The sequence below is a fragment of the Eretmochelys imbricata genome, chromosome 24 (genome assembly GCF_965152235.1).
Source record: "Eretmochelys imbricata isolate rEreImb1 chromosome 24, rEreImb1.hap1, whole genome shotgun sequence".
Lineage (NCBI taxonomy): Eukaryota > Metazoa > Chordata > Testudines > Cheloniidae > Eretmochelys > Eretmochelys imbricata.
Window position 1 is genome coordinate 18,664,290 of NC_135595.1, and position 121,896 is coordinate 18,786,185.

General features: G+C 59.5%; 6 protein-coding genes across 7 annotated transcripts; 4 read left to right on the plus strand and 2 right to left on the minus strand.

Moving 5' to 3' along the window:
- Positions 1 to 3,389: 3,389 nt before the first annotated feature.
- On the minus strand, positions 3,390 to 10,197 carry LOC144279601 (phospholipase A2 inhibitor and Ly6/PLAUR domain-containing protein-like). The gene is made up of 6 exons (XM_077841173.1): positions 10,131 to 10,197; positions 7,206 to 7,328; positions 5,537 to 5,695; positions 4,684 to 4,824; positions 3,777 to 3,910; positions 3,390 to 3,596 (listed from the first exon to the last, which is right to left on the minus strand). Exons 1-6 carry the CDS (start codon positions 10,195 to 10,197, stop codon positions 3,390 to 3,392), a joined length of 831 nt encoding a protein of 276 aa, XP_077697299.1.
- A 22,661-nt stretch (positions 10,198 to 32,858) lies between these two features.
- On the plus strand, positions 32,859 to 42,921 carry LOC144279417 (uncharacterized). Its single transcript, XM_077840915.1, has 5 exons — positions 32,859 to 32,906; positions 33,983 to 34,067; positions 37,342 to 37,499; positions 41,782 to 41,902; positions 42,677 to 42,921. Exons 1-5 carry the CDS (start codon positions 32,859 to 32,861, stop codon positions 42,919 to 42,921), a joined length of 657 nt encoding a protein of 218 aa, XP_077697041.1.
- A 14,743-nt stretch (positions 42,922 to 57,664) lies between these two features.
- LOC144279796 (interferon-inducible GTPase 5-like) lies at positions 57,665 to 61,258 on the minus strand. Of its 2 annotated transcripts, none has more exons than XM_077841452.1 (2): positions 61,188 to 61,258; positions 57,665 to 60,824 (listed from the first exon to the last, which is right to left on the minus strand). In XM_077841452.1, the coding sequence occupies exons 1-2, from the start codon at positions 61,190 to 61,192 to the stop codon at positions 59,588 to 59,590; spliced, it is 1,242 nt and encodes a 413-aa protein (XP_077697578.1). In that variant the 5' UTR covers positions 61,193 to 61,258; the 3' UTR covers positions 57,665 to 59,587. The 2 variants fall into 2 exon arrangements, with proteins under 2 accessions (XP_077697578.1, XP_077697579.1); XM_077841453.1 differs by having other exon boundaries at positions 57,665 to 60,828; positions 61,188 to 61,230.
- A 6,676-nt stretch (positions 61,259 to 67,934) lies between these two features.
- On the plus strand, positions 67,935 to 78,496 carry LOC144279476 (heat shock cognate 71 kDa protein-like). The gene is given in 10 exon segments (XM_077840998.1): positions 67,935 to 68,079; positions 71,645 to 71,854; positions 72,346 to 72,551; positions 73,208 to 73,360; positions 74,263 to 74,722; positions 74,725 to 74,817; positions 75,673 to 75,875; positions 76,560 to 76,758; positions 77,010 to 77,242; positions 78,064 to 78,496. Coding segments are annotated over 9 exon segments (1,935 nt in total). The 5' UTR covers positions 67,935 to 68,079; positions 71,645 to 71,649; the 3' UTR covers positions 78,247 to 78,496.
- Positions 78,497 to 98,159: 19,663 nt separating this feature from the next.
- PLAUR (plasminogen activator, urokinase receptor) lies at positions 98,160 to 102,259 on the plus strand. Its single transcript, XM_077841264.1, has 7 exons — positions 98,160 to 98,257; positions 99,369 to 99,479; positions 99,719 to 99,865; positions 99,965 to 100,114; positions 100,478 to 100,615; positions 101,163 to 101,309; positions 101,665 to 102,259. Exons 1-7 carry the CDS (start codon positions 98,209 to 98,211, stop codon positions 101,922 to 101,924), a joined length of 1,002 nt encoding a protein of 333 aa, XP_077697390.1. The 5' UTR covers positions 98,160 to 98,208; the 3' UTR covers positions 101,925 to 102,259.
- Positions 102,260 to 110,682: 8,423 nt separating this feature from the next.
- On the plus strand, positions 110,683 to 116,816 carry LOC144279539 (ly6/PLAUR domain-containing protein 5-like). The gene is made up of 5 exons (XM_077841086.1): positions 110,683 to 110,833; positions 113,303 to 113,455; positions 114,533 to 114,709; positions 114,886 to 115,017; positions 116,033 to 116,816. The coding sequence occupies exons 1-5, from the start codon at positions 110,755 to 110,757 to the stop codon at positions 116,566 to 116,568; spliced, it is 1,077 nt and encodes a 358-aa protein (XP_077697212.1). The 5' UTR covers positions 110,683 to 110,754; the 3' UTR covers positions 116,569 to 116,816.
- Positions 116,817 to 121,896: the final 5,080 nt, after the last annotated feature.

Here is a 121,896-nt window from a genome sequence, read left to right on the forward strand (position 1 = left end):
GTTAAATGGCCCCACACCCCCCACATCATGCCACTTTAGCAATCTGCTTAAAGTTTGGTTGAGAAATTCTTTTCTCTGATCTGTGTATAATTTTTGAGACAGGCAACCTTCACTGCAAACAGCTTTAAAGGCCATGGTACTTCACTGCCCATTTTATCTTTGAGGCCTAAGGCCCAGGCTCATGTAGAGAGACTGTCTATTGCTGTTAAGATATACTTAAAATCACTGTAAAACTCCAGAGTAAAACTCCAGACATCGGGGGCGTGGGGAAGGGTTCCATCCTAGACCCTGGCATTACACCTCTTCTGATTAGTAGATGTTTCCCTTCTGGAATGCTCTAAGGAGGGCTGAAACCCCTTTGGTGAGGGGGGAGTTCTTAGAGGGGTCACAGAGCCCTCTTTTCGGGTGGGTCACCCCATCCCAGAACCTGTCCTAATTGGTCAAATCTACTCTCAGGGAGGTCCTGTGGGGCTGAAAATCACCCCACTTGGTACAGAATGGCGGGAGGAGTTTACAGAGGGGTCACATGCCATCCCTTCCTTCTGGTTATGTGTCCATCTTGACCCCAGAAATAATACCCCAGGGGCTGAGTTTTACGGTGACAAGTGGGTGGAGCCTGAGGGTAAAAGAGGTGGGTGCAATGTTTGATTGATGTTGTCACACTTGTACTACTTATCTATCCCCATACACCTCCTCTGTCTATCTCGAAAGATCTCCAGGGCAGGACTGTGTCAACATGTCTGTGCAGCACCTGACACAACTGGGGCCGCAATCTTGTCAGAGTCTGGGCAGAACTTGGCACAACGCATTCCTGATCTCTAGGTACTACCCTTGTACGTTTCTTGACAAAGCCCTGTCTGGCATGATTTAATTGGGGATCGGTCCTGCTTTGGGCCGGGAGTTGGACTAGATGACCTCCTGAGGTCCCTTCCAAGACTGATATTCTATGATTCTTTCTCTCTTACATGCCAAGGGACCGCAGATCCCTCCGGGCTAGGATAGCACTGAAGTGCAGCCACCTCTGGGGTGGGGGTGAACCCCAGCTTGGGGAATGTCTAATGACAGCAATGTTTAGGAGATGGACCCTGGAAGATTAAATATCCTCAGAGGGGAGCCCAGTCACTTTAACAGAGACAAGGGTGGAAATCAACAAATGCACCGCGACTCCCACTCATCCTCTGCCTCTGGCAGCCCAGTGAGACTGCAGCCCAAGGACTCTTCCCCAAGGGGTCCCTCCATCTTCCCAGTGGATGCCCCCCTTCACTGGCTCTCCGCTCTCCCCAGCTGTGGGAGGGCCACTGGTCTGCCCTCTAGGATGCGTCCACACTGCAGCTGGGAGGGGTCCGGTCCAGCTCAGGGAGAGGGATCCAGGCTAGCCTGACTTCAGGACTGGGCAAACTGGTTGAAACTATAGTAAAGAACAGAAGTGTCAGACACAGAGATGAACATAATTTGCTGGGGAAGTCAACTTGGTCTTAGTAAAGGGAAATCGTGCCTCATGAATCTCCTAGAATTCTTTGAGGGGGGTCAACAAGCATGTGGACAAGTGGGACCCAGTGGATGTAGTGTGCTTAGATTTTCAGAAAGCCTCTAAGAAGGTCCCTCACCAAAGGCTCTTAAGCAAAGTAAGCTGTCATGGGACAAGAGGGAAGGTTCTCTCATGGGTAGGTAACTGGTTACAAGATAGGAAGCAAAGGGTAGGAATAAATGGTCAGTTTTCAGAATAGGGAGAGGTAAATAGTGGTGTCCCCAGGGATCTGCACTGGGCCCAGTCCTATTCAACATATTCATAAACAATCTGGAAAAAGGGGTAAACAATGAGGTGGCAAAATTAGGACTGAAAAGATCGTGTTGCCTCAATATAAATCCATGGGACGCCCACAGCTTGAACACTGCGTGTGGATGTGGTTGCCCTGTCTCAAAAAAGATCTACTGGAATTGGAAAAGGCTCAGAAAAGGGCAATAAAAATGATGAGGGGGACGGAAAGACTTCCGTATGAGGAGAGATTAATAAGAGTGGGACTCTTCAGCTTGGAAAAGAGACGACTGAGGGGGGATAGGAGAGAGGTCTATAAAAGGTTGAAGGGTGTGGAGGAAGTAAATAAGGAAGTGTTATTTACTCCTCCTAACAAAAGAACTAGGGGCCACCAAATGAAATTAACAGGCTGCAGGTCTAAAACAAACAAAAGGAAGTATTTCTTCACACAACGCAGAGTCAACCTGTGGAACTGGTTGTCAGGGGATGTGGTGAAGGCCAAGACCATAACAGTGTTCAAAGAAGAACTAGATAAATTCATGGAGGGTAGGTCCATCAGTGGCGATTAGCCAGAATGGGCAGGGATGGTGGCCCTAGGCTCTGTTTGCCAGGAGCTGGGAATGGGCGACAGGGGATGGATCACTTGATGATTCCCTGTTCTGTTCATTCCCTCTGGGGCACCTTTCATTGGCCTCCGTCGGAAGACAGGATACTGGGCTAGATGGACCTTTGGTCTGACCCAGTAGGGCCATTCTTACATTCTTATGCTCGAGTGTGGATAGCAGTGTGGCCACATGCATGGGGAGAGGCGTGACAGGACTCCCTGTGTGGAGCCCCACCATGCCTCAGTTTCCTGGGTCCCACAGGGCTGTTGCACAGACCAAGTCATTAAGGTTTGTGATGCCCTCAGATCCCATGGCGAGAACTCCGCAGAGAGGCCCAGGAGGTGTCATTAATCATTCAGCGCAGCGCAGGCTTGGAACAGCGGGTGGGAAATACGGCCTGGGGTAGTGCCCCACTGAGAAGAAAAAGACGTATTGACCGAGGCAGGGCTGCGGTGGAGAACACACAGTGGGTGATCGTGAATCAAAGGCTGGAGCACAATGCAAATGCGCCGGGGGATTGGATTAAGCTTGTACTGGCAACGTGTGTTCTGGCATTTCCTGACTTCTCAGAGCTTCAGTGTGCAACCTCCATGGTGTGCTTGGAATGTAGATTTTTGGATTGCAGATTTTATATTTGGAATGTAGATTTTTATTGCAGATTTTATATTTACACACATACACACATACACAGAGAGCCAAGCAAATTCTTATGTGGCTAATGCATCTGACAGCGCCCCAGTCTCCTGCGGACGGGCCCAGCAATGGGCAACCTGTACTTAACAACACACCGGGGGCTTTTATTTCGGATCCTGATTTATTCAGTGAATTTGCTAATGCACAGAGAGATTCCAGCCAGCCGTGAGGTACCAGGACAGACGCACACCCATATTCTGGGCAGACTCTTGGTTACGCAGCGGCCCCCCTGCATTGCCCCGGCAGCGCGGAGGGGCCTCGGAGGGGGCGCTGCTGGGAATTCAGGCCTTTCCTCACAGGCACCGGGTGCCACGTGGCCCGTGCAGGGCAGGGGGTCAGGAGAGCAGCTTCACCAGCAGCAGCCCAGTCAGGCCAGGCAGGTAGAGGGCAAAGGAGAATTTCCCCAGAGCCGGGCTGGCTCCGCTGGGGGTGGAAGAGGTTGTTTTGGGGAGGGTGGTTCTTTTGGTTGTGGTGGTAGTTTTGGGAGGGGGGGTTGTTGGAGCGGGTCTGGTTGTGGTGGAGGTTGGATTGGGGGTGGGGGTGGGGGTGGGGGGGGTTGTTGGAGCGGGGCTGGGGCTGGGGGTTGTATTGGGGGTGGGGGTGGGGGTTGTCGCGGGGCTGGGGCTGGGGGTTGTCGGGGGGCTGGGGGTGGGGGTTGTATTGGGGGTTGGGGGGGTTGTTTCTAGGGCGGTGGCGGTTGTGGGCGGGGGGACGGTGGGTATTTTCTCTGCCGGAACAGTGGCCCCCCAATAAAAGGAAAATGTGTACGGTGTAGAAATCAGGGTGCTTCCAGGTTTAATGTCCTGAGCAGACGCAGTAGCGCAGCCTTTCGCTTGAAATGGCGAAGAAGATGCACCTGAGGGAGGAAACCAGGTTGTTATGAGGCGGGGGCAGTTCTGGTTCCTTCTCTGCCCCCAGAACCTCTGTCTCCACCATCCAGCGGTTCCCGCCTCTGCCCCCCGGTCCCACCCGCCCGGTGCTCTCCCTGCTCTCGCTGTAACCGGCCACGGCAGGCCGGGCGTCTGGTCCCCTCTTGCCTCCCCCGCGCCCCTTTCCGCAGCTCCACAAGAGACTGAAGCTGGAGTTTGGATCCCAGCTGATCGCCCGGGGGTGGCTCCTTCCCCAGCGCGCGGCCCCCCGAGGAACACGCCCGGCTCTCAGCGTCCCCGGCAGCCCCGACCGCTCGGTTCAGTTATTTTATAAACACCCCAAAGCGCTGGGAGTCCTGGACACACCCTGAGAACAGGAGCTTCCGCACTGAGCAATGGCTTCGCTCCACCTTAAACATACATGGGGTGGGGTCTAGTGGTTAGAGCAGTGGGGGCTGGGAGCCAGGACTCCTGGGTTCTCTCCCCAGCTCGGCATCACTGACATAACAACCCTTCCCATGGCAAGAGACACGTTGTCATAACTCCAGGAGCCGGGCAGAATCACTGAGCCAGGGGAGCTGGTGAGGAAGGGAAAACTTCCAAGTTCCTCTCTCCTTCCCTCTGGCCAAAAACCCCCTTGGCCGCCCCCACCCGCCCAAGGGCCCAGCACAGACTCTAGATTTCACCAGCTCTCTGGGGAGTTCCCGAGGCGTGAGATTCCCGGGGAGCTCCCGCACTGTCCCCAGCTGGCAGTATTTACCATTCTTTAGAAACCCAGTGAAATCCAGGCAGTAGGTCTCGTCCCCGGTACAAAGGGTGATGGTGCTGTTGCAGTCAGCGAAGTTCAGAGCAAAGCAGGTGGGGCACTGCAGGCCGTTCTCGATGGTGCTCCCCGTGGGCACTGAGAACCGAGAGAGAGCGAGACGGTTACAGGGTGGGTTAAACCTCGTTCAAACCCCTCGTCTGTGCCCTGCATTGCCCGAGCGCGTGAAGGCCCCACCCCCAGCCCGACGGCATTTCTCCGTCTGTCTGTGACATCACCATCCGTGAACGCCACAGCCGATCGGTTCCAGGCCCCAGCGAGTTTGAAGTGGAGCCTGACAGGCTCAGGGAGGTTTCCATTTGAGCCCATCCCGGCTGCTGCCCCCTCTCTCGCCTGCAGCCCTCGCCCGTCTGATTTCACATGGGCCCCGACTGCTCCACCCCCTGGTCTGGAGACCTGCCAGCTACGGGTATTTCAATGGCGGCAGAAATGACGTTCGAGTGAATGGACAATAAAGGGGAGAAACGGTAACAAATACAATTGTGCCGGGGCTTGTCCACATGAACCATTCGACTGTAGTAAGGGGATCCGGGGTGTAAGGATCTGCCAGGGTGTGAATCGACCCTGCACCAGCCTGCCACGGCCCAGCTGTCCACATGCGCCCTGCTGACGCGCGTGAACCCTTCGTTCACGTGCTTTGAGCTAGTGCCCTTGCAACGCGCTCGGACGGTCACGTGCGTCAGCAGGGGGCACGCGGACAGCTGCAGTCACCCCCCAGCCCAGCGCCGTCCAAACTGTTCCTGTGGACAAGCCATGAAACAGGGACAGGAAAAACAGACCCACAACTGACCTTCCAGTGCGCCCGAGTTACAGTTATCTGCGTCGTTGCATTGTGTGGTGTTGATCCTCACATACTGGCCATTCCCAACAGTGAACGAGATGGGGACTTTTATGTCACTTTTATAGCTACTCAGACACTGTTTGAAGAAGGACATGTCCTGGGTCCCATCTTTGTTAAAGACAGAAAACCGAAACAGAAAATGAGAGGCTGGGAGGGGAACCTCGAGTAGCAGTCGAGAGGTTATTTTCCCTCCATATTTGGCCCTGGGGCGACACTGCTGGGATCCTGTGTCCAGTTCAGGAAGTTGAAGAGGAACCCGGGTCTCAACTACACCCCAAACTGCATCAGCCAGCCAGAGGGTAAAAGGTTTTGGGTGTGGATAGTAGGGGGTGCAGTGGGATGATTAGGGCTAAAATGGGGGTCACGGCTGCGGTGAAGAGAGACCCTGACTGGGTGGAAGTTTCAATAAACCCATTTGTGACTGTGCTGGGAAAATTACCTGAGTGTGGTCAGAGGCAGGTGGCATGTATGGAGATAGATAGATGGGGGGTGGAGATGGAGATAGATTAGATGGGGGGTGGGGACAGAGAGGGGGTGTGGGTATAGATAGATAGATAGATTAGATAGATGGGGGGTGGAGATAGATAGATAGATGGGGGGTGGAGATGGAGGTAGAATAGATGGGGGGTGGGGACAGAGGGGGGGTGTGGGGATAGATAGATAGATTAGATAGATGGGGGGGTGGAGATAGATAGATAGATAGATAGATGTGGGGATGGGGACTGGGGGTGGAGATAGATAGATAGATAGATAGATAGATAGATAGATAGATAGATAGATAAAGGGGGGGTGGAGACGGAGATAGATGATAGATAGAGGGGGTGTGGGGGGATAGATAGATGGGGGGTGGCGATAGATAGATTAGATAAAGACAGACCACGTTAAAGCTGGCGGTGTGCTATGCATTCTTCTTACAGAGTAAATGGAAGGAGCCATTTACTCTCTTTAATTCAGTGGAAGATGAACAGAAGTGGGTCTGTAACTGAGGTTTTTGATTCCAAAGGGCAAATGTTGAGAAATGAAGGGAACTAGTGAAATCTGCCGGCCTGAAGAGCTCAGAGAGTTGAATACAGAGAAGGTTTGGAATCACTTTTTGCCCGTTTGACTTAAAGAATCTTGAAGCAAGTGGAAAAACCGTGTGCGGCCGGGCTCCTGCCCGGAGTAGGTGACTAACAGCTTCCTACAAGATTTTGGGGGCAAGCCGACAGTGTACAAGGGATCTCAGCGCCAATCTCTATTTTTAACACAATTCAGAAAGTGCATTTCCACTCAAAGCAGTTTTGTTTGTTGCAGCGCAGCCGTGCATTGTGGAGCTGAAACCGTAGTGAATGAAATTCAATAAATAAAGCTCCAGGGGTAAAATCCTGGCCCCACTGAACTCAGTGGAAGATTTGCGACTGACTCCAATGGGGCCAGGATTCCAAACTGCCGCGTCTTCCAATCGCTACGTAAAACACAGTGACGTTGCCTGAACAAATCAAGCGTCGAGCCCAGACTGAGTGTTGTGTGCCGGGGGGATGTGCTTTGTGGATGGATTGTGCTGGGGTTGGCCTTAGCGATGAGGATGGTGACAGACTGAGGGGCGGGATGTGCCTGGGGTGACGGCAATGTCACCTACCCAGTTTAATATCTTCTGCCACAGAGAGGCAGCCACCAGTAGCCTTGTTGTCTTGGCAGATCCCTGGAACAAAACTGCACTCCTTTGTTTGACCAAAGCACGTCTTACATGTCAGGGTCGCAGCTGGAGAAAGAAAAACAAGTATTTCCTTCTTACTGTGATGTAACAGTGTCACTCTGAAATGTCCCTTACCCCAGTCTTCCCCCTCTGCTCCAAACAAGCCGAGGGGTTAACGGACCCGATTTCCTCCCGGACACTCAGCAATTGCACAATTTCAGCCCCTGGGCCTGTCAAGGTTCCTTCCCCACTCTGAACTCTGGGGTACAGATGCGGGGACCTGCATGAAAAGCTCCTAAGCTTACTTTTACCCGCTTAGGTTAAAACTTCCCCAAGGTACAAGCTATTTTACCTTTTGCCCTTGGACTTTATCGCTGCCACCACCAAACATCTAACAGTTATTATTATTAGGGAAGAGTCCGTTTGGAAACGTCTTTCCCCCCAAAAAAAATTCCTCCCAAATGTTACCCCCCTCCCCTTTCTGGGGAAGGTTTAATAAAAATCCTCACCAATTTGCATAGGTGAACACAGACCCAAACCCTTGGATCTTAAGAACAATGAAAAAGCAAACAGGTTCTTAAAGGAAGAATTTTAATTGAAGAAAAAGTAAAAGAATCACCCCTGTAAAATCAGGATGGCAAATACCTTGCAGGGGAATTAGATTCAAAACAGAGAGAATCTCTCTAGGCAAAACCTTAAGTTACAAAAAGACACAAAAACAGGAATATCCATTCCCTCCAGCACAGCTTATTTTCTCAGCCATTTAAACAAACAGAATCGAACGCATCTCTAGCTAGATTACTTACTAAGTTCTAAGACTCCATTCCTGTTCTGTCCCCGGCAAAACCATCACCCAGACAGAGAGAGGCTTTGTTTCCCCACCCCCACCCCCAGGTTTTTGAAAGTATCTTGTCTCCTCATTGGTCATTGTGGTCAGGTGCCAGCGAAGTTACCTTTAGCTTCTTAACCCTTTACAGGTGAAAGGGTTTTTCCTCTGGCCAGGAGGGATTTTAAAGGTGTTTACCCTTCCCTTTATATTTATGACAGGGCCAATGGTACCCGGGGGTCCCACTGGGGACGGGAGAAGGGGATGATGTTCTTCCCAAGCTCCACCCACAAACTATACTCCGCCCACCCCAGACGTGGCTCCCGTTGTACAGGTATTCACAGGACCGGTGAGTCACTTGCTTTGCAGTGTGCATTGGCTGAGTCTGTCGCACCGGCCAGGGCTCCTGGCAGCCCCAACTGATCCTCACAAACTCTTGTGTGCCCTCCCCACCCCCTTTTATTGCAGGGACACCATGCAAGCCCCCCCATCCCCTACCTCATTCCAGGGGCTCTGTGTGCCCCCCATTACCCATCTCCCATACTAGGGTGCCCCATTCTCCCCCCATGTCAGGGGCTCTGTGTGTCCCCAATTAACCCCCACCACCACCATCATCCTTCTTTCTGTCTGGGAGACCAGCCGCTCAGGGTGTAACATGTTAAAGCTCCAGGGGGATGCTGGGCAGAGCTGGTCTGGTGGGGGGCGTGGTTGACGGGCTAGAAGATGTCAAAGGCACCACAAACCGGTTCTTTGATCTACACACAGTTACAAGGGTGGTTGAAAGTGTGGCTCGGCTGGCCAGAGGCCAGCAGCTCTGTGTCTCCCTGATCTCCCTCTTCCGGTTTTCTGATTTCCCCCAAAGTCAATGTGATTCTGCCCAGCGATGTCTAGAACATCCTCTAAAATTCTGGAGTTAATGGAACACAGCGTTCAGAAGTTATCTGGTTGCATAGAAATAGGGAAAGGCCACTGATGTGAGTGTAGCCAGGCTCTCTGGGCTGCCAGCCAGCCAGCAGAGGGGTCTGACGGAAAGGTTTGGGGTACAGAAGCCAGCTGTCTTGGCCCCTAGTCTCATGGGGATTGATCCCCATTGGGAAGGCTCTCTGATGGACTGATCCCCCAGGTTTAGAGCCTGGTTACACGGCCCTGAGCTTAAAGTAAAGCCAAGTTTGCCCACATCCCTCTGGATCAGCCCAGCCATTCGCAATGTGTGGGGAATGGGAAGGATGGAAATTGCCAGGCAAAAAACAGAAGAAAAGGACGTTCATTGTCCCGTGTTCCCCAAATTAGTACAGATACAAGTGGAATTAACCACAGCGTGTGGACACGCACAGACCTCTTGGTGACCTATAAGTGAAGAATCTCTGCCCTTCAGGCCTTATGTACAGCGCCCTGCACACAAGCTGCACCTTGAATTGGTCTAAATTCAACTCCCAGCCACTGGATCTCATTCTGCCTCTGTTTGCTCAGTTGGAGAGCCCTCTGCTACCGGAAATTGTAGGCCTGATTCCAGGTCACACTCAGTCCCCTAGCAGTGTAATTTACTCCTCTATTGAGTCCCCTTTGTGTTGCCAAAGCAATGCAGAGGGGCCTTCATGGAAATAAGAATTCAGGGCAGTATCTGGTAATGGTGTCCCTCGGGCCTGGTCTACCCTAAACAGGGTGATATAGATACAGTGCTCGGGGGGGTTGAAAAGTCCACACCCTGAGCGCCGCAGCTAGGCTGACCTAACCCCTGGAGTAGGTGCAGGCCGATGGGTGGATGTTTCCTCAGCCTGGCTACCAGCTCGGGGAGGGGAGTTCCTAGAAGGATGGAAAACCCCGTCCATTGGGACAGGCGGCGTCTTCACTACGGGCCTCTGCCGGCCCAGCTACAGCGCTGGGACACATCAGTAGCCGTAGTGTAGACAGAGCCTTGTACCCCACACAGAGCTAATCCCCCCTCCCTGCACATGCTGGATGTTCCCCTGACTGGGGGTCCGGGGAGTATAAAGGGTCCAAGCCCAGGAGGGGTTAGACGGCCACAGCAGAGGGTGACTCACATGGGATAGTTTGTGCACTCGTTGTAGCTAGGAGAGCAGGGAGAAGGCAGAGGAGGAAGGAAACCATCCTGGTGCTGGGAGGCCCACGGGGCTGGGCTCGGAGCTGAACGGGGCCTTGTCCCGGCTGACACAGCGAGCTCTGCCTGAGGGGAGAGGAGAGAGTCAAGACCAAAATGAGGCAGGAAAGGGAATTCCAGCCCAGATTCAGAGGGAAAAGCACCAGGCAACAGAGCTGCACAAATAACCGATTTTTTTGGTTCACTGGCAGTTCCAAAAGATCAGGAAATAAAAAATCATTTTCGGTTGAACCAAAATTCTCATCCGACCGAAAAGCCGAACAAAAAATGGTTTGGGTTCATTTTCAGGCATTTAAAAACATTCTTAACATGGTTTAAATATAAAGGTTGCCATCCATTTTGAAAAGACATTTTGAGTTGAAAAAATCAAAACGTTTAATTCTGGATCTGTGAAGGTGAAACATTTCCACCCTTTCCGGGTTTTTTTTCTTTTCTTTCTAGGATTTGCTGCTGCTGCTGCAATATGGCGAAATTGACACAAATTCACAAAATGCTTCAGTTGCCCCAAACTTGCATTTTGGGGTGGAGAAAAGTTATGGTGAAAACATGTCTCCCAGCTCTCTCCTGCCACCGACATGCCCGGAAATAACAGGGTGGGAACTCCAGGGAGGAGCCCGGCATGGGACTGTCATCTTAATCCCACGCCGACCCGCCCCCACATTGTTTCTTGCATTGTTATTCCTGTCACACCCACAAAAACCCTAGATCCTACAAATCCCACAAGAGCGACAAAATCCCTCAGGCTACTTAAAAAAAATGGAAAAAAACATTTGGTTAATATACGACAAATATAAACAGAAGTCAGACACAATTGTTTCTACTAAAAGTATCAAACAAATCTTGCTTAAACCATGTAAAAAATAGTTTAACTCCTGTTATAAAAGACATCAAACCTCTTTCTATCCCTCGCTTAAATTTAAGGGTAAAAGCCTTTATTTTTAAAACACCAACGTGAAGGTTTTTTGTTGAAGAATTGCCACTTTTAGGTCTGTAATCGAGTGACCAAAGAGATTGAAGTGTTATGGGTGAGGACAAAGTCACAGATTGACAGAGCCAGAAGTGTACCCAGAAGTCACCTACTATAGGACAGGCTCAACAAAGAAAATAACAGAACGCCACTAGCCGTCACCTTCATCCCCCAACTAAAACCTCTCCAACGCATCATCAGGGATCTACAACCTATCCTGAAAGATGACCCATCACTCTCACAGATCTTGGGAGACAGGCCAGTCCTTGCTTACACACAGCCCCCCAACCTGAAGCAAATACTCACCAGCAACCACACACCACACAACAGAACCACTAACCCAGGAACCTATCCTTGCAACAAAGCCCGTTGCCAACCGTGTCCACAGATCTATTCAGGGGACACCATCACAGGGCCTAACAACATCAGCCACACTATCAGAGGCTCGTTCACCTGCACATCCACCAATGTGATATATGCCATCATGTGCCAGCAATGCCCCTCTGCCGCGTACGTAGGCTAAACCAGAGAGTCTCTACGTAAAAGAATAAATGGACACAAATCAGACGTCAAGAATTATAACATTCAAAAACCAGTCAGAGAACACTTCAATCTCTCTGGTCACTCGATTACAGACCTAAAAGTGACAATTCTTCAACAAAAAAAACTTCAAAAACAGACTCCAACGAGAGACTGCTGAATTGGAATTAATTTGCAAACTGGATACAATTAACTTAGGCTTGAATAAAGACTGGGAGTGGATGGGTCATTACACAAAGTAAAACTATTTCCCCATATTTATTCCTCCCCCCGCTGTTCCTCAGACTTTCTTGTCAACTGCTGGAAATGGCCCACCTCAATTATCACTACAAAAGGTTCCCGCTCTCCTGCTGATAATAGCTCACCTTACCTGATCACTCTCGTTACAGTGTGTATGGTAACACCCATTGTTTCATGTTCTCTGTGTATATAAATCTCCCCACTGTATTTTCCACTGAATGCATCCGATGAAGTGAGCTGTAGCTGATGAAAGCTTATGCTCAAATAAATTTGTTAGTCTCTAAGGTGCCACAAGTCCTCCTGTTCTTTTTGCGGATACGGACTAACACGGCTGCTACTCTGAAACCTGTCAGAGATGGGGGGTGCTGGGCTGGAGGAAGGAGGGCACAAGAGACATAACAGGCAGGCAGGAGAAAAGGGGAGAGGGAATCACAGAAAGCAGCAGGAGCTTCAGGGAGAGAGAGGAGGAGCCTCTTATGTACCTCTCGAGCACCCCCAGGAGCCTGGACTGATTAACCCCAGCTTCTCAAGGAGCTTCCGGTTTCCTGCTTCTTCCCTGAACCCACTTGAGGAGAACAGGCCATGAATTGAAGTACTCCAGTTAGGCCCTTAAGACGCTGATATCTTCCCTCGCTCAGGCCCTGCTACCAGCCTGCTTATTTGTCCCCTTCAACTGAGTGTTGAGAGCCACTGTCGCTGGCCCAGAACAGCCACCATGAGTGAAAGAAGAAAACGCCCCTCTGGGGCAGCATTCAGAAAAAGCAAGCAAGAAAAGGAAGCTTTTCTATCTAAGCAGGAAGGAGCTCTCCTGAGAGACATAGGACAAATGTTCACGGTGAGCCTTCCGGCCCCAGTGAGGATGGGAGTGGTGAGGAGAGGCCTGATCTTCCAGTTAGTCAGAGTGCGGGTGACCGGGCAGCTACTGCAGCATCCATATCTCCATCTCCAATGGATGTAACCAGGCACAGTCCTGAAGAAAAGTGTAGATCAGAGAAGAGTGTGGTGGAGGTGCAAGGAAACAGCTGCTGCTGAGTTTAGTTCCTTGAGTCTAGAGGATCCAGGACTGTGGACCCCCCTGAGCAGTAGCCTGAGGGACTTCCTTGTACTGCACGGGCCACAGCAAGTGAAAAACGTCATGTTCCCCAAAGACAATGGAAATAGGTTTCCATCCAACACATTACTGGCGTGAAATCCCCAATGGTGACAAAGTGGATAGGCCATGGCTTATGTACTCAAAAACCCAGAATGCTGCATACTGGTTTTGTTGAAAACTCTTCCAGTCTAATGTTCCAGCCACACTGGGTTCTACAGGAACAAAGGACTGGAAAAATTGGGCTAGAAATCTGGCATGCCACAAGAAGGCAGCAAATCAGCAGAGAGCATTCCATAGGTGGAAAGAGCTCGAGATGAGACTAAGGTTAAAGGCCACCAGAGATGATCAGCATCAAGAGAAGACGGCATCAGAGTCTCTTTACTGGCAAAATGTTCTGAAAAGGCTCATGGCCATGCTGAGAATGCTTGCGACCCAAACCCTAGCCCTGCATGGCACTGCAGATCAGCTGTATGTGCCAAACAATGGAAACTTCCTTGAAACTGTGGAGCTGAGGGCTGAGTTTGATGCTGTTCTCCAGGAGCATCTAAGAAGAGTCACCACCCAAGAAATGTACACACACCACTACCTTGGGAAAACAATTCCAAATGAGATCATCCAGTTACTGGCAACAAAAGTCAAACAGGTTTCAGAGTAGCAGCCGTGTTAGTCTGTATTCACAAAAAGAAAAGGAGGACTTGTGGCACCTTAGAGACTAACCAATTTATTTGAGCATAAACTTTTGTGAGCTACAGCTCGGATGCATCCGATGCAGTGAGCTGTAGCTCACGAAAGCTCATGCTCAAATAAATTTGTTAGTCTCTAAGGTGCCACAAGTCCTCCTTTTCTTTTTGTGAAAAGTCAAACAGAAGATTGTGGCAGATCTGAAGTCAGCAAGATATTCCTCTGTTATTGTGGACTGCACACCTGACATCAGCCATACGGAACAAATGACTTTAATGGTGCATTTTGTAACAACCACAGAACCTAGTGAAAATGTCCCTGCAATGGTGACTGTCAGAGAGCATTTTCTAGACTTTATTGATACCAGGAGCTGGTATGACAAATGTGCTTCTTAAAAAGCTGGAAGATACGGGAATTGCGAGAGCTGACAGGAGAGATCAGGGCTACGATAATGGTGCCAACATGAGAGGAAAGAAGAGAGCAGTGCAGACACGGATCCGAGAGTTAAACCCTCAGGCTTTTTTTGTCCCATGCAGTTCTCATTCATTGACCTTGGTGGTCAGTGATGCAGCATCAGCTTCCAGTGAGGCTGCTGAATTTTTTAATGTAATTCAAAGCATCTGTGTATTTTTCTCTGCATCAACTCGTCAATGGCAAATTTTGAAGCAACATCTGGGAACATCCTCTCTGACACTGAAACCACTGAGTGCTACATGAATGGAAAGTCGAGTGGAGGCAATAAAGCCTATCACACACCAGATTGGGAAGCTAGATGATGCCATAGTTGCCATTATGGAGGATAAGGCTATGACAGGAACTGTTCATGGGAGAACAGTGGCAGAGGGAAATGGAATCACCAGAAGCATACATAACTTCACATTTCTGTGTGGCTTAGTGTTGTGGCATGACCTACTGTTTCAAATAAATGTTGTAAGCAAGAGACTCCAAGGTGTTGACCTTGATATATCTGGAGCAATGGAACAACTGGACAAAGCAAAGTCACACCTACAGTCTTACCGGTCAGATGAGGGATTTTAAAATGTTCTGAAGAGTGCACAGAAGTTGGCAGAGGAACTTCACACTGAAGCTATTTTCCCACCCATTCAAGAATAGAAGAGTCACCGAAGAAGAAGACATGTTGATTACGAGGCATGGGATAATCCCATAAGAGACCCCAAACAACAATTCAAAGTTGAATTCTTTAACCAGGTGCTACACTGTGCAATCCAGTCAGCTGAAGAACGTTTCATGCAGCTCAAGGAACACAGCAGTAGATTTGGGATGTTGTGTGATATTCCCAAACTCCTCACTATACCTGAAGAAGACCTACACCAGCAATGCAGGGCACTAGAGACAGTGTTGATGACACATGATGACATGCGTGATATTGATGCGAGTGATTTAGGGGATGAACTGAAAGCCCTTTCAAGATACATTTCAGCAGGATCAACTCCAAAGGCTGTTCTGGAATATAAGTGCACAAATAAGAGGACCACCCTCTTTCCAAATGCTTTTGTTGCTCTGCGCGTACTTCTTACACTTCCTGTACCAGTTGCCAGTGGAAAACGCAGCTTCTCCAAGCTGAAGTTAATAAAAACACCTCTACGCTCCACAGTGACACAGGAGAGACTGGTCAGCCTTGCAACCATCTCAGTAGAGCATGAGCTGGCCCAGACTGTGGACCTTCAGGAAGCAGTTCAAATCTTTGCAACCAAGAAGGCACGGAAAGCCCCACTTTGATTATTCAAACAGATAAAAGTGCCAATGTTTACTATGCAGGCAAGACAAGTTACATTTGTTTTTCAGGCATTTGAAAGTTAAGTGTTACTTAAAATTTTTGAACATGGCATTTTAAGTTGTTAGTTCTCCTTTACTGGGGTAGGTAGCAGAGAAGGACCATGAGAGGAGTAGAAGAGGAAGAAGGCAGAATTGAGACCTTTCAAAGTTTTGGCCCAAGCAAAGGGGCATGGGAGCATCATTTGAGCTCCCCGCCTCGGGTGCCAAAATGTTGTGGGCCGGCTGTCACTGCCCTACAGTGAGGGAGCTCGCCGAAGGCTTTTTGACAGTCCAAATCAATTATGTCGACTGGTTCTTCTCTGTTCCCTAAGCCTGAGACGTTCAAAGCAGCTGAAGGGAGTCCGAGGCCAGACTCCCAGGGAGTTGCAGCAGACGCTGGCCCCCTTGCTGCTGGTTTTGCCTTTGAAAATCTCCCTATTTGGTTCACACACCACTCCAGGAGTGAGGCTTCTTTTCCTTTGCACAAACTGAGCCGCTTTATCCCGGCTCTGTCGTCCTCATGGGGCTTTACAGCGGGAGCGTGCACCTGAGATATATCTCCAGCCTTTACCCGCTTTGCAGCAGACCAGGGAAGATTACAAACAATAATTTAACATGGCTTAAAAACTCTTACCTTCAGCCACACAGTGATTCCGTTCGCCTCCAAGTTCTCTGTAAAATTGAAGAGATGCACTAACCTGTCTAGCACGGCCCCTTTCCTCTCTCTATAGTCCAAAGACAGAATCGGATTCATATATACCTTGGGAGTAACCGTGAACGATTTACTGGAATTTCATAAATTACATGACCCTCATGGCTGGCCTCTCCCTCTTTAAATACAATTCAGATTGACTCTTTCTCAACCCATCAGCTTGTGTTTTATAGAACTTGTTCCACACAATCTGCTGGTTCGTGCAACAGAGATAAGAGGTGATACTCAGCTTAGTCACAAGGGTAGAGGTGCGACTGTTTGCACATGAGAGGTGTATGTGCAGATCCTGAGGTGCTGTAAATCACACAATAATGGCCAATTGACAGCAGCCGGGGATCTGGTTCCATTTACTCTAATGGAGCAATGGCCGATTGACACCGAATGGGGGGTCCAGTGAAACTATCCCAAGGAAACTAAGGATCGCCATGGTGTTGGCCCCATGATGACAGCTCCCCTCCCACACCCAGAACAGATTGCTAAATTCCTTGTCATTAAATTGTGTAAACATTCATTGGTGACACATTTTTGTACCCACCCCATGTCAAGGGTGTTGTGTCAAACTGGGCCTCGTCCCATGACGTCGTGCCCGGCTGGGGGAATTTCATTACAGAAGAACTGAGCGGAGGATTAATATAGACACACAACACAAGCATGTGGGGACAAAGTTAGAAAGACCAAGGCACAAAACGAGATTAAACTAGCTAGAGACAGAAAGGATAAGAAGGAAACATTCTACAAATACATTAGAAGGAAGGTGAAAACCAAGGACAGGGTAGGCGCATTACTCAGTGAAGGAGGGAAAGACAATAGCAGACAATGGAAATGGCAGAGGTGCTAAATGACTTTATTGTTTCAGTTTTCACCAAAAAGTTTAGTAGCATTTGGGCATCTTATGTAGTGAACAGCAGTGAAAATGAGGTAGGATCAGATGCTAAAATAGAGAAAGAACAGGTTAAAAAATGTGTAGACAAGTCAGATGTCTTCAAATCACCAAGGTCTGATGAAAATGTGCCCTAGAACACTCAGGGAGCTGACTGAGGAAATATCTGAGCCATTAGTGATTATCTTTGAGAAGTCATGGAAGACGGGAGAGATTCCAGAAGACTGGGAAAGGGCAAACACAATGCCCATGTATAAAAAGGGAAATAAGGACAAGCTGGGGAATTACAGACCAGACAGCTTAACTTCTGTACCCAGAAAGAGAAAGGAATAAATTATCAAGCAATCAGTTTGCAAACACCTAGAAGATAAGAAGGTGCTAAGTAACAGCCAGCATGGATTTGTCAATAATAAATCACATCAGACCAACCTGATAGCTTTCTTTGACAGGGTAACAAGCCTTGTGGAAGGGGGGAAGCAGTAGATGTGGTATAATCTTGACTTTAGTAAAGCTTTAGATACTGTCTCGCATGACCTTCTCATAAACAACCTCGGAAAACACAACATAGAGGGAGCTACTATAAGGTGGGTGCAAAACTGGGTGGAAAATTGTTCCCAGAGAGTAATCATTAGTGGTTCACAGTCATGCTGGAAGGGCATAACGAGTGGGGTTCCACAGGGATCAGTTCTGGGTCCGGTTCTGTTCAATATCTTCATAAATGATTTAGATCATGGCACAGAGAGTACACTGATAAGGTTTGTGGATGATACCAAACTGGGAAGGGTTTGGAGTGCTTTGGAGGACAGGATTAAAATCCAAAATGAGCTGGACAAACTGGAGAAATGGTCTGAAGGAAATAGGATGCAATTCAATAAGGACAAATGCAAAGTACTCCACATAGGAAGGAACAATTAGTTGCACACATACAAAATGGGAAATGACCGCCTAGGAAGGAGTCCTGCGGAAAGGGTTCTGGGGGCCATAGTGGATCACAAGCTAAGTATGAGTCAACAGTGTAACGCTGTTGCAAAAAAAGCAAACATCCTTCTGGGATGGATTAGCAGGAGTGAGGTAAGCAAAACACAAGAAGTAATTCTCCCACTCTACTCCGCAGTGATTAGGCCTCAACTGGAGTGTTGTGTCCAGTTCTGGGCGCCACATTTCAGGAAGTATGTGGACAAATTGGAGAAAGTCCAGAGAAGAGCAACAAAAATGATTAAAGGTCTAGAAAACAGGACCTATGAGGGAAGATTAAAAAACATGGGTGTGATGTTGCACTCCGTATTCTTTATGGAACTATGCTTATGAATATGACATAACTGGAATATGCTTTACGCTAAATACCCCTTGTATGGTGTCATTAGAAAGCTTGTAATCTACTAAGTGTGTTCATCCTATTTGTTTTCATGTATTTGTGACGGTGCGTCCCATAAGGCTTTATGGAAATACACTTATGAATGTATATATGACATAACTGGAATATGTTTTAAGCTACATATGCCATGTTCTTTACTGTAGTTTCAACCAATTTGCCTGGTACTGAAGTTAGACTTACCAGCCTGTAGCTGCTGGGATCAAGTCTGGACCTTTTTTTTAGAAATTGGCGTGTCATTAGCTGTCCTCCAGCCATCTGGGACAGAAGCTGATTTAAATGGTAGGTTACATAGCACAGTTAGTAGTTCTGCAATTTCACATTTGAGTTTCTTCAGAACTCCTGGGTGAATCCCATCTGGTCCTGGTGACATATGACTGTTCAGTTTATCAATTTGTTCCAAAAACTCCTCTAATGACACCTCAATCTGGGACAGTTCCTCAGATCTGTCACCTAAAAAGAACGGCTCAGGTGTGGGAATCTCCCTCACGTCCTCAGCCGTGAAGACCGATGCAAAGAATTCATTTAGTTTCTCCACAATGGCCTTATCGTCCTTGAGTGCTCCTTTAGCACCTCGACCGTCCAGTGGCCTCGCTGGTTGTTTAGCAGGCTTCCTGATGTGCTTAAACAAATTTTTGCTGTTACTTTTTGAGTCTTTGGCTAGCTGTTCTTCAAATTCTTTTTTCAGCTTCCTAATTATATTTTTACTTTTCATTTGCCAGAGTTTATGCTCCTTTCTATTTTCCTCACTAGGATTTAACTTCCACTTTTTAAAAGATGCCTTTTTGCCTCTCGCTGCTTCTCTTACTTTGTTGTTTAGTCAGGAATGGTCTAGTTATGATGTAGTTCTCTCCTGCGTGCAAGGGGCTGGACTAGGTGACCTCGCGAGGTCCCTTCCAGCCCTACACTTCGAAGGTGCTATGGCTACGCTACAGGCTCTGTAGAGGCGTAGGTCCATTGCCAAAGCTGGGGGACCACCACCTCCCCGGGTGATGGTGGCTGGGTCTCCAGCCAGTAGGGGCAGAAGCAGCCGAAGAACTTTCTACAGTTTTCACTGGACTTTCTCTTCCAGGTGCTGATTGATTGTTTGTTCCAGTCCTCCCTCTCGCTCAGTCTCTTTCTCTTGGCTAACTCCACGCCGACCCCTCCTATCCTGCCCTTGCCCCCCAGACCCACTTCCCTTCCCATTTAGTAGATCCCCACCTAACTAACCCACCCTGCCCCACACAAAGCAATTGAGGCACTGACATGCCATTCGCTGCCCACCCATTGGTCACTCCACTGGTGTGTTGTACCCTGTCCCCCTGCCCTGGCTTTGCTTGTCAAGTTACATTGTCAGCTCTTTGGGGCAGAGGTGTCCACGACTCTGGGTTTGTCCAGGTGGAATCCAGGCAGAATTCCACCTGCCACCAAAATGCGGCCAGCCCTGGGGCACTGCCTGGCAGTTGTTTGGCAGCGAAGAATGACAATATGCAACCGTGTGTCTCCCAGATAGACATTCACACAACAGGCCTGTGAAATGCCCCCTTAACAAGGGCTCCTGTACGCTTCAAACATGGCACCTGCGCAGCTGAAGCGCTCCAGTATAGACCCCCCCTACACGGGGCTAGCTGAGAAAACGGGCATGATTTGGGAGACATTTTTCCATAGACAAACTTTCATTGTGTTTGAAATGTTGTGAGGAATTTTCCAATGAAGTGATTCAAAAAAACCAACTGAGGGATTTGGGCTTGGATTTGAAACTGGAGTGAAAATCCAGCAGGGTTTGTCTCCCTAACTCCATTGTGATTCTGTTTCTCTCAAATTAGTTCATGGAGCCTTTTGAATGACGCAGACATTTTTTTTTATTTTTGTCTAGTGCAAAATGCTGTTGTCTGCGAAACAAAAACGTTTTTGCAAAGCCCTAGGAAATCGAGAAAGAAAAAGAGAGGGAGAAAGAATATGGGCTTGTCTACACTATGAAGACACTACAGCACCAGAGGGATTTTCCAGTCAATGTAGCTCATCCCTTTCCCCAAGCAGAAACAGCTAGGTCAGCCGAACCATTCTTCCCTGGACCGAGCCACATCTGCACCAGGGGTTAGGTGGGCATAGCTATGGTCCAGCGGAGTGTGAATATTTTCGCATTCCTGAGCAAAATAGAGTAAAAGGGGGGGGGGAGAGACAAGTAACTCCCATGAGGCACCATGGTTAGGGATTCCCAGGAAGGACAAGAGGAGTAACTATGTTGCATCATGGGAGATGTAGTCCAACCAGCGAGCCCAGCCTCTAGAGAACGGATGAGTGAGGCATATGTGCTGGAACTCCCATGAGTCATCACAGCAATGGAAATATTCCAGCTTTCAAATCTCCCTCAGGAAAAAAAAAATCAAAATTTTCTGCCTAACAAAATTTGAAACTCTGTGCCCAAAAAATTGAGAAAAATTTTTGTTTTCACATTCATCAAAATTTTCTAAGGAAACGCCGACTTGCTTTTCACTCTGCCAAGGAAGTAGGGGGTGCAAGGCAGCATGATGGGACGGATCACTCGCTAATTGCCTTGTTCTCTTCATTCCCTCTGAAGCTTCTGGTACTGGCCCTTGTCAGAAGATAGCAGACCGGGTGAGATTGACCTTTGGTCTGACCCAGGATGGCCCGTTCTTATAGGGTTATGAAGAGGGAGTGACTCCCACAAAACAGTGCTGTGCATGCTGGGAAATTCCTTCAACCGCCTCCCCTTGACAAGGAACAAGCAGACACCTGAATGGTTTCAATGCCATTTTTATTCAACCCACTGGATTCATTGATTCACCGATTTAAGGCCATCTATGGCTGATGTCCTGCATAACTGAAGCAGGAAAATTACACCTAGTTCCCCCCCCACACACACACACACACCCCCATATAGAGCCCGGCATCCTATGATGAACTCATCTCCCCAAAGGCACCCCTAAATCCCAAAGGGTGCAGCTGGGGCGGATTCTCCAGGAACTTGCAGAGTGAGGGCAAATCAGGACAGCTGTTTCACCAGGAGCAGCCCGGCCAACGTCGGAAAGAACGCCAGGGCATGAACAGCAGGGTAACAGCCTTTGCTGGTAGCCTGAATGCAGTTGGCTTTGGTCAGTGTATACACGCCCTGGTAATAGTAGAAGCTGCCATTGATTTTCAGCTCACAGGCGCTCTGGGTGGTGCAGCCTTTCAAGACCAATGTGGTGTTGATGGTATTGACTGTAGATGGAAATAAACAGGAGATAAGAATCCAGAATGGCCTGGCCTTTTCCATCTCGTCCCCTCCCCAGCAGCCTGGGCCACAGAGCTTTGCCAGTAGCCCATTCTGGGGGTCGGTTTCCAGCCTAACAAATCGTTGAAAACACTCAGTTTTGAGTAGACCCAGAATGGACGGTTTTCGGAAAAATGGAAGCGGTGACACAAGTTAGTTACATTTGGGGTTGAAAGGGAATGTTTCATGGGAGGGTTTTTTTGAGGGACTCTTAATGCTTTTTCAAAATATAAAAACTGACAGAAAACGGTATTTTGAATGGGAACTTTTTGTTTTTTTCCGGCAAAAACAAATTGGCAAATTTGACACAAATTCTCAAAATGCTTCAGTTGGCCCGAATCGGCTCTCATCGGCTAGGGAATTCTGGGTTTCACCAGCTCTGGCAGGAATTCCCAGCTGCCTGGAAGAGCTCAGGTCAGTTCCCCAGCCAGACTGCATGTTTTGGAGGAATTACCAAGCCTCCCAGCGAAGTCGATGCAACGATCTTCAGAGCCCAGGCAGGGGACGTTCACATTGTCCTTGCACTGGTCGGCATTCGGCGCATCACAGGCCGTGCACTGCAGCCCATTCTTGGCTGAACTTTTCAGTGGCAGTGGGAACAATCGGAGAAAGAACCACGGGTCAGAATTTCAGGACACAAAGAGGCTCAGGATGGAGAATCAACTGAACTATCCATCCACACGGCTAGAACTCTCAGTCAGGATCTCAGCATCTCTCCTCTCGATTCCCACACCAGCCGGCTCTCTGGCTTTGACCAGTGCAACCTGGCCCCATTCAAATGCTGCTGCTAAAGTTCTCCAAGCCGGCCACTTGGACCGTGTCACCCATTTCTTTGCGTCAATCCCTTTTTTCCATCGCATCAAACATAAGCCAAATGTCCCACTGGAAAATCTTTTTTTCTCCTGGAAATTCCTAAATGAACATTTTCAATTTGCTGCCACCTGATTTTCATTCTGGTTTTCAAAAGCTTTTCAGCTCTCGGGACCAGGAGACCAGGGTTTTTGCCAGCAAATGTAACAGACAGAATGAAATCTGTGTTTTCGGATGGTTTTTCCCTGTAACGTTTCCAAACGTCTCCAGTTTTGGGAACAGGTGCAGAGCAGTTAAAGGAATAAAAATGAAACGAAGCACCTCCGGCACGTCGTAACTTTGTTAGCACTGACGACATCTGGAAGCGTTACAGACAGAAAAAAGGAGAAGACTGGAAATAGCTCAAACAAACCTTGGGGTTTATTTAGTTACAAAATGCCAGAGGAAGAGAAAGAGGAAGAAGAGGGGCTTGGATGTGGGAGACCGAGGTTCAAAATATGGCGGGGTGGGGGGAACCAAGATTGACTTTTTAAATTTCTGGTAACGACTGAAAATATTTTGGATTAAACTCAAACTGAAACCAAATTTGTTCCGATTTTTCAGAGCTGCCACTGAACCAGAAAAGAAAAAGTCCGTCTCTCTTCATTGTGGCGGGAGATGAAATGTGGCCAGTTTGAGGTTTTGTAAAAACAACATTTCACACGCGCAAAGATGTAAAGCTCCTTTTTTAATCCTGCGAAACAGAAAGAGTTTTGAAATTTCAGACGTTCGCAGGCACATTGTTTTCCCGCCTGTCGACCAGCTGCGCCTGGTACCTGCCGGTCACGGTTATATTGTGGAGGCAGCTTCCGGCTGGAAAGCACACAGAGATGGTCCCCACTTGTTTGTCGGGCCCAACGGACAGGCTGATGAAGTTTGCACGGCAGGCAGCGCTGTTCTCCCTGCAAGCTGTGACGGTCGCGTTGTCCTTTCCTATGTGCAGGGGGAAACGACAACAAAACCAGCCTGTGTGTGCACACACATGCCCCCCACACCTCCTCCGTCCACACTCTCAACACAACCCACCCACTCAGAACACACTCCTTTCCTCACACGACCTTCCCCCACTGCACAAGCCCTCCACAACACACACAAACTTTCCCCCCACAACCCTCTCACACTCCACAACCCCTCCATCCACACACCTGACACAACCCACCCACACACTCAGAACACACCCACACACCTTCCTCCCCACAACCCCCACACATACACCCCACAATCCCTTCATCCACACATCTAACAAAACTCACACACACACTCGCACCTTCCCCACACAACCCTCCCCCACCCACAAGCCCCTGCCCCACAACAAACCCCACCACACACAGTACCCACATACACAACCCTCCCCCAACCATGCACAGCCCCCCATAATACCCACACACTCACCCCACAACCTCCCCAATACACACAACTACCCCCACACCCTACACAACCCACCACCCCCACAACCCCAGACCTGACATAATCCCCCCACAATACACAGGCCCCCACCCACAACAACCCCCACCCCTCAACATGCACCCCACAACTCACAATCCACACACCCTACGCAACCAACCTTCAACATCCACACACCCAACTCTCCCCCATAGCACCCCCACACACACACCACACTGCCCATACCAGAAACAACCCCCTCCCACTGCATACACACACCTCACACACATGCACAAACCCTCCCACACCTCAAGAATAGCCCTGACCCATCTCATTTATTTCTCGCCCTCATGGAAGCAACCCATATTTTGGCTAATCCGCTCAGGATAAGAGAGGTAAGAGCATCATGGGCTGGCTGGAAAGTTAGGCAGGTTTGCGGGAGGGAAAGGGGAGTGCCAGGCCCCTCTCTCTCGCCTGAGAAGACTGTTTCCAGAGTGAGGATCCAGGGCTCTTGATTGCAGTTCTTCACACTGATAGGACAATTTGCCTGGGACTCAGAGACTGTGCAAACTGAACATGGATCTGTGGGAAGAAACACCAGGGGTCCAGGGTTAATTCTGGTGGAAAGATCCCACCCTTCTTCTCTTGTTTCCCTAAGGGTTTATCCTCACTGGGGAATTTACAAGTGTCACTAATCTGGATTAATTGAACCAGATTAAGCCCCAGTGTAGACACCCTCAATAAATTCAGTTTAGCTGACTTTACGATGCAGGTGAATTAAACTGCAATACAGCCACTTTTAATCTGCATTAACCAAAAGTATGAATTTAAACTGGATTGGTTAAAGTCCTCTGCCCACACTTTCTGTTGGGATTAAAGTGGCCTTCATTTGGTTTAATTTAATTCACTTTGGAGGTAAATTAAGAAACTGAATTAAGGCCATTTATATATCAAATTAGAGGGATTTAATCCAGTTTAAAAATCACACCTTTGGTTAATTTGGATTAATTTTCCAGCATGTCAGCCTGTAGGCAAGGCCTTTGATGGGAGAATGATCAGAGCGAACTTGATAGAGGGTTACAGAGCAGTGGCTGAAGGGTAGGTTGGCATGGCCGGTCAGTCGGAGCCTAAGCAGCTTACACAAAGGCCATTTGCACAATGTAAAGGAGCCATAAAATGGGTATGAGTTACTGGGGCCAATAGGGTGACACTGGGGTAAATCAGGAGTGGCTCCAATTTAGCCAATAGCGTGACACTGGGGTAAATCAGGAGTGACTCCAATTTATCCAATCAGGTAACACTGGGATAAATCAGGAGTGACTCCAATTTAGCCAATCAGGTAACACTGGAGTAAATCAGGAGTGACTCCGCTGGAGCCAGTGGTTGAAAAGGACAATTGTGTTAAATGCGTGGCTCGTAGGCTCACCTTGGCCATTAGCTGCAGCTAGGAGCACGGCCAGGAGGCTGAGCACAAGGGAGCCCTGCATGGTGACTGGGAGAGAGTGGGGCTGGGCTTGGAGCCCGACTGGACTCTTGTTTGCCTCGGATGCACCGAATTCTGCAGCCACCGCATGCATGGGCTGGGGGGGAACAACACAGGAAGGGCAGAGCTCCAGTTTTCCATGCCCTGGGGGGCTGTAGGATTTACTAGAGAAGCTGCCCCTCTCCCGCCCAGTCTAAGCTTTGCAACTTGACGGCAATGAACTAAAACGGCATCTCTAGCCCTGGTAACCAGCCCTAAAGGAAGCTGAGTCTGCAGCAAGGAGACAGGAGCTAACAGCACCAAAACCTCTTGCTGGAAGGTGGCGCCATAACTCGACTTTACTGCTTCGAATCCAGAACACTCACCCGCAAGAGCTGAAAGCAGAGGGAGACGAAGCAGGCTGCTCGCTAAGGTACAGCGAGCTCCTTCTCCCCACCTGACTCTAGGCCAGCTCTCCGCGCACCGCCTCCGGGCACACAGGCTGCCCTGCAGAGCCCCCAGCCTGCCGCAGGACAGGAAAGCCCCGTCCCGGTGGAAAGCAAATCGCTGGGAATTGTAACACGGTTTTCAATACAGCCCAGCAGACGCCAGCTTGGCGAGGTGCAAGAGGCCCCGTGTGTGTGTGTATTGGGGTGCACAGGCCCTGGGGTGTCCCAACCGCTATGGGGAACTGGGCTCAAAGGTGATGTCGGCCCTGTGGGGGGGGGTCCAGTTCTGGTCGATGGATGTGTGCTGGCTGTGAGCCAGCTAGTGCACTATAGATAGCAGTGATACACACTCACACACACACACACACACACAACTTCCACACACCCCTCCCATACACAACCCCCCCACCCACACAACCCCCCGCAACCTCCCCCCACACACCCCTCCCATACACAACCCACACACAGAAACCCTCTGCTGTGACCCCCCTCCCACACACAACCCCCACCCATCTACACAACCCCCCACAACTCCCTACCCACACACCCCTCCCACACACAACCTCCCCACCCACACAACCCCCCGCAACCTCCCCCCACACACCCCTCCCATACACAACCCACACACAGAAACCCTCTGCTGCGACCCCCCTCCCACACACAACCCCCACCCATCTACACAACCCCCCACAACTCCCTACCCACACACCCCTCCCACACACAACCCCCCCACCCACACAACCCCCCTGCAACCTGCCCCCACACAACCCCCCACACACAGACAGCCTCTCCTGTGACCCCCCCACTCCCACTCTTCCTACACACAACCCCCACACAACTCCCCACCCACACACCCCTCCCACAACTCCCTACCCACACACCCCTCCCACACACAACCCCCACACACACAGACAGCCTCCCCTGTGACCCCCCCACTCCCACTCTTCCTACACACAACCCCCACACAACTCCCCACCCACACACCCCTCCCACACACAACCTCCCACAACTCCCTACCCACATACCCCTCCCACACACAACCCCCCACAACTCCCTACCCACACACCCCTCCCACAACTCCCTACCCACACACAACCCCCACACACACAGACAGCCTCCCCGTGACCCCCCACTCCCACTCTTCCTACACACAACTCCCCACCCAGCCCCCCGCAACTCCCCACCCACACACCCCTCCCACACACAACTCCCCACCCAGACACCCCACTCACCCACAGCCCCACACACAGCCATCCTCCCCACACACAACCTCCTCACACACTCCCCCACACACCTCCCCATGCCTCACCCCACACGACCCTCACACACTTGCCGCACATCTGCTCCCGCCCCACAACCCTCCCTAACACAACCCATCCCCACACCCCTTCCGCCCACCCCCCAGCCGTGCATATGGCCACACTGCTGTCCACAGCTCAACAGAGCTAGCACAGGTCCCTCTCCCCGGGCTGGGCCTGACCCCTCCCAGCTACAGTGTGGACGAACCCTGAAGGATTAACAGGGGCAGACCGGTGGCCCTCCCACAGCTGGGGCCAGAAAAGGCTGCAGGGCCAGAGGAGGGGGGCACCCATTGGGAAGACAGAGGAACCCCTGGGGACAGAGTCCTTGGGCCTCCAGAGGCAGAGAGTGAGTGGGAATCACAGAAGCAGCCTGCGAGGTTGTGCCCCAGCACCCTTCTCTGCGGTCCGGTCAGGCTTTGAGGGACGTCTTGTTCTCCCCTCCTCACCCCATCCTGTCATCAGTAGGGTCCAGAGTCAACACGCTGAAGCCAGCGTCTCTCAGCGCTTCACTAAGGTTCCTGGTCCTGACTCACTCAAGTAGATTCCACCCCAAAAGGGGAGAGAATATTAAAGAGCCAGGTGGAATCCTAGCAAAGAACTACCAGACACGGGGCTAAATGGTCACTGGCCGAACAAAGGGGAAATTGAGGCAGCCTCAACTGCAGGGGGCGCCAGCAGCTAAAAACAACTGCAGACAGCAGGTGTACTCTGAACCCTACTGATAGCTACATTGCTCGCGATTTCAAAGCTGAAACAGGAGCCTCCAGCCAAATGGGCCCTTTGAATTGCCCTGGTAGTAGAAAATAGCTTTGGATTGTCTGGAAACAGCCCCTTTTAGTTCAGCTGAGAATGCGGACCCCATATTTTCCTCCTGAAAACTCTCTGGGAATAAAGGACGAGCCAAACCCAGGGTAACTTTCTCAAAGTGCCTGTAGGTGGAAATTTTAAAGCGCTGAACTGAATTAGGCTCCTAATTCTCATTGAAACCAAGGGAATTAGGTGCTTTCTGAGACTCCACTAGGATCCTAAGACTTTAAATCTGACTCCTATTTGTGTGATGAGACAGAGAAATCTGAAACTGTCAGTTTCTTCTTATTGCGTCCTCTCTTATCTGCCAGATAATGGGACAAGAGAGAACTGCAGTTTTGCCCAGTCTGGCAAATCCCATGAATGAAACCTCGCTGCCTTAGCCGAAGATTTGGCTTGACAACAGGGATTTTGCTCACTGGAATTTCCCCAGGATAAAACATCTCCGGTCAGAATATTTTCCCCCCATCTGGTGATAACATTTTTTCCTCATGTGGAAATTTGAAAAAAGTAAGAAAGCGTGGGGGGGGAGGAGATACGGGGGGGGGGGGGGATCGACCTTTCCCCACTTCTTGTCTGGTTTCCCCAGTTAGAAAACAGCAGCAATGTGTGAAAGTTTGAGTTATTTTTCCCCCACTTTCTCAGCCCTTTTCCAACCAGAAAAAAAACAAAACCGAAGTGTTACTTTGGCTCATTTAAAGAGAAAGTTTAACAGGAGACAAAGCAGCGGGGCCGAGTGGACAGACCCCTGCGCTATGCTTCAGAGGACCAATGAACTACTCATCAGGCTGCTGCTTGCAAACCCCTGCCCCATCGTGCCTCAGTTTCCCCATCTATAAAACAGAGGTGATGATACTGACCCTGCTTGGTAAAGCGCTTTGAGAGCTAGGGGCTGTGATTAGGATTATTTTAAACCAGACAGCTACTTTCTCTCTTGTTTTAGTTTTTGAAAACTTTCCCCACTCCACTTTTCCAGAGGAAAACTTTTTAAAAAAATGAACAGAGGATGGGCATTTTCCGACCATTTCCACAGGAACAATTTCTGGATCCCGCCCAAGATCCAGGGGGTGTCCCTGTCATGCCAGGTGCCCCACAGACCCTGCCCGAGACACAAAGGGTGTTCCCATTTTGCCATGCGTGCCTGGGCCCCGCCCGAAATCGAGGGTGGTGGGTTCCCCATCCTGCCAGGCACCACCTGGGCCCCACCCAAGAACAAGCGACGCTCACCGTCATACTGGGCAATACATAGACCTCAAGTGAGATTTACAATTGAATTTAAATTACATCTTAACCCTTTTATCGGCAGCAGAGCTGGTCAGAAATGAGAAGGAAAAAACCCCAATAAGATCCGGGTGCTTTTCATGTTTCAGAAATCTTCTCCCTGCTCTAGTTTTGGATTTCTTCACCGGCCTCTTTCGAGAGAATTCTTTTGTGTCCCCCCGGCTCTCAATCGAAATCGCCTCGCGGGCGTTTTCCCTTTTCGCAATGGTTCACACACGCAGTTTGCCCCCCTCTGATTGGCATGGACGGAGTTATTTACTGGAAAGAGAAACCGCTTTTCCAAATTCGGAGGGAAGTCGTTGTGTCAAACTGGGGGGGCTCTGGGACGGAAAAGGAGAAAATTTACTCCCCATTCAAAAAGCCCGCACGGTTTGGTTGAAAAAACGTCAACGCGGGTGCGAAACTTTTCTCCGTTGGGTTGAAAAACTTCCCTCAGCTCCTAGGTCCCAATTTAGGACAATACTTCTGCATGTGAATTTGGGTCTCGTGGGAGAGGAGAGGGCAGTGGGCCAGGGACAGCTCTTACCTGCAGCCTCCCAGGTCTGGGGCTGGCGAGGATGGGGAAGCAGGTTCTCTTGCTGAGCAAACTGGGCACCTCCTTTCTGTAGAGGTTTCAGAGTAGCAGCCGTGTTAGTCTGTATTCGCAAAAAGAAAAGGAGGACTGGTGGCACCTTGGAGACTAACCAATTTATCTGAGTGAGCTGTAGCTCAGGAAAGCTCATGCTCAAATAAATTGGTTAGTCTCTAAGGTGCCACCAGTCCTCCTTTTCTTTCTATAGAGGGAGGAAGCAGCACTGATGGCTCCTGGTAAGGGCCCAGGTGGCAGCAAGCTGCAAATTATCTCACTGGGCTGTGCTCAGATTAACCCTTTGCTAGCCCGCGGGACCGATCCAATGTTATCACTTGTTTTGCTCTCAGTTCTCTGTGCTTCCTACAGTCACCGATCTCCACCCTTGTCTCTGTTAAAGCGACTGGGCTCCTCTGAGGATATTTAATCTCTGAGGGCACGTTTCTTAAACGCTGCTGCCATAGGACGTTCCCCAGGCCCGGGTTCACCCCCACCCCAGAGGTGGCTGCATTTCAGTGCTATCCTTGCCCGGAGGGATCTCAGGTCCCTTGACACTGAGAGAGAAAGAAACGTACTACAGTAGTACCTAGAGATCAGGGACCTGGTGTGCCAGGTGCTGCACAGACTTGTCGACACAGTCCTGCCCTGAAGATCTATCTAGACAGACAGATGGAGGGAGGGAGGGATAGAGGAGGGCCAGGGAGCAGTGGGAGATGCTAGAGGGGAAATATATAAACTCAAGGCTAATTAAGGCGTGGTTCCCTGTAGACTAAGCAAGGTGGCTGCAGGTTAATTGGAGCACCTGCAGTCAATTAAGGCCCTGTTAGGAACCTAATAAAACCGCCTGTGCCAGGCAGATGGAGGGGAAGAAGAGAGGACTGGAGCTTGGAGGTGTGTTGAGAGATTTGGAAGACCTGAGACCTGGAGTCAGGGGGACCCTGCCCAGCAGAACAGGGAGACTCCCTTCCCACCAGCATCTAAGGACCGAGGGTAACCCCACCTAAGGGGGATGAGGGTAAGAAACTCACAGGGGTTGAGAGGGTCTAGGACTCAGAGTGAGGAGCAAACCCAGACCCACCCCCCACTTCCCTCCTCTACAACCTTCCTGGGTTAGTAGCGGGGCCCTCAGCACCCACGAGCAGGGGCAAAGGGTGGCATCTTAGCTTCCTGCTGAGAAAAGCGCAGGACCCACCAGACTAAAATTGGCCATCTTGCCATGATAGATAGATAGAGGGGGTGGGTGGGGATAGATAAATAGATACATTAGATGGGGGTGTGGGGAATATGAATGGGACAACAAGTGAATGTTTCTACTCCCTAAGCCTCAGTGTCCCTCTGTCATCCTCCGATCTCTGAGTTCCTCCTCTCCCCAGGCTGGTTTCTTCAGACTCCTAATATAAGAGTGACCATATTGGGTCAGAGCAAAGGTCCATCCAGCCCAGTGTCCTGTCTACCGACAGTGGCCAATGCCAGGTGCCCCAGAGGGAGTGAAGCTAACAGGTAATGATCAGTGATCTCTCTCCTGCCATCCATCTCCACCCTCTGATGAACAGAGGCTAGGGACACCATTCCTTACCCGTCCTGGCTAATAGCCATTCATGGACTTAACCTCCATCCATGAAGTTATTCAGTTCTCTTTTAAACCCTGTTATAGTCCTAGCCTTCACAACCTCCTCAGGCAAGGAGTTCCACAGGTTGACTGTGTGAAGAAGAACTTCCTTTTATTTGTTTTAAACCTGCTGCCCATTTATTTCATTTGGTGGCCCCTGGTTCTAATATTATGGGAACAAGAAAATCACTTTCTCTTATTCACTTTCTCCACATCACTCATGATTTTATAGACCTCTATCGTATCCCCCCCTTAGTCTCCTCTTTTCCAAGCTGAAAAGTCCTAGCCTCTTTAATCTCTCCTCCTACGGGACCCGTTCCAAACCCCGAATCATTTTAGTTGCCCTTCTCTGAACCTTTTTTAATGACAGTGTATCTTTTCTGAGATGAGGGGACCACATCTGTACGCAGTATTCATGATGTGGGCGTACCATGGATTTATATAAGGGCAATAAGATTTTCTCCGTCTTATTCTCTATCCCTTTTTTAATGATTCCTAACATCCCGTTTGCTTTTTCGACTGCCGCTGCACACTGCGTGGACGTCTTCAGAGAATTCTCCACGAAGACACCAAGATCTTTCTCCTGATTGCTTGTAGCTAAATTAGCCCCCATCATATTGGATGTATATTTAGGGTTATTTTTTCCAATGTGCATTACTTTACATTTAGCCACATTAAATTTCATTTGCCATTTTGTTGCCCAATCACTTAGTTGGGTGAGATCTTTTTGAAGTTCTTCACAGTCTGCTTTGGTCTTAACTATCCTGAGCAATTTAGTATCATCTGCAAACTTTCCCACCTGGCTGTTTCCCCCTTTCTCCAGATCATTTATGAATAAGTTGAATAGGATTAGTCCCAGGACTGAGCCTTGGGGAACACCATTAGTTACCCCTCTCCATTCTGAAAATTTACCATTTACTCCTACCCTTTGTTCCCTGTCTTTTAACCAGTTCTCAATCCATGAAAGAATTTCCCTCTTATCCCTTGACAACTTAATTTACGTTAAGAGCCTTTGGGGAGGGACCTTGCCAAAGGCTTTCTGGAAATCTAAGTACATTATGTCCACTGGATTCCCCCTTGTCCACATGCTTGTTGACCCCTTCAGAGAACTCTAAGAGATCAGTAAAATATGATCTCCCTTTACAGAAACCAGGTTGACTTTTGCCCAACAACTCATATTCTTCTATGTGTCTGACAATTTTATTCTTTACTATTGTGTCAACTAATTTGCCCGGTACTGGCGATACAATTACCAGTCTGTAATTGCCAGGATCCTCTCAATTAATTCCAAAGAACTTCCTGAGACATTCCATTGCAAGTTGCCGTTCCCCAGAAGCGGCCGGGCGAGCTGAGCTGTCTGATAAAAGATGAAATAAACGCGAAGAGTCTTAAATAAGATAAGGCAGGAGTCAGCCTGCCAAGATGGCCAGCCGCGCCGTGAAGGGAGCGGTGAAGTTAGACACCGGGACAGTCAGAAATGTATTTAGTACTCGAAGTGCACATTACCTGCTGACACTGGTCGTGCGACAGCAAGCACAGACCCCAAGCGCCGGCCCGAGGTGCTGACCCCCAGCCACATGGCAGCGGATGCCGATCCCCAGCCCTGCCCACGCAGCGGGGGGGCACCGACCCTGGGTGCCGATCCCTGGCCTCCAGCCCCAGGAGCAGATATCTGGTGCCGGCTGCAGGCTCCAGCGGGTGCTGGCCCTGGGCACCAACCCCTGGCCCCTGTCATGCGGCAGCAGCAGGCCCCAAGCACCGGCCCCGGGTGCCAAGCCCCGGCTCTGAGGCAGTGGACGCTGACCTTGGAATCACGCAGGTGCTGGCCCAGGGCACTGACCATCAGCCCAACCACGCAGCGGTGGCGCCCCCCATCCATCGTCCCCGGCCCTGGTGCTCACCCCCCACCCCTCCATCCAGGTCTCCATTTGCCAGGACTTGCTGTGAAAAGTGATATTTTCAAAGATGCAAATTCCACAGCACAGTGAGCACCCCAGTGCTGCCTGCAGAGCTGGCAGCCACCCAGCTTGAGCCCTGACAGTCAGCCCAGACACCTCTTTCATTGCCTCCATCACCCCTAGTTCCTGCTTCCTCCTGGGCTCCCCACCCACCACCCCATCAGCCATGGGCCCTGCTGCTTCCCCACCCCATTGTCCCAAGTTCCCTTCCGTGGCCTCACACCCCAGGCCTGCCCCACTTCTTGCCTCTTGTCCATGGCACTCCCCCCACCATGGCCACATCGCCCACCCATAAGGCCCTGTTCAGTCCTGGTTAAATCCCCACCGTCCTGCTCCCCCAAATATAGAAGTCGAAATACTCCTATGCACCAGAGCACCCCAACGATCGCTGCGATGCACCAGAGCACCCCAACGATCGCTGCGATGTCAAGTTTTAAAGTTGCCTTGTGAACGCCATAAACCCTAATGCAGACTCATCCCCTTCTAAACGTTACTGCCGTGCAGGCAGAGTGGAATTACGTAGATGTGGTTTCCTTTCAAATCACAAAACCCATTCACACTGTGTTTTGACATCTCCCACTCCGGTAGCTCCGTAAGCAGCTATGGGTCACCCTCATGCTCGGCAAGATCCCTGTGTGGTGTCTGAGTAGGCGGAGGCCGTTTGTGGCAGAAGGCAAGAGCTAAAGACACGAACGGGTATCAATCAGAAGGTTTTTCAAAACATCAGGGCCAGAGATAGTGACACAGAGACGGTCCCACAGGAGCCACCTCCCGCTAAGGAAAGCGGAGCATGGAAGGAACAAAAACGAACCAGTGTCAGGACCAGTGGGAAATGCAGTTTCTTGTGTTTCAGAGCCGCAAGCTGTTACACGAGGCAAAAACCGAGCTTGAAAGGCAACAGCGGCAGCTCAAAGATTTTCTGAATAAAGCGGATCAGATTCGAGGGGCCACTTTTAAAGTTTCCGTCCTTGCCCCTCAAGTCGCGCAACCCTTCCCTTCTGGCTGCCGACCCAGGAAGAGAGCTTTTTCACGGCGCAACGACCCCTTACAGCGGCGCAGGAGAGATCTGGCGGATGTTCTGCAAAATGAAACAGCTGGAAAAGTCCCGGCGAGTCCTTTCTCCAGTCTGCGCTTGGATGAGAGCCTCGATGTCACGAGGAACCCCCAGGTAGTCGAATGCGTTCCCTTTTTGGCTGCGATGCCCGTTGTTTTATGTCAGGCGAGCCTCGCTGGCAAACCCGTTTTGGAACGTGTCCGGGCGAGAGTGCAGGAGCGCCGGGGCAGCTTTGACAGTCCCTGCGGGTTGCCAGCTGGGGGGGCAGCAGCTACGCAAAGTGCACGAGTAGTCGTGCTGAGCTGCCCCCCGAAACCTTTTTCGTTTCCCTGTTTTGCCCACCAAGTACTTGCCAGCAAAGCTTCAAGGGAAGGGCTGAATGAGGTTGAATCCAGCACTGCTGACAAAGGGAATTCGCAAGGCGGGGCGCCATGGGCGGCGGGACACACAAGGTGCCGTGAATCACAAGCCAGTCCGCTGGCTTCGTTTTCAGGACAGCGAACAGAGGCTGGGAAGAGCTCCTTGAGGCTGTGAATAAAGTTGCACCGGAACTGTCCCAAAAACAAGATCCAGAAGGACAGGGTTGCCTGGTCTGCTTGAAAGAGTTTTTACCAAAGCTTGCGCCCTTGAACCTGGAGCTTCAGCAACCTCAGCGAACAATATCTGACAGAGCTGAAACAATCCATGCCTTTAGAATGACCATCACTGACAGCAGCCAGCCACAAGCGGCCAGTTATAGGGGCCCGCGGTGCCCGTGCTCCACCAAGGTGGACCCGGTTCCACCCATGTTTGGGCCCCGGGGCTGAAACTGAGCCATTGCTGAGTGAGCTGGGGGAAATCAGGCCTGTTAACTCCTCAGCTTGTTTGGAGCGGAGGGTGAGGACAGGGGCTAAGAGTGACACTGTCACGCCACAGAAACGTCTTCTTTCTCCAGCGGGTTCCCTGCTATGTGGCTCGGGGCTGCCTCTCGGGGGCAGGAGAATCTACACTGGGTAGGTGACACTGCCATCAACCCAGGCCATCGCGATCATCCGGCGCTCCAACCGGGAAGCAGGGTCGGGGGGCCGCTCCATGAGGCTCCTGGAAGCAGTGGAATGGCCCCCCTCTGGCTCCTATGTCCTCCAATGGCCCCCTCCAGCGCTCCAATGGGAGCTGCCAGGGCGGTGCCTGCAGACGGGGCAACGTGCAGAGCCACCTGGCCGCGCCTCTGCTTAGGAGTCAGACCAGGGACATGCCGCTGCTTCCGGGAGCCATTTGAAGTAAGCGGCGGCCCATAGCCTGCACCCCTGAGCCTCTCCCCGTGCCCCAAACCCCTGCCCCAGCCCTGATCCCCCTCCTGCCCTCCAAACCCCTCGATCCCAGGCCGGAGCACCCTCCTGCACCCCAAACCCCTCATCTCCAGCCCCATCCAGAGCCCACACCCACAGCCAGAGCCTGCACCCCTTCCTGCACCCCTGCCCCAGCCCGGAGTCCCCTCCCTCCAACCCCCTCAGTCCCAGTCCAGAGCACACCCCAAACCCCTCATTCCCAGCCCCACCCCAGAACCCCAGTGGGGACAAGGCTGTAACCCGGGTTACTATATGTAGACTCCAATAGTCCTCCAGCGCCTTACCCATAATTCCTTCAGGGCCGTGTTTTCCTGCCCTTCTGCCTACTCCCTTCTGCACCAGAAGTCACCTGCCGGTTTATACACCCCTTGGTGATTGTAGCAGGGCAGCCACCCCGCTCCGGCCCTGAAGGGGTTCAAAGCAGCCTGGGCAAGGGCTGCAGCTGGGAACAGCTGGGCTGATTGGGGGAGGCATCCACAGCTGGGGCCACACCCCAATCAGGGCCCAGCTGGCCCTTATAAGAGGGCTGGGGGTCAGAAGCAGAGGAGACTCCCTCTAGCCCTGGAGCGGGAAGGGCTGAGTTGCCTGGGAGCAAGGTACCTGAAGCGGGGCAGGCAAAAGGCAAAGGGAGCCGGGGAGCCCCAGCCCGGTAAAATCCCCAGGGTGAGGTCTTGGTAAAGGCCAGGAAAGGTACTGGGGCTGCAGAGGGGCAGCCCGGGGATAGGCAGAGGCAGCTGGTCCTACCCCTTTGCCAGTGATGAGTGGCCATGACAGTCTGCAGCCTGCCCCAGGGAAAGGGGGCTAGATGAGGACGGGCAGTAGCCACTGAGGCAAAGTGGGTTTAGAGGGTTGGGGGTTCCCCTGGGAGGGGAGACCCAGAGTGTGGGGGTACTGCTGGGGCAGAACCCCAGGGCAAAGGGCACCCCAGGAGGGACACGGGGGCCCTAAGGCAGGCGGGACACCGGCCTGCAAAGAGCTAAGTCCCGAGACGACCAGCAGGAGGTGCGACGCTGGTGAGTCGTCGATTTGCTACCGGAATGTTTTAAACTCCACGTTCCCTGCAGCCGGCTCCGTCTTTACCTGCCTCTCAAGCAGAGACTCACGGCAGAGAACTGCACAGCTCGGGGCAGTGCTAACAACCATGGGACATGCCCCCGAAAGGCCTAGCGCTGCCCCGGGGTTCGTGCAGCACCGGCCTGGCGGCGTCCGGGTGGATCGAACCCCTGGGAGGCTTAGCAGTGCGGACGCTCACACCAGGGTGTGGCTAACCCGGGTTCGCGCTGCAGTGCAGACGCTGCCATGGATTCCTAGACGCCAGGGCCACAAGGGACCGTTGTGATGGTCTCGTCTGACCCCAGCACAGCCCAGACCAGAGACCTGCCCCTAGAGCCTCTCAGTTCTGTTCCTTGTTTTCTTTCTTTAAAACAGGTGGGACACTGGCCATGGAGTGCTCCAGAAGCTGTCTACGGGACTATACTGGTGGTGTAAAATAACCTCCCTGCTGGTACTCGAGATTTCCCTCTGAGTCTCTTGTTTCCTGTTTTGGTTTTCTGTCTTTAACAAAGATGGGACAAGGACCCCGTTCTTCTACAAACAGTGTCTGAGTAGCTATAAAAGTGACATAAAAGTCCCCATCTCGTTCACTGTTGGGAATGGCCAGTATCTGAGGATCAACACCACACAATGCAACGACGCAGATAACTGTAACTCGGGCGCACTGGAAGGTCAGTTGTGGGTCTGTTTTTCCTGTCCCTGTTTCATGGCTTGTCCACAGGAACAGTTTGGACGGCGCTGGGCTGGGGGGTGACTGCAGCTGTCCGCGTGCCCCCTGCTGACGCACGTGACCGTCCGAGCGCGTTGCAAGGGCACTAGCTCAAAGCACGTGAACGAAGGGTTCACGCGCGTCAGCAGGGCGCATGTGGACAGCTGGGCCGTGGCAGGCTGGTGCAGGGTCGATTCACACCCCAGCGAACCTTACGTCCCCCCACCCAGTGTCACAGTCGAATGGTTCATTTGGAAAAGCCCCGACACAATTGTATTTGTGACCATTTCTCCCCTTTCTTGCCCCCAATGTCCATTCACTCGAATGCCATTGAAATACCTGTAGCTGGCGGGTCTCCAAACCAGGGGGTGGAGCAGTCGGGGCCCATGTGAAATCAGACGGGCGGGGGCTGCAGGTGAGAGAGGGGGCAGCAGCCGGGATGGGCTCAAATCTAAACCTCCCTGAGTCTATCAGCCTCCACTTCAAACTCACTGGGGGCTTTGCCCCCCACTTACTGTGGGAAGCTACTCCAAGACGTCCATCTTCTGATGGCTGGAAACTGAGTTCAGAGACTCGGGGCTGTTCATCGCTGGCCAGTTTATCCCCGTTGGTCCTTGTGCAAAAAATTCCAAATCACCCATTTGGCCATTTCCCCAAACAATTGGATTTCTCCTCGCTTTCAGCTTTTGAATGAGTGAGTGATCACAGCTGGGACATCGCGGGCGTCACAGAGATGGGGGGGGGGGGGGAGAACACACACGGCTGGGATATCGGCCCCGCGGGGCACAGCTTGCTCCAGGCAGGGACAAAGGGAGGAGGGGTTGCTGGTATAGCAAAGATATCTGTACCTCGGAGGCTGGGATGGGAATAGGAGACGGACTTGTTGAAAGTCTCTGGGTAGGGATAAAGGGGTAACAACCTGGGGGGGTCGCCATGGGAGGGTCGGCGACAGACCAGCTAACCAGGAAGAAGAGGTGGGTGAGGCTTTTTTAAACAACTCACAGAATCATGCAAAGCCCAGGCCGTGGCGGGGACAGGGGCTTTCAACCACCCAGAGATCGGTTGGGAAAATAACACAGCCAGGCACAGATCATCCAGCAAGTTCTGGGAATTCCTTGGAGACACTTTTTATTGCAGTCTCCCCCTGCCTTGCAAAGGATTCAGTGCAACCCCCTGTCACGGAGTCCCTGGCCGATGCTCTGGAACTGCTCCCTACGAAGCCAAGCAGGACTCTGGGGAAGTCTCCTCTCGGGGAGCAGCCTGTCTGCAGGACACAAATCTCACCCGGCTTCCACCTTCCTGGGTCTGACCTCGGAGCATTCAGCCTCCTCTGCCCCTCCGAGCACTTCCCCCAGCGAGTCCACTCAGGAGGGGTCTTGGGGAAGCCAGAGGGTCCTGCCCCCCAACTCTGCAGTCAGACATGACTCTCTCTCTGCATCGGGGGGGGCCTGTTCTTTTCGGACTCCTGCCGGCTACCCCCTGACCGACTGTCCACAAACTCGTCGGCCAGCTGCCCTGCGTGCTGGGGGTTCTCGAGCTTTTTGTCCACCAGCCACAGCCTCAGGTCGGAAGGGCACTGTTCATACAGTTGCTCCAGTACGATTAGGTCAAGCAGGTCCTCTTTAGCTCGGGCCCCAGCTGTCCACTTGCGGGCATATCCCTGCATCCGGTTGACTAGTTGTAGGTAGGTGACCTCAGGCGTTTTGCGCTGACTCCGGAACCTTCTCCGGTACATCTCAGGGGTCAGCCCAAACTCCCGGAGCAGGGCCTGTTTGAACAGTTCATAGTCCCCTGCCTCCGGCCCTGTCATCCGGCTGTACACCTCCACGGCTTTGGGGTCCAGTAAGGGGGTGAGGAACTGGAGCCTGTCTGCAGGGTCAACCCTGTGCAGCTCACAGGCATTCTCAAAGGCCGTCAGGAAGCTATCTATGTCCTCCCCATCCTTCCTCTGGGCCAGGAAGCACTTATCAAAGCTCCTTGCAGTCTTGGGTCCATTTTGGGGGGCAGTGAGCCAGACAACCACATCTGCACTTCACTCCATGTCCCAGCCAGCCCCAAACTGAAACTCCCTCCAGCCCCTCCTCCTCTGGGCTTTGTCCCTTTCCCGGGCCAGGAGGGCTCCTGATTCCTTTGTTCTCCAACCCTTTAGCTCTCACCTTGCAGGGGGGAAGGGCCCAGGCCATCAGTTGCCAGGAAACAGGGTGTCCGCCATTGTCTGTGTCCAGACCCCTACACACACCTGCCCTCTAGGGCTCTGCAATGATCATACACCCTTATCCCACCACCTAGATAATTAAGAACTGCTTAGGGGAAACTGAGGCACCCCTACACTATTCAGAGGAAACATTAAGAACAGTCCCACTTCGTCACATCTCTCCCCCCTTCGAGACCAAACTGAGCGGGGTCACTTTAGCCAGTGACCTGAGGAAGTTCGAACCCACCAATGTTCCCATGGATGCCCCAGCATCTCTCCCATTCCTTGGTAGGAGTTACATCAGGCCCTTCCAGTTTCACGCCCTCCCTTAGGTCGGGGATGGTCGATAGCACTCGCAGGCCGCATGTGGGAAGGTTTATGCGGCCTGTGCCCTTTGGCCACCCCAAAACCCCCGGGGATCAAACTGGGATCGGGTCTTCTCCCAGCGCTCCAGTCTGGAGGGCTGCAATTCGGGCTCTCTTGGTTAAGAGCCCCCATCTTGACCTGGGCCACATACTGTTCACTGACAGAACTAGCATGGAGACATCCCTTTCTAAACAACCTTGTCTCCCCAACAAGCTGGCCCAACACAGCCACTTCATTATAGGACTGTTTAACTTTCTTAACAGCTCTCACTCCATCTGAGACCTTCTCAAAGCTCTCCACACTGGATCCTTCAACAGGAAAGTCAGTGGATCCATTCACAACAGAAAATTTCTGGCTGTTAGGAACTGAAACTTTCTTGATTAAATCCCTTTCACACCCTTCAGTTGCAGTAAACTGCTTGCAAAGACTCCATGAGGATTCCTTTCCCTAGGGCTTTTCTATGCAACAATTCACCCCTCCCAGAAATTCTGCTCTTACCCGCTTTCCCTAGGGCTTGCTCTAGAGGAACACTTTCCTGAGCAACGACAGACTCTTTCTGGGTCTCCCTTACATCCAGAATTACCTCTGGCCCATGCGGCGGATTCCTCCACAATCCCCTTTCAGGCAAACTGAAGTAAAAGGTCAGAAGCATAAAAGGTCAGAAGCATTCTGGATAAAAGGTCAGAAGCATTCTCCTTCCCTTTGCCACACACAAGTTCAGGAATCTTTTCCTTCTTGCGACAGGTTTCCACACCCTCAGTAGGTAACACAATCACATCACCTTCATGCTCTCCTTGTGCCCTGGCTAGGATCTCACCCTGATTAGTCAGAGTTGCTGCACCCTTTCCAACAACACACTAGCAACAGGCAAAATACAAGCACCAGAATTGTCCGGTCTCTGGGATTTTACATAGACACTAACTGGATGCGACCTAGTTACAGGGCCATTCCCCCGAGCAGACACAAACTTAGGACCCTTCCCCTCCTGGGCTTTAGCTGGATCCAGAACCAGCTCTGGGACAACTGCACGACCCTCAACCATCACAGGCTGAAAGGCCCCTTCTGCCTGCTCCACAGACAAAGAAGAGCCGGACACACTTTCTCCTTTCCCAGACACCCAGCTTGGGATCTCATTCCCCTGGTCCCAGCACACAAGGCTGGTCACAGACAAGTGCTTGGAGATCAGGGTAGCTCCCTCCACAGGCAAGTCAACACCCCTGACAGACACGGGCACGTTTCCCCCCCGCCCCTTTTCCCCCATTCCCATCCCCCCTGGGCAGGGCCCCCTTGCCCCCATCATCCTCCTTCTTTCTGTCTGGGAGATCGGTCATTGAGGGTGTCACCATGTTACACCCCGGGGACGCTGGGCAGAGCAGAGATGGGGGTGTCAGTGGGGCCACTGTCCAGGGGTTTGATCTGAGACAATCGCAGAGGTGGCTGGGCTGATCAGCTGGCGGGCGAGGGGGGGGGTGTTTCCGATTTCTCCCAAAGACAGCAGGGTTCTGGCCCTGGGGGCCTAGAAAATGCCCAGAAATTCTGATGCAGGTCGGATGCAGGATTCAGAGGTCGCCGTGCCCGCAGGCTGGGCCCTTCACACGGTCGAGCAATGCAGGGCAGTGGGCGCATCCACCAGTTTGAATGAGGTTTAATCCACCCCTAACCATGTCTCTCTCTCGGTTCTCCGTGCCCAAGGGGAGCACCACACAGTGCTTGGTGCTGAACTCCCATGCCTGTGACAGCCACATCGCCCCTTGTGCAGGGGACGAGACCTATCACATCGATTTCACTGGGGAGATACTGAATGGTAAATGCTGCCAGCTGGCCGCAGTGCGGGAGCTCCCCCGGGAATCTCACGCCTCGGGAACTCCCCAGAGAGCTGGTGAAACCTAGAGTCTGTGCTGGGCCCTTGGGCGGGTGGGGGCGGCCAAGGGGGGTTTTTGGCCAGAGGGAAGGAGAGAGGAACTTGGAAGTTTTCCCTTCCTCGCCAGCTCCCCCGGCTCAGTGATTCTGCCCGGCTCCTGGAGTTATGACAACGTGTCTCTTGCCATGGGAAGGGTTGTTATGTCAGTGATGCCGAGCTGAGAGAGAACCCAGGAGTCCTGGCTCCCAGCCCCCACTGCTCTGACCACTAGACCCCACTCCCTGTATGTTTAAGGTGGAGCGAAGCCATTGCTTAGTGTGGAAGCTCCTGTTCTCAGTGTGTGTCCAGGACTCCCAGCGCTTTGGGGTGTTTATAAAATAACTGAACCGAGCGGTCGGGGCTGCCGGGGATGCTGAGAGCCAGGCGTGTTCCTCGGGGGGCCGCGCGCTGGGGAAGGAGCCACCCCCGGGTGATCAGCTGGGATCCAAACTCCAGCTTCAGTCTCTTGTGGAGCTGCAGAAAGGGGCGCGGGGGAGGCAAGAGGGGACCAGACGCCCGGCCTGCCGTGGCCAGTTACAGCGAGAGCAGGGAGAGCACCGGGCGGGTGGGACCGGGGGGCAGAGGCGGGAACCGCTGGATGGTGGAGACAGAGGTTCTGGGGGCAGAGAAGGAACCAGAGCTGCCCCCGCCTCATAACAACCTGGTTTCCTCCCTCAGGTCCATCTTCTTCGCCATTTCAAGCGAAAGGCTGCGCTACTGCGTCTGCTCAGGACATTAAACCTGGAACCTTCCTGGCGTCAGGACCCTACATATACCTGTGTTCACGGGCAACCGACGCTCCGGCGGAGAAAACACCCACCAGCCCTGCTCCCAGCGGAGCCAGCCTGGCTCTGGGGAAATTCTCCTTTGCCCTCTACCTGCCTGGCCTGACTGGGCTGCTGCTGGTGAAGCTGCTCTCCTGACCCCCTGCCCTGCACTGGCCTCGTGGCACCTGGTGCCTGTGAGGAAAGGCCTGAATTCCCAGCAGCGCCCCCTCCGAGGCCCCCCCGCGCTGCCGGGGCGATGCAGGGGGGCCGCTGCGTAACCAAGAGTCTGCCCAGAATATGGGTGTGCGTCTGTCCTGGTACCTCACGGCTGGCTGGAATCTCTCTGTGCATTAGCAAATTCATTGAATAAATCAGGATCCGAAATAAAAGCCCCCGGTCTGTTGTTAAGTTCGGGTTGCCCGTTGCTGGGCCCATCCGCAGGAGACGGGGGCGCTGTCAGATTAATTTAGCCACATAAGAATTTCCTTGGCTCTGTGTGTTTATGTACACACTGGGCGACCCGCATGATGTTCTGGGACCCTGCGGGGTCTCCACTGCAACGTCCACGCTGCTGGTCACCCAGCGCTGAGATGCAGCTGTCTCTGGGGTGGGGCATGGGGGCTGTTTATACAGGGATCCTTTTCCCAGCGCTGAGATGCAGCCACTTCTAGGCAGCCCCGTCTGCCCTGTAGGCCTGATTTGGCACCCATGCCGACCTGCAGGGCAGACGACCCCACTATTGTGAAATGGGGCTGGAATCGATGCAGAACATTTACTTTGGGGTTTAGCCCCAGGGCAGCTGCACTGGTTGGGGGCTGGGGGAGCAGAGTGCAGAGCGAGCGTCAGCCAGCATTACGATGGGGTGAAGGAGCCGATTATCAGCTGTGGAGCAGCATTACACAGGAGCTCAGGGCAATTGTCATATTTGCAGGAAACATTCCTGGCTTGAGGCCAAAGCCAAGTAAGGAAACTGCCTGGTTCCTGGGAGTCAGAGGATAAAACTTCCACTCTGCCCTTATCTCATTTTATGTGCTGTTGTATTGACATGACCCTTGCTCAGCAACTCTGGGGAAAGTCGATGTGCCCAAGAAATGGAAAGTGAAAAATACAGCTGCCTTCAGAGGCACTAACAACCAGAGCTGGGGAGAAAGATGGGAAACTGGCTTTCAAGGTCATACGTTTTGCTACCACACAGCAGAGAGGGTGACACTGGTGTCAGCGGTGGGATACTGGTGTGAGTGGTAGGCAATCTCTCTCTCTCTCTCTCTCTTCCCCCCACCCAAGGTTTCACACCCTCCCCATCCTTGCAGTAGCTCAGCACCTACCTCAAGAATTTACCAGCCACAACAGCAGCCAGAGACTCCCAAACTCGCTCCAGAACCTGCTCATGAAATCCACCCCTCCTGTGGAGAGGGGCTGGCACCAATTCCACACACTCCCAAGCCTCGAAACAAAACTCTTTGTAGAGGGGTAAATTTCAACCTTGTTGATCGAAATGGGCCCAGCTCCGAGCAAGGAAGGCCGCTTCTGTCAACAACGGAGGCTGTTGCGAACCGGGCCGATGCCATTGTGGGGTGTATTAACAGGCGTGTCGTCGTTGCCCCGCTCCGCTCGGCGCTGCTGGGGCCCGGCTGGAGCCCTGTGCCCGGTTCGGGGCACCGCGCTCTGGGAGAGGTGTGGACAAACTGGAGGGAGCCCAGACAGGCAGCGGTCTAGGAAACCTGCCCCAGGAGGAAAGGCTGAAGGAACTGGCCGTGTTCAGTCAGAGACGGGGGGTAGGAGAGGGGGACGACACCTGACAACAGCCCTCAGAGGTTGTGATACCGCGGCCGGGGAGCGATTGTTCTCCAGGCCCCGGCGGAAGGAGAAGCAGGAGCCGGCTCAGGTGCCGCAGGGAGCTGGAGGTTGGAGGCAGGAAACTCTCGACCTCCCAGGGCAGCTCAGCTCTGGGATCGGCTCCCCGGGGCTGTGGTGGGATCCCGGCACTGGAGGGTTTTAGCACCAGGTTGGACAAACCCCCGTCAGGGCTGGTCTGGGCTCACGTGGCCCTGCCTCAGCGCCGGGGGCTGGACGCGGGGACCTCGCGAGGTCCCTCCAGCCCCACATGTCTCTGATTCTGTGCCCATTTCTTCACCATCCCTCGCCTGGACCCCTGCCCCCCAGCCTGGCCGGCTGGACTGAGACCCAAACCTCCGGCCATCTTGGGGCCAGTCCTGGGTTCTCTCCCTGGCTCTGGGAGGGGAGTGGGGTCTAGTGGGTTAGAGCAGGTGGGGCTGGGAGCCAGGACTCCTGGGTTCTGTCCCCAGCTCTGGGAGGGGAGTGGGGTCTTGTGGGTTAGAGCAGGTGGGGCTGGGAGCCAGGACTCCTGAGTTCTGTCCCCAGCTCTGGGAGGGGAGTGGGGTCTAGTGGGTTAGAGTAGGTGGGGCTGGGAGCCAGGACTCCTGGGTTCTGTCCCCAGCTCTGGGTTCCACTAACTCCAAATTCCCATTACATAGCCATACAGATGAAGGGACCTACGCAGTGCCCAGGCCCACAAATACAGCCCCAGGAGCATCCCGTACCCACGCAGCCCCTGTAGGTGTCCCAGTGAGGGGACTGGTCTCTGCCAGCTGGGAAAGGCCCACAGCTGGGCCAACCACGCTGCGATTCCCACTTCAGGCTGAGGCCAGGCATGGTCCTGCAGCTGGAGCCATGCCCAGCCCACGTGGCAGGGGGCAGCAGGGCCAGATCTGAGCCTGGGTGGGGTCGTGTTTCCCACCCACCCCGAGGGGCACTGCTGGGGAAGCGGAGGAGAAATAAGGCTCTGTCCTAGCTGAACAGGGGTTAACGCAGGGAAATCCCCTGGGCTGGGCTCCATGGGCCGGAGCACCTGAGCGCGGAGATCTCAGCTGGCCCTAGACTCGAGTCAATGGGGCCGGATCCCCGGGGGGTCGATCAGCCGTCGCTCCCTTGGAGCCAGTGAAGGTGACTGGCACCGGCTGAGGCCCTGGCCCCCTGGGCGCTCAGGATACGGGGCAGGAACCCGCGTATACTGGGGCTTTCTTTGCAGAGGCCCCAGGTGCTACCCCTGGGTGGGGACAGGCAGCAGTGCCCTGGCGAAAGGGGGCTGACGACCCACACAGACTATGGGAGGTGCAGTGGGCCCTCCATGAACAGTTGGGCCAGCTGGCGGAGGACCAGCGAGCCCTGGCAAAGCTCCTCCGGAGGGAGTTTCGGAGGAGCCGCCGAGAGGGACGGAAAGCCCAGCCCCAGGACCCGGAGGCCGGGCAGGGACCGGAGGGCGTGTCATGCCTGTACCAGGCGGGGACGTTTAAAAAGAGATTGTCCCTGTTGGGCTGGGGACAGGGCACCTCACCCCGAGCAGGGGCGGGGACAAGTCCCTAAGACAGTCCGCTGGGTGCGGGAACCCAGGCGGTTGTGGGCATGTTGGGCCTGTGGGCAGCGAGGGCACCTCTGGAGGGGTCGCCCAGGCCCAGGGAACATGACCCGGGGCAGCCCAGGGAGGGCGAGGCCAAGAAAGGAGGGGAAAAGGCCCGGGGAGGCGGGGAGCCTGCTGGGGCTGCCAGAAACCGGGCCACGTGAAGAGAGACTGGCCCGCTCCAGGGCAGGGTGGAGGCGGCAGGGATAACGGCTGACCAGCCCCTGGGCCACCCATGGGAGGGGCCCCGGCAGGAGGTTGGGACCCAGACCGTGGCCGAGCCAGGCGCCAGTGAGGAAACCCGGACAGAGTGGGGCCTGCAAGAGGCCGGGACCCAGGTGGCCATGGGACAGGCCACCAAAGGGACCCAGACCCTGAGGGTGGAGGGTCCGGGGGATACGGACCTGCGGGCGCAGCTCCAGGCCGCGGCGTAGGCCCGCCAGAAGGCAGAGGCCCCCAGGTGGGAGGCTTCCAAGAGGAAGCGTCCGGGCCTGGAGGGGCGGCCCTGGAGGGCCAGCTTTGGGGAGCCCAGGCCAAAAGTCCCCCCTGCCCCAGGGTGGGGGTTTTGAGGAGGAGGGTTTTGAGGAGGGTGGGTAGATGGTTGGGGGTTCCCCTGGGAGGGGGAGACCCAGAGTGTGGGGGCACTGCCAGGGGGCAGCACCCCAAGGTAAAGGGGCACCAGGGTCTGGAAGGGATACAGGGGCCAGTGGCAGGCAAGACACTGGCCAGGAGGAGGCGCTAATTCCCAAGACGACCTGCAGGAGGCACTGCATGGGTGAGTCAGGACCTTGCTATGCACACACACACACGCCCTGTGCCAGAAGAGCAAGGAGCCCGCGGGCTAGGGCAATCAGCTGGGATGCGGGAAACCCATATTTAAGTCCCTGTTGTTCCTGATTCAGACAAGGTCTGTGCAGCGCCCAGCGCGACGGGGCCCTGATCTCGGTCAGGGTCTGTGCAGCGCCCAGCGCGACGGGGCCTAATCTCATATTTGGGTCTCCTCCAGCCCAGGTGAAAGCACTTGCCACTGGACTTTTGGCTAGTCTGGAGGGGAGGGGGGTTGTGGGAGGGACTTTCTGTCTAGTGTTAACCAGACTTTCCGTCTTGGCCCTAAGAAATCTTCCAGACAAAAGTTTTGTTGAACCTGAGACAGTTCGGGCAAACATTTTAATTCCAACTGTAATTAGATGTTTGGCTACGTGTGTGTTTTTCCCTGTTTTGCCCCAGCTCTGCGCGGACAGCCAGCACAGCAGACCTCAAGCAAACCGCCCAACGACCACAAGATCCGTTAAGGGACAAAGGCACCCAGCTTGGTTTATTGTTGACAATGTATGGTACTAGTATCCTGCAGACTCTACCGGACCACTAATACAGGTATGTCTGTAACAATGGACCAGCTCAGTGAACAGAGGGACTTTCCGTTCCTCCCTAGGCCAGACAAAGACACTCCCTCTGAGAGACCTCTTTATACCCCAATACAAACAAGTTACGTGCTGCCCCTCTGACATAGTTACTGCTCCCTGACAGGGCTCGTTCTCACTGATCACCTTGTACATGTTGGTTCGATCAAAACCTCTCTGTTACATTCTGTCATCTTGACCTTCTCTTTTAGGAGGGGTCAGTGCATTCCTGTTATCGGTGGGGAATGGTTTTGTACCATCCTTGATATCGGGATATTCTGGTACCATGTGATATCGGGCTGTGTTTGCATGAGCGCTCTGTGCCTAGCGCTTCGTAGTGTTACGAATTACACCTGGGAGGACACGCACACAACTGCTGCGAATTACACCTGGTAGGACACGCACACAAATGCTGCGAATTACACCTGATAGGTCACGCACAGTTCAAATCTAGGCTGAGGCACATAAACAAAGTTCACAACTGCAGAGTTCCTAAAAAACACCAAGTTTATTACGCTCGAGCGTGGTGCCCCCCTGCTAGCCAGGAGGGGACCCTGAATACAGATTATACAAAGGTTATATACCTTTTAGCAAAGCATGTTGCCCTCGTGCATCGGAAACCTTAGCCAATAAACAAACCCTTTTCTTATCTACCACCTATCCCTGCTTGGTGCATTCCTCCTGCTAAACCAGTATGTTAATTACACAGCATGGTCCTAAAGCCATGCATTAGTAACTTTTATTATCAGGAGGGGAGGCCTCACATCAAAGGCCAGGAGATAGGGTGTTTAGGGACTGACAAAAAAACAGATACTGGGAGTCAAGGCAGGCTGGAGACAAGGAGGAGGATTTTCACAGGAATGCAGTATCTAAGGAACACGCCTCCTGGTGCGTGATGTGCTTGCTTTTAGACAATGGTGGGCCCCAAACCAAAATGGAGTCACATGTGCTAACTTTTCCTTAACGGTAGCCATGTGTATTTCTGCACTATCCGCCCCGTGCTTGCCAGATTCTGTGAGCAGGTCCCATCTCTTGCTCACAACTAGTCGTCGTAGTAGTTACGTTGAGACTACTTTAGCTCAGGCCTCATACCAGGCCTCAAAGCCAAGGCCTTAGGTCTCGGGTTCTCTTCCTCCTACACCAACAAACGTGCATTTTCTCCCCGTCAATCAAACAGCATCAAAAAGTTCCCCACCAGCTTGACCGCCGTTGTTTTTCGGGGTTTGTTCGCTGCACTTTGTTCTGCTGAAATTTCACCCTGGTGGTGCAGCGGGGCTGGCTGCTCCGCTCCGCCCCAGAGCTGGCCACCGCTCGGCGGTGCCGCAGAGATAGCATTTGGGTGGCCCCGTGAAGCCCTGTCGTTGTCTCTGTTTGTTGTGGTTCTGTGGTGCATGACACACCAGAGGTGGCTGCCTTATCTCCTGAGCAGTAAAAGGGATTAAGAAATCACAAAGGAACAAACACGAGAGCAGAGACACTTAACTGAGATAAGCTTCTAGGTGCCTTTCCATTGGGCTGGGAGTCCGGACTCCTGGGTCCTATTCCCAGATCTAGGAAAGGAAGGAGGGTCTAGTGGGTTGGGACTGGGAGCCAGGACTCCTGGGTTCTCTCCCTGGCTCTGGGAGGGGAGGAGAGTGCTGTCTAGTGGTTAGAGTTGGGGGACTGGGAGCCAGGACTCCTGGGTTCTCTCCCCAACTCTGGGAGAGGTGTGGGGTCTAATGGCTGGAGCTGGGAGCCAGGACGCCTGGGTTCTCTCCCCAACTCTGGGAGGGGAGTGAGATCTAGTGGGTTAGCGCAGGAGGGGCTGGGAGCCAGGGCTCCTGGGTTCTCTCCCCAACTCTGGGAGAGGAGTGGGGTCTAATGGCTAGAGCTGGGAGCCAGGACGCCTGGGTTCTCTCCCCAACTCTGGGAGGGGAGTGGGGTCTAATGGCTGGAGCTGGGAGCCAGGACGCCTGGGTTCTCTCCCCAGCTCTGTGCAGCACCCTGCTAACATAATAACAGCCCCTGATTCTCACGGCGATCTCCCGAATCCTTACTGGTTTTGAAGCGTTTCATTTGTGGTTTGCAGGTCCCGGCCTCAGGAAACCAGCAGTGGGCGGCTCCCGGGCGCTGTGGCGGGGGCGACCAAAAGGGCTGAAAACCGGGAAGGAGCCGCTCCGAATAGCAGCCCCGGGTGACCGAAGGGGAAAAGTCTATTTGTGGCGGCAGCAGCTGTGCAAAGGGAACAGCTGCCGGCAGCTGAGCAGGTGGCAGGGGGAGTCCAGGGCCCAGCAACGTCCAGCCCAGGCGCGGCCCGAAGAACAAAGGGACCGCGGGGATCATCTGCCTGGCCCCCAAGGAGCCCTCGGGAGCCGGCTCCCAGCCACAAACTGCAGTTGCTCCTCCTCAAGGCCCTGGGCTGAGGCCTGGTTTCTGAGCCTCTCGGGCCAGAGGGGCCCATTAGCTCCTCTCCTGGGCCAAGCTCCCCCACCACCGAGCCTGTTAGACCCGAGAATCCCAGGGAGCTGTCCCAGAATGCAATGGGGCAAACAGTGCTGGGGGGTTAGCACCCTGGGAGCCTTCCCAGAATGCAATGGGGCAGATGGGTAGGGGGGTCAGTGGCCCAGGAGCCTTCCCAGAATGCAATGGGGCAGATGGGTAGAGGGGGTCAGTGGCCCAGGAGCCTTCCCAGACTGCAATGGGGGCAGATAGTATTGGGGGGTTTGCATCCCGTGAGCCTTCCCAGAATGCAACGGGGCAGACAGCTAGGGGGTTAGCGCCCCGAGACCCTTCCCAGAAGGAAATAGGGCAGATAATACAGTGGTTAGCACCCCAGAAACCTTCCCAGAATGCAATGGTGCACACAGGGTTGGGGGGATAGCACCTCAGGACTCTTCCCAGAATGCAACGAGGCAGACAGGGTAGGGGGTTAGCGCCCTAAGAGCCTTCCCAGAATGCAGTGGGGCAGAGAGGGTGAGGGGATCGCCCCCAGGGAGGCAACAGATGTGATGGCTGGTTAGAACCTGTGGCTTGTTTCTTTGTGTCTTGTTCCTTCTAACCAGGGAAATTAGCCCCTGGGTGGTGCCCTGTGGTGTCCCTCCCACGCCCGCTCCTTTGCATGCTGCTCCGGATTTGCATTGCCCTTTGCATGAGACGCCCTGGCATCTCGGCAACACCTGGCTCCAGGAGGAGGCCCACAGCTGGGCCCGTTTGCCTCTGTCCTGCCGACCCTGGGTGCGGCAGAGGGGCGGAGGCTCCCCCAGGCCAGGCCCAGGATGCAGAGCGGCTGAACAGATGCATGGGAAGGGTCGTTCAGATACCACGGGGATAGATCAAGAGGGGGCGGATGGGGATAGATAGATAGTCAGTCTTCCAGTGTTGTTTGCAGAGGTATAGCGATGCCGGTCCCAGGATATGAGAGAGGCGAGGAGGAAATAGCTTTTGTGGGAGCAACTTGTGCGGATGGGCAGGACGAGCTTTCAAGCTCACATGGACCCAGGGAAGAGCTCTGTGACGCTCGAGAGCTCGGCCCTTCCACCAGCAGAAGTTGGTCCAGTAAAAGATACCATGGCACGTAGCTTGTCTCTCAGCTGGAGCGTCGGGGGATGGAGGAAGGTTGGATGGATGGGGGTGTCTGGGGATGGATGCAGGGGAGGGTATGGGGAGGGACGGACGGATGGATGGAGTGTTGGGGGATGGATGGATGGATGGATGGATGGATAGAGGGATGGGTGGATGGATGGATGTTACGGAGATGAATGGATAGATAGACACAGACAGATGGGAGGTCTAGGGGGGACAGAAGGACGGATGACTGGCACAGAGCGCAGTCTGGTGTCCCTCCCACGCCCGCTCCTTTGCATGCTGCTCCGGATTTGCATTGCCCTTTGCATGAGACGCCCTGGCATCTCGGCAACACCTGGCTCCAGGAGGAGGCCCACAGCTGGGCCCGTTTGCCTCTGTCCTGCCGACCCTGGGCGGGGCAGAGGGGCGGAGGCTCCCCCAGGCCAGGCCCAGGATGCAGAGCGGCTGAACAGATGCATGGGAAGGGTCGTTCAGATACCACGGGGATAGATCAAGAGGGGGCGGATGGGGATAGATAGATAGTCAGTCTTCCAGTGTTGTTTGCAGAGGTATAGCGATGCCGGTCCCGGGATATGAGAGAGGCGAGGAGGAAATAGCTTTTGTGGGAGCAGCTTGTGCGGATGGGCAGGACGAGCTTTCGAGCTCACATGGACCCATGGAAGAGCTCTGTGACGCTCGAGAGTTCGGCCCTTCCACCAGCAGAAGTTGGTCCAGTAAAAGATACCATGGCACGTAGCTTGTCTCTCAGCTGGAGGCAGGGATGGATGGATGGGGTGTCTGGGGAAGGAGGGAGGCAGGGATGGATGGGTGTGTGTGGGGAGGGATGGATAAATGGATGTTATGGAGATGAATGGATAGATAGACACAGACAGATGGGAGGTCTAGGGGGGACAGATGGATGGATGGGGGCGTCGGGGGATGGAGGAAGGCTGGATGGATGGGGGTGTCTGGGGATGGATGCAGGGGAGGGTATGGGGAGGGACGGACAGATGGATGGGGTGTTGGGGGACGGATGGATGGATAGAGGGATGGGTGGATGGATGGATGTTACGGAGATGAATGGATAGATAGACTCAGACAGATGGGAGGTCTAGGGGGGACAGACGGACGGATGACTGGCACAGAACGCAGGTGGGAAATCATCTCCCAGCCCTTCCCAAGCAGGGGCTGTCATATTTTCCAGCAGCTCTCGGTGGCCGGGCTCTGCCCACAGCACATCGTCTGCCCGTGGCACCGTCGGCTCCGCGGGCGGGTAAATGGCTGCTGGCTCCTGTGTTTCGAGGGGTCCCGCGCACGGGAAGCACGGGCTCCGGCAGCAGGAAGAATGCATCGGGGAGGGAGCTGCCCTCGCTGAAATCCACCGAGGGGCGGGAGCTGCCCTCGCTCCCGGCTTCCCCTGCAGCAAGGGCTGATGGGAACTCCGCTCATGGCAAGGTTGGGCTGTTGGCGTGAGAAGGGGCCTGGGAATCTGGGCTCGGTTGCTCCCACTCCTGCCGTGCCAGGAGGCTGGTGGTGGGATGGGTGGGGGGGAACAGAGAATTTGGTCCTCTCTGAAATGCCCATCACTGTGGCCTCTGGCCGCTCACGCACCATGCAGGAACCCCCTCCCCGACGTGAATTCACCCCTAGAAATCAACGGGAAAGTCTGATTATTCCAAGCAGAGCCGGCAGCAAGCCAAAGGGCAGGGACAGGCCATCGCGGGGCATAACCGGCTGGGCCGCAGTGCCGCCGAAAAGGCTCTAGGGACGATGGCGGCTCCCGAATGGAGCCGGCAGCAGCAGCGTGATGCAGCCGCAAACAAGGCCGTTGTCCTTCCGGGGCGGATTACCCTGAACGTCAGATGTTAGACATGGGAGGGAACTGTCCCACCCGGGGGGCCCCAGCTGGAGTCCTGTGTCCAGCATGTGCCCCGCACTTTGGGAAAGATGTGGGCAAATTGGGAGGAGTCCCAAGAAGAGAAATAAAAGGGATGAAAGGTTTAGAAAACCCAGCCTGTGAGGAAAGGTTAAAAAACCCTGGGTCTGGTTAGTGTGGAGAGAAGACAACTGAGGAGCGACCTGGTAGGTTGTCAGATCTATGCTCGGGGCTGTTAGAACGAGGAGAGGGATCCATTGTTCTCCGTGTCCCCCGAGGGGGAGACAAAAGAATTGTTTCGTTTTCTGCCAGGGAGATTTGGGTTCGATTTTTAGGGATAACTCTCAGGGGAGTTCAGCTCTGGAATCGGCTTCCAGGGGGGGTCCTGGGCTCCCCATCATTGGTGGGTTTGAAGATCAGGTTGGACAAACCCCCGTCAGGGCTGGTCTAGGTTGGCTCGGTCCTGCCTCAGCGCCGGGGGCTGGACGTGATGACCTCTCTGGGTCCCTTCCAGCCCGACAATGCTGCATTGTGTAAGCTAAAAAGCTGGCGCGTCCTGAGCCTCTCATCCTACGGCGGGATTTCCAGCCCTCGTTCATTCTCGTCACTCTTCTTTGACCCTGTTCTGGCCACTCCTTCCTTGTCAGTGCCCATCGTCTGGAATCCACCGGGGGATTTCCATAGGACATTAGATCTACGTCCACTCATCAAAGCCTCCTCACCGGACCACAGCCCGTCACAGCTGGGGGTCTGGCCCCATTGACTCTCTCTGCTCGGTGACAAGCTACATCTCCGAGACCTCCAAGGGTGTCCTCCAGGGAAAACCAAAGGTCCCACGGCTGCGATTGCCAAGACATAGGAATGCAGCACAGATCCCCTGGCCTTGTGGGGCGTCTTTTCTGGGTGTAGGAGGCCCTGGGTCTGGTACTGTGGGTTTAACTTTTACTGTTTAACTTTTATGGCTTCTTGTGTCTAGTTCCTATTGTTTTAAATTCCATAGTTCCAGGGAGGTTCCCGTTCTGCAGAAGGATCAATATTTGTGCAGGTTCCAAATAAGTCCAAAGTCCAAAGGGGGGGGAGAGCACTAGGAGCCAGGACTCCTGGGTTCTATGCCCAGTCCTCAGAAGGGAATGGGGTCTGGTGGTCCAGGGGGGCATGCAGGAAGCCAGGACTCCCAGGTGCTATGTCCAGTTTGGGGAGGGAAGTGGGGTCTAGCGGATACAGCGGAAATGCGGTGCCCGTGGGAGTTGAAGACGGCACCAAACTCTTTCGATCAGCATAAAGAAAAGCACCCTTAGCTAAAAAAGAGGCCCAGCCTGTAGCATATGCGTTCAGCCCCCAAGCCGCCGGGGCTCGAGGAAGGAATCCCTGGTTGAATTTCTCTGCCCTGGGTTACACAGCAGGTCAGACTGGATGGCCAGAGCAGTCCCTTCTGGCCCACGGTTCTTTGAGTCTGATCCTCGATTGCTTTAAGGACAGGCTGGTACATCACTTTTGCCAGATTCAGAGGCCTCGAAGTGGGGGTCCATGTAGCTGGGGTGCAATAACCTCCGTTATATCATCCAACTCTTATGTTGTGTTTTGACTCGGAGCACGTTATACACCCCATATTCCAGATGGGGAGACTGCGGCCCAGAAAGGGGACGTGACCTGCCCGAGCTGGATCCAGCCGGCCTGTGGCCGAGAACCCAGGAGTCCTGCAGCCCACCCGCCCCCACAGGCGACTCTGACCCGGCCTAGAGGACCTGCGGATTCAGGCCTGTAAATCCAGCTCACCTCCCTAGCTTGGGAGAAGCCGTTTCTCTTACACACACACACACACACCCCGGGAAGGTGGCTGAGGACGCTCTCCAGCCACGGCACCATCGTGCCGGGACGTGGTGGTCACCGGGCATCCAAGCCAGGGAGCCGAAGCTCCGCAAGGGGCCCGTGGCAATGCAGGGAGGGGGGAGAAATACAGGTGCCCAGGGAGGAATTGCCGCCTCTCACGCCGATGTGTGAAACATGCCCGGGGACCGGTCCCCAGCCGCTCATGGGTGCCACGATGCCCTCTGGTGACAGGCTGGCGCGCGGGCCTGGACCACGACCCGGAGCGCGGAGAGCGCCCTCTGCTGCGTCTCCGACATCGTGACACCGACTGATTCCATCGGCGTTGCCAACTTTCTACGAGCAGAAAACCGAGCACCCTGGCCCCACCCCTTCTCCGAGGCCCCGCCCCCGCTCACTCCATTCCTCCCTCCCTCCCTTGCTCACGAGCTCATTTTCACGGGGCAGGGGGTGGGGATGCAGGGGGCTGAGGGCTCCAGCTGGGGGTGCAAGCTCTGGGGTGGGGCCGGGGCCGAGGGGTTCTGAGTGTGGGAGGGGGCTCTGGGCTGAGGCAGGGGGGTGGGGTGTGGGGGAGGAGGTACGGGCTCTGGGCTGGGGGTGCAGGTTCCGGGGTGGGGCCAGAAATGAGGTATTCATGGTGTGGGAGGGGGGTCAGGGCTGGGGCAGGGGTTGGGGTGCAGGAGGGAGTGACGGCTCCGACTCGGGGTGTGGGCTCTGGTATGGGGCTGGGGATGAGGGATTTGGGGTGCAGGAACGGTGCTGGAGCCGAGCGGTTCGGAGGGCAGGAGGGGGCCCCACGCTGGGGCAGGGGGTTGGGGTGCAGAAAGGAGTGAAGGCTCTGACTGTTGGTGCGGGCTCTGTATGAGGGATTTGGGGTGCAGGAGGGGGCACCAGGCTGGGGCAAGGGGTTGGGGTGGGGGAGGGGGTTCAGGGTGCAGGCTCCAGGTGGTGCTTACCTCAGGTGACTCCCGGAAGCAGCAACATCTCCTCTGGCTCCTATGCAGAGGCGCGGCCAGGCGGGTCTGCGCGCTGCCCTCGCCTAGAAGTGCTGCCCTGGCAGCTCCCATTGGCAGCGGTTCCCCGCCAATGGAAGCTGCAGAGCTGGCGCTCAGGACAGGGGCAGTGCATGGATCCCCCATGGCCGCCCCTGCACCTAAGGGCCACAGGGACATACCAGCCCGGTCAGCAGCGCTGCCAGGAGCTGCCAGGGTCCCTTTTTGACCGGGTGTTGGCAACCCTAGACCGACTGCTGGCTCGCTCCTTTCCAGAGGGACGCACCCGGGCTTGGGAGAGCTACGCTCCGGGGGGTAACTCAACCGGCCACTGTGTTCATCTCAGCTGATAGCACAGGCCAGAGACCTGCCCCACAGTCATTCCCAGAGCAGATCTTCTAGGCATGGGTGGCGCGTGAACCCTCCCTTCAGGGAGGCCAGCCCTCTGGCCCTGCCCCTTCTGCCCCCCCAACCTGCTAGAGCCCCGAGCTCCACCCCCACCCACTGCAGCCAGAGGAGCCCCAGCCAAACCACCCCGACCCTCCACCCTGGCCACCGGCCGGCCCAAGCCACCAGACAGCCAAGAGCCGAGCTCCAAGTCGCCGGCAGAGCTGAGCGCCCACCACCTTCAGGGGAGAAGGGGAGCATGGGCAGGGCTACAGCATGGGTAAGGGGAGGCTTAGCCTGCCCTGGCCTATGATACCGCCCGCCCGCGCTTCTAGGAAAACATCCAGTCCGGACTGAAATCCAGTCTGCACTGGTCGAGCTGCAGCTCCCAGCCATCGGAAGAGCCCGTTACTAAATCTTTGTTCCCCAGGCAGACACTGACAGACCGGGATCAAGTCGCCCCTTCACCTTCCCTGCGTTGAGCTAAACGGACGGCGCCCCTCAAGTCTCTCACTCACAGGCAGGTTTATTTCTAACCCTTGAGTCATTCTCGTGGCTCTTCTCTAAACCTTCTCCATGTATCACCGTCCCTCTCGGATGGAGCAGGAGACGTCAGGGGAGGCCATTCGCTTTCCACGCGGAACCACTGGATACGGCTACACAGGACCATCCAGCATAGCACAGGTCAGAAAATCCCACCTCATTCTTCCTTCACCAAGCCCAAAACTTCTGGTTGACACTGATCATAGGACGTAGGACTGGACCTCCTGGGTCATTGAGTCGTTATCCCTGCGACTCCAGTTCTGGGCACCGTGCTTTAGGAGAGATGGGGACAAACTGGAGAGACTCCCGAGGAGGGCAAGAGAAATGTTCAAAGGTTTGAGGAAAGGTTAAAACCGGGGCATGGTCAGTCTGGAGAGAAGAAGGCCGAGGGAGGACCTGAGACCAGGCTGCAAATATGTTAAGGGCCAGTATAAAGAGGCAGGGGATCAATTATTCTCCATGTGCACTGAAGGCAGGACAAGAAGCAACAGGTTTAACCCGCAGCCAGGGAGATGGAGGTTGGATGTTGGGAAAATCTCTCTAACTCCCAGGGCAGGGCAGCTCTGGAATCAGCTCCCAAGGGCGGCTGTGGGGTCCCATCGCTGGAGGGTTTGAAGACCACGGTGGACAAACCCCCATCAGGGCTGGTTTAGGTTGACTCGGGCCTGCCTCCGTATCGGGGGCTGGACGCGGGGACCTCTCGAGGTCCCTTCCGGCCCCACGTTTCTGTGGTTTCCATAACCCTATGGAGTCTACCCCAGACAGGAGGTGACTCGATCCATGGAAACGCAGGGCTGGGAGGGACCCTGAGAGCTCCCCGAGCCCAGCCCAGAACGGTGCAGCGTGAGCTGCTGTAACTCCGGTGTCCTTGTTACCCGAGGAGGTTAGAGCTTCAGAGTCGCGTCAATAAACATCTGAGAAAAACAGAGGTTTTATTTAATAAACATCCTTTGCTTTACAAAAGTAAGGGGCTATTTCGTTACCACTGTCCAGTTAATGTAACAAGTGAGAGATCCAGAGGTTACCTGTATCATGGCTCTGAATTTGGGCTCTGACATCTGGATTTGAGGTCGCAATTCAAGCCACACCCTGGATACTGAAAGAGAAGCCTAATTCTCAGCCCAGTGAGAGGGACGCAGCCTTTGCGTATCGTCTCCCTCCAGCGTCTCTCGAGCCAAACCTTGTGGCCAAGATTGGCTCCTCTACGAAACTGGTCCAAAGTCAGAATTTCTGCTCCCTGAGAAATTTGGATATTTTGAAATTTGGTTTTGTTCTGAATCAGGATGAAAACCAGAAATAAATTTGACAATTTCCCCATGAAACTAAATTGTTGGGGGAAACTATTTCGGTCTGGGGCTGATTGGAACATTCCCGTTCAATAACATTTTAAAAACCTGATCAAATGATATCCAATATAATCAATTTGAATACAATAAAATCTGATAAAATCCAATAAAATAAACTCAAAATGTTTCCTTCTGTTTTTGACTTTTACAAAATGTAAACGTTAATATAATAAAATAAAAAATGCAACCAAGTAAAGTCCAATAAAATGTTTCCCTCTGATACTGATTTTTTTTAAATTAAAAAAATCAAAAATATCCAACACAACTGAAATGTTTCCTTCCAATATTGGCTTTTGAAAAGTTAAACAAATCCAATGAAATAAAACCCACTAAAATCAAAATCTTTCCAATGTTGATTTTTTTTAAAATCAGAAACAAACAACAAAAAGGAAAAAAATCCAATATAATAAATCTGATAAAACCAAAACGTTTCCTTCCAATTTTGACCATCTACAAATGGTTAAAAATTGAAAACAACCACCCAGAATGTTGAACCCAGACATCCAAACGCTTGTATCAAAATGGGATTTTTTCCCTGATTTTTTCCCCCAACGAACAATTGTGTCAGGTTCCCACGCACGGTCCCGATTCCGACAAGAGCCCGTTTTCCGACGGAAGGCTGCTCTACTGGGAAAGTCCCGACCAGCTCCGCCCCCACCTCTGCCTCCTGCCATCTCCTACGCCCTGGGCCATGGCTACCCTACGGGGCGTTAGCGCTGTGGCTGGGACGCCGTGGCTATGCCGGCCTAACCCTGCACCGTAGTCACACCCGACAGCAATGGAAGGGGTTGGCCACCGCCACAGGAACACCACCTCTCCAAGTAGCTGTGTCAACGGAAGGTTCCTTCCATCAGCCTAGCGGTGTCTACACCAGGGTTATGTCGGCCTAGCCCCAGCGCTCGGGGAAGCGGGTTCTTCCCGCCCCCCAGCAACCTGGCTACGTTGACCTACATTTCATGCATAGACCGGGCCTTGGTTTGCACAAGCCCACGACGCGGGTGGAAGGAGGCACGGCCCCCACGTCTCCACGGGGAGCAGACGGTGCCCGTCCCGTCAGGGCAGGAGGCCGCCCCCACACCAGCCATCATCCTGCCCCACAGGCCACCCCACCCCCTTACTGGCCACCTCCTCCCACAGTGCTCTGCTGAGGTCCAACCATGGTCGCACGTGCCTCCCAGGCTACCCACAATGCACCTCGCTCTCCAGGGAGCTGTGGGGTCCTGGCGCTATCTGGCCCCACCAGGGGTCCTCCCAGCCCCGGCCCCCCCATGCAGCTGGTGTGGGGATGGGGGGGGGGGGTTATTGCTTTGTTAAGGGAGCCCCAGGGGACCGGGTGAAGGGAGACAAGTGGAAGCTGGGGGGGGGGACTAGCAGCCAGAGGAGGGGGAGAGGGATAGAACTGGGAGAGGGCTGGGGAGGGGGGCAGGGCACAGATGCTGGGGGGGGCACTAAGCCTCCAGCAGCCCCCCTCACCCAGCAGGACCCGTCCCTCAGTCATAGAGGAACCCGGGATCAGGGGGGTCACAAGGCTCCCCCTCCTCCCCTGTCCCGTAGGCGGCCTCCAGCACCCGCTGGGCGTCACCGGCGAAGCCCTCCAGGGCGCTGTGCAGCAGGTAGTAGGCGGCCACAAAGGAGATGCCGCCGGCCACCAGGTTCTCCAGCAGCGGCAGGCGGGCGCGGGCCAGGCGGGCGGCCGCCTGCCCAAAGAGCGCGGCCTGGCTCAGCACGTCCCGCACGGCCGCCGGCGAGAGCTCCCGGCCCAGCGCCGAGCGCACCTGGGCCCGCAGCCGCTGGGGGGAGCCGGCGCCCGCCCGGGCCAGCACCCCCAGGGACTCCTCATCCAGGCCGAAGCTGCGGCGGTAGGAGCCCAGCGTCTCCACCAGCATGGGCACGTTGAGCTGCAGCGGGAGCCCCGGCAGCGCCGAGACCAGGGACGCCAGCAGGGCCTTCTTCCAGACGTGGCGCCGCAGAGCCTCCTTCCGGCGCCCCACGGCCTCGGCCGTCAGGGCCGGCAGGGCCAGGAGCAGCGCGTGGCGCTTATGCCCGGCCAGCTCCTCCGCCAGCGTGGCCTGCAGCCGCGGGAAGTCGAAGCGATGCAGCTGGAAGGCGGAGAGCAGGAAAACCCGCGGGGCGGCCGCACCGTCCTTCTCCAGCTGGCGGGCGCAGTCCGCGCGGATCTCGCCCAGCACCTGGCCCTCCTGGAAGCGGGCCGGCCGGCGCCGGCGGGACGCCCGCAGGTCCTGATCCACCTTGGTGCGCAGGAAGTAGAAGCGCCTGCCCGCGGCGGCCAGGGCCCGGGCCAGCTGGGCGTGGCTCTCTCGGAACCGCTCCGAAGCCACGAGGAGGAAGAAATCGTAGCGCATCAAGCCCACCTGCTCCAGGTACCGCTCGGCCCGGAAGCTGGGGGTGCCGGTGCCGGGGAGGTCCCAGAGCCGGACGCTGGGGAGGCCGGGGTGGGGGTAGGGCGTGGGCTCGGCGGTGGTCTCCACGACGCCGGTGGGGGCAGCATGGGGGTCCGAGTCACTCAGGCCACGGAGGGCATTGACCAAGGTGGATTTGCCGGCGCCGGATTCGCCCGTCACGGCGATGTCCAGGGTGGCCGAGTCCAGCGAATCCAGCAGGGTTTGGACCTGGGTGGAGACCTCCAGAACCAGGCGGGACTGGATCAGGGAGCCCATCTCGGTCAGGTCCTGCTCCCGCAGCTCCAGGCTCTGCATGGCGGAGGAGCTGGCTTGGAAAAGAGGCAGGATTGAGGTTTCTTTGGCCTACAGCCCGGGTTGCCACAAGACCCCACTCCCCTCCCGGAGCCGGGGAGAGAACCCAGGAGTCCGGGCTCCCAGCCCCCCCGCCCTTTGCTCTAACCGCTAAACCCCACTCCCCTCCCCGAGCCGGGGAGAGAACCCAGGAGTCCGGGCTCCCCAGCCCCCCCGCCCTTTGCTCTAACCGCTAAACCCCACTCCCCTCCCAGAGCCGGAGAGAGAACCCAGGAGTCCGGGCTCCCCAGCCACCCCGCCCTTTGCTTTAACCGCTAAACCCCACTCCCCTCCCCGAGCCGGGGAGAGAACCCAGGAGTCCGAGCTCCCCGCTCACAGCATTTCTCCGGAGGCTCCCGGGGCGCTGCCGGGCTGGTTTCGCGGCGGTCCCGGGGGCGGAGGGGGGGAAACGGAAACCGAAAGCACCGGGCCGGCGGCCGGGGGAGGAGCCCGGCGCTGGGCTAAGAGCCGACAGCAGCCAGCCTGGCCCCGCACCAGGGCTCCCCCCCCAGCGCCCCCCACTCCCGCCCCGCGGCCCCCCCCCCAGTTCCCCCGGCGCCCCCCACTCCCGACCCGCAGCCCCCCCCAACCCCCAACGGCGCCCCCCACTCCCGCCCCGCGGCCCCCCTGGGCTACTCTCTCCCAATCCCAGGCCTCCCTGGTTACCATGGTTACCGGGGGGGGCGAGGAGGAGCAGGGGGGCCGGGAGCACGTGACAGACCCAGCAGGGCAGAACGGGAGCGGGGGGGGGCAGCTCCCACCCCATTGGCTGAGCTCTTCCAACGGCGTCCCTGATTGGCTGTGGGGGAGGAGCCCCGAGCCGAGCCCCGTGGTGCAGCTGCACCGGGGGGAGGGGGGCGGCCGGGCTGAGAACCTGGGGGGTCCCTGGCTGGGAGGGGGGGTTGCCTGGGGGGGTCCCTGGCTAGAGGGGGGGTCCCTGGCTGGGGAGGGGGGGTTCCCTGGCTAAAGAGGTCCCTGGCTGGGAAGGGCGGGTTCCCTGGGGGGGTCCCTGTCTAAAGAGTGGGGGTCCCTGGCTGGGGAGGGGGGGTTTCCTGGAGGGGTCCCTGGCTAGAGGGGGGGGTCCCTGGCTGGGGAGGGGGGGTTCCTTGGCTAAAGAGGTCCCTGGCTGGGAAGGGGGGGTTCCCTGGGGGGGTCCCTGTCTAAAGAGTGGGGGTCCCTGGCTGGGGAGGGGGGGTTTCCTGGAGGGGGTCCCTGGCTAGAGGGGGGGGTCCCTGGCTGGGGAGGGGGGGTTTCCTGGCTAGAGGGGGGTCCCTGGCTGGGGAGGGGGGTAGCCGGGGGGATCTCTGGCTGTGGAGGGGGGGGTTCCTGGCTAGAGGGGGGTCCCTGGCTGGGGAGGGGGGGTTCCCTGGCTAAAGAGGTCCCTGGCTGGGAAGGGCGGGTTCCCTGGGGGGGTCCCTGTCTAAAGAGTGGGGGTCCCTGGCTGGGGAGGGGGGGTTTCCTGGAGGGGTCCCTGGCTGGGGAGGGGGGGGTTTCCTGGCTAGAGGGGGTCCCTGGCTGGGGAGGGGGGGTTCCTTGGCTAAAGAGGTCCCTGGCTGGGAAGGGGGGGTTCCCTGGGGGGGTCCCTGTCTAAAGAGTGGGGGTCCCTGGCTGGGGAGGGGGGTTTCCTGGCTAGAGGGGGGTCCCTGGCTGGGGAGGGGGGGTTTCCTGGAGGGGTCCCTGGCTGGGGGGGGGTCCCTGGCTGTGGAGGGGGGGGTTTCCTGGCTAGAGGGGGGTCCCTGGCTGGGGAGGGGGGGTAGCCGGGGGGGTCCCTGGCTGGGAAGGGGGGTTCCCTGGGGGGGTCTCTGTCTAAAGAGTGGGGGTCCCTGGCTGGGGAGGGGGTCCCTGGCTGTGGAGGGGGGGGTTTCCTGGCTAGAGGGGGGTCCCTGGCTGGGGAGGGGGGGTAGCCGGGGGGGTCCCTGGCTGGGAAGGGGGGGTTCCCTGGGGGGGTCCCTGTCTAAAGAGTGGGGGTCCCTGGCTGGGGAGGGGGGGTTTCCTGGAGGGGTCCCTGGCTGGGGGGGGGTCCCTGGCTGTGGAGGGGGGGGTTTCCTTGCTAGAGGGGGGTCCCTGGCTGGGGAGGGGGGGTAGCCGGGGGGGTCCCTGGCTGGGAAGGGGGGGTTCCCTGGGGGGGTCCCTGTCTGGGGAGGGGGGGTTTCCTGGAGGGGTCCCTGGCTAGAGGGGGGGGTCCCTGGCTGGGGAAGGGGGGGTTTCCTGGCTAGAGGGGGGTCCCTGGCTGGGGAGGGGGGTAGCCGGGGGGGTCCCTGGCTGGGGAGGGGGGGTTTCCTGGAGGGGTCCCTGGCTAGAGGGGGGGGGTCCCTGGCTGGGGAAGGGGGGTTTCCTGGCTAGAGGGGGGTCCCTGGCTGGGGAGGGGGGGTAGCCGGGGGGGTCCCTGGCTGGGGAGGGGCTATCATAATGCCCCTGTGGAGCCGGGGAGCTCTAGACCAGCCTGACCTCGATCCCTGGGGAAGCTACTCGCGCAAGTATCGAACATTGAGTCTGCGAGTTCCCGGGGCCGAACCAGCCGGGTTCCTGCCTTGCCAGGGGAGCGGGTCTGCAGGAGGGGGGATGCGGGGGACGTAACAGGCCTGGAGCGCAGCCGGGCTCCCGGCCCCGGCCCTTGTGACTAAGGTTGAGATTTTTTCCCAGGTATTTTCAGTAAAAGTCACGGACGGGTCACGGGCAAGAAACTAAAATTCACGGAAGCCCGTGACTTGACCCCGTTACTAAAAACACCCAGCAGGGGCGGGCGGGGGCCACTAACCGTGGGAGCCTTTCCGGGGCCTTGACAACCGGCCACTGCTCCGGCCGCAGGGGCTGACCACTAGCCACTGCTCCGGTCCTGCGCAACTCCTGGGTGGGGGCTGACGGCCGCTCCAGCCCAGCCGCCGCGCGGGACTGACCCCGAAGAAGTCACGGCCCGTCAGAGACCCGGCCGCTGTGACCTCCGGGACAGGACGGTCTGACGGGTCAGCTGGGGAACTGCGGCCGTGAAGTGGGTACAGAGCTGGTTAAACAACCGCAAAGAAGGCGTAACTGTGCATGGAAGGACGTGGGATCGGAGGGAGGTCCCAAGTGGGGCTGTTCTGGGCCCCGTGGTGTTTAACATCTGCATCAATCCCCGGCGTGCAGGACTAGGGAGGAGGCTGATCAAGTCCGCAGACCACACAAAGCCGGGGGACGGGGTTGGGGGGAGTTGCCAACGCTTTGGAGGGTGGAGCTGAAATCCAGAGGGACCCCGATAGTTTGGAGCACTGGGCTGTAGACGACACAATGAAATTCAACCCAGACTAACGGCAGGCGCTCCGCCGAGGGAAGAAACGCCACGTGCCCCAGCCCAGGCTGGGGGAGAACTGGCCGGGCAGCAGCCCTGCCGAGAAGGAGCTGGGAGTCAGGCGGGTCACAACCTCGACGGGAGCCAGCAATGCGAAGCTGGTGCAAGGAAAAGGAAATGCAATTTTCGGTTGTATTAGCAGAGGCAGAGCAAGCGAGTCCCGGGAGGCGCCAGTCCCGCTCTGCTCGGCCTCCGCTGGAGGACGGCGTCCAGTTTTGGTCACCACGGAGTAGGCCGGATGGAGAGAAACTGGAAGGCCCCAGCGGCGAGCGACAAAGACGGAGCACGAGTCCTAGGAGCAAAGGCTGCAGGAACTGGGCATGGTTTGTTTGGGAAAGAGGAGATTACGGGGGGGGACGTGACCGGGGTCTTCAGATACTGGCAAGGCTGCCGTGAAGAAGATGGAGACAAGTTGTTCTCTCTCGCCCCAGGGGGCAGGCCAAGGGGCAACAGGTTCAAACTGTAGCAGAGCAATTTAGATTAAACCTCAGGACAAACTCCCCAGCTGTGAGGCCCGTCAGCCAATGGACCAGACGCCTCGGGGGGTCCTGGAAGCTCCTTCCCTGCAGGGTTTCGAGAGGAGGCTGGACGGCATCTCTCAGCGGTTCTCAAACTGCAGGTCGGGACCCCACTTTAACGGGGTCGCCGGGACTGGCTTAGACTTGCTGGGGCCCAGGGCCAAAACCCGAGCCTCCCCGCCCAGGATTCAAGCCGAAACCCGAGGACGTCAGCCCCGGGCTGCGGGACTGAGGTTCCCGGCCCCCTGCGTGGGGCTCAGGCTTTGGCTTTGGCTTTGCCTCCCCCGCAAGGCCGTGGGGCTCAGGCAGGCTCAGGCTTCGGCCCCCCCTCCTGGGGTCATGTAGCAATGTTTATTGTCAGAAGGGGGTCGCGGTGCAATGAAGGTTGAGAACCCCTGGTTTAGACCCAACCCATCCTGCTTCTTGACAGGGGCTGGACTAGCTGACCCTCGCGGGCCCTTCCAACCTCCGGGGTCTGTGGCTCTGTGATTCCATGGGGGGGGCGGGGGGGTTCCCGTAGCAGTTGGACGCAGCGTGTCTATCTGAGGGAGAGCCGATGCCAGGACCCCAGAGCTCCCCCCCCCCACCGCCCCGTCCCGCTGGCTTGGGAGTCCACTGAGCACCGGCTGCTGCAGCAGGTCCCTGTCCCCATTGGGGTTCCCAAGACCAGACAGGAGGGTGGGTTAAGGGGGGGTGAGCACATGGTGTGGGGGCTGCACAGGGCAGAGATGGGAGGGGGAAATTGAGCATAAGAAAGTTATTGGGAATTGGGGGGATCCAATCGGGTTTGGGGGGATCTGGGGGTTCTGAAGGGGTAATTGGGGGGATCCGGTCAGGTTTGGGGGATCTGGGGAGCAATTGGGGAGATTGGGTTGGGTTTGGGGGATCTGGGGGTTATTGGGGATTTGGAGGATCTTGGGGGGATCAGGTGGGGTTGGGGGGTCCTGGGTGGGTTATTGGGGGAATCTGGGGCGTTATTGGGGGATTAGGTGGGGCTTGGGAGTCCTGGGTGGGTTATTGGGGATCTGAAGGATTATTGGGGGGATCAGGTGGGGTTTGGGGGATCTGGAGGATTATTGGGGGGATCAGGTGGGGTTTGGGGGATCTGGAGGATTATTGGGGGGATCAGGTGGGGTTTGGGGGTCCTGGGTGGGTTATTGGGGATCTGGGGGATCAGGTGGGGTTTGGGAGTCCTGGGTGGGTTATTGGGGATCTGGGAGATTATTGGGGGGATCAGGTGGGGTTGGGGGATCATTGTGGGATCAGGTAGGTTTGGGGGTCCTGGATGGGTTATTGGGGATCTGGAGGATTATTGGGGGATCAGGTGGGGTTTGGGGGATTATTGGGGGGATCAGGCGGGGTTTGGGAGTCCTGGGTGGGTTATTGGGGATCTGGAGGATTATTGGGGGGATCAGGTGGGTTTTGGGGGATCTGGAGGATTATTGGGGGGATCAGGTGGGGTTTGGGGGTCCTGGGTGGGTTATTGGGGATCTGGGGGATCAGGTGGGGTTTGGGAGTCCTGGGTGGGTTATTGGGGATCTGGGAGATTATTGGGGGATCAGGTGGGGTTGGGGGATCTGGGGGATCATTGTGGGATCAGGTGGGTTTGGGGGTCCTGGATGGGTTATTGGGGATCTGGAGGATTATTGGGGGATCAGGTGGGGTTTGGGGGATTATTGGGGGAATCAGGTGGGGTTTGGGGGATCATTGGGGGGATCAGGTGGGGCTTGGGAGTCCTGGGTGGGTTATTGGGGATCTGGAGGATTATTGGGGGGATCAGGTGGGGTTTGAGGGATCATTGGGGATCAGGTGGGGTTTGGGGGATCTGGGGGGTCAATTGGGGGATCAGGCGGGGTTTGGGGGATCATTGGGGGGATCAGGCGGGGTTTGGGGGATCATTGGGGGGATCAGGCGGGGTTTGGGGGATCATTGGGGGGATCAGGGGGTCAGGCACCGGAGCAGAGATCTCTGCGCCCACCGAGCCCCAGGGCAGCTGCTGCTCTTCATGGGCCATGATCCCGCCAGGAGCTTTGCACCGACAGAGTCGATTCCAGGCCATAAAGGGAACACGGATCCAGGCTGGTAAACAGCGGATTGTGCCAGTTCCCACCCCTCACCCGCCAGCTCCTCCGGTGCCCCTCGCGCCTGACCCGCAGCCCCCTGCCAGCCCAGCCCGGGGCTGAGAGGGCCAGTCTGGCTGAACTCTGCTCTGGTTCTGCAGGTCCCTTAATGGGTTTTCTTGAGATTGGGAAATTCATTTCACTTGTGACCTCTAACAGGCTTTGAACCCAGCACTGCGTGGGGCCTTTCCCCTCTAGAGGGCACCGGCCCCAATCCGGTCACAGAGCGGGGGGCCTGGCCGGCTCAGGGGGGCGGGGAATGGGACAAGGGGCCTTTCCCCTCTAGGGGGCGCTGGCCCCGATCCAGCCACAAAGCAGCAGTCTCCAGGGGGGAGTTCTGGGGAATACACGCGTGAAATGAGCTGGGAAGTTCTCAGCTTGTCCCAAAACCTGCCTCCCAGGGGGGCTCAGAACCTCCTTCCAATTCCCGGCCTCGAGGGGCCCCAGCCCATGTATCCCCATTTGTTTGGGTCCCAGCATTGTCCTCCGGCTGGGACAGCTGGTGCCATGGGCTGGGGGGCAGAGGAGGGGGGTTGGGGGGTTCGGGAGACCAGATAGCGAGAGTGAAAAATTGGGACGGGGGTGGGGGTAATGGAAAATCAGGAATCTGGTTGCCCTATTGGAGGTTTGGGGGGGGGCACACTGGCTGTGGGGGAGGGAGCATTTGGCCGGGGGCCTCTGGGGGGCTGTGAGGGGGCACATGGACCTGGAGGCTGGGAGGGGATTGGCAGGGGAGGGGGAATTTGGCCAGGGGTCGCTGGGGGGAGGTTGGGGTGCTCTGGGGGCCACACTGGCCAGGGAGGGGGCTCCTTTTTCCTGGGGGGGGCACCACCAGCAGTTAACCTGGAGTTATTTCCATGGCAAGGCAAAAGGGGGGGGTCTCCCCCTCCCCCTTTAAGCCACCTGCCCGGTCCCAAAATAACCCCCTGGCCGGGCTACAATTAGACCCTCCCCGCCCGGCAGGGGGCCCCGATGGGGGCGGGACCGGCTAAGCCCAGGACCCTCCCAGATCCCAAAGGGTCCAGCCCGATGCCAATTCCGGCAGCTGCGCTCCCCCATTCGCTCCCCCCGGCCCGGTGACGGAGCGGCCCAGGCCGGCCCCGATTGGCCCAGGCAGGCGGCCAAGTCCAGAAGCTTCTGCAAAGGGGCGGCCGGGTGGGGGGGCCGGACCCGTATATAGCTGGGGGGGGGCGCCGGGCCGGAACGTAGCCACAGCTGGGGCGCAGGGAGCTACCTGGGGCGCACGGAGCCAGCTGAGCAAAGGTAGGGGGGGGATCCCAGCTGCCTGGGGGGGAGATTCCTTGCAGGGGGGGGGGTAATTTAAGCTGCTTGGGGCAGATCATGGGAGCTGGGGCTTGGGGAGAAGGGACGCGCAGCTGAGTGGGGCAGAGGCTGGCAGCTGCGGGGACCGGGGGAGGGGGGGCGTGTAGGTCCTTGGCAGTTCCCAGGAGAAGGGATCCGGACTTGTTCACTTCAGAGATGTTGTTGCCAGTATTTATTCCTGTGCTGGTGTGAGGTTTTCCCTCTGGTTGGGGCCGGGCTGACAAGGGGGGTGCTCGGACTCCTGGGTTCTTACTTTGGGGAGAGAAACTTCTCTCCCCAGCTTTTCAGGGGAATGGAGGCCGGGAGTCAGGACTCCTGGATTCTCTCACGAGCTAGGCTGCTAAGTGGCTGGGGGGGGAAATCCCCTTGTGCCTCAGTTTCCCCGTCCCAGCAGAGCTAATAACTTGCCTTCCCGGGGCCGCCTGAAGGTCTCCCCACCGGGACCCGGGCCATATACGGTACAACAGCGTCACCCCCATAAATAGTCTCTGGCTGGCAGCCCCTGGCACCGCGCCCAGGGCCCCTCTCTGACTGGGGCGGGGTGGCATGGGGTGTTTCCTTCCTCTTAGGGCCAGCCAACCCCCACCAAGCCCCTGGCTCTCCCCTCTCCCTGCCCTCTTGGGACGCGACTAGGACATGCTAGCCTCTGGAATTTGAACCCTTCGGGTGCTGCAGCCTGGGGGGTGCCCTGTACCTAGGGGTAACCCCCATGCACCCCCAAACTTTGCAGCTAAAACAACTTCCCACCCTTGCCGCCAGAGGTCTGGACATCATTTGGGGGCACGGGGAGCTCTGGCGGTGGACTGTCCCCGTCGGCGGGGGTCTCTCGTTTGGAGGGGCAGGGTGGGTATCTCCAGCTGCAGGGGCTCTGTATGGCGGGTCACCCCAACCGTCCTCCAGGGACGCTGCCCCTCATTTGCTAAGACCTCGGCAGCAGGGGCCTAGGGGTTAATTCGCGGAATCCACCCCGCTCGGAAGTTTCAGAGGCTGCAGAACAAGACCCGGGGCGACCCTCCATTGGGGCCCCCGTATCTCCAGAGCCCCGGGTCCAAACCGCTTCAAGCTTTCCCCCTCCAGCCTCCCCCGCTCCCCGAACCGCCCTGCCGATTTTGGACCCAATCGGCCTCTCCCGGGGGGTTTTAGCCGGGACCCGCAGCTGGCCCCCAAAGCCGGCCCGAGTGGCGCAGCAGCGAACCCAGGCTGCGCCGGGCCAGGGGCTGTCAGCGCGGCTGGGCGGGGCCGGGTTTGGGGCACGGCTCCGGGCCCCCGTCACTGCCCCACTGGCGGGGGGCTGGGAACAAGCCGTGCCCGGGCGACGCCCTTCTGGCTGTAACGGTGGATCAGAGCAAAACACAGAGCCACAAACACCCCCCCCCCCCCATTTATCTGCGCGCCAGACATGGACAGCCCCGGCTGTGGGGGGGGGGGGGGTCCAGCTAGCGAGCCTGCCCGCGCCCCCCAGCACTGCGCAACTGGCTGCATTGGAAACACCCCCTTCCCAGAGCCTGCGATAGAACCCAGGAGTCCTGGCTCCCAGCCCGCCCTGCTCTAACCACGTGACCCCACTCCCCTCCCTGAGCTGGGGAGAGAACCCAGGAGGCCTGGCTCCCAGCCCCGCCCCCCAACCACTAGACCCCATTCCCCTCCCTGAGCTGGGGCGCAAATTAGGACTCCATGGGTTGTAGGAGCGGGGGGTGGGTGGGGGCATCTAGTGGCTTAGAGCAGGGGGGGCTGGGTGCCAGGACTCCTGGGTTCTCTCTGTATCTGTTCGGACCCCCGGCTCTGGTGCTGGCTGTGACGCTGGGAGCTGCGTTCTGTGTTGTCCGTTCCTGGCACTCCCCAGAGCCAGCGCCCCACCCCGGCCACAGGCCCCGCCACGGGCGACTAGCGGAGCCTTTCACCACGTCTCTCGGACAAGGGCGCAGCCAGGCGGGGCTCTGCACCGGGGGACCCCAGCTCTTATCGCTCTGACATGGGCACAGGACGTCTGCTAGCCGGGCTGGGGGCGATAAATAACTTGGGTCCTCACTCCAGTGGAGCATGAGCTGTGTGTGGCCCTGAAAACCAACCGGTCTCCTCTAGCACCCTGCCAGGACCTGCATTGGGGCCAGGTGCCCCGCTGGCGTAAAGAAAACCCCGCTGCAGGAGAGCGAAGGGCCACGGACCCCAGCCGGGGTCGGGCTCTGTTCCGAGTGCTGGCCTAGGCCGCGCTTTATAGAATTGTACGCAATTGAGTGATGGGCGAGAGAGGTCAACTGGCTAGAGCCCGGACTCCTGGGTCCCCTCCCCGGCTCTGGGAGGGGAGTGGTGGCTGGTGGTTAGAGCAGGGGTCCCTACTTCACAGGGAGGAGGAATGAGCAGTTTCCCCTCTGGGGTGCCAAAGGGTTAAGCTGGCAGTCTTGGCCAAGCTTGGGGGTGTGGGGGCTTGGGCTGTATCCTAGAACCGGCAGGGTCCCCCAGGGAAACAGGGGTGTCACCCCAGGCCTGAGCTTGAAGGGCCCCCCTTCCTCTTGTGTAAACTCCCTGTCCCCCTGCCAGCTGGCAGCGCTGCCCCATGGATCAGCTGGTGGTGGGGGCCAGGGCCTGCGATTGGATTGGCTGGGCGGCTGGGCGAGCCGCCCCCTTGGGCCAGGGGCCAGCGAGGGCCGTGTTTCTAGAAGGGCCGGTGGGGGCGCAGGGCCAGGGGAGGTTCTGCAGCCCCCAACCGGGGGCTGTTCCAGCAACTTCGCTCGGCTCCCTCCGAAGGAGAGGGACACATGGGGTGACCCCTCCAGGAGGGGACAGGTGGGGACTTGCGTGCACGCACGAGATTAGCCTGTCAATCTAGCGACAGAATTTTGCAGTGTTGGGTCTTTTTTTTATTATTTTGACGGTTAATATCGGTGTTGACAAAAATCTATTTAAATGTTCACCATTGCGGGAAATGGGGGGGGGGGGTCCTTAGGGGACCAGATGTCCCAATATTCGGGCCTTTGTCTAGGACCCTATTGCCTGTCCTGATTTTTCACCCTCGATCTCTGGTCCCCCTGGGTGGGTCAGACGTGAACTATTTAATGACCGCCGCTGAGATCACCCGCCTCCCGTGGGAATCCCTGAAACCTATTTAATGACCGCCGCTGAGATCACCTGCCTCCCGTGGGAATCCCCGTGTCACCGGAGCTGGGATTCCAGGCAGCGGTGCTCTCGCTGGGTCCAGCAGTGAAGGGAACGCGTCCAGCGGGTTTGTGTGCGGGCCGGGGCACCGACCTCGACAGGTTTCAAAATCGCATCCTTCCGAGTCTCTAGAAACCACAGGAGACCCAGGGCCCATCTGGCCCAATATCTCCCTGCCCCGCTCCTCAGATGGGACCCTAGAATTAGATCTCAACAGGGGGATCCTACAGCATTAAGTTCTGTTAACCTTAGTGTACCTATGGGAGGGGAGTGGGGTCTAGTGGTTAGAGCAGGGGGGCTGGGAGCCAGGAGGCCTGCGTCCCATTTGAGCCCCTTCCATCCCCCTTGGCAGCCAGGATGTCGAAGGGCCAAGCTGTCGGCATTGACCTGGGCACCACCTACTCCTGCGTGGGGGTGTTCCAGCATGGCAAAGTGGAGATCATCGCCAACGACCAGGGCAACCGCACCACGCCCAGCTACGTGGCCTTCACGGACACCGAGCGCCTCATTGGGGACGCTGCCAAGAACCAGGTGGCCATGAACCCCACCAATACCGTCTTCGGTGAGTGCTGGGACACGGGGCCTGTCCCCTCTAGGATCCGGCCCCAGGGTGGGGACTGGCTGGCTCGGGGGGGGAGTGGGCACGGGGCCTGTCCCCTCTAGGGGATGCCGGCTCCGATCCGCCCCAGGGCAGGGGGACTGGCTGGCTCGGGTGATGGGGAAGGGGATCTGGAACTTTTCCCCTCTGGGGTGGTTTCCAAGGACAGTTTGATTCCTGTGTGAAACGAGTTGGTGGGTTCTCAGGCAGGACAGGAATCCCTTAGCATCACCACCCCCGCCAAGGGGTTTCTGCAATCTTTAGGGAGGAGCATGGAACCCCTGGGTGGGACCACCAGGGGACCTCAGATCCCAAGGGGGCAGAGGGGTAGCTTGACCCCTGAGGGGGCTGTGGGGGGTCTCTGATCTGGGGAGGGGGGTGTGGAGGCTGGAGCCCCTAGGGATCCCCCATCTTTGTCTGCCACTGACCCCCCACATGTGTCATTCCCCGCCCAGATGCCAAGCGTCTGATTGGCCGGCGCTTCGACGACCCGGTGGTGCAGTCGGACATGAAGCACTGGCCCTTCCAGGTGATCAACGACGGGGGCCGGCCCAAGGTGCAGGTGGAGTACAAGGGTGAGACCAAGACCTTCTACGCCGAGGAGATCTCCTCCATGGTGCTCACCAAGATGAAGGAGATCGCCGAGGCCTACCTGGGCAAGGTGAGGCCTTGGGGGCGGGGCAAAGAAGCCTTGGGGGCGGGGCCAGGTACGTTCTGGGGGCATGGGGCCAGGAGGCCTGGAGGCAGGGCATGCCTGGGTGTGGGGCCAAGAGGGCTGGGGACAGGGCCAGGTAAGTCCTGGGGGCATGGGCCATGCTGGAAGCTGGGGTGGGGAGTGGGGTTGGGTGGGTCGGAAAGGGGGGCTGGGAGCCAGTACTCCTGGGTTCTGTCCCCGGCTCCAGGGGGCATCTCGTGAGTTAGAGCAGCTTCCTTCCCCCTCCTGCAGGGGGCAGCATCCGAAGCACCCAGTGGCCATACGCTGCTAACCGGTTAACTCCATGCCTGGGCTGGGCCCCACGGCCGGGGCTCCGGTGCCCCAGGGGACGCCACCGCCCCGGCCTTTCCCGAGGTGCCGGACACCCCCGCTCACCGAGCCTCTGGCAGGGTTTGAACCTTTGGCACCAGAGCGTCCGTCGTGGGCTGGAGGAGGCTCTCCGGTAGCCGGCAGCAGTAGTAGATCGTTACCCTCTGGGGCAGAAGGGATGCAAAGGGAGCTTCCCCCAGGACCTGTCTCCCCCCCCCCCCACACACACACACACCGTCCTTTTGGCAGCGGGGGCAGCCCCAGCCTCCATTGACCCCCCCCTCCCCCCACAGACGGTCACGAACGCGGTCATCACGGTGCCGGCCTATTTCAACGACTCCCAGCGCCAGGCCACCAAGGACGCCGGCACCATCGCCGGGCTGAACGTGCTGCGCATCATCAATGAGCCCACGGCCGCCGCCATCGCCTACGGGCTGGACAAGAAGGTGAGCAGGGAACAGGGGGCCCTGCCCCAGCCTCTAGGGGGTGCCCATCCGGGACTGGCTGGCCCGGGAGGGAGGGAGGGATGGGTTATGGGGGTTCTGCCCCGGCCTCTAGGGGGCGCCCATCCGGGACTGGCTGGCCCGGGAGGGAGGGAGGGATGGGTTATGGGGGCCCTGACCCGGCCTCTAGGGGGCGCCCATCCGGGACTGGCTGGCCCGGGAGGGAGGGAGGGATGGGATATGGGGGCCCTGACCCGGCCTCTAGGGGGCGCCCATCCAGGACTGGCTGGCCCCGGGGCGGGGGGGAGGGATGGGATATGGGGGTCCTGCCCCGGCCTCTAGGGGGCACCAATCTGGGACTGGCTGTCCCCGTGGTGGGAGGGGCAGGGGGGAAGGGATATGGGCCCTGCCCTGGCCTCCAGGGGGCACCCATCTGGGACTGGCTGGCCCCAGGGGGTGGGAGGGATGGGATATGGGGGTCCTGCCCCGGCCTCTAGGGGGTGCCCATCTGGGACTGGCTGGCCCCATGGTGTGAGTGGGGGGAGGGAGATGGGCCCAGCCCTGGCCTCTCGGGGGCACTGATCTGGGACTGGCTGTCCCCATGGTGTGGGGGGGAGAGGATGGGATGAGGGCCCACCCTCTTTAAGCGTGGGGGGACTGGCTAGCTTGGGGGGACAGGGAGGGGGACTGGGGGGCTGCCCCCTGGGAGTGGTGGGCTGGCTGGCTCAGAAGGGGGTGGGATCCAGGGGGCCGTGTCCCTGTGGGGGGGCTGGCTGGGGAACAGGGTGTGGGGACTGGCTGGCTAGCTCGGGAGGAATGGGATCCGAGTGTTGGGGGGGGGGGGGGAGACACCCGGGGATCCCTGCCCCCCCGAAATGCTCCATCTCCCCCCCCACCCCCCACAGGTGGGCGGGGAGCGCAACGTGCTGATCTTCGACCTGGGCGGGGGCACCTTCGACGTCTCCATCCTGACCATCGAGGACGGGATCTTCGAGGTGAAGTCCACGGCGGGCGACACCCACCTGGGGGGCGAGGACTTCGACAACCGCATGGTCAACCACCTGGTGGCGGAGTTCAAGCGGAAGCACAAGCGGGACGTGACGGGCAGCAAGCGGGCCGTGCGGCGTCTGCGGACGGCCTGCGAGCGGGCCAAGCGCACCCTCAGCTCCTCCACCCAGGCCTCCATCGAGATCGACTCGCTCTACGAGGGGGTGGACTTCTACACGGCCATCACCCGGGCCCGCTTCGAGGAGCTCAACGCCGACCTCTTCCGGGGCACGCTGGAGCCTGTGGAGAAGGCCCTGCGGGACGCCAAGCTGGACAAGGCCCAGGTGCACGACGTGGTGCTGGTGGGGGGCTCCACCCGCATCCCAAGATCCAGAAGCTGCTGCAGGATTTCTTCAACGGGCGCGAGCTCAACAAGAGCATCAACCCCGACGAGGCCGTGGCCTACGGCGCCGGTGAGGGGCGGGGCGGGGGGGGGGCCTGGGAGGGGCTGGATGGGGGCAGGGGCGGAGAGGAGTGGATGGGGGGGGGATTCGGGGCGGTGGGGGAAGGATCAGATGGGGAAGATGGGGGAGGGTCAGACTGGGGGGTAAATGCGGGGGCGTGGGGGAAGGAACAGACGGGGGAGGGTCAGATGGGGGTAAATGGGGGGGCGTGGGGGAAGGATCAGACGGGGGGGCAATGATGAATAGATGGGTTGTGCAGGGGGGCTAGGGAGGGTCAGGTTGAAGGGGGTAGGTGAGATGTGGGGGAGGGGGCTTGGAGGGGCAGTGCTGGGGTAGATGGGGCAGCTGAGGGGAGGGGTACTGGAGGGTAGGTCAGATGGGGGAGATGGGGCAGGCTGGGAGTGGGGGAGGGGTAGATGGGGAGGTGGACAGTGGGGGGCGTAGCGGGGCCATGGGTGGCAAGGGGGGCAGACAGTGGGGGGCTGGAGGTGATGGGGTGATGTTGTCCAGGGCAGGGACATGGCAGGGGGGCTGGCCCCCAGCTCTGGAGGAGGAGTCTTCCCCCCCCCCCCCACCCGACACAGAGGATTGGGGTGACACCCGATTTCGGGCACCCCCTCTCAGCCCCAGGGAGGCGCCAGCGGAGCAGGTGGTTTCAGTGCCAGGGATTTGCCGTGCGAACGGGGGCCCGGGCACTTCTCTGAATGAGCCCCCCCGCCCCCCCCCCCCCCGACATGAATGATACAAACGACCATTTGTGGGGGCATAATTTATGCCCCCTGGCACCCCTCCGGTGGCAGAGCCGATCCTGAGCCCAGGCTGGGGGGACCCCGGTGCCTCGCTGACCCGCCACCCCCCCTCCAGCGGTCCAGGCGGCCATCCTGTCGGGTGACAAGTCGGAGAACGTGCAAGACCTGCTCCTGCTGGACGTGACACCCCTGTCCCTGGGCATCGAGACGGCCGGCGGCGTCATGACGGCCCTGATCAAACGCAACACGACCATCCCCACCAAGCAGACCCAGACCTTCACCACCTACTCCGACAACCAGCCCGGCGTGCTCATCCAGGTCGGGGGGGGGGGAGGCTGTGGGGGGCTAAAGGGGGGGCAGGCTGTTGGGCATGGCGGGAGGGGGATGGAGAGCTCATGGCAGGTACTGCCAAGCTCTGCCTGCAGAGAGCTGGGATATGCAGGCCATAAGGGGGTGCAGATTTCGGGGGTCTCCTTAGGGGGGTGCAGAGAGCAGGGGGGGCTCACCCAGGTGTGTGGGGAGGGGGTTGCAGGGAGTGAGTGACTCACGCAGTTCGGCTGGGGGGCTGACCCAATGAAGGGCTCAGCCTGGTGCGTGGGGAGGGAATAAAGCACATGGGGGTGTAGCAAGACGGCTGTGTGGTTCGGGGGAGCCTAGGAGTCATGGGGAAGGGGGCAGACCGGGGGGGACACAGCTGAGGGGGTGCCTGGCTGCATTCAGAGACCTGGGGGGGTGGGCATGGGGCACCGCAGCTGGGGGGCGGCCTTGCCAAGCTGTGGGGCATCACCAGGAGGGCGGCTGGGGCAGGGGTGCAGAGAGCAGCGGTTGCCTAGAGATAAGCCCCCAAAAATGACAAGGAGAGAAGCCCGGGTGACAGGGTCCTGGCTGAGCATGACCAGGAGAAGGGGAAACCTCGTGCCCAGGGGGGTGTGGGGTCCTGTGCCCGTCCGCAGGCTGGTGCGGCTGGTTCCCTCCTAACCCCCTGCCTGGCGCCCACCACAGGTTTTCGAGGGCGAGCGGGCCATGACCAAAGACAACAACCTGCTGGGCAAGTTTGAGCTGACGGGCATCCCGCCCGCCCCCCGCGGGGTGCCCCAGATCGAGGTGACCTTCGACATCGATGCCAACGGCATCCTCAACGTCTCGGCCGTGGACAAGAGCACGGGCAAGGAGAACAAAATCACCATCACCAACGACAAGGGTGAGAACCCAGGCATCCGGCCCCCAACCCGTCTCTAACCCACAGAACCCCAGAGCCAGGGAGAGAACCCAGGCATCCGGCCCCCAACCCGTCTCTAACCCACTAGACCCCAGAACCAGGGAGAGAACCCAGGCATCCTAGCTCCCAGCCCCCTTGCGTTCACCACTAGACTTCATTCCCCTCCCCGAGCTGGCGGTAGAACCCAGGCGTCTGGGGGGCCCTGTGCTGAGCCGGTCTCCTGCCCCCGCCAGGCCGGCTGAGCAAGGAGGAGATCGAGCGCATGGTGCAGGAGGCGGAGCAGTACAAGGCGGAGGACGAGGTCCAGCGGGAGAAGATCGCGGCCAAGAACTCGCTGGAGTCACTGGCCTTCAACATGAAGAGCACGGCCGAGGACGAGAAGCTGAAGGACAAGCTGGCGCCCGAGGACAAGCAGAAGATCCTGGACAAGTGCAACGAGGTCATCAACTGGCTGGACCGGAACCAGGTGAGGTGGGGAAGGGGGGCCTCTGGGCTGGACCAGAACCAGGGGGCAGGGAGGAGTTGGAGAACCAGGCATGGTTGGAGGTCCATGGTGAGGGAGAGGTGGGGACCAGAGCTTCAGGGAGCCCCTAGCTCCCCTCCCAGAGCTGGGGAGAGAACCCAGGAGTCCTGGCACCCAGCCCCCTTGCTCTAACCACTACACCCCCAGCTCTGGGAGGGGAGCGGGATAGAACCCAGGTCTCCCCCTGCTAGAAAGTCCTAGACCTGGTTCTTCCTCTCCCCACAATCCCAAAGACCAGGTGAAATGACCCTTCTCACCAGCAGCAGTAGGGCAGACCCTACACTGCAGGGGGCGTGTTTCACCCACACACCCCCCACAGCTGGGAAGGCCTCTCCCACCCGGTGGCAGCAGCCACAGAGACCCACAGACAGTGCTGAAACCAGGGGCTGGGGGGGGATATCTAGGCCTGGGGGCAGCTTCCCATGGGACCTCTGCAGGGGCGAACGGGGCTCAGAAGCCCAGAGCTAGGGAAGACCTCAGTGTCTCCCCTGGCTCCTAGCAGCCTCCTCTCTGGGGGAGAGACCATGAGATCAGCCAGGGCCCTGTTGTCTCCCCACCCCACCCGCCGTGGGGGGAGGCTCCCTTGATCTGAGGGGCCTCGGGGAGCAACGGGTAGGGCCAGGTGGACGCGCTGTGCTGTCCTGTACGGGTGGGAACAGCCGCAGAGCCTGCCCCCATGAAGCCTGGGTGGATACCAGCTGGGAGGGTGCATTTGGGCTGGTGTGCAAGGGGTTAACGCTGCCCCCCTGCCTGCCCCCCAACAGATGGCGGAGAAAGAGGAGTACGAGCACCAGCAGAAGGAGCTGCAGAACCTCTGCAACCCCATCATCACCAAGCTGTACCAGGGCGCCAGTGGGGGGATGCCCGGGGGGATGCCCGGGGGCTTCCCTGGGGCCGGCGGGGCTGGGGGGGCCTCCTCCGGCCCCACCATCGAGGAGGTGGATTGAGAGGCCCAGCCCCGGGCCTCGTCCTTCCCCTTCCCCGGCTGAGCCGACACAGACATCACCCATCCCCGGGGAAGGGGGCGGGGCATTGGCTGGCTTACCCCATGGCTTTCCCATGAGCCTCCGCTCTAGCAGGGACCCTGCTCCCCCCAACTATGACTTGCTGTGTTTAGTGGGGGTCAGCCCCCACGCCCTGCTGCCGCGTTGCGAATCCAGCTCTGTCGGCTCAAAATAAATTATTGTGCCCCTGTAACATGCCGGGCCGGTGTCGCCTCATTAGTGGGAGGTTTGGGGGGGTGCTGGGGGCTGAAATCTCGCTCCAGGGTGAGACAGGGACCTGGCTGGACATAGGGGACAGGGCAGAGCTGGGCCTAGAACCCAGGAGTCCTGGGGCCCAATGCCAGCTCTCTGCGAGGCCAGGAGCTCGAGCTCTCCAGCGCAAGCCAAGGACGGCTTGAGGGGGGCACAATCCCCACGTCTCGGTACCGCCGTGGGGGACACGTATCAGATCACGGGCTCTTCGGCCGAGCAGGGGAAAATCTGCCAGGATCCAACAGCTGGAAGGGGAAGCCAGCCCAATTCAGCGTGGAAATAAGGTGTCAATTTGTAGCCATGAGAGTAATTGCCCTGGATTCACCAGCAGTCACGGGCTCACAGATCGTCCCCGCTCTTGGCCCTGTGCGGTCCCTGTGGGGAGCCCCCTTCAGTGTGACAGCCCCTCGGGGGGGGGGCACTCTCTGGCAGGGGTTAGGCCCCTCCACCTCCTGGACCCCCACCTCTCCAAGCCCTAGCATGCCTGTCTCTGCTGTGGGCCCCCTCAGGGAGTCCCCTCACTCTGGACCCCCAGGGCCCTCCACTTCCAGGGAGAATAATGTCGTGTCTTCCCCCCCACTCCCCCATTCTCTAGCCCGGAGCGACTCTCAGCTGGCATAACACAGGAGGGTTTATTGAGCATCTGAACACAGAGCAGGAAACTCTCCGGCCTCAGGCCTGGCCTCGCCCAGCCCAGCCCAGTCTCCCCTGTACCCAGGGGGGCTCTGCCTGTTCCCTCCCTCCAGCCCCAAGCCCCCCTGCTTCCCCACTGGGCATCTGCTATCACCAGCCCCAAGCCCCCCCCTCCATTGTCTCCTCTCCAGGTAAACAGGGTCACCTGGGCCCCCTCTCCCCTCTTCTGTCCTCTGGCCGGACCCGGCTCATTATGTCACCGGGGTCCTCTCCCCACAGCCCGTTGTCCTCGCATGGGCCGGAACCGGCTGCGACTCCCAAGCTGGGTCACCGGGTCCCCAGTCACTGGGCTCTCCATTCTCCAGGCCATTGGCCGGGGTCCCAAGTTCCCTCGCTGGCCTTTTGTCCCCAGAAACTCCCTTTCCCATCCCCTCGTTAAACCAGTAACCCCCAGGGAAACTGAGTCCCACCCCCTCTGCCTGCAACCCCATTGGAAAAACAAGAAAATCCCCCACTTCATCACACCAGCGCTGGTGACTTTTAAACCAGGCGCGGGTGGTTTTCCGAGCCCTCTGCCCTTGTTCCCCCAGGTGTTAAGTCAGGGCCTGGCTCAGATCTGTGTTGTGCAGGGGGCAGCCGAGGTGATTCACGGGGCAGCAGTCCAGCAGTCAGCTCTGCAGCGCGGAGGAGAGAGTGGACGCGGGTGCTGGCAGCAGTAGCAAAGCTGTTACCCGCTGTGGGCCCACAGCTAGGGGCTGATGCAGAGCTCACTTCCCATGAGCTCCTCCCTGGCCCCCAGCTCTAGGCCCAGCGCAGGGGGGCGGGGCCATTCTGCAGGGCTCAAGAAGGGGTTTTTGTTGGCCGGCTGGAGTCAGGGCCTTTTCTTTTTCCTTGCCCTGGGAGCATCCACGCTCAGCCCCCCACAGGAGAGGGGATACGGCCGGCGGGGCTCCTGCCCTGAGCTCCTCCAGGGACATCCTCTTCTGGCGGCCGGCCCGCTTGTGCACTAGATCCAGCCTTGCACCGGTTGTGGGACTGGGAAGGAATTCTCCCGCCAACTCCGACTGATACACCTGACCTCTCCCCCAGTCTAGCCCCTGGACCCCACTCCCCTCCCAGAGCCGGGGAGAGAACCCCGGCGTCCTGGCTCCCAGCCGCTCCCTGCTCTAACCACTAGACCCCACTCCCCTCCCAGAGCCGGGGAGAGAACCCAGGCGTCCGGACTCTCATTTCCACTTGGCCATGCTGCTTTTAGGGGGAGTTCTGCCTGCCCCCCACCCCTGGGGCTTCTAGCTGGCTCTTTCCTGCCCCCCAGAGGAGATGTTAGCATCTGCAGGGCTGAGGGCTGGGAAGGGCCAGCCCACCTTCCTGGCTGCTCACCTGTTCATGGCCAGATGCCCTGACTCAGCCAGTGGCCAGGGATGAGGGCAGCCGCTCGCAGTTCATTTTCTGGCCTGTCTCCCTTTCCCAAACATCTGCCCACGTAGCCATCACAGGGCTTCCTGATCAGGCTCTCGCCCTCTGGCGCGTAGCGGGGAGTTTCTGCAATATTCATGAGGCCCACCTGTGCCTCAGTTTCCCTGTGTACTCTGCGTGGTTATGCAGGGGAGGCAGGAGTGTTATGGCTCCTCTGGGGCACACAGCAAGACTCAGGTGTGGGGGGAGCAGGCTGGCTGGGCTGCCGTGAATGGGGTCCTTAAGGAACCCCCCATCGATGCAGCATCCCAAAGAGATGAGGGAAAAGCCCCCCTGCCCAGACAAAAGGAGGTTCCCCCACCCCTCCCAGCAGGGCGGCTGAGCATCCCCACCCGCTGGAGTGAGATGGGACCAGCAGGGGCTAAAGAGGGGCAGCTGCTCTCCCCCAGCACCGAAGGGGGCCGAGAGCGACAGAACCCACCATGGCTCTGAAAAGCCGGGGGGATCCGACGTCCTCTGGCCGCGCTCCTCCCCAGCCGAGCTGCTCGCACCTCTGGGCTTGCGCTGGGCATCTGTTTGGGGCGCAGGGCAATGGGAGCCGGGGGTGCAGACCCAGCAGGTGGAAAGGGGACCCCCCCCCGTCACAATGCACAGGGACTGAACAGGGTGGGGAGGAAAAGCAGGTACCGGAGCTGGCGCGGGGTGGTGGGTCAAGGGTGTAAATCAGCAGGGCCAGGCCAGAGTCACATCGGTAGGGCCTGGCCCCAGCCAGGCTCCTGCATTCCTGGGGAGGGCTGGGGAAAGTCCTGGCTGGCAGCACGTGGGAGAGACGCAGGCCGGAGCCAGGGGCCCGAGGCGGGAGCCGAGTGTAAACAGCAGGGACGGCGGGGCTGGGTGACGGTACCGGAGGGTGTTTGGATGTGGCAGGAGCCAGGTGCCAGGGGCCAGGGCTGGTAGCCCGGGGGCCTGAGCTCACAGGGGAAGAGCTGGGAGCAGAGACTGGGGCCCGGAGACGGCTGGGGGAAGTCGTGCAGCTCCAGTGCTCTGTTTAGTGCTACTGCAAGGCAGCCAGCTCTGGGGAGGAGCCGTGGAAGGTGGCAAAGGGGAAGATGAACCATGCTCCTCGGGAAGCTGGTAATGGGACGGCAGCGTGTCTCCCCGGAGGCTGAAATCAACCGGGCGATAAATCATAGCAGCGGAGGTGCTGCGGGGAGCCGGGGCCAGAACCCAGAGAGGGAGAAAGAACGACCGCGTGGATTTATTAGGAGCTCCATTTTTCAAGAGTCTGCAGAGAGACCCCCCCTCCCCCACAGTGACCCACTAGGCCCCACTTCCGTCCCAGAGCTGGAGATAGAACCCAGGAGTCCTGGCTCCCAGCCCTCCTGCTCTAACCACTAGCCCCCACTCCCCTCCCAGAGCCTGGTAGAGAACCCGGGCGTCCTGACCCCCAGCCAGAGGGTGGCTGGAACGCCCCCAGGCTCTCCCATGCAGGGGGAGGACTCCAGTGACTCAGGCCTGCTGGTGGAGTCCCATGTCCTGCCCCAGTTTCAGTGACCTGGTGAGGGTGCCCTGGGCAGGGGTGAGGCTGTTATTGTCTGGCTCCGGCTAGGGTGACAGCTCCCACCTGCTCAACGTGGGGCACAGACTCATGCTGGGGATAAAAGGGCCCGCTGCCCTGGGAGGGGCGAGAGAACCCAGGCATCCTGGGGCCCAGCCCCACCCTGTTCTAACCACTAGGCCCCACTCCCCTCCCAGGGCCGGGGAGAGAACCCAGGAGTCCTGAATCTCACCCCCCACCCACTTCTAGCCCACTTCTAGCCGTGGCGTGGTGGGATTACAGAGAGAGCAAGAGAGGGGTCTTTGAGACAGAGGAAACCCTGTGATACCTGCACTGTTCACCAACCTCCTCCTTGAGGCTGGGCACCAGGACTCCTGGGCTCTATCCCCGGCTCTGGGAGGGGAGTGGGGGCTCATGGTTAGAGCAGGGTGGGTTGGGAGCCAGGACTCCTGGGTTCTATTCCCAGGTCTGGGAGAGGAGTGGGGTCTAGTGGTTAGATTGGGCGGGGGACTGGGAGCTCTATCTGCAGCTATGGGAGGGGGAGTGGGGGCTGGCGGTTAGAGCTGGGAGCCAGGACTCCTGGGTTCTCTCCCCAGCTCTGGGAGGGGAGTGGGGGCTGGCGGTTAGAGCAGGGTGGGGCTGGGAGCCAAGACTCCTGGGTTCTCTCCCCAGCTCTGGGAGGGGAGCGGGGGCTGGTGGTGAGATTGGGCAGGGGTGCTGGGAGCCAGGACTCCTGTCTTATGTTCTTCATCTCTTGCCCCATCTTTGTGTCTCTCTTTCTTTCCTTCCCTGCCACTCAGGAGCTCTCTGGGGCCGGTCCCTACCCCTGTGTCACATCGGGAGTTGGGGCGGGGGGGTCACAACTCAGCCCCCTAGGAAGAGCAGGGAGCAACGAATAGCACAGAGAATGTCTCCACCCCTCTTTCCTTCCATCCCTCGCTCACGTTTTCCATCCCAGCTGCCCCCCACCTGCCCCGGCCGGCCTGGCCGGATTCCCCAAGCCTGCGCCACCCGCCCAGCTCCCCTTTTTCCAGTGGGATGCGCCTGGCATCCATCCCATCCCAGCCGTGCACCCCGCCCGCTCCGGGCCCCTCCGCGCTCACACGAGCTAATTACCCCCTGGCCATTCGGCGTCGCTGGCAAACAGCTGGCTGGGTGCCCACGGTGGATCTGCCCTGTGGGTGGCACCCGCCGAGGGGCAGGGCCCCAGCGTGGGTATTTAGGGGGCGATTAGAGGCAGCTCTCGGGCTTGGCGGTGAAGGACAGACGGACACAGGACGGGCGACAGGAGCACCCGACATTTCTCACCATGGCCAGGGCTCTGGCATTAATTCTGCTGCAGGGGCTGGTAGCTCCAGGTAAAGGAGCCCCGGGGGCAGGGGCAGAACCGACCAGGAGGGCCAGGCTGGCTGGGGTGGGGGGAAATCAGGACGCCTGGGTTCAGTTCCCAGCTGCTCTCAGAAGAGTGACCGAGCCTTGGAGTCCCCGTCTGTGAAATGGGGCAAAGGATCCTGCCGTTGGTTGCGTTGGAAGATCAACCGGGGAGGGCCTGTCTCTCGTGGTGTGTCCGTGCAGCACCCAGCGTGGTCCCCATCTCTGTCCGGGGTCCGTGCAGCGCCCAGCGTGGTCCCCATCTCTGTCCGGGGTCCGTGCAGCGCCCAGCGTGGTCCTCATCTCTGTCCGGGGTCCGTGCAGCGCCCAGCGTGGTCCCCATCTCTGTCCGGGGTCCGTGCAGCGCCCAGCGTGGTCCCCATCTCTGACCGGGGTCCGTGCAGCGCCCAGCGTGGTCCCCATCTCTGTCCGGGGTCCGTGCAGCGCCCAGCACAATGGGCCCTCATGTCTGTTCAGGGTCCATGCAGCGATGGGGACCCCGGTCTCTGTCCAGCATCCGTACAGCAATCGGGGCCCCGGTCTCTGTGCAGGGTCTGTGCAGCCATGGGGCCCCCGGTCTCTGTCCAGGATCCGTGCAGCCATGGGGGCCCCGATCTCTGTCCAGGGTCCGTGCAGCCGTGGGGGCCCCGGTCTCTGTCCAGGGTCCGCACAGCCATGGGGGCCCCGATCTCTGTCCAGGGTCCGTGCAGCCGTGGGGGCCCCGGTCTCTGTCCAGGGTCCGTGCAGCCGTGGGGGCCCCGGTCTCTGTCCAGGGTCCGTGCAGCCGTGGGGGCCCCGGTCTCTGTCCAGGGTCCGTGCAGCCATGGGGGCCCCGGTCTCTGTCCAGGGTCCGTGCAGCCGTGGGGGCCCCGGTCTCTGTCCAGGGTCCGCACAGCCGTGGGGGCCCCGATCTCTGTCCAGGGTCCGTGCAGCCGTGGGGGGCCCGATCTCTGTCCAGGGTCCGTGCAGCCATGGGGGCCCCGATCTCTGTCCAGGGTCCGTGCAGCCGTGGGGGCCCCGATCTCTGTCCAGGGTCCGTGCAGCCGTGGGGGCCCCGGTCTCTGTCCAGGGTCCGTGCAGCTCCTGACGCGACGAGACCTCAATGGCACTCAGGTGTCCATTCAGCACCCTGGTCACAGGCGGGGTCTGTGCAGCACAGTGGTGGGGGGGGGGTCCCCAAACTTTTGATATGGTTGGGGGAGGTGAGGAGGAGGGACGAGAAATCCTCTCCTAGCATTGACAGGTCCGTGGGCCTATAAGGGACAATCCTGACCGGGGGGGGGGGGCGGGGTTGGGCTGCAGGGGAAGGACCCCAGCCCAAGCTGAGGGCTTGTTAGCCTCCCCCACGCAGCTGTGTGGTTAGCGACTCCCTCACCTCAGCCGGGTTTCCAAGCTCTTGGAGTGGGGGCTTTAGGGGCGTCAACGGGAGCTGAGGTGGGGGTGGGGGGGGGACAAGAAAGCCCAGCTCCAGGTGATCCCAAAACACCTGGGAAACACTCATGGCAAAAATCCTCTCGGAATTGGGGCTGTGCAGATCGGCTCACCCATTATGCAGGTGGGGAAACCGAGGCACGGGGCAGCATCCCTGAAAGGCTAGGGGAGGCACCAACCATGACTGGGAGCCATAGATAGAACCCAGGAGTCCTGGCTTCTGCCCCGCAACCACTAGACCCCACTCCCCTCCCACGCTGGGGATAGAACTTACCCCATACCCCCCCCCCCCCCGCCCTCCCCAGCCAGCCTGCCCCACGCCCTGGGACCGGATCAGGGTCAGCGCCCCCTAGTGGGGAAAGGCCCCGTGCGCCATTCCCTGAGCAGCCCAGCTCGGAGGCTTCGGGGTGGCCCCACCCCAGGAACAGGCTGTCCCGGATCCCAGATAAACACCCCAGCGTCGCCTCTCACCCCCTCCGGGGGGCGAAACTGGTACAATTTTCCCAGAGCGGAGGACAGACCTACCCCATTCCTTGCCCCTGTCCCGGACTCCTGGGTTCTCTCCCCGGCTCTGGGCGGGGAGTGGGGTCTAGTGCTTAGAGACGGGGGGGCTGGGAGCCCGGACTCCTGGGTTCCTGGCTCTGAGGTCCTATCTCCCCCCAGCCGCCTGCCTACAGTGCAAATCCTGCCACGGGGAGTTTGGCTGCTCGGTGGAGACAGAAGTGACGTGCCGCGAGGGGGAATCCAGCTGCCGGACAGCTGTGCGCAGCGCCGCCGTGTGTGAGTCCGGGGGGGCTGGGCGGCCTTCCCCGGGCTGGGGGCGGGGGTAAAGTTAGGGCACTGTATCATAGCCTGTAAAGCCTGAGGGGAGTGGGGGGCACTGGGGCCAGGGAGCATGCACGGTGGGGGGGCACTGGGGGAATACAGGGTGGGGGCAGGGACATGCAAAGGGATGTGGGGGGCATATAGACCCAGCTAAAATCTGGGGGGGGGGCATGGTCTCGAGGAGGGGGGTAACTGCCCCCCTTGCCCTATAGGAACGCTGTCTCCTGGGGGGGGGGAGGTTTCGGGCGCGGGGTGCCCTATTGGGGGGGAGCCAGGCGGGTTTTTGGGGTATCCTGGCGGGGGGGGAGAGGGGCTGCTCTGGAGTGGGGGGTGCTGTGAAGGGGCCCAGGCAGGTTCTCACCCGTGCCCCCCCCCCCCCGCACCCCCCCGCAGCCTTCCTGCGCTTCCAGGCCGTGTCCAAGGGCTGCGCTCGCCGCCCGCGGCCGGACGAGGCGCTGGAGCTGAGCTCGCATCTCCTGGCGCTGGCCTACCGCGCCCGGCACTGCCAGGGGGACCGCTGCAACGCCGCCAGCCTGGGTGAGCCCCCCTTGTGCCCCCCCGGGCCCTGCCCCCCCAGCTCCCTGCCCCGCGGGCCCCCCTGCCCCCTGCCCCCCCCGCGCCCGGCACTGCCAGGGGGACCGCTGCAACGCCGCCAGCCTGGGTGAGCCCCCCTTGTGCCCCCCCGGGCCCTGCCCCCCCAGCTCCCTGCCCCGCGGGCCCCCCTGCCCCCTGCCCCCCCCGCGCCCGGCACTGCCAGGGGGACCGCTGCAACGCCGCCAGCCTGGGTGAGCCCCCCTTGTGCCCCCCCCGGGCCCTGCCCCCCCAGCTCCCTGCCCCGCCGGCCCCCCTGCCCCCCTCCGCGCCCGGCACTGCCAGGGGGACCGCTGCAACGCCGCCAGCCTGGGTGAGCCCCCCTTGTGCCCCCCCGGGCCCTGCCCCCCCAGCTCCCTGCCCCGCGGGCCCCCCTGCCCCCTGCCCCCCCCGCGCCCGGCACTGCCAGGGGGACCGCTGCAACGCCGCCAGCCTGGGTGAGCCCCCCTTGTGCCCCCCCGGGCCCTGCCCCCCCAGCTCCCTGCCCCGCGGGCCCCCCTGCCCCCTGCCCCCCCCGCGCCCGGCACTGCCAGGGGGACCGCTGCAACGCCGCCAGCCTGGGTGAGCCCCCCTTGTGCCCCCCCCGGGCCCTGCCCCCCCAGCTCCCTGCCCCGCCGGCCCCCCCTGCCCCCCTCCGCGCCCGGCACTGCCAGGGGGACCGCTGCAACGCCGCCAGCCTGGGTGAGCCCCCCTTGTGCCCCCCCGGGCCCTGCCCCCCCAGCTCCCTGCCCCGCGGGCCCCCCTGCCCCCTGCCCCCCCCGCGCCCGGCACTGCCAGGGGGACCGCTGCAACGCCGCCAGCCTGGGTGAGCCCCCCTTGTGCCCCCCCGGGCCCTGCCCCCCCAGCTCCCTGCCCCGCCGGCCCCCCTGCCCCCCCCCCCGCGCCCGGCACTGCCAGGGGGACCGCTGCAACGCCGCCAGCCTGGGTGAGCCCCCCTTGTGCCCCCCCGGGCCCTGCCCCCCCAGCTCCCTGCCCCGCGGGCCCCCCCTGCCCCCCCCCCGCGCCCGGCACTGCCAGGGGGACCGCTGCAACGCCGCCAGCCTGGGTGAGCCCCCCTTGTGCCCCCCCGGGCCCTGCCCCCCCAGCTCCCTGCCCCCCCCGCGCCCGGCACTGCCAGGGGGACCGCTGCAACGCCGCCAGCCTGGGTGAGCCCCCCTTGTGCACCCCCCGGGCCCTGCCCCCCCAGCTCCCTGCCCCGCCGGCCCCCCTGCCCCCCTCCGCGCCCGGCACTGCCAGGGGGACCGCTGCAACGCCGCCAGCCTGGGTGAGCCCCCCTTGTGCCCCCCCGGGCCCTGCCCCCCCAGCTCCCTGCCCCGCCGGCCCCCCTGCCCCCTCCCGCGCCCGGCACTGCCAGGGGGACCGCTGCAACGCCGCCAGCCTGGGTGAGCCCCCCTTGTGCCCCCCCGGGCCCTGCCCCCCCAGCTCCCTGCCCCGCGGTCCCCCCTGCTCCCCCCCCCGCGCCCGGCACTGCCAGGGGGACCGCTGCAACGCCGCCAGCCTGAGTGAGCCCCCCTTGTGCCCCCCCGGGCCCTGCACCCACAGTGCCCCCAGCACCCTGACCCGCGGGACCCCCTGCCCCCCCCATGCCTAGTACTGCCAAGGGGGTGGCTACAACGCCCCAAGCCTCGGTGAGCCCCCTTGCACCCCACCCCATGCACCCCCAGTGTCCCACCGGACCCTGCCCCCCAGTGCTCGGCACTGCCTGGGGGACGACTGCAATGCCCCAAGTGTCAGTGAGCGACCCCGTCCCCTTGGGGCCCCCCGCACCTCCCCAGTGCCCTGCCTGCCCCCCCGCGGTTCCACCCCCAAACTCCCCCACCCCCTGCACTCCCAGCCATCCCCCACACCCCTGATCCCCCCACACCACCCGTGCTCCCCTTGCACCCAACCCTTCTCCCCTGTCCCTGTCCCCACCCCTGCAGCCCCACCACCTGCCCCCCAGCACCTGGCTCTGCCAGGGTCGGCTGCAGTGCCCCAAGCTTTGCGGGTGAGTCCCCCAGTGCTCCCACCCTGCCCCCGAAATCTCCCGTGTCCCCCACCCTGCACCCCCCTCACCCTTCCTGCCTGCAGCTCTACCCCCCCAGCACCTGCTACCCTGCACCCCCACCCTGCACCCCCGTGTCCCCCGACCTGCGACCCCACCCTCTGCAGCCCCCGTGCCCGTCCTGCCTGCAGCCCTGCACCCCTCGCCCCCTGATCCCCCAGTGCCCCAGCTGCCCTACTTTCAGTCCACCTGCAGCGTGCCTCCCCAGTGCCCCCCACCATTCCCCCAGTCCCCCGCCCCCACCCCGCCTGCAGCCCTGCCCCCGAGTGCCCCCACCCACGTCCCCAGTGCCCCACCCCACCCTGCCCCCACCCAGTCCTGCTGCCCCTCCGAATCCCCAGTGCCCCTCCCCTCCCACCCTGACCCCATAGGTGAGAGTTGCCCCTGCCCCCACTGACCCCTCCCGTCTCTCCCTGCAGCCCCAGAGCCGGCCACCCCCAACCAACTGAGCTGCCATGCCTGCACCTCCCAGGGCGCCTGGTGCCCCCCCTCCGCCCGCACCCAGCTGGGGTGCACCGGGGCACAGGACCAGTGCCTGGACCTGGACATCACCGGCACCCTGGGTAAGGAGGGCAAAGGGGGGGCGGGACGGCTGGCTGGGGGGATGAGAGATGGGGAATGATGGGGAGGGGAGAACAGGAGGAGGTGGGGGTGTAGCTGGGGGAGGGGAGAACAGAACTGGAGGTGCTGGGGGGGGAAGCAGGGGGGGAGGGGAGAAGCGGAGGCCCTGCATGGGGGGAGGAAGGTAGTGGGGGGAGGGGAAGCTGGGGGAGGGGAGGAAGGTAGTGGGGGGAGGGGGAGCTGGGGGGGAGAAGCTGAGGCCCTAGGGATGAGGGGGAGAAAGGCAGTGGGGGGAGGGGGAGTTGCAGGAGGGGTGAAGCAGAGGCCCTGGGGGTGAGGGGGAGGGAGAGCTGGGGGAGGGGAGAAGCGGAGGCTCTGGCGGGGGCGGGGGAGGAAGGTAGAGGGGGAGGGGAGAACCGGAGTGCTGGGGGTGGGGGTTGAACATCCCTGATGCCGCCCCCCCACCCAGGTGAGTTCACCAACATGAAGCTGAAGGGCTGCGCCAGCCTCCCACGCTGCCAGGACGGGCTGGGCTTCTACGCCGGCACCCGTGCCATCCATGCCCGCTGCTGCGACACGCCCCTCTGCAACCACCTGGACACAGGTACCCGCCCGGGGAGATGGGCCCAGGGGGCTGAGTCTGGGGCGGGGAGGAGGCGGGATACCAGGGTAGATGGGCCCAGGGGGCTGAGCCTGGGGCGGGGTGGAGGCGGGATACCAGGGTGGATGGGCCCAGGGGGCTGAGCCTGGGGCGGGGAGGAGGCGGGATACCAGGGTAGATGGGCCCAGGGGGCTGAGCCCGGGGCGGGGAGGAGGCGGGATACCAGGGTAGATGGGCCCAGGGGGCTGAGCCTGGGGCGGGGTGGAGGCGGGATACCAGGGTAGATGGGCCCAGGGGGCTGAGCCCAGGGCGGGGAGGAGGCGGGATACCAGGGTAGATGGGCCCAGGGGGCTGATCGGGGGGGAGGGGTTGGGGGTTTCAGGCCCAGAAGCTCATGAATTCCCTCCCCCACCGCCCCAGATTTCCTCATAGAGGGCGAGCCGCACAACGGGCTGCAGTGCTTCAGCTGCGTGGACGAGGACGGTGTCGGCTGCACCAGCAACTCAAGCTCCACGGTGCCCTGCATGGGACACCACAACATGTGTCTGGAGGGGATCGGCCGCAGCCGCACCGGTGAGCGGGACATGGGGCCTGTCCCCGCCGGGGGGGCTGGCTCCCATCCAGCCCCAGGGCGGGGACTGGGACACGGGGCCTGACTCCTCCGGGGGGGCTGGCTCCCATCCGGCCCCGGGGCGGGGACTGGCTGGCTCAGGGGGGCCGGGACTGGGACACGGGGCCTGACTCCTGCAGGGGGGGCCGGCTCCCATCCAGCCCCAGGGCGGGGACTGGGACACGGGGCCTGACTCCTCCGGGGGGGCTGGCTCCCATCCGGCCCCGGGGCGGGGACTGGCTGGCTCAGGGGGGCGGGGACTGGGACACGGGGCCTGACTCCTCCAGGGGGTCTGGCTCCCATCCGGCCCCGGGGCGGGGACTGGCTGGCTCAGGGGGGCCGGGACTGGGACACGGGGCCTGACTCCTGCAGGGGGGCTGGTGCCCATCCGGCCCCGGGGCGGGGACTGGGACACGGGGCCTGACTCCTCCCGGGGGGGGCGGCTCCCATCCGGCCCCGGGGCGGGGGGCTGGCTGGCTCTGGGGAATCCTGACCCTTTGCCCTCCTGCCTGCAGGTGGCGCCGACTCAGGCCTGGTGACCTTTAAGGGCTGCGCCACCCCGGCCATGTGCCAGAGCTCGCTGCTGGCCCTGGTGCAGGAGCTGGACGAGGCCGAGGTCTATTGCTGCACCGGGAGCCTCTGCAACACCCGCATCATGGACGGGCGGGTGGCCGAGGGGCGGCCCAGCCACCCCAGCCCCGCCGGCCCCGTGACGCGCCTCCCCCCCGCCCCCACCCCCGAGCCAGACTGCATCCTGGAGGAAGACGAGGAGGAGGAGGACGTGGTCCCCGTTGCTGGGGGCCACCCTCTGTTGGCAGGGAGCCATGGCGACCGGGAGGCGGAGACCACCAAGAGTTCCGAAGGGCGGGGCTTGGAGGAGGGAGGGGTCTTTGCCGCCGGGGACCACGCCGTGGTGCCGACAGGCGGACCGGGTGTCACCCCGTCCCCCGGCCACGTGGCGACAGGCGGCCACGGGACCGCGTCTGCCGAAGACCGGGACAACGCCGGCTCCAGGGACAACGCCTTCAGCGCGGGAGGGGTCTTTTCCGAGAGCAACGCCCCGCGGCCGACGGGCGTCCCCGCTGCCGTCGTCCTGGAGGGGAGCAGCCGCTCGGAGCCCGGTGCCACCGAGACACCGGAGAACGCCCGGGAGATTCCAGCGGGCGCCGGCCTGGCCCACGCAGAGGAGGAGGAAGAGGAGTGCGAGGAAGAAACCAATTACTCTGCCCGGGACCACATTACCGGTGAGGCCTCGGCCTCCGCCAGCAGCACCGAGTCCCCGCGGCTGGACCACGGTGACGGCCCTACCGAGGCATCATCCCTCATCAGAGCCACCACAGGTCTCGGTGCCAGGGTCTTCGTTGCCGAAAGAGATGGCCACAGCTCTGCCGATTCACTGTCCGGTGCTGGCAGCACCACGGTGAGCCCCGGCAACGGGGTCGTTGCCGAAGGAGCTGGCCACGGCACCACCAGTTCACCATCTCTCTTTGCCGCAGGCAGCTCCGGCACCGAAAGTCGCACCGGGTCAGCCAGAGAGAGCTTCGTGGCCGAGGGCAGCACCACCTGGGCCCCTGACAGCTCAGCCATGGCCTCTGGTGAGGCCCGCAGCACCGACGGCCCGACTCCCGGCTCCCCCGGCAACCGGATCGACGCCGTAGCCCACATCCCCTATCTCGCCACCAGGCAGAATGAGAGCGTCTTCTCTGAGGACAAGGAGGGAGGTTCCAGCCAGCCCAGCGCCCCTGCAGCCAGCCCCACCAGCACCGTCCTGGCCCCTGGAGGAGCCAGCGCCGGGTCCCACCGGGGGAAGAACAAGACCCTCTGCACCAAGCGCCCGGGAGTGGCTCTGGTCGACCACGGCCTGTCCTCCCACGACATGCCGGCGCAGGCCGGGCACGCTGCCCCTCCCAGCGCCCCGGCGACGGTCAGCAAGCCGGAGGGCTCGTTGGAGCGCACCGAGGGCGACCGGGACAGGCCAACCATCTCCTTCCCCATCACCGTGGAAACGCCCAACAACTCCCCGCGCGGTCCCCTGGGCAACGCCAGCGCCCCGGGGCTGGACCCGGTGGAGGGGCTTGTGAAGAACAGCAGCGGCTGGCTGTACACCAACACCCCGGGGAAGCCGCGCCCGCCCTACCCCAGCGGAGCCTCTGGCCTCGGCAGCAACCTTGGCCTCGTCAGCCTCACGCTCCTGCTCGCGGTACTGCTGCACTGAGCCCTGCGGGGAACCCAGGAGTCCGGGCTCCCAGCCCCCCTGCTCTAACCCACTAGACCCTGCCACTCCCTGCCCAGAACCAGGGAGGGAACCCTGGCGTCCTGGCGTCAGTTCCACCCATGTGCCAGCATAGCATCCGGAGCCTGCAGCCGAGCGGAAGGAAAGCCCTGGCCCGTACCGGAGCAGGCCGCCTGAGTCCTTTTGCGCTTGCCTGAGGGTGCATCCGTGAAAGTGACACTACTGCCCCCTGCTGGCTGGAATCGAAAGTGCTCCCCCTGTGTGTCATAGACCCCATATTGCTAGTGGCAGAGGGAGATTTCCCTCCTAGAACGGGGGCTGGGAGCGCCGTAATGGCTGCTGCTCCGAGGGGCCCTACCCACTCTATAGGTAGATATGTACAGATTGTCTCCAGCTCTAGACAGCCCTGTGATAGCTCCATTAACACTTGAGATGCTGGAGGGGTTTTTTTTATGCCTGTTAAAGGCCTGGATTGGAAGAGGGGGTGCTACACAACACAACACAGCACTGCCAGACCGCACATCCATAGGGCCACACGGGCAGACAACATACAAACGTACACCCCCCCACACCCATATACACACACACACTGTCCAAACACAACCACAAGTACACACAAGGTAGGCAGCGTGTCCAGACACACACACACACGAGTTTATTTTGCTATCTGTGAAGTCTCCTAGGGCTTAAATATTTATTCAAGAGGAACTTTACCCTATCAGACAACAGCCCCTGGGGATGGAGGGAGGGGGTCTCTCCCGTTTGCCCCCTTCCCGTTAGTGCCCCATGTTGCAGGGGAAAGGGGGTGGCGTGGTCTCACCCCTCAGCTGGTTGGCTGCCGATGGGGCCAGTTACTGCCCTGGGGGGGGGGGTGGATTACCCACCACCCCCTCTCCCCCAGCATCGCCCCAGCCAGTTCAATGATCCCCCCTCCGAGTTGATGCTTAATTTATTGCTGTGTCCTTTGGCAGGGGGACGGGACCGGAGCCCGGCGCGGTCTGGCTCGGCTCCCCTCTGCTTTGCCCCCGCGGCGCCCCCTGCCTGCAGGGCGCCCAATAAAAACCTTTCCTTCCTACGCGTCCACTGCCTTTGACTGACAGAGCCTGGGATGGGGCGAGGGAGGGTCCGTCCCTACCACCCCCCTCCTCGGAGACATTCCCCCCCATCCCCCCTTTCCTCCGTCCTGCGGTCCCCCTTGGGCCCCCCCCCAGCTCCCCTGATGCTAGCGAGGGGTCCCCAGCCCTGGGCCGAGCCCCCTGCGCTTTCGGACTCTGCCCCTAGTAGGGGCCATGGCAGCTCAGCGACTAGATTAGTGGCCCTGGCTGAGTTTCGGGGGTTGGGTGGTTTGGGGGTTCCCATGAGACCCTGGACGGACACACCCACACCCACACCCAGGCTGGCTGGTTGCTTCAGCCCTCTCCTCGCCTCCTTTGGCAAGAGTCGGCCCCCACAAGCGGCCTTGTGGGAGGGATGGCTGAAGGGTTCCTGGAAAGGCAGAAGTGGGGGCTGATGAGCGAACCCAGGAATCCTGGCCCCCAGCCAATCCCCACTTTGACTCACTAGACCCCACTCCCCTCCCAGAGCTGGGGAGAGAACCCAGGAGTCCTGCCCCCCCAGCCCCCACACACCCTCACTGGATCCCTATAGCTGGGCACATGGAGCCGGGATGTGAGTCGTCGGGGCTGGGCCGGGGCCAGGAGGGTTCCTGGGAGAGGCCGGGAGAAACCACCCCCACCCCAGCCTGCCATGGGGCACGGCCATGGCTCGTCACCTGTGCCCCTCCGTGCACCCCACCAGGCGGGGCCTGACCCTGCCGGCTGGCAGGCTGCGGGGCGGGGGGAGCTGGGGGCACGCTATGGGGGGCTGCTCAGGGGATGGGAGAGGGCCATAGCAACTGTCTGAGACTGTGGGGGGCAGCAGGCACAGAGCCTGTGGGGAGAGGGCTCCTGGGGGGCTGGCACTGCTAGGTAGAGACTCAGTGGGGCAGGGATATTAGGGGGCACAGGAGGGAAGATGCTGGGGGACAGTGGAAGGAGCCCCCGTGGAAGCCAAAAAAGGACCCTGACCCTGTCCCTGGGACACCACCTGGATGGGGGGGGCTGGGTTCCCAGGGTGGGGCAGCACGTGTGCAATGCCACAGTGGGGGGTGAGCGGGGGGGGGCAGGTGGCACGTCAGGAATTCCCGGTGACTCAGTCTGACCTGGGTTTCGGGGAGGGGAGGGGCCTCTTGCAGGTGAGACATCAGCCCTGTGGGAGGAGAACCCAAGAGTCCTGACTCCCAGCCCCACCCCCACTCTACCCATTAGACCCCCCCTCCCCTCCCAGAGCTGGGTTAGATCTCAGGAGTCCTGGCTGCCAGGCCCCCTGCTCTAACCACTAGGCCCCACTCCCCTTCCAGGGCCAGAGAGAGAACCCAGGAGTCCTGACTCCTAGCCCCACCCCCACTCTAAAGACCCCCCTCCCCTCCCAGAGCTGGGATTGACCCCAGAAGTCCTGGCTCCCAGCCCCCCTGCTCTAACCACTAGACCCCACTCCACTCCCCTCCCCTCCCCTGGCCAGGGATAGAACCCAGGCATCCTGGTTCCCAGCCCGCCCCTGCTCTAGCCACTAGACTCCACTTCTCTCCCAGAATAGATGCGTTATGAGGTCACTGGCTGACCCATCGCTTACCTCAACCCATCCTGGGCGCTTCCTTCTCCTTTCCTATTAGACCCACGTCACGGTGAGGCACACGGGCCTGGTGCCCTAGGGTGTGGAATGGGGCAGGACAGTTGGGGGCAGTTCTCCCCTCCCCTTTGCTTCCCAAATCTGGTCCTGGCTCCCCGGGGGCCTGTGTGGCAACTGGGGGGCTGATGGGACTCGCTTCTGGGCAGGGCCCCAGACTGGGCTGCAGGACATCTGGATCCTTGTCCCAGCTCTGCCACAAACTCCCCCTGTGACCGGGAGCAAAGGGCAGTATGCCCCTGCCTCAGTTTCTCCAGCTGTACAATGTGGTGTCTGTTTAGGCTGGGAGCTCCTGGGTGTGTGGTCTGCTTTCACCATGTGTCCCGGCAGCACCTGTAAGGATGGGACCCCAATTTCAGTGGGGGGGGTCTGTGCAGCACCTGGAACAATGGGGGGGCCCCCAATCTCTGTCAGGGGTCTGTGCAGCACCCGGCACAACAGGGTCCGATCTCGGGCGGGGATCTGTGCTGGGGTTTATCCATCCCAGCCACATCCCTCCCAGCTTTCTCTGCACCAACCCTCCCACCAACTTGTCTAGCCCGTGGGTGCCACCGAAGCGTTGACCCCCATTGAACTCAAAGGCCCAAGCAACATGGTGGAGAAAAGCCCTCGGGGTTAAAGGTTCGTCAACCCTCAGCTCTGCTGGGCAGGAGGCCGGGGAGCAGCTCCCCCCACATGCTCCCCCGGCCAGAGGACTGGTCCCCAGTGAGCCAGGACCATGGGGCAGGGCAATGGGGCAGCCAGGCCAGAGGCTAAAGTCCCGTCCTTGGCTGGTCATTAAACCCCCAGCCACACTGGGCAAGTGACAAGCAACCAACCACCCCTGGACAGGGTCCCGGTGGGGAGGCGGAGGGGTGGGAAGCAGGGCTGTGTCTGGGGGGCAGGGGGCAAGTGGAATTGGGGTGGGCAGCTGTGGGGGGATGGGAAGGGGTGCTGGGGATTGGGCAGTGGGGCTGGTGGGAGTGGGCAAGGGGCTGTGGGGGAGGGGAAGTGGGGCTGGGGGCTTGGAAGTTGTGGGGGGATGGGAAGGGGTGAAATCGGGGGGCAGGGGGGGCAGGACCGGGGCTAGTTTTGTCCAGCTCAGGAGCGGGAAGTGGTTTGTGGGTTTTTTGTCTAATTCCTGTTCCCGGGTTCTGCTGAACACGAACCGATTTTTTGCTTGATAAAACAAGTTGGTTGGGGGGGGGGCACGGGGGCATTTGTGTGTGCGACAACCAGGATGTGTGTGTGTGTGATCTTGACAAGCTCTCGCTCCACCCCAGCGGGCGGGGGGGCATCTGGGCCCGGCGCTGCATTTCTTCCATCCATGTTCTGCTCAAATCAGCTCCATTTCGCAAGCTAGCCGGGGATTTCTGTAAACGGGGGCATGTGTCACACACACACCACAACCACACGGACACACACTGACACACACATTCCAAGGCCAGAAGGTTTCTTGTGACCTTCCAGCCTGACCTGATACAACAGGCCAGAGAAAGTCTCCACTCTGCTCCCAGAGCTGGGGAGAGAACCCAGGCATCCTGGCTCCCCGGCTCCCCCACCCCCAACCACTAGACCCCACTTCCCTCGCAGAGCTGGGGAGAGAACCCAGGTGTCCTGGCTCCCCGGCTCCCCCACCCCCAACCACTAGACCCCATTTCCCTCACAGAGCTGGGGAGAGAACCCAGGCATCCTGGCTCCCCGGCTCCCCACCCCCCACCCCAACCACTAGACCCCATTTCCCTCACAGAGCTGGGGAGAGAACCCAGGCATCCTGGCTCCCCGGCTCCCCCACCCCCAACCACTAGACCCCATTTCCCTCACAGAGCTGGGGAGAGAACCCAGGCGTCTTGCTCCCCGGCTCCCCCCCCCCCCAACCACTAGACCCCATTTCCCTCACAGAGCTGGGGAGAGAACCCAGGTGTCCTGGCTCCCGGGCTCCCCCACCCCCAACCACTAGACCCCATTTCCCTCACAGAGCTGGGGAGAGAACCCAGGCATCCTGGCTCCCCGGCTCTCCCACCCCCAACCACTAGACCCCATTTCCCTCACAGAGCTGGGGAGAGAACCCAGGCATCCTGGCTCCCCGGCTCCCCCCCCCCCACCCCAACCACTAGACCCCATTTCCCTCACAGAGCTGGGGAGAGAACCCAGGTGTCCTGGCTCCCCGGCTCCCCCCCCCAACCACTAGACCCCACTTCCCTCGCAGAGCTGGGGAGAGAACCCAGGCGTCCTGGCACCCAGTCCCCTCATTCTAACCACTCCTATTCTGGTGCTGTAACAGGGCATCACCCCAGGATTCTGCACCCCATAAAAGTCCGTGGGGCACCCCAGCTGGGCCAGAGCCATGTTCTGGGGGGGGACACACACCCTCCTTCCATGGCGGCCTGGCCCCAGGGGCGGGAGCAGGGCTGGAAAGCCCCGGCCTTCTGGCTCCTCACGGGCCCTCGGAAAGCCCCAGTAGAAGAGCTGTTATCCTCCACTGGCATTGGCCACAAGGGGGCGACATGACGCAGGGTCACCGCCCCACACAGGACCATCCACCCCCTCCCCCAAACCCTGTGGCAGCCCCCACAGGGTAACCCCCAGCTGTCCCTCCCCAGGCAGACCCCCCCAGCTGTTCCCCCCCAACCCATTTCCTGCCGATGCTCTAACCACCCCGCCTCCCTCTGGGAGCCCCCCAAGGGAACAACCCAACCAGACCCCCCGCCCCAGGGGGACCCCCCCAGGACCCCCTGCTGTTTCTCCCCCAGATACCGCCTACCCATCTCCCCTAAGAGCCCCCACGAGGTAACCCCCCAGCCCCTCCCAGTGGGGACCCCCAGCACCCCCGATGTTTATCCCCCAGATTACCCCCCCCGGCTCTACCCCACCTCCCCGAAGAGCCCCCGCCCCACTCCTGAGCTCCCCGGCCCAGCCCCGCAGCCGGGGGGGGGGGGGAAGGGGTGTGTCCCAGGCGCGGACGAGGTGTGGGGGGGAGGTTCTTAAGGCGGCCCCTGCGCGGGACGGCAGCACACATCAGCCAGAGGCAGGACGGGGCGACAGCGTTGGGGTCGCAGGTTCGAGCCCCGAAGCCATGGAGTCTGTGTGGGGCTGCATCCTGCTGGGGGCGCTGCTGAGCCAAGGTACTGGAGCCCGGACGCCTGGGTTCTCTCCCCGGCTCTGGGAGGGCCGTGGGGTCTAGTGGTTAGAGCGTGGGGGGGGGTGCTCGGATGCCTGGGTTCTCTCCCTGGCTCTGGGAGGGCCGTGGGATCTAGTGGTTAGAGCGGGGGGGGGGTGCTCGGATGCCTGGGTTCTCTCCCTGGCTCTGGGAGGGCCGTGGGGTCTAGTGGTTAGAGCGGGGGGGGGGGTGCTCGGATGCCTGGGTTCTCTCCCCGGCTCTGGGAGGGCCGTGGGGTCTAGTGGTTAGAGCGGGGGGGGGTGTTCGGATGCCTGGGTTCTCTCCCCGGCTCTGGGAGGGACGTGGGGTCTAGTGGTTAGATCTGGGGGGCTGGGAGCCAGGACTCCTGGGTTCTCTCCCCGGCTCTGGGAGGGCCGTGGGGTCTAGCGATTAGAGCGGCGGGGTGGGGGGGGGAGGTTGCTCGGACGCCAGGGTTCTCTCCCCAGCTCCGAGGTGCAGCTGTGGCTGCAGGATTTGCCCCCCCCCCCCCGCCCCAGCAGTGGGGCGGCAGGGCAGGATGCGAGCTGGCGGCCAGGTGGGCGCGGACACGGGGAGCCGCTCGGTGGTTTTGTCCCGGCTCTTAGCCCTGAGTCAGATCCTGAAGGGGGAGGGAGAAGAGAACCCAGTGGGGGAGGGGCAGGACACTTCCCTGGCCAGGTGGGGGCTCGGCAGGGGGGCTGAGCCCCGTCTTAGGAGAGGGCTGTGAGCTGGGGGGGTCCCCTCCCCCGAGGAAGGGCCAGGAGTCCCCTGGGGGAGCAGATCCTCACCAGAGTTCAGGGCCCCCTCTCAGGGGGAGGAAGAGGTGAACTCAATCCGCTCATTTCCCCTTAGCTCTGATTCACCATCAGCTGGGGACTGCATGTGGTTAGAGCCGGGGGGGCTGGGGGCCAGGACTCCTGGGTTCTCTCCGTGGCTCTGGGAGGGGAGTGCAGTCTAGTGGTTAGATCTGGGGGGCTGGGAGCCAGGACTCCTGGGTTCTCTCCCTGGCTCTGGGGGGGGAGTGCAGTCTAATGGTTAGATCTGGGGGGCTGGGACTTCTGGGTTCTGTTCCGATTCCTCCACGTCTCTCCGCCCAGCGGCTGCCCTGCGATGTTATTCTTGTGATGGGGACCGGAGCTGCCAGGAGATGGAGGACTGTGGGGAGCAGCAGGGACAGTGTCGCACAACTGCCCTCACCATGATCTCCCGTGAGTGCCCCCCAGTGACCAGCTAACCCCCGGCTAGCCCAGCCCTGGGCTCCCCTGACCCAGCCCTGCTGGTGCCCCTCACTCCCGACCCGCAGCCCCCTCCCAGCCCAGCCCTTGGCTCCCCTGACCCAGCCCTGCTGGTGCCCCTCACTCCCGACCCACAGCCCCCGGCTAGCCCAGCCCCGGGCTCCCCCGAGCCAGCCCTGCCAATGGCTCTGACTCTCTCCTCCACCCCCCAGGCTCCGGGGTCTCCGATCGGATCCAGAAGGGCTGCGACGTGCAGGGGAAACCCAACAACTCCATCTCCTTCGTCTCCCACGGGCAGATTGTGATGCTGGCGGAAGAGCACTGCGCTACCGACCTCTGCAACCAGGGGGTGCCCAAGGGTCAGTCCATGGAGCCGGCGGGTCCTTCCCCTCCAGTCTGTTCACCCTCCCCCGGGGGTCCCGTTGTCCCCTGCTCACCCCGCCTCTCTCCCCCCACAGCCGTGAGCCCCTTCCCCTCCAATGCCAGCCTGGATTGCCTCTCCTGCTCCTCCTCCGACCACTCCTGCTCCAGCCCCTCCTTGATGCGGATCCGGTGCCTGGACCCCCGGGAGCAGTGCGTGGACATCGCAGCCATCTCCATGCCCGATGGTGAGCAGGGACCCGTCCCGAGACCCCCTCCCTGCCCCACATAGGGGGCCCAGGCCCCAGCACCTGATGGGCCTCTGCCTCTTTGCTGGAGACCCCCTGAGCCAGCTAGCCCCCCAGCCTGGGGCCGGATGGGGGCCAGCGCCCCCTAGAGAGGACAGGCCCCACGTCCCATTCCTGGCCCCCCTAAGCCAGCCAGTCCCCAGCCTGGGGGCAGATGGGGGCCAGCGCCCCCTAGAGGGGACAGGCCCCACATCCCATTCTTGGCCCCCCTGAGCCAGCCAGTCCCCAGCCTGGGGCCGGATGGGAGCCAGCGCCCCCTAGAGGGGACAGGCCCCACGTCATCCCTGCTCTCTCTGTCCCCAGAGTTTCCCCAGGACGAGCGGCGCATCAAAGGCTGCGGGCAGATCTCTCGGTGCCAGGAGCCCCTGGGCTTCCACAACCAGGACAGCTTCTACCTGCTGCAATGCTGCAACTCCAGCCTGTGCAATAATGACGCCCACGGTAACCAGGGGGCTGCGGGTCGGGAGTGAGGGGCACCGGCAGAGCTGGGGGAGGGAGCCCAGGGCTGGGCTGCAGGGGGCTGCGGGTCGGGAGTGAGGGGCACCGGCAGAGCTGTGGGAGGAAGCCCAGGGCTGGGCTGCAGGGGGCTGCGGGTCGGGAGTGAGGGGCACCGGCAGAGCTGGGGGAGGGAGCCCAGGGCTGGGCTGCAGGGGGCTGCGGGTCAGGAGTGAGGGGCACCGGCAGAGCTGGGGGGAGCCCAGGGCTGGGCTGGGAGGGGGCTGTGGGTCAAGAGTGAGGGGCACCGGCAGAGCTGGGGGAGGGAGCCCACGGCTGGGCTGGGAGGGGGCTGCGGGTCAGGAGTGAGGGGCACCGGCAGAGCTGGGGGGAGCCCAGGGCTGGGCTGGCAGGGGGCTGCGGGTCAGGAGTGAGGGGCACCGGCAGAGCTGGGGGGAGCCCAGGGCTGGGCTGGCAGGGGGCTGCGGGTCAGGAGTGAGGGGCACCAGCTGGTTTTCGGGCTGCCCAGTGATCCATTCTGACCCGGGTTCAGATTACCAGGAATCCCCCCTGCCCCTGAACGGGGTCACCTGCTTTGCCTGCGAAGGGAACTCCAGCCATGGCTGCACCCCAGAAAACATCACCCGGTTGCAGTGCCAGGGGCCCATGACCCACTGCATGGAGGCTGTGGGGAGCCATGGTGAGTAGCTGCAGAGCCAGCTGGGGGCACCATGCTGCGGGGGGTGGGGCAGGGGCCATGGTTCTGTGGGGGGAGAGGAGTGCAGGGGAGGGGCCACCAGGCTGGGGGGAGGGTGGGGGACTCAGCGGGGGGCAGGGGCTGGGGGCTCGTCGGGGGCACTATGCGGTGGGGGTGCAAGGCTGGGGACAGTGGGCACCAGGCTGGGAGAGGGGCTCAGCCGGGGACGCCAGGCCATGGGAGGGCTGGGGGGCTCAGCAGGGGCACAGGGCAGGGGGCATCTCGCTCCAGGGGGTCTGGGTGGGGGCTTGGGGGCCGGCTCCGGGCTCCGTCTCACTCTCCTGCCCTCCCTCCCCAGCGCTGAGGGGGCCGGGCGCCATGCTGAAGGGCTGCGCCACCCCGGCCTGGTGCGACGCCCCCTACACCTCCATCTACAAGCGCCTGGCCGGGGTGCAGGCCCGCTGCTGCCGGGGCAACTTCTGCAACAGCCGGATCCAGGCGGGCGCCCTCCCCCCGGCCAGGAGGAGCCGGGCCGGCCGCAGGCTCGGGGCCCAGCCAGCCCTGCTCTACGGCGCTGCCCTCCTGGCCCTGCTCGTCCTGCTGCCCCGCAGCTCCTGATGCCCCGCGGGGAGACCGAGAGCGGGGCAGCTGGGAGCCAGGACTCCTGGGTCCTCTCCCCAGCTCGGGGAGGGGAGGGGGGATCTCGTGGTTCGAGCAGGGCGGGCTGGCAGTCCAATGAATCTGTTCTCTCCACACACACGCTGTGTGAGCCACCCCTGTTCCCCTGGGATACCTCCATGGATTTGAAGGTTCATAATTTATTTTCCCATTAGGCTAAGGCCTGTCCGACTCAGTCCGTCCGCTGGGGTCCCTCCCCAGCCCCTCACCCCTCTGCTGGCAGCTGACAGGCTGTGACCCTGTTTTATTATTATGATGATGGTTATTTTATTCTAATTTATGGTGCTTTTGTTATTTCATTAATAAACTTTATTTTATTGTAATTCCTGCCCTGCCCAGCAGGGGGAGCTGCCTGCAGTTCCTGTGTGGGGGCGGGTCTGTGTTGGGGGAGGCGGGTAGGGAAAGGGAGGTTGGCTCCAGGAGCAGAGTGGGGGAGGCCCCATGGGGTGATTTGGGGGGCGCCTGGATTCCCCTGGGCTACAGGGAAGCGAGAACATGGGGGCGTGTGTGTTTGTGTGACACCCCACCACCACCTCACAATCACACCTGCACAGTCGTCCCCCCCCCCACACCCACACACACCCTGGGACCTGTTGTGGCTGCCTTGTTTTGCATGTTTGTGGCACTGGATATTTGAGCGCATTGTGTTGGCAGCTTATGTGATGTTTTTGGTGTGTTTGTGGCTTTGCTGGACTACGTTGCATTGTGTGTGCTCAGGTTCTGTTGGGAGTGTGGCTTTGGGGGGCGGTTAGAAGTGTTTGTTAGAGGTTGTGAGTGTGGATGGATAGTGCCTGGGGCGCTGTGCGTTGGCGATTGTGGCGTGTTTCTCTGTGGGTTTGGGTGTAACTGTGGCGGGGGGGGGGGCATTTACGAGTTGTGTTTGCTTCTCTGGTTGTTTTTGTGGTCTATTTTGCCGGGGCAGGTACGACTGTGAGTGTGATGCTCTTCCCAGGGAATTGGGGTGTGTGGTTTTGTGTGTGGCTGCTGAGGCGTGGGGTGTGTGGTTGTACATTCAGGCATCTGTGTCGTGCTGCAGGTCCGCTGGCCACGCAGGCTGGGAGTGGGGGGAGTTTGGACGGTGTCTGTCCCCCTGCCACCACCCTGCTGGGGGTGAGCCCTGCTCTGTGTCCCAGACCTGCCCCCCAGAGCTGGGGACAGAACCCAGGAGTCCTGGCTCCCGGCCCCCACCTGCTCTAACCACTAGACTCCACTCCCCTCCCAGAGCCAGCCTGGGCCCCATCCCCCTCCTCTGAGTCCCTGTCCCCCGAAACCAACCACTCCCCTGATTTCCCTTCCCTCCCGCCAGCCCTCCTCTAACACCAGGCCCATTTCCTGCTCCCCCCCAAGTCCCTGTGACCCTCACCCCACACTGCCCCCAATCCCCCGACAAGCTCATCCTGCCCCGACCTTCCCCCCGATGCCCCACCCCATCACTGCCTTGCCTTCACTACTTCGTATAAACAGCCCCCGTGGTGCCCCACCCCAGACGTGGCTGCATACGTGGGGTCGATCTCCGGGCTGGATGGTGGCTCTTTGTTTGTGTCAGTGTTTTTGAACCTGACAGTTACACACATGGGGCCGGAAAGCAGCCGTACGGGACCCCGGGGCTTTGCCAAGACCCAGGGGCTGTTGAAACACCCCCAGGGACGGGGTGGTTCCGGCTCCCTGCTTGCATCAGCCCTCTTTGGGAAAGGTGCCGTTAAGCAACCAGCCTCTGTCAGCCCAGCAATAAACAACAACCCAGGGCACTGGGGGGGGCGCGTGGCTTTATATGGACTGGGGGGCGGGGCAGCTCGGACACAGCCACCTCCACCGAAGGCCTTACACTCTACAAGGATCGTTCCGCCCATTTGACAGATGGCAAAACTGAGCCCTGCAGCAGGGCCGTGACGGGCTCCGAGGCCTGCGGGCAGCCCGCAGCGGAGCTGGGGTGAGCACCCGGGTGTCCTGCGGCCCAGCTTGCCTCGCGAAAACCACCTCCTGTCACAAGCTTTCAGTCTGCCTGCCTCGCGAAACCCACATCCTGTTACATGGCGTCTGATCTCCTCTGACCTGCTGTGACGAAGTGGGACTGTTCTTAATGTTTCCTCTGAATAGTGTGGGGGGGCCTCAGTTTCCCCTAGGCAGTTCTCAAGTATCTAGGGGGTGGGGTAAGGGTGTATGGTCATTGCAGAGCCCTAGAGGGCAGGTGTGTGCAGGGGTCTGGACACAGACAATGGCCGACAGCCTGTTTCCTGGCCACTGATGGCCTGGGCCCTTCCCCCCGCAAGGTGAGAGCTAAAGGGTTGGAGAACAAAGGAATCAGGTGATCTCCTGGCCCGGGAAAGGGGAAAGCCCAGAGGAGGAGGGGCTGGAGGGAGTTTCAGTTTGAGGCTGGCTGGGACATGGAGTGAAGGGCAGATGGGGTTGTCTGGCTCACTGCCCCCCAAAATGGACCCAGCTGAGGGGTCCTGTTCTCTGCACCTACAAGCTCTGTGTTAGACCATGTCCCTGTCGTCTAATAAACCTTCTGTTTTACTGGCTGGCTGAGAGTCACGTCTGACTGTGGAGTTGGGGTTTAGGACCCTCTGGCTTCTCCAGGACCCCGCCTGGGCGGACTCGCTGTGGGAAGCGCATGGAATGGCAGAGGAGGCTGAATGCTCCGAGGTCAGACCCAGGAAGGGGGAAGCCGGGTGAGCTGTGTGTCCTGCAGACAGGCTGCTCCCAGAGAGGAGACTGACCCAGAGTCCTGCCTGGCTTCATGGGGAGCAGTTCCAGAGCATCGCCCGGGGACTCCGTGACACCTGCCCCAACCTGGTCCCTGCAGGAGCCAGAGCAGGGCTGTGAGACGCAGCCCTGCGGGAGTTAAAACTGCCCAGATGGAGAATCTCATCCCCACGATTCATTCCCTGCCCTGGTTAACACCGACGCTTATTCCCAGGGTGAATTTATCCAGCTTCAGCCCCCAGCTGCTGGCTCACGTCCCCGCTTCCTCTGCTCAACTGGCCGGCCCTGAGCCAATCTGCTCCCTGCATCGGGACGGAGAGACGGGGAGCCCGGAGTCTGCTCTGGGCTCAGCACAATAGCTAGAGCTCCTGGGGTCGCTCGCTCTGCGGCTTCGAACCCGCAAATCGTCCTCAGGGGCTCTGCTCTGACCAGTGTTTTCCCTGGGAATTGAAATGGGGGGGGGCCGCCGAAGGCTGAGACCGTGAGGACGAAGGGGGGCTGTATGGCACCATCATAAAAACTGAAAAATGTTTCACGACAATTTTATTAAATACAACTCAGGTTTTAAAATCATCACAAAAATAAACGTGCTCATCTCTAAGGGGTCGCAAGGACTCCTCGTTATTCTCACAAAAATTAAAGTTGGCTAAATTAAATGTGGTGCCCAGAACTGGACACAACCCTCCAGTTGAGGCTTAATCAGGGTGGAGCAGCGCGGAAGAATGACTGCTCGTGTCTTGCTTTCAACGCACCTGCGAATCCAGCCCAGAAGGACGTTCGCTTTTTTTTGCAACAGTGTTACCCTGTTGACTCGTATTTAGCTTGTGGTCCACTCTGACCCCCGGATCCCTTTCCGCAGGACTCCTTCCTGAGCCGCCATTTCCCATTCTGTGCGTGTGCAGCTGATTGTTCCTTCCTCAGTGGCGGACTTTGCATTTGTCCTCATTGAATTTCATCCTATTTACATCAGACCAAGTCTCCGGTTTGTCCAGCTCATTTTGGATTTTCATCCTCTCCTCCAAAGCACTTGCAACCTCCCAGCTGGGTATCGTCCGCAGACTCTATAAGCGTGCTCTCGCTGCCATGGTCGAAACCACTGATGAAGATATTGACAGAACCAGACCCAGAACTGATCCCTGCGGGACCCCACTCGGCACGCCCTTCCCGCATGACGGAGACTTGCTGCACTCGGGGGGGGGGGGGGGTTTCACACCCCTCAGCGAGGAAGTTGCAGGGCTGAAAAGTGCTGGTGTAGACAAGCCCTCTATTTGCCCGGTTCCTGTCTCTGGAATGTCTCCCGTCTTCCACGACTGTCCCAAGATCATCACGCCCGGCTCAGCTGTCTCCTCAGTCAGCTCCCTGAGCGTTTTCGGACGTGTTTCATCAGGCCCTGGGGATTTGAGGACATCGAACTCGTCTAAGTCCTTTTTAACTTGTTCTTTCCCTATTTTAGCCTCTGATCCTACCTCATTCTCACTGGCAGTCGCTATGTGAGACGTCCACTCGCCACCAACCTTCTGGGTGAAAATCGAAACAAAGACGTCATGAAGCAGCTCTGCCATTTTCTGTTTTTGTCTTTCCCCCCTCGTTGAGTAACGGCCCTGCACTGTCATTGGTCTTCCTCTTGCTTTGAATGTATTTGCAGAATGTTTTCTTGTTTCCTTTTATGTCCCTAGCAAGTTTGATCTCGTTTGGGGCCTTGGCCTTTCTAATTTTGTCCCTACAGACTTGTGTTATTTGTTCATATTCATCCTTTGTCATTGGACGGAGTTTCCACTTTTTGTAGGACTCTTTATTGAGTTTCAGACCATTGAAGGTCTCCTGGTTACGCCAGGGTGGTCTCTGGCCAGGTTTCCAATCTTTCCTCCACAGTGGGATAGTTTGATCTTGTGATAATGTCTCTGAAAAACTGCCAACTGTCTTCAATGGTTTTTTCCCCTTAGACTTGCTTCCCATGGGATCGGACCTACCAGCTCCCCGAGTTTGCTAACGTCCAGGGGTGAAAGTACGTCTTGGGGCTTACCGGTACGGGGCTGGGCTGGGGCCGGCTCTGGCCTGCAGAAGGGGTGGGGCCTCGGGTGGAAGGGGCGGGGCTGGGGGAGGTCAGAGCCAGCCCCGGCCCACCCTGTATCGGCAAGTGCCTCCTTCCCTCTCCCCGGGGTAACAGCGGCAGCCGGGGCCTCTGGCATCAATTTAAAGGGCCGGGGGCTCCAGCCGCTGCTGGGAGCCGCAGCCCCTTTAAATTGCTCCGGGGGAAGCCGATCCACCCTGGTACGGTGCACCGGCTTTTGCTGGTATGCCGTACCGGGGCGTACCAGCTTACTTTCACCTCTGCTAACATCTGCCTTCTTGAATCGCCCTTTGACTGCATCACCATATTGTGCACGACTCCCGCGGGTGCTGCTGATATGGGCAACCCACTCCAGCCCCTGCCCGGGGCCTGACGGACCCGCTCCATCCAGGAGGTGGTGACCGCGAACCCGGAGGCAGCCTGGGCAGAGAGAGGGACAGATTTAAACAGGACACTCGGACCACCACTTGCAAATCCCCCTCTTTAGAAGAGACACACCTGGCACGAACCCAGGCTCTTTGTGTAAGGCTGGGAGAGAAGCACAGGGATCACCCTTCTCACGGCAGGGCTCCTCGCAGGATCGCATTTGAGAGTCCTCTCTGAATTTATGCAGGTCAAAATCTCGTCTTCTGTATCCCCTTCCCTAACTCCCAAACCCAGCCCTAACCCTAAGGAGAAACTCTAACCCGAACCTGAGCACTTCTCTTAACCTTAACATTTAACGTGTACCTTAAACCTATCATCTTAACTCTACCCCTCAAGTGAACTGTAACCCTAAATGTAAATTCGAACCCTGACCTCAAATATTAGCCCTAACCCTACATTTTATCCTGACTGACCCCTCCCTGACTGACTGTGTGCCCCAGAACCGGACCCAGGGCCCGGCAGCGTCACCCCCAGGTCAGCTCCAGAGGGAGAATCCCCTCCCTGCTCCACCTGGAGACCCTCATTTAGCCAGCCCAGGACGGCGTTAGCCCGTCTGGCCGTAGCGTCACACAGGGGGGCCCGGTTTGGATGATTCTCCCCCAACGCCCCGAATCCCTTCCGGAGTCGCTGCTCCCCAGCCCCCTGCTGTGTGTCTGGCCGACGCCCCTCGCCCTAGTCGGTGACGTGTGGCCGAATGAAAATGCCCAGTTATCGGCTGGCCCGGCGGGTTTCCCGCGCCCCCTTTCTCAAAGCCGGCCGCAGACACCCTGGTTATTTCACCTGGGAAACTGCAAGGGCGTTTTAGGCCTGTTCAGAGTTTCCCCTGAGCTCGCCCATCGCTGGGTTTCCCCGAGACCAGCCCGAGCCGAAGTCAAACGGCCGCTCGGCGGGTGAAGCCGGCCCGGTGCCACGTGGGCGGAAGGTTCGGTCCGGACACAAACGAGCCGTTTTCCGGGCGTCTCGAGCATGACACCAGCTGGGGTGTTCGCGTGGCTCCCTGCTGCGCTCGCGGGTTTAGCGCATCTCCCGTGCAGGCCGTTGCGGCCTGATGGTGCGTCCACACCAGTGCGGCTGGGTGCACATTGGGCGTCAGGCTGGCTTTGGGTGTGTCCATGTGTGGGGGGGATTCCTGTGTAGGTCTCAGCCCTACTGTCCCCCTTCCCTCAAGCCCGGATTCCCCCCCGGCCAGCGCCCACATGTGGGGCCGGATTTTTCGGCTCCGGGCCCGTTGCCCACCCAGGCGCTGGGGTCGTCGAACCCACCCACTGACACACAGAGCAGGGCTCAGCCCCTCCAGGCGGGGGCAGCCCCCCAACCGAATCACTAGCCAAACACCTGACCTCTGTAGCCTGACCCAGAGCTGGGTATTTATAATTGTAGCCTGAGGATTAACAGGTTTCTTGCCCCAAGATCAGGCCCAGTAAGATTATTGTAAAATTACCGTATCATTTGGGAACCCCGATGTGCCCAGGTGCAGCACTCACACATAGGAACCCTCTCTACGTATATAAACATGTGATTTATTAATAATTTAGCAAAGTTATACACACTTAAACGCAACGAGGCAGACAGAGATAACAGAGAAAATACATTTGGACGGCCATCCTTACGCCCTGGACTGTTCACTATTATCTTTCTCATCACCATCACCGTCCTCGTCTTCCCATCAGCCTGGCCCCCCACAAGGTCTACATCTCTCCAGCCCATCTGCTGCCCCTGGGACGTTACTTTTATAGTCGGTCACGCTGACGCTGCCATGACCGACGCATATTCAACAGCGGTCCTGGTTTGCATTTCCTCCCCGTAAGGGGTCCATTTGCTACGGGTTAGTCGATGTCTGACGTCACCCCATTAGCGTCCACGTCCGTTTGCTGTCATGGTACCGATGCGGTGGGAGGCTCTGTCCCAAACTTTCCGGATGCTGGTGTCAGTGATGTTCTGTGGGTGGCTGATGTCGGGATTTTGGATAAAATGCCCGCCCTGGCATACCACTTTCAGCTCCCTATAACTCACCTACTACAGGACAGGCTCAACAAAGAAAATAACAGAACGCCAGTAGCCATCACCTTCATCCCCCAACTAAAACCTCTCCAACGCATCATCAGGGATCTACAACCTATCCTGAAGGACGACCCATCACTCTCACAGATCTTGGGAGACAGGCCAGTCCTTGCCTACAGACAGCCCCCCAACCTGAAGCAAATACTCACCAGCAACCACACACTACACAACAAAACCACTAACCCAAGAACCTATCCTTGCAACAAAGCCCGTTGCCAACCGTGTCCACAGATCTATTCAGGGGACACCATCACAGGGCCTAATCACATCAGCCACACGATCAGAGGCTCGTTCACCTGCACATCTGCCAATGTGATCTATGCCATCATGTGCCAGCAATGCCCCTCTGCCATGTACATTGGCCAAACCGGACAGTCTCTACGCAAAAGAATAAATGGACACAAATCAGACATCAAGAATTATAACATTCAAAAACCAGTCGGAGAACACTTCAATCTCTCTGGTCACTCAATTACAGACCTAAAAGTCACAATATCACAACAAAACTTCAAAAACAGACGCCAACGAGAAACTGCAGAACTGGAATTAATTTGCAAACTGGACACCATTAAATTAGGCTTGAATAAAGACTGGGAGTGGATGGGTCATTACACAAAGTAAAACGATTTCTCCATGCTTATTTCCCCCCCACACACACCCCTACTGTTACTCACACCTTCTTGTCAGCTGTTGGAAATGGGCCACCCTGATTATCACTACAAAAGGTTTTTTTCTCCTGCTGATAATAGCCCCCCTTAACTGATCACTCTCATTATAGTGTGTATGGCAACCCCCATTGTTTCATGTTCTCTGTATATATCTATCGATCTTCCTACTGTATTTTCCACTGCGTGCATCCGATGAAGTGGGTTTTAGTCCACGAAAACTTATGCTCAAATGAATTTGTTAGTCTCTAAGGTGCCACAAGGCTTCCTCGTTCTTTCTGCTGACACAGACTAACACGGCTGCCCCTCTGAAACCTATAACTTATGAGATACTTAAGTCTACCTATGCCAAAGGTTATAGGTCTCACTCCCTACGAAAGGCAAATCGTACAGGGTCAAAGCCGGCAGGTTCCTGGCATTGTCACTAAATAGAATAAAGCAGGATAACAAAGCAAGGAATGGGGTACAGGTAAGCTGCCCCCTGGGCCACACCTCCCCCCGGGCGTGAGGGACAGGACTGGGATGGCGAGGAGAACGGAGAGGAAATTGGGCAAGGGGGGGGTGTCTCTGGAGCACCCCGGCTGCCCCCACATCCAGGGCCTGGGTACCCCCCGTCTCCAGCCAGGGGCGCTGTGGTACCGGTTGCCCAATGGGATCATTGCACCAGAGCTGTGGAAGTCGCGCCGTGGTGCAATCCCGCTGAGCAGCGCGCGGGAGGGGGGACTATAAATTAGAGGTTCCCCCCCACACACCCATACGTGGCTGAGACTCGCCCGCTCGGACACAGCTGCACAGATCCCGGGGGGGTTGCACCTCTCCGGCAGCTGGGCTCTCCGGGGCCATGGGGGGCCCTGGGGCGGGACATGGGGCCCCGGCAGCATCACTGCTGGCAATCCTGGCTTCTGCTCTGCTGATCCCAGGTACCAACAGCCCGGATTCCTGGGTTCCCTGGAGGGGCTGAGGGCTAGGGGGTCAGAGCAGCGGGGCTGGGAGCCGGATTCTGGGTTCTCTCCCCAGCCCTGGGAGGGGCGTGGGGTCTGGTGTGTGTGGGGGTGGGAGGGGCTGGGAGCCAGGACTCCTGGGTTCTTTCCCTGGCTCTGGGAGGGGAGTGGGGTCTAGTGGGTAAGAGCGAGGTGGGCTGGGAGCCAGGAGTCCTGGGTTCTCTCCCCTGCTCTGGGAGGAGAGGGGAGGGGGAGCCTAGTGGATAGAGTGGGGGGGGGGGCTTCGGGAGCCAGGATTCCTGGGTTCTCTGGGAAGAGAGTGGGGTCTGGTGGTTAGACCTGAGGAGGGAGGAGGCTGGAATCAAGGACTCCTGGGTTCTCTCCCCAGCCCTGGGAGGGGAGTGGGGTCTGGTGTGGGGGGATGGCTGGGAGCCAGGACTCCTGGGTTCTTTCCCTGGCTCTGGGAGGGGAGTGGGGTCTAGTGGTTAAAGCAGTGGGGCTGGGAGCCAGTATTCCTGGGTTCTCTCCTCAGTTCTGGGAGGGGAGTGGGGTCTAGTGGGTTAGAGCGGGGGCAGCCTGGGAGCCAGGACTCCTGGGTTCTCTCCCCTGCTCTGGGAGGAGAGGGAGGAGGAGCCTAGTGGGTAGAGTGTGTGTGGGGTGGGGGTCGGGAGCCCTCAGGATTCCTGGGTTCTCTGGGAAGGGCATGGGGTCTGGTGGTTAGAGCTGGGGCAGGAGGACGCTGGGATCCAGGACTCCTGGGTTCTCTCCCTGGCTGTGGGAGGGGAAAGGCGGGGGGGGCCTAGTGGACACAGCTGGGAGCCAGGACTCCCCCTGCCTAGCGCCTAGTGGGCACAACTTGTGGTATTGTTGTTTCGCTGGCTCAGGCACCACCTCCGTTGTGAGCGCACACGCAGAATTCTAGACACACGACACGGCTCGCCTCTCTCCCCCCCACAACCACTAACACACAGAGGGACCCACAAACCATCACGTCCACACAGACCCACCATGGCATGCAGAGAAACACAATCTCACACACACACACACACAGAGCGGGGCCCGTCCCCTCCAGCAGGGGGCAGCAGGGACACGGGGACACAGACACAGAGCAGGGCCCGTCCCCTCCAGCAGGGGGCAGCAGGGACACGGGGACACAGACACAGAGCAGGGCCCGTCCCCTCCAGCAGGGGGCAGCAGGGACACGGGGACACACACACACAGAGCAGGGCTCGTCCCCTCCAGCAGGGGGCAGCAGGGACACGGGGACACACAGACACACACAGAGCAGGGCCCGTCTCCTCCAGCAGGGGGCAGCAGGGACACGGGGACACACAGACACAGAGCAGGGCTCGTCCCCTCCAGCAGGGGGCAGCAGGGACACGGGGACACACAGACACACACAGAGCAGGGCTCGTCCCCTCCAGCAGGGGGCAGCAGGGACACGGGGACACACACACACAGAGCAGGGCCCGTCTCCTCCAGCAGGGGGCAGCAGGGACACGGGGACACACAGACACACACAGAGCAGGGCTCGTCCCCTCCAGCAGGGGGCAGCAGGGACACACACACACACAGAGCAGGGCCCGTCCCCTCCAGCAGGGGGCAGCAGGGACACGGGGACACACAGACACACACAGAGCAGGGCTCGTCCCCTCCAGCAGGGGGCAGCAGGGACACGGGGACACAGACACACACAGAGCGGGGCCCGTCCCCTCCAGCAGGGGGCAGCAGGGACACGGGGACACACACACAGAGCAGGGCCCGTCTCCTCCAGCAGGGGGCAGCAGGGACACGGGGACACACAGACACACACAGAGCGGGGCCCGTCCCCTCCAGCAGGGGGCAGCAGGGACATGGACACACAGACACACACAGAGCAGGGCTCGTCCCCTCCAGCAGGGGGCAGCAGGGACACGGGGACACACAGACACACACAGAGCAGGGCTCGTCCCCTCCAGCAGGGGGCAGCAGGGACATGGACACACAGACACACACAGAGCAGGGCCCGTCCCCTCCAGCAGGGGGCAGCAGGGACACGGGGACACACAGACACACACAGAGCGGGGCCCGTCCCCTCCAGCAGGGGGCAGCAGGGACACGGGGACACACAGACACACACAGAGCGGGGCCCGTCCCCTCCAGCAGGGGGCAGCAGGGACATGGACACACAGACACACACAGAGCAGGGCCCGTCTCCTCCAGCAGGGGGCAGCAGGGACACGGGGACACACAGACACAGAGCAGGGCTCGTCCCCTCCAGCAGGGGGCAGCAGGGACACGGGGACACACACACACACACACAGAGCAGGGCCCGTCCCCTCCAGCAGGGGGCAGCAGGGACACGGGGACACACAGAGCAGGGCTCGTCCCCTCCAGCAGGGGGCAGCAGGGACACGGGGACACCCCCCCCGGTGCCCACCCCGCCTCCCCATCTCCGTCTCCCCGCAGAGGCTGGCTCCCTGCGCTGTGACAGCCGCAGCTCCATCCTGCTCCGCGACCGGGGGGGCCAACGCCTCCACAGCGTCGTCACCCCCCGCGGCACCGAGTCCTGCGCCCCGGCCCACGGCGCCTGCATGGAGGCTGCCGTCACCCTCAGCACAGGTGACACCCCCACGGCACAGGGAGGCCAGATACCGGGCTCGATGGGCCCAGGGCCTGATCCAGGGGGCAGGGAGGGGGCGGGATACCAGGGTAGATGGGCCCGTGGGGCTGATTCAAGGGGCAGGGAGGGGGCGGGACACCAGGGTAGATGGGCCCATGAAGCTGATCCAGGGGGCAGGGAGCGGGCGGGACACCAGGGTAGATGGGACCATGGGGCTGATCCAGGGGGCAGGGAGGGGGCGGGATATGAGGATAGATGGGCCCGTGGGGCTGATCCAGGGGGCAGGGAGGAGGCGGGACACAGGGCTCGATGGGCCCATGGGGCTGATTCAAGGGGCAGGGAGGGGGCGGGATATGAGGGTAGATGGGCCCATGGGGCTGATCCAGGGGGCAGGGAGGGGGCGGGATACCAGGGTAGATGGGCCCGTGGGGCTGATTCAAGGGGCAAGGAGGGGGCAGGATATGAGGGTAGATGGGCCCATGGGGCTGATCCAGGGGGCAGGGAGGAGGTGGGACACAGGGCTCGATGGGCCCAGGGCCTGATCCATGAGGGGCAGGGAGGGGGCGGGATACCAGGGTAGATGGGCCCGTGAGGCTGAGCCGAGAGGGGAAGGGAGTGTGCAGGATATGAGGGTAGATGGGCCCATGGGGCTGATCTAAGGGGCAGGGAGTGGGCAGGACACCAGGGTAGATGGGCCCGTGGGGCTGATCCAGGGGGCAGGGAGGAGGCGGGACACCGGGCTCGATGGCCCATGGGGCTGAGCCGAGAGGGGCAGGGAGTGGGCGGGATATGAGAGTAGATGGGCCCATGGGGCTGATCTAAGGGGCAGGGAGTGGGCGGGACACCAGGGTAGATGGGCCCGTGGGGCTGATCCAGGGGGCAGGGCAGAGGCGGGACACCGGGCTCGATGGGCCCATGGGGCTGAGCCGAGAGGGGCAGGGAGTGGGCGGGATATGAGGGTAGATGGGCCCGTGGGGCTGATTCCAGGCGTTCCCCAGAGATGGGCCCCGCCCCAGGGTCTGTGGAACTCCCTGCTACTGTCTTCACCTGCCTTTCGTGTGGCTCTTTCTCTCCAGGGGGCATGTCTGTGACTCTGATCCAAAGGGGGTGCAGAGATGGACACCCCAAGGCAGGGACCGAACCCCCCGCTGGGCCCAGCAGATTCCTCCACATCCAGGCCGATGTCCGCTACTGCCTGTCTGACCAGTGCAATGCCAAGGGGCTGGATCTGGGGAGCCCTGGCCAGGCCACAGGTAACAGGAATGGGGAACAGGGCACGGGGCCTCTCCCCTCTGGGGGGCGCCGGCTCCCATCCAGCCCCGGGGCAGGGACTGGCTGGCTCCGGGGGGGGCGGGGGGGGGCGGGGAATGGGGCACAGGGGCCCGTCCCCTCTGGGGGGGCGCCGGTTCTGATCCGTGTCTCGTTGCAGCTCCGGCCCCCAGCGGCCCCACCCAGTGCTACGCCGGCCTGAGCCTCGGCCCCCAGCCCCACACTCTGGAGCGGGTGACGTGCGACGGGGAGGACGCCCGCTGTTACCACGGCAACGGCACCCTCACAGCAGGTGGGTGGGGAGCAGTGGGGGTGACGCTGGGCTTTGTACCCCAGCAGCCCTGGCTCCCCCTGCTGCCCTTGGGGTGCATTGCAGCCCCCGCACCCCCCCCTGCCAGTGACCAGGACGGCCCAACTGGGCGGGGCACTGCCTGGGTCAGGGTGCTGCCTCCGGCCCCCAGTGCGCCCCCGTCCCCGCCCCACTGCACCCTGGGGGGGTCGGCACGATGCCCATTGCCCCATGGCACATAACGGCTGCCCCACTGCACCCTGGGGAGGTCGGCACAACCACCCCTTTGCCGTGACCTCTCAATGGCTGCCCCATTGCACTCTGGGAAGCTGGCATGATGCCATTTGAATGGCTGCCCCCACTGCATTCTGGGAAGGTTGGCATGACAACCACCCCTTTGCCGTGACCTCTCTATGGCTGCCCCACTGCACCCTGGGAAGGTCGGCAGGATGCCCATTGCCCCATGGCACATAACGGCTGCCCCATTGCACCCTGGGAAGGTCAGCATGATGCCCGTTGCCCCATGGCACATAACGGCTGCCCCATTGCACTCTGGGGAGGTTGGCATGATGCCCATTGCTCCATGGCACATAATGGCTGCCCCACTGCACCCTGGGAAGGTTGGCACCATGTCCCTCTCCCATGGCACATAGTGGCTGCCCCGTTGCACCCTGGGAAGGTCAGCACAATGCCCGTTGCCCCATGGCACATAACGGCTGCCCCATTGCACTCTGGGGAGGTTGGCACGATGTCCCTCCCCCATGGCACATAGTGGCTGCCCCGTTGCACCCTGGGAAGGTCAGCACGATGCCCGCTACCCCATGGCACATAACGGCTGCCCCCATTGCACTCTGGGGAGGTTGGCAGGATGCCTGTTGCCCCATGGCACATAATGGCTGCCCCATTGCACCCTGGGGAGGTTGGCACGAAGCCCCTCTCCCATGGCACATAGTGGTTGCCCCATTGCACCCTGGGGAGGTTGGCGTCCCTCTCACACACGTCCCCCTTGTGCCCCCAGGGAAGCTGGCAGTGCCCATCTTCATGTGGAGCTGCCAGGCTCCATCCTGCACCGTGCCGCCCAGCCGCCACTTCGGCCCCCTGCAGCTCCTCCAGGCTGGCACCTGCTGCTCCGGCAGCTACTGCAACGGGCAGGGGGCCCTGGCACCGCTCTCCCTGGGCCTCAAGATCTCCTCCGGCCACGTCCCCACCGGGATACCCGGCTACGGCCCCCTCGCCAACGCCACGGCCTGGAAAGGCCACCAAGACCCCGGGCGCAGCCATGGCACGGCAGCCACGGAGCTGCCCCACCACGACGACAGCACGGAGGCCCACTATCCGGACCCAGACTACACCGGCTACGACGACAGCACGGACCCACTCAACCCCAGCTCCGAGGGGGACCCGCCCCACAGCACCGGCCCCCGCGCGCGCCCCACCGAGCCCGGCAAGAAAAACAGCTACCCCACGTCCACCCACGCCCAAGTCTCCCAGGCGCCTGGCCTACGCCTCTGCCCCCTGCTAGTGGTTCTGGGGATAGCCCGCCTGGGGCTGTGAGCGGGGCTGGGGGCCAGGACGCCTGGGTTCTCTCCCCAACTCTTAGCAGCTATGAGGCAGTCACTCCCCCCCCCACATTGCATGCCTCAGTTTCCCCACATTTAAAGGGAGGGCTCCCAGAGGTGGGGGGTCAGCCCCATGTGACGTTCCCTGTTTCCCTGTGTTTCTGCTGCTGACTTCAGTCCCCATTGTGGGCCCCCCCGTCCTGCGCGCCCCCCCCTCCCCCCAAGCCTCTCTCTTTAATAAAGTCTCTTACCCCCAAGCCCTGGCATCGCCCAGCTGGTCTCTTTCCGGCGGCGGGGTGCGGGGTGACAGGAATCCTGGTACCAGAGAATTGAGGCTGCTGGCCTGGGACGTGTCAGGTGGTTCTGCAGCCTCCTTCAGGTCCCCCATCGAAGGGGATATGCCAGCCCCTTCTCTGGCACAGATGGGAACCACCCCCACCCCAACCCATCGCAGTATAGAGGGGAGGGAGAGAATTGTCCCCCCCGTCCCCCGTTCCTTAGTATGGTGAGAAGAAAGGCAGGGGCCCTTTAAATGTAGAGGAAAACTGAAAAATGGACCCAGGCATCCAGGTGGGACTCCAAATTAGACAATTCCATACTGAACAACCCCGCCCCCAGCTTCTTACCAGCCCCCCTTCGCTCCCTTGGGTCGTTACGCAGCTGCCCTGCCCCAGAGGTGGCCGCATCTCAGCGCCGGGCGAGGGGTCCCTGTGTAACCAGCCCCCCGCGCCCCACCCCAGAGGTGGCCGCATCTCAGCGCCGGGCGAGGGGTCCCTGTGTAACCAGCCCCCCGCGCCCCACCCCAGAGGTGGCCGCATCTCAGCGCCGGGCGAGGGGTCCCTGTGTAACCAGCCCCCCGCGCCCCACCCCAGAGGTGGCCGCATCTCAGCGCCGGGCGAGGGGTCCCTGTGTAACCAGCCCCCCGCGCCCCACCCCAGAGGTGGCCGCGTCTCAGCGCCGGGCGAGGGGTCCCTGTGTAACCAGCCCCCCCGCGCCCCACCCCAGAGGTGGCCGCGTCTCAGCGCCGGGCGAGGGGTCCCTGTGTAACCAGCCCCCCCGCGCCCCACCCCAGAGGTGGCCGCATCTCAGCGCCGGGCGAGGGGTCCCTGTGTTACCAGCCCCCCCCGCGCCCCACCCCAGAGGTGGCCGCATCTCAGCGCCGGGCGAGGGGTCCCTGTGTAACCAGCCCCCGGATGGATGATTTCCCACATGCTGCCGGCAGAGCAGGTTCTATCCAGCCCCAGCCTGGCTGGGAGCCAGAAGCCAGCTGGAGGGGTGGGGAGCGAGCGGGGAGCAGGACGGCTGGGGGGGCCAGCAGAGGGGGGGGTCATTCATGGAAGCAGCCCTTCCTTGTCAATCTGGCCGTCCTACCCTGTCGCTCACACACAGTTTGTGACCACAGAGTGGGGCTTCGGGATCCCCCGTCACAGCCACCCCCCAGCCCAGCTGAGACCCTCCTCTGGACCCCAGCACAGGCCGAGCCACCATGACCCACGGCAGGCCCAGGAATCAGCTCTCCTGGCATCAGCTCTCCTGATACGAGGTACCGGGGTGGGTTAATGGAACCCAAAAGTAAGCAGGGCTGGGAGCCAGGACTCCTGGGTTCTACCCCAGCTTTGAGAGGGGAGTGGGGGCTAATGGTTAGAGTATGGTGTGGGGGGCGGGAGTCAGGACTCCTGGGTTCTCTCCCCGGCTCTGGGAGGAGAGGGGAGTCTAGTGGTTAGAGCAGGGGGAGCGGAGCCAGGACTCCTGGGTTCTGGCCCTGGCTCTGGGACGGGAGAGGTGGGACATGGAATTTCATCTAGTGATTGGCACGAGGCCAAAGCTGGGGCTTCTTCCGCCCAAGGACAGTGAGGTGGGGCAAAGTGTGGGGCGGGGGGAACTCGTCCCTCTGTGACACAACCCGCTCCCCCGGCCTTGGGGGTGTCAGGGGGCCCTGCTACTGACCCCTGTATCCTGATAGGCCCTTGTCCCCAAACCCCGGGGGGAGTCCCAGATGGCTCCCCCATAACCCCCCGACTCGCTCATGCCGCGGGCACCGCCCTGAGATGCTACAACAACCGCGGAATCGACGACGGCGCCTTCGCCCTGCCAGCCGCAGCACCGCACCTGCGTGGAGGGCATCAACACGGGCGCGGCCCCCGGGGCTTCCCCGGGACCTCCGGGAACCAGGCAGCAGGGGGAGCCACTGAGCCACGGGGCAGGGGGAGGGAGGTGGCAGAGCCTGCTGGGGCGGGATCCGTGGGAAGCACAGGGCGGGGCTGGCGGGCGCGGAGAAGGGACAGAGACGAGTTTGATGGGGGGCCTGTAACTGCTACAAAATTACTCCCCATTTCCACTGGGATTATGCTCCATGGGCATTACTCCCAGTTCACTCCAGAGTTACTCCCAGTTTACACTGGAGTTACTCCTGATTGGCAGTGACATTACTCTCAGGTTACTTCTGATCTGCAATTGATTCACTCCCAGTTTACATCGGAGTTACTCTAAATCTACATCAGAGTTGATCCTCATGTATACCAGGGCTCCTTTCCTTTTACACTGGAGTTACTCCACATTTACTCCAGGGTTACTCACTATTTACAAAGTAGCTAATCCTGACCTGTACTGGTCTCATTCCCAATTTACTCCATAGTTACACCCAATTTAAACCATAGTGACTCCTGAATGACACTGCAGTTATCCCCGATTGCTCAATGGGTTTACTCTTGATTTTACCCTGGAGTTACTCCCAATTCACAACAGTTACTCTAGTTTTACTCTAGTCACACCGGATTTGCTCCTGATTTACAGTGATATTACTCCTGTTTCACACTGGAGTGACTCCTGATTTCCACATCTCAGTTACCAGACTGACACTGATTTGACTCTGGATTGACACTGATTTTACTCCCCTTTCAACGGCAGTTACTCATAATTTATACTATATTTACCCTCTATGTGCAACGCCGCTACCCCTAATTTGCAACAGAGCCACTCCTGATTTACAGTGGGGCCCCTCCCCATCTCTACCATAGCCCCTCCCCATTCCAACCAGATTTCCTCCCCATTTACACCAGATTACCTCAGGATTTAGGACCAGTCCTGCCCCTCTTACCCCCTTTAAGCCTCACCACCCTCTGCAGCTCTGCCTTCGGCGCTGGCAAACCCAGGCCTAAGGTTCCCGGAGTAAAGGGAGGAAAACCTGCCTTTGAGTGAGAGACTCCAGGAGCTCCAGCTATTTAGCTAAACAAAGAGACTTGATCCCCGTCCATGCGTCCCTACGAGTGGAACAACTATTGAAAACAGGCTCTTCGGTCGCGCAGAGGAAGGTCTGACCCGACCCGACGGCTGGGAGCTGAAGCCAGACAGATTCAGACTGGAAATAAGATGGACATTTTTAATGGTGAGGGTGAGTTTCCAAGTGGGGTGGTGGATTCTCCATCAGGCCAAGTTTTCAGTCAAGCTGGGATGTTTGTCTAATAGCTCTGCCCCGGTTCACACAGGCCGACGGCACACGGAGCGTCTACACTCATTGGTAACCCTGGGTTAGGCAGGGTTGAGCCCTGGCCCCCGAGTTGGGGCTCCTGCGTCTACATTGCAGAGCGGTAGGGCTTGACTCCAACGCGACCCCACGGTGGGGTCCTGGGTCGGTGTGTAGACAGAAAGGGGGCAGGGTTAGGCCTGCACCGTGGACAGGCCCCGGAGCTCCGCCCGGCTGGTGCCAGCTGGCCTTGGAAGAGGGGATTGTACCAAGGGTGGGTGGCATCTGGCCCTCACCGTGCACTCGCCTGGGGGCTCTTTTCCGCTGCTCTCTTCACCCCCCACCCCCAACTTTGATTTCCAGGCAACTGGACGGTGACCGTGGTGCACCAAAGGCCCCTTCTCGGGCACCTCGGCGTCGTCTAACTCCAACCTGCCTGGCTGCTCCTGCCACCACGTCTGCAACTCCAGCCTCTGCAACTGGCTGGGAGAGTCCGGGAGCCAGGCAGGTAACTGCAGCTCTGGGCATCTAGGGGGCACCAGCCTCGGGGGGGTGGGGAATGGGGCACGGGGCCTGTCCCCTGTAGGGGGCGCCGGCTCCCATCCTGCCCCAGGGCGGGGCCTGGCTTACGGAGGGGCAGTAACCTCCCAGGTGCGTCTCCCCACCCAGAGCCCCTGCCCAGCGGTGCTGGGTGCCCGGTGTCTCCGGCTGCCACCCAGGAGGCCTGCCCTGCCCCTGAGAAGACCAAGTGCCTTGGGCAGAACAGGTACCTCTTCGACGGCACCCGCCCCAGGCCATCAGCATCGGTGAGGGATGCCCGGGGTCCGCCCTGGCTAAGGGAGGACAGTGTGGTCCAGTGGTTAGAGCGCGGGGGGGGGAGCTGGGAGCCAGGACTCCTGGGTTCTATCCTGGCTCGGGGAGTGGAGTGGAGTGGTTAGAGTTGGGGGGCTGGGAGCCAGGACTCCTGCATTCTCTACCTGGCTCTGGGAGAGGAGTGGGGTCTAGGGGTTAGAGCAGAGGGGGCTGGGAGCCAGGACTCCTGGGTTCTCTCCCTAGCCCGTGCTCTCCTTGTGCGGTGGACTATCCCAGCAGGGCCGGTGCCCGGGGCTCTCAGCTCACCATGGTGGCCCCAACCGCTCTGTGCTTTTCTTGCACAATCCAGCGGTGAGAGGAGGGATGGGCCCACCCTGCCCGGGGCTGAAGAACAGACCTTGGACTCCAATAACCTTGCGCCCGGCCCCCTCCTGGGCACTTCGCAACAGCCAGACAGCCCCAGCAGCTTCCTCCTTCTCCTCCGCTGTCATAAATCTGCCCTCTGGACACAGCCCCACCTCAGCCGCACGATGGGATCAAGCGCCCCCTTGCCCTCCTGCCATCGACTCTGTGTCACTGTGCGGTTGGTCCCCGGCTGCCCCGCCCCAGAGGTGGCTGCATCTCAGAGCCAGGTGAAACGTCCCAGTTTTATGTTTCCAACCCTGAAGCTAGCTGCTTTATTCCTGTAGCCGTACCCTTCCCTGCTGGGGCCCAGCGGAGGTGACATGGGGGGAGAATCACTCAAAGAAAGGGGTAGTCTGGGGGGTGCCACCCACGACCAGGCCTCTGGCTCTTTAAGAAGGGTGAGGAGCAGTTGCCTGGCACCCCATGTCCTCTTAGCAATGGGATGCGGACACCCTGGCTCCCTTGGCAAGCTGGGATGGAGATGGAGGCTTTAGGGGGCTGGACGGGGGCTGTCCAGTGCACCACCCCGGGCAGCTCTGGGCTGGGCTGGGTTATGGCTCAGATGCCAGGGGGCAGGGCTCAGCAGGGGGTGCTACATTGCAGGGAGTGGAGGCCAGTGGTTAGAGCAGGACTGGGGGGTTG

Coding starts and splice junctions, on each gene's coding strand:
- LOC144279601 (XM_077841173.1), bottom strand. CDS start 10,197: ATGGTTTCCTTCCTCCTCTGCCTTCTCCCTGCTCTCCTAGCTACAACG. Junction 7,329..10,130: donor GAGTGCACAAACTATCCCAT/GTGAGTCACCCT, acceptor TTCTTTCTCCAG/CTGCGACCCTGACATGTAAG. Junction 4,825..5,536: donor TAACTCGGGCGCACTGGAAG/GTCAGTTGTGGG, acceptor CTCGGTTCTCAG/TGCCCACGGGGAGCACCATC.
- LOC144279417 (XM_077840915.1), top strand. CDS start 32,859: ATGGCCAGCCGCGCCGTGAAGGGAGCGGTGAAGTTAGACACCGGGACA. Junction 34,068..37,341: donor GAGGCCGTTTGTGGCAGAAG/GCAAGAGCTAAA, acceptor TCTTTAACAAAG/ATGGGACAAGGACCCCGTTC. Junction 37,500..41,781: donor GTAACTCGGGCGCACTGGAA/GGTCAGTTGTGG, acceptor TCTCGGTTCTCC/GTGCCCAAGGGGAGCACCAC.
- PLAUR (XM_077841264.1), top strand. CDS start 98,209: ATGGAGTCTGTGTGGGGCTGCATCCTGCTGGGGGCGCTGCTGAGCCAA. Junction 99,866..99,964: donor CAACCAGGGGGTGCCCAAGG/GTCAGTCCATGG, acceptor CTCCCCCCACAG/CCGTGAGCCCCTTCCCCTCC. Junction 100,115..100,477: donor AGCCATCTCCATGCCCGATG/GTGAGCAGGGAC, acceptor CTCTGTCCCCAG/AGTTTCCCCAGGACGAGCGG.
- LOC144279539 (XM_077841086.1), top strand. CDS start 110,755: ATGGGGGGCCCTGGGGCGGGACATGGGGCCCCGGCAGCATCACTGCTG. Junction 113,456..114,532: donor TGCCGTCACCCTCAGCACAG/GTGACACCCCCA, acceptor CTTTCTCTCCAG/GGGGCATGTCTGTGACTCTG. Junction 115,018..116,032: donor CAACGGCACCCTCACAGCAG/GTGGGTGGGGAG, acceptor TTGTGCCCCCAG/GGAAGCTGGCAGTGCCCATC.